General features: G+C 48.0%; 15 protein-coding genes across 34 annotated transcripts in view; 6 read left to right on the top strand and 9 right to left on the bottom strand.

Moving 5' to 3' along the window:
* LOC148381137 (uncharacterized) overlaps positions 1-4643 on the top strand; it is a 5308-nt gene extending 665 nt beyond the window's left edge. The window contains exons 2-7 of one of the 3 annotated variants that reach the window (XM_088363819.1): positions 34-66; positions 780-896; positions 987-1051; positions 1158-1258; positions 1893-2262; positions 3796-4643. In XM_088363819.1, the coding sequence (XP_088219945.1) occupies positions 1244-1258; positions 1893-2262; positions 3796-4274 (864 nt within the window). In that variant the 5' untranslated portion in view covers positions 34-66; positions 780-896; positions 987-1051; positions 1158-1243 and the 3' untranslated portion in view covers positions 4275-4643. Of the gene's footprint in view, positions 67-779; positions 897-986; positions 1052-1157; positions 1259-1873 lie in introns of all 3 variants that reach the window. The other 2 variants (XM_088363821.1, XM_088363820.1) reach the window with 2 other exon arrangements.
* A 27813-nt stretch (positions 4644-32456) lies between these two features.
* Positions 32457-35375, top strand: LOC148381136 (claudin-11-like). 2 transcript variants are annotated; one of them, XM_088364083.1, is made up of 4 exons: positions 32457-33125; positions 33211-34410; positions 34605-34769; positions 34837-35375. In XM_088364083.1, exons 2-4 carry the CDS (start codon positions 34185-34187, stop codon positions 35124-35126), a joined length of 681 nt encoding a protein of 226 aa, XP_088220209.1. In that variant the 5' UTR covers positions 32457-33125; positions 33211-34184; the 3' UTR covers positions 35127-35375. The 2 variants fall into 2 exon arrangements, with proteins under 2 accessions (XP_088220209.1, XP_088220208.1); XM_088364082.1 differs by having other exon boundaries at positions 32458-34410.
* On the bottom strand, positions 35368-39218 carry LOC148381135 (putative cationic amino acid transporter). 2 transcript variants are annotated; one of them, XM_088364075.1, is made up of 9 exons: positions 39059-39218; positions 38190-38547; positions 37831-38067; positions 37543-37760; positions 37315-37461; positions 37026-37234; positions 36700-36935; positions 36093-36563; positions 35368-35982 (listed from the first exon to the last, which is right to left on the bottom strand). In XM_088364075.1, exons 2-9 carry the CDS (start codon positions 38491-38493, stop codon positions 35651-35653), a joined length of 2154 nt encoding a protein of 717 aa, XP_088220201.1. In that variant the 5' UTR covers positions 38494-38547; positions 39059-39218; the 3' UTR covers positions 35368-35650. The 2 variants fall into 2 exon arrangements, with proteins under 2 accessions (XP_088220201.1, XP_088220202.1); XM_088364076.1 differs by lacking the exon at positions 39059-39218 and having other exon boundaries at positions 38190-38548.
* Positions 39219-40306: 1088 nt separating this feature from the next.
* rpl22l1 (ribosomal protein L22-like 1) lies at positions 40307-41870 on the bottom strand. The gene is made up of 4 exons (XM_088364088.1): positions 41708-41870; positions 40884-40997; positions 40601-40722; positions 40307-40510 (listed from the first exon to the last, which is right to left on the bottom strand). Exons 1-4 carry the CDS (start codon positions 41714-41716, stop codon positions 40366-40368), a joined length of 390 nt encoding a protein of 129 aa, XP_088220214.1. The 5' UTR covers positions 41717-41870; the 3' UTR covers positions 40307-40365.
* Positions 41871-42164: 294 nt separating this feature from the next.
* On the bottom strand, positions 42165-45428 carry LOC148381133 (eukaryotic translation initiation factor 5A-1-like). 3 transcript variants are annotated; one of them, XM_088364084.1, is made up of 5 exons: positions 45281-45428; positions 43753-43940; positions 43544-43648; positions 43196-43327; positions 42165-43119 (listed from the first exon to the last, which is right to left on the bottom strand). In XM_088364084.1, exons 2-5 carry the CDS (start codon positions 43918-43920, stop codon positions 43054-43056), a joined length of 471 nt encoding a protein of 156 aa, XP_088220210.1. In that variant the 5' UTR covers positions 43921-43940; positions 45281-45428; the 3' UTR covers positions 42165-43053. The 3 variants fall into 3 exon arrangements, with proteins under 3 accessions (XP_088220210.1, XP_088220212.1, XP_088220211.1); XM_088364086.1 differs by lacking the exon at positions 45281-45428 and adding an exon at positions 44192-44354; XM_088364085.1 differs by lacking the exon at positions 45281-45428 and adding an exon at positions 43999-44159.
* Positions 45429-45673: 245 nt separating this feature from the next.
* tnikb (TRAF2 and NCK interacting kinase b) lies at positions 45674-61897 on the bottom strand. 7 transcript variants are annotated; one of them, XM_088364067.1, is made up of 34 exons: positions 61604-61897; positions 60180-60245; positions 58542-58598; positions 58330-58455; positions 58137-58247; positions 57970-58060; positions 57768-57898; positions 57458-57512; positions 57283-57361; positions 57024-57199; positions 56397-56463; positions 56127-56325; positions 55917-56033; positions 55517-55603; positions 55140-55346; positions 54627-54866; positions 53779-53895; positions 53214-53459; positions 52815-52921; positions 52614-52729; positions 52383-52474; positions 52262-52285; positions 51534-51721; positions 51190-51304; positions 50825-50971; positions 50499-50616; positions 50238-50408; positions 49794-49937; positions 49550-49684; positions 49359-49459; positions 49060-49209; positions 48805-48964; positions 48514-48653; positions 45674-48333 (listed from the first exon to the last, which is right to left on the bottom strand). In XM_088364067.1, the coding sequence occupies exons 1-34, from the start codon at positions 61658-61660 to the stop codon at positions 48250-48252; spliced, it is 4221 nt and encodes a 1406-aa protein (XP_088220193.1). In that variant the 5' UTR covers positions 61661-61897; the 3' UTR covers positions 45674-48249. The 7 variants fall into 7 exon arrangements, with proteins under 7 accessions (XP_088220193.1, XP_088220197.1, XP_088220196.1 ...); XM_088364071.1 differs by lacking the exon at positions 54627-54866; XM_088364070.1 differs by lacking the exon at positions 50825-50971 and having other exon boundaries at positions 61604-61896.
* A 476-nt stretch (positions 61898-62373) lies between these two features.
* On the bottom strand, positions 62374-74757 carry LOC148381131 (phospholipase D1-like). The gene is made up of 27 exons (XM_088364074.1): positions 74605-74757; positions 74002-74105; positions 70522-70704; positions 69098-69258; positions 68866-69008; positions 68628-68736; positions 68483-68548; positions 68334-68392; positions 68153-68245; positions 67911-68063; positions 67604-67753; positions 67122-67205; positions 66833-66914; positions 66648-66758; positions 66409-66591; positions 66121-66340; positions 65884-66012; positions 65623-65741; positions 65428-65541; positions 65232-65342; positions 65016-65104; positions 64506-64619; positions 64345-64394; positions 63971-64105; positions 63754-63907; positions 63470-63587; positions 62374-63398 (listed from the first exon to the last, which is right to left on the bottom strand). Exons 3-27 carry the CDS (start codon positions 70670-70672, stop codon positions 63174-63176), a joined length of 3123 nt encoding a protein of 1040 aa, XP_088220200.1. The 5' UTR covers positions 70673-70704; positions 74002-74105; positions 74605-74757; the 3' UTR covers positions 62374-63173.
* A 160-nt stretch (positions 74758-74917) lies between these two features.
* Positions 74918-79501, bottom strand: acot9.1 (acyl-CoA thioesterase 9, tandem duplicate 1). Of its 4 annotated transcripts, none has more exons than XM_088364079.1 (16): positions 79339-79501; positions 78748-78842; positions 78582-78608; positions 77551-77596; positions 77283-77453; positions 77174-77211; positions 77022-77105; positions 76857-76960; positions 76720-76793; positions 76584-76651; positions 76407-76518; positions 76173-76263; positions 76018-76103; positions 75850-75937; positions 75638-75788; positions 74918-75340 (listed from the first exon to the last, which is right to left on the bottom strand). In XM_088364079.1, exons 1-16 carry the CDS (start codon positions 79350-79352, stop codon positions 75282-75284), a joined length of 1308 nt encoding a protein of 435 aa, XP_088220205.1. In that variant the 5' UTR covers positions 79353-79501; the 3' UTR covers positions 74918-75281. The 4 variants fall into 4 exon arrangements, with proteins under 4 accessions (XP_088220205.1, XP_088220204.1, XP_088220207.1 ...); XM_088364078.1 differs by lacking the exon at positions 79339-79501 and adding an exon at positions 79112-79228; XM_088364081.1 differs by lacking the exon at positions 78582-78608.
* A 12808-nt stretch (positions 79502-92309) lies between these two features.
* Positions 92310-95119, top strand: LOC148381129 (diamine acetyltransferase 1-like). Its single transcript, XM_088363637.1, has 6 exons — positions 92310-92562; positions 93193-93244; positions 93643-93723; positions 94040-94141; positions 94214-94254; positions 94689-95119. Exons 1-6 carry the CDS (start codon positions 92500-92502, stop codon positions 94863-94865), a joined length of 516 nt encoding a protein of 171 aa, XP_088219763.1. The 5' UTR covers positions 92310-92499; the 3' UTR covers positions 94866-95119.
* apoob (apolipoprotein O, b) lies at positions 94989-97056 on the bottom strand. 2 transcript variants are annotated; one of them, XM_088363635.1, is made up of 9 exons: positions 96981-97056; positions 96541-96636; positions 96337-96465; positions 96183-96215; positions 96055-96109; positions 95863-95958; positions 95543-95634; positions 95268-95357; positions 94989-95191 (listed from the first exon to the last, which is right to left on the bottom strand). In XM_088363635.1, the coding sequence occupies exons 1-9, from the start codon at positions 96996-96998 to the stop codon at positions 95147-95149; spliced, it is 654 nt and encodes a 217-aa protein (XP_088219761.1). In that variant the 5' UTR covers positions 96999-97056; the 3' UTR covers positions 94989-95146. The 2 variants fall into 2 exon arrangements, with proteins under 2 accessions (XP_088219761.1, XP_088219762.1); XM_088363636.1 differs by lacking the exon at positions 96981-97056 and adding an exon at positions 96790-96919.
* Positions 97057-97148: 92 nt separating this feature from the next.
* On the bottom strand, positions 97149-102816 carry klhl15 (kelch-like family member 15). The gene is made up of 10 exons (XM_088363621.1): positions 102510-102816; positions 101881-101939; positions 101666-101774; positions 101437-101575; positions 101137-101325; positions 100824-101048; positions 100491-100652; positions 100204-100413; positions 99948-100138; positions 97149-99865 (listed from the first exon to the last, which is right to left on the bottom strand). The coding sequence occupies exons 3-10, from the start codon at positions 101683-101685 to the stop codon at positions 99094-99096; spliced, it is 1908 nt and encodes a 635-aa protein (XP_088219747.1). The 5' UTR covers positions 101686-101774; positions 101881-101939; positions 102510-102816; the 3' UTR covers positions 97149-99093.
* A 103-nt stretch (positions 102817-102919) lies between these two features.
* On the top strand, positions 102920-106243 carry eif2s3 (eukaryotic translation initiation factor 2, subunit 3 gamma). The gene is made up of 13 exons (XM_088363634.1): positions 102920-103164; positions 103335-103408; positions 103790-103853; positions 103942-104069; positions 104135-104256; positions 104331-104425; positions 104493-104651; positions 104791-104925; positions 105025-105119; positions 105192-105336; positions 105431-105600; positions 105743-105915; positions 105988-106243. Exons 2-13 carry the CDS (start codon positions 103340-103342, stop codon positions 106049-106051), a joined length of 1419 nt encoding a protein of 472 aa, XP_088219760.1. The 5' UTR covers positions 102920-103164; positions 103335-103339; the 3' UTR covers positions 106052-106243.
* A 79-nt stretch (positions 106244-106322) lies between these two features.
* LOC148381125 (uncharacterized) lies at positions 106323-111666 on the bottom strand. Its single transcript, XM_088363619.1, has 16 exons — positions 111468-111666; positions 110858-110964; positions 110634-110761; positions 110386-110537; positions 110068-110238; positions 109552-109987; positions 109321-109431; positions 108873-109187; positions 108549-108791; positions 108367-108465; positions 108092-108285; positions 107838-108012; positions 107610-107766; positions 107306-107459; positions 107117-107228; positions 106323-107049 (listed from the first exon to the last, which is right to left on the bottom strand). The coding sequence occupies exons 1-16, from the start codon at positions 111486-111488 to the stop codon at positions 106871-106873; spliced, it is 2754 nt and encodes a 917-aa protein (XP_088219745.1). The 5' UTR covers positions 111489-111666; the 3' UTR covers positions 106323-106870.
* Positions 111667-111795: 129 nt separating this feature from the next.
* slc4a2b (solute carrier family 4 member 2b) lies at positions 111796-131817 on the top strand. Of its 4 annotated transcripts, none has more exons than XM_088363617.1 (24): positions 111796-111970; positions 116322-116409; positions 119482-119628; positions 121709-121868; positions 121975-122195; positions 122420-122523; positions 123098-123306; positions 124554-124690; positions 125675-125855; positions 125939-126074; positions 126227-126431; positions 126628-126733; positions 126812-126996; positions 127069-127279; positions 127345-127554; positions 127628-127776; positions 127853-128047; positions 128450-128719; positions 128846-128935; positions 129006-129172; positions 129313-129566; positions 129654-129823; positions 129894-130067; positions 130151-131817. In XM_088363617.1, exons 3-24 carry the CDS (start codon positions 119590-119592, stop codon positions 130229-130231), a joined length of 3654 nt encoding a protein of 1217 aa, XP_088219743.1. In that variant the 5' UTR covers positions 111796-111970; positions 116322-116409; positions 119482-119589; the 3' UTR covers positions 130232-131817. The 4 variants fall into 4 exon arrangements, with proteins under 4 accessions (XP_088219743.1, XP_088219742.1, XP_088219741.1 ...); XM_088363616.1 differs by lacking the exon at positions 111796-111970 and adding an exon at positions 112789-112849; XM_088363615.1 differs by lacking the exon at positions 111796-111970 and having other exon boundaries at positions 116226-116409.
* Positions 131818-132073: 256 nt separating this feature from the next.
* Positions 132074-133704, top strand: LOC148381123 (uncharacterized). The gene is made up of 4 exons (XM_088363640.1): positions 132074-132319; positions 132797-132901; positions 132990-133091; positions 133168-133704. The coding sequence occupies exons 1-4, from the start codon at positions 132125-132127 to the stop codon at positions 133255-133257; spliced, it is 492 nt and encodes a 163-aa protein (XP_088219766.1). The 5' UTR covers positions 132074-132124; the 3' UTR covers positions 133258-133704.
* Positions 133705-133909: the final 205 nt, after the last annotated feature.

Raw genomic sequence — 133909 nt, 5'->3', positions numbered from 1 at the left:
TACTTTTGTGTATTATGATTTGATGCGGCCCAGCCTCACCCAGACTGTACCTCCAGCGGCCCCCAGGTAAATTGAGTTTGAGACCCCTGCTCTAGCACATTGCAGTTCTCTCTCTTTTCTTTCCTTTCTCAATCCCTTTGTCTTCCTACCCTTATCTCCTCCAAAACTTCTACCACTATGTTCCACATTACAACTTTCAACTTTCCTTCTACTCCATACTTTTTCTTCCACTTCGGCATGTATTGCATACAATTAAGAAATGTACTCAGCATGTACTTCTCATCTCCTTCAAAAGCCCCTTTATTCAGGGATTTAGTTTTTATTTCTCGTCTTAATTTAGTAGTTTTAGTTTTTTCAATTTTTTTCATTGTTTTTTTTCTTTGAGGATCCTCAATGCAGGTTTAAATTGACCTTTCAACAAATTACTAGCCTGTGTTATTACCATGGATTAATGCTATAACTGCTTTTTAGTCAATTTATCCGACCAGTCACTCTCAACCACACAACTTTCAGGCAAACAGCTTGGAAAAGCGGACAAAAAATATCTGCGCCCTACTTCAATTAAGAAAAAGAAGCCCTGTTTTTCTTAACCCATTCCTTCCACTGGGTCTTGGACCCAAGCTGTTTCTTGGCTCAGAAAAACCAAAGTCGTATCTCATAGCTCGGATAAACCAAAGCTGTATCTCCTGGCTTGGACAAACCAAAGCCATATCTCATGGCTTGGACTAACCAAAGCCGTATCTCGTGCACTTTTAACTTTAGGGCTTTTACTTACTTAGGGCTTGTCTCCTGGTTCGTTGCACTTCCGGATCCCGTCAGTCCACTATTGTCAGACGAAGGCAGACCTAAGATGCTGGCTCAGCGAAGAATTTTCTTCCCAGGTCTTTCTTTTCAAGGTCCTGTAGGGGGGTATATTTGCTTTCAACTGGGATGTAATCCACTCTGAATTCATGTCATAATTTCTGTTTATAATTTGTAATATACAGGTTAGAAGGCTGTCTCGGATTGGTGGAAAAGATCTGAGGACATGCACTAACAAGACAATGGAAAGGTTTGAATACACATACATGCTTAAGATAAACCATATATTGGAACAGACAACAGTGGACTTTAACAACGTGGCGGTGATTTTTTTCCCCTTTTTTCTCCTGTTGCAGACTCTTCACCAATGACATAATGGCGCTCTACAATATGCAAGGTAGTGGCCGCCAGAGCAAGATGGCCTTCCAAAAGACTGCCTTCTATGAAATTGTCAAAGGTAAAAAACAAACAAAAAAAAAAATTCAATTGTTATTTTAGGATCGTGTCATGTTAGTGTGTGACTGAACTGGGTAATTGTGCCATTCTGACAGTTACTAAATTAACATGGTTTATCTCCATTAAAGTTATATGGTTATAGTCTGACTTTATTTCTTAATTACTGACAGCATAACCCAGTCAATAATGGGCGGTGACATTGAGCCAGGTCCCTTGAAACCATGTTTAACTTTAGGTGTCACGTCTCGTCCCCAGCTGTTCCACTATGTGTCTGGTGTCATGATTTCTGTCTGTGTGCTCACCCCTCCCCTCCCCTCCTGTGTGCCCATGATTAGTTTGATTATTCTCACCTGCCTCTTGTTACCTGTCGTGTATATAAGTCCTGTCTGCCCCTCACGCCCCGTCGGATCATTGTTGACTTGATGTCTTTTGGTTCCTGATGTCGTAATTTTGTTGTTGTCACGCTTCATGTCTTTCTGTTTCACGTCTTTGTCGGTCAGTCCTGTTGTTGGTTTTGTTAGTAAGTTAAGTCAGTCTGCCGAGTCTTTTGAGTTTGCTTCAATAAACCCTAGTCCAAGCTGCACTTGGTCGCCCTGCTCCATCCGATCCATGACAGAATCATCCGACCACTACAGCGACCAGCGCTTCGACCCCCCTCCACCATCAGCTACCGCTGCGACACCCGATCCATGTCCGTCGTCCGAGCATGTTCCAGCGCCATGGGCTTCGCAGCCGCCATCGGACTTCGCTCCCGCGATGCCGGACCCTCGGCCGCCATCGGAGTGCCTCCCAGCGCCATCAGACTCGCGGCCGCCATCGGGCTCCACCCCAGCGTCGCAGGATCCGCGGGTGTCGCCAGACTTCAAGCCAGCTGCGCCGGACCCGCGATCATCCCTGGCCCCACTCCCACTGCTGCGGCGCGTGGTGGCTCTTGCCACCGTGCACTGCTCCACCGTACGAATGCCACTGATCGCGGTCCAGACTTCCAGACGCCACCGATTGCAGGTCATGTCCCCAAGTTGCCGCCGATTGCGGTTCGTGTTCCAGAGATGCCACCGACTGCGGTTCGTGTTCCAGAGTTGCCGCCGATTGTGGTTCGTGTCCCTAGAGTTGCCGCTGATTGCGGTTCGTGTCCGTAGAGTTGCGGCCAATTGCGGTTCTTGTCCCTAGAGTTGCCGCCGATTGCGGTTCGTGTCCCCAGAGTTGCCGCCGATTGCGGTTCGTGTCCCCAAGCTTACATTGAAATATTATGCACATCAAAATGTGGTCGCAAAATGCCTTGAATTGTTTTTCTGCGGCCGAGCAAATTTCATGCATCCTCATCTAATATTAATATCGCAAATTTACCATTCATCCTCGGTCTGTGTTTGCAGAAGCAGTCCAGGTATCATACCCGGAGGCCACGGAGGAATCGGTGTACAAATCTATAGCACTGAAATTAAAACAGGCGCCAGCGCGTTGTGGTGGTGGGGGCTATACAGTCAAACTACGGTTTTCAACCACAATCCGTTCCAGAAGGCGGTTCGAGAAGCGAATCGGTCGAATTACGAATCTATTTTTCCCATTACAAATACTGGAAAATGCTTTAATCCGTTCCAAGACTAAAAACACCTGCCTTTTTTAAGCATTTTTTCATTTGTGCATTTTTGTCAGATCGCGCAACTGCAGCGCCAAGCCGAACGCGCAACCGTAGCGCGTCGCCGACCGTGCAACTGCGTCGCGCTGGTCGCATTATTGTGACAGAGCTGTCGCTGAAATTTAGAAAATATTTTTTGAGTCCTGATGTACTTTACAAAATGTAAGTGGACCTAAGTGCACAGGGGGCTTAATTTTGTCCGATCGCACAACTGCAGCGCACCGCCAACCGCGCAATTGCACTGCGTTGGTTGCATTATTGTGACAGAGCCGTTGCTGAAATTTACAAAATATTTTTAAAGTCCTGATGTACTTTCCAAAATTTAAGTGGACCTCAGTGCTCAGGGAGTTTAATTTGGTCCGATCGCGCAACCGCAGCGCGCCGGGCGCTCACTGTCGCACTGCTTTAAGAGCATCTTTGTGTTTTAGGATAGCTTTACTGCTCCCACTTGCTTTCTTTGGAGGCATGATTAGGGGTTAATACAATCCTCAAAGTGAAGAAAATACAATAACGACCAGTCGGCATCCGGGCCGCGCGGTCGGGTTTTCTCGGGTCCTCCCGGCTCATCTCGCGAGGTTCGACGTCCGAATTTTGTTCGACAACCGAAGCAAAAAAATCTCGAATTTTTTGTTCGAATTCCGATTTGTTCGAGAACCGGGACGTTCGAAAACCAAGGTTCTACTGTACGAGGAAATGAACCAAAAGATGCTAACTGTATAGTTTTTTTTTTTCTACATTTTGGATATTTTATTTTTTAAATTTTGTCCTTATTTGTTTACTGCTTTCAAGATAAAAATATTGTCAAGTGTTTTACTTCCCACACTTGAAGGGTTGTACCAAACTGAACTTGAACTCACCACTTTCACCCCTCACTATCCGCAGTAATACTATTCTCTCATCAGACACCTTCAAGTTCCTGGGAACCACAATCTCTCGGGCCCTGAAATGGACCGGCCACATAGACTCTGTCCGGAAGAAGGCCCAGCAGAGGCTGTACTTCCTGAGACAGCTCAAGAAGTTCAACCTGCCGCGGGAGCTGCTGAAGACCTTCTACACTGCCATCATCCAGTCTGTCCTCTGCACCTCCATCACTGTCTGGTTTGGATCGGCCTCCAAACAAGACAAGCACAGACTGCAACAGACAATAAGGACTGCAGAAAAGATAATTGGAATCAACCTCCCATCTATCCAAGACTTGTACCTGTCCAGGACCAGGAAACGTGCAAGTAACATCTCAACAGACCCTTCGCACCCAGGTTGCAGCCTGTTTGAACTACTCCCCTCTGGACGCCATTATAGAGCTCTGTACACTAAAACCAGCAGACACAGAGACAGCTTCTTCCCCCAGGCTGTCGCTCTGATGAACTCACACCACTTTTAGAGTCTCAGAGTCATTGTCTGTGCAATAACATCCCGCTTTCCACACCTTTTTTGTCTACACTGTTTGTACTATGTGTCCTCTCTGCATCCATTGCAGCCTGGTCATCCTAGAAGAGGGACCCTCCCATCTGTGGTCTCTTCTCAAGGTTTCTCATTTCCCCTAGCTGGAGTTTTGAGTTTTTCCTTGCCCTCTTGGGAGTTCAAGATCAGTTTAAGATCAGGGGATGTTTGAGGATGTCTTTCGTATTTCACATGTCCTGAGTGTTGTTGTTAGTCACCTAAATGTTGAACAGAGGCTGTGATTTACCGAAGTCAAATTCCTTGTTTGGCACGCTCAAACATGGCGAATAAAAAACTCTTGAATCTTGAATCTCTTGAATCTTGAAAATGCGATTTAAGCAATAAAAAAAACACAAAAAACCTAAACAAAACATTGCAGGTGGTCATTTCTTCATGTGCCGTGGTCAACTCGGCACTCTAAAGCCCCCAAGAGCACTTTTTACAATGCCAACCTAACCAGAGTGACGGGAGGGGCACAATTCAGAAAACGTGCTCAGCTCGTCATTAAAATGCGATATAAGAAATAAAACAAAAATGGCGCCTAACACATACACCAAACGATGCAGATGGTCATTTCTTCATGCGCAGTGGTCAACTTGGCACTCTATAGGCCCCTAGAGAACTTTTTACTATGCCAACCTAACTGGAGTGACGGGAGGGGCACAATTCAGAAAACGTGCGATTTAAGCATTAAAATTAAAAATGCTTATAAAACCTAAACCAACCGTTGCAGGTGGTCATTTCTTCATGTGCCAAGGTCAACCCGGCACTCTAAAGCCCCCAAGAGTACTTTTTACTATGCCAACCAAACCAGAATGACGGAAGGGGTACAATTAAGAAAATGTTCTAAGCTCGTTGATAAAATTCGATTTATGTTGGCAATAAAATTAAAAAAGCGCAAAAAACCTAAACCAAACGTTGCAGGTGGTCATTTCTTCATGTGCCGTGTTCAACTCGGCACTCTTAGACCCCCAAGAGCACTTTCTTCTATGCCAACCTAACCAGAGTGACGGGAGAGGCACAATTCAAAAACGTGCTCAGCTCGTCAAGAATATGCAATTCAAGCATTAAAATTAAAAATGCTTATAAAACCTAAACCAAACGTTGCAGGTGGTCATTTCTGCATGTGCCGAGGTCAACTGGGCACTCTAAAGCCCCCTAGAGAACTTTTTACTATGCCAACCAAACAAGAGTGACGGGAGGGGAACAATTCCGAAAACGTGCTCAGCTCGTCGATAAAATGCGATTCAAGCAATTAAATTAAAAAAGCGCAAAAAAACTAAACCAAACGTTGCAGGTGATAATTTCTTTATGTGCCGAGGTCAACTCGGCACTCTAAAGCCCCCAAGAGGACGTTTTACTATGCAAACCTAACCAGAGTGACGGGAGGGCTCCGCAATCTCATCCGCGGTGCTTATAAAGTGCCGATCCGCTCGGCTGGAGCTATTTTCGGCCACCTGGCGCTTGTGCACGGCCTCCCGGTGGTCCCGGGCAGCGTGCGTGAGTGCGCCGGCCGCCGGAAGTCGAATCAGGCTCCTCGATCTCATCCGCAGTTCTTATAAAGTGCCGATCTGCTCGGCTGGAGCTATCTCAGCCACCTGGCGCGTGCGCACAGCTTCCCGGTGGTGCCAGGTGGCGTGTGTGAGTGCGTCGGCCGCTGGAAGTCCAATAAGGCTCCGCGATCTCATCCGCGGTGCTTATGAAGTGCCGATCCGCTCGGCTGGAGCTATTTTTGGCCACCTGGCGCGTGCGCACGGCCTCCCGGTTTTCCCGGGCGGCGTGCGTGAGTGCGCCGGCCGCTTGCAGTCGAATGAGGCTCCGCGATCTCATTCGCACTGCTTATACAGTGCCGATCCGCTCGGCTGGAGCTATTTTTGGTCACCTGGCGCGTCCGCACGGCCCGCCGGTGGTCCCGAGCGGCGTGCGTGATTGCACCGGCCGCCGGAAGTCGAATGAGGCCCCGCGATCTCATCCGCAGTGCTTATAAAGTGCCGGTCCGCTAGGCTGGAGCTATTTTCGGCATCCCGGCGCGAGCGCACAGACTCCTGGTGGTCCCGGGCGGCATGCGTGAGTGCGCCCGCCACCGGTAGTTGAATAAGGCTCTGCTATCTCATCCGCGATGCTTATAATGTGCCAATCCGCTCGGCTGGAGCTATTTTCGGCCACCTGGCACGTGGGCACGGCCTCCCGGTGGTCCTGCCGGAAGTCGAATTAGGCTCCGCGATCTCATCCGGGGTGCTTATAAAGTGCCGATCCGCTCGGCTGGAGCTATTTTCGGCCACCCGGCGCGTGCGCACGGCCTCCTGGTGGTCTCGGGCGGCGCGCATGAGTGCGCCGGCCGCCGGAAGTCGAATAACTTCGGCACTTTATAAGCACCGCGGATGAGATCGCATAGCCTCATTCGACTTCCAGCGGGCCGCGCACTCACGCACGCCACCTGGGACCACCGGGAGGCCGTGCGCACGCGCCGGGTGGCCGAAAATAACTCCAGCCCAGCGGATCGGCTGTTTATAAGCACTGCGGAGGAGATCGTGGAGCCTTTTTCGACTTCCGGACGCCGGCGCGCTCACGCAAGCCACCCGGCACCACCGGGAGGCCGTGCACATGCGCCAAGTGGCCGAAAATAGCTCCGGCCGAGCGGATCGGCACTGTAGAAGCACCGCGGATGAGATCGCGGAGACACATTCGACTTCCAGCAGCCGACGAGCTCACGCACGACGCCCGACACAGCCGGGAGGCCGTGCGCATGCGCAGTGGCCGGAAATAGCTCCAGCCGAGCGGATCGGCTGTTTATAAGAACCCCGGAGGAGATCACGGAGACTCATTCAACTTCTAGCGGCCAGCGCACTCGTGCACGCCGCCCGGCACAACCGGGAGGCCGTGCGCATGCGCCGTGGCCGAAAACAGCTCCGGCCGAGCGGATCGGCTGTTTATAGGCACCGCGGAGGAGATCGCGGAGCCTCATTCGACTTCCAGCGGCCAGGGCACTCGCGCACGCCGCCCGGCACCACCGGGAGGCCGTGCGCATGCGCCGTGGCCGAAAATAACTCCGGCCGAGCGGATCGGCTGTTTATAAGCACCGCGGAGGAGATCGGGGAGCCTCATTTGACTTCCGGCGGCCGGCGCACTCACGCACGCCACCCGCGACCACCGGGAGGCCGTGCACACGCGCCGGGTGGCCGAAAATAGCTCCGAGCGAGCGGATCAGCACTTTAAAAGCACCGCGGATTAGATCGCGGAGCCTTATTCGACTTCCAGCGGGCCGCGCGCGCACGACGAGCAGCGCCGGTGAACGTCCAGCTCCACCCGCTACCTTGCACGGCCCGCTTCTCCCCCCGCGCGGACTTCCAAGCGCTCGGGGAGACGTTCGGACGGTGCCGGTGTCGCTGTGGCGGGGAACTGCTTCCCTCCAGCGGACACGGCGAGTAAATACACCACCTCTCGCACATAGCAGGACGTGAAGTCACGCATCCCGCCCAGCTGCACCGGGAGGCTGTGCGCATGCGCAGTGGCCGGAAATAGCTCCCGCCGAGCGGATCGGCTGTTTATAACTACCGCGGAGGAGATCGCGGAGCCTCATTCGACTTCCAGCGGCCAGCGGACATCGTGCACACCGCCCGGCACCAACGGGAGGCAGTGCGCATGGGCCGTGGCCGGAAATAGCTCAAAGCAAAGCGGATCGGCACTTTATAAGCACCGCGGAGGAGATCACGGAGCCTCATTCGACTTACAGCAGCCGGCGAGCTCACGCACGCCGCCTGGTACAGCCCGGAGGCCGTGCGCATGCGCAGTGGCAAGAAATAGCTTCAGCCGAGCGGATCGGCTTTTTATGAGCACCGCGGAGGATATTGCCGAGCCTTGTTTGACTTCCGGCGGCCGGAACACTCGTGCACGCCGCCCAGGACCACCGGGAGGCCGTGCGCACGCGCCGGGTGGCCGAAAATAGCTCCGACCGAGCGGATCGGCTGTTTATAAGCACCGCGGAGGATATTGCGGAGCCTCATTTGACTTCCGGCGGCCGGCGCACTCACGCACGCCACCCGCGACCACCGGGAGGCCGTGCGCACGCGCCGGGTGGCCGAAAATATCTCCGAGCGAGCGGATCAGCACTTTAGAAGCACCGCGGATTAGACCGCGGAGCCTTATTCGACTTCCAGCGGGCCGCGCGCACACGACGAGCGGCGCCGGTGAACGTCCAGCTCCACCCGCTACCTTGGACGGCCCGCTTCTCCTCCCGCGCGGACTTCCAAGCGCTCGGGGAGACGTTCGGAAGCCGCCGGTGCCGCTGTGGCGGGGAACTGCTTCCCTCCAGTGGACACGGCGAGTAAATACACCACCTCTCGTATATAGCGCACACTCGCATTGCTGCGCGTCCGATGAAACTTTAAGCGGGTAAACGGCGGGAGTAACTATGACTCTCTTAAGGTAGGCTCACTTGACATTTTTTTAATGGTTACTGGAGGCGACCGGGAGGACTGGGAGCCCATGCGCGCGCGCAGAGTGGCCGAATAATGCTCCTGCGGCCCCGGGTGATTACTGAGAGGCTCCCCGGTGCACGTCGCGGAGCTCCGATGATCCTCCGCGGGACTTCCATCAGCCAGCGCACTCACGCACGCCGCCCGGGACCACCGGGAGGCCGTGCGCACGCGCCGGATGGCCGGAAATAGCTCAAACCCGAGCGGATCGGCACTTTATAAGCACCGCGGAGGAGATCGCAGTGCCTCATTCGACTTCCAGCAGCCGGCGAGCTCGCGCAAGCCGCCCGGCACAGACAGGAATCCGTGCGCATGCGCAGTGGCCGAAAATAGCTCCAGCCTAGCGGATCGGCACTTTATAAGCACCGCGGAGGAGATCGCGGAGCCTCATTCGACTTACAGCAGAAAGCGAGCTCGCACACGCCGCCCGGCACATCCGGGAGGCCGTGTGCATGCGCAGTGGCCGAAAATAGCTCCAGCCGAGCGGATCGGCACTTTATAAGCACCGCGGAGGAGCTCGCGGAGCCTCATTCGACTTCCAACGGCCGGCGCGCTCGCGCACGCCGCCCGGCACATCCGGGAGGCCGTGCATACTCGCCAAGTGGCAGGAAATAGCTCCCGCCGAGCGGACCGGCTGTTTATAAGCACCGCGGAGGAGATCGCGGAGCCTCATTCGACTTCCAGCAGCCGGCGAGCTCGCGCACGCCGCCCGGCACATCCGGGAGGCCGTGCACACGCGCCAAGTGGCCGAAAATAGCTCCGGCCGAGCGAATCGGCTGTTTATAAGCACAGCGGAGGAGATCGCGGAGCCTCATTCGACTTCCAGCGGCCGGCGCACTCGCGCACGCCGCCCGGCACATCCGAGAGGCCGTGCGCACGCGCCACGTGGCCGCAATTAGCTCCCGCCGAGCGGATCAGCTGTTTGTAAGCACCGTGGAGGAGATCGCGGAGCCTCATTCAACGTGCAGCAGCCGGCGAAGTCGCGCACGCCGCCCGGCACATCGGGGAGGCCGTGTGCACGCGCCAAGGGGCCGGAAATAACTCCCGCCGAGCGAATCGGTTGTTTATAAGCACCGCGGAGGATATCGTGGAGCCTTTTTCGACTTCCGGACGCCGGCGCGCTCACGCACGCCGCCCGGCATCACCGGGAAGCCGTGCGCATGCGCCAAGTTGCCGAAAAAACCTCCCGCCGAGCGGATCGGTTGTTTATAAGAACCGCGGAGGAGATCGTGGAGCCTTATTCGACCTCCAACAGCGGGCGAGCTCGCGCACGCCGCCCGGCACAGACGGGAGGCCGTGCGCACGCCCCGGGTGGCCGAAAATAGCTCAAGCCCAGCATGTCGGCTGTTTAGAAGCACCGCGGAGGAAATCGCGGAGCCTCATTCGACTTCCAGCGGCCAGCGCACTCGCGCACGCCGCCCGGCACCACCGGGAGGCCGTGTGCATGCGCCGTGGCCGAAAATAACTCCGGCCGAGCGGATCGGCTGTTTATAAGCACCGCGGAGGAGATCGCGGAGCCTCATTTGACTTCTGGCGGCCGGCACACTCACGCACGCCGCCCACGACCACCGGGAGCCCGTGCGCACGCGCCGGGTGGCCGAAAATAGCTCCGACCGAGCGGATCAGCACTTTAGAAGCCCCGCAGATTAGAATGCGGAGCCTTATTCGACTTTCAGCGGGCCGCGCGCGCACGACGAGCGGCGCCGGTGAACGTCCAGCTCCACCCGCTACCTTGCACGGCCCGCTTCTCCCCCCGCGTTGACTTCCAAGCGGTCGGGGAGACGTTCGGAATCCGCCGGTGCCGCTGTGGCGGGGAACTGCTTCCCTTCAGCGGACATGGCGAGTAAATACACCACCTCTCGCACATAGCGCACACTCGCATTGCTGCGCGTCCGATGACACTTTAAGCGGGTAAACGGCGGGAGTAACTATGACTCTCTTAAGGTAGGCTCACTTGACATTTTTTTAACGGTTAGGGGAGGCGACCGGGAGCACTGGGAGCCCGTGCGCACGCGCAGAGTGGCCGAATAATGCTCCTGCGGCCCCGGGTGATTACTGAGAGATTCCCCGGTGCGCGTCGCGGAGTTCCGATGATCCTCCGCGGGACTTCCATCAGCCGGCGCACTCGCGCACGCGCCGGGTGGCCGAAAATATCTCCGAGCGAGCGGATCAGCACCTTAGAAGCACCGCGGATTAGATCGCGGAGCCTTATTCGACTTCCAGCGGGCCGCGCGCGCACGACGGGCGGCGCCGGTGAACGTCCAGCTCCACCCGCTACCTTGGACGGCCCGCTTCTCCTCCCGCGCGGACTTCCAAGCGCTCGGGGTGACGTTCGGAAGCCGCCGGTGCCGCTGTAGCGGGGAACTGCTTCCCTCCAGCGGACACGGCGAGTAAATACACCACCTCTCGTATATAGCGCACACTCGCATTGCTGCGCGTCCAATGACACTTTAAGCGGGTAAACGGCGGGAGTAACTATGACTCTCTTAAGGTAGGCTCACTTGACATTTTTTTAATGGTTACTGGAGGCGACCGGGAGGACTGGGAGCCCGTGTGCACGCGCAGAGTGGCCGAATAATGCTCCTGCGGCCCCGAGTGATTACTGAGAGGCTCCCCGGTGCGCGTCGCGGAGCTCCGATGATCCTCCGCGGGACTTCCATCAGCCGGCGCACTCACGCACGCCGCCCGGGACCACCGGGAGGCCGTGCGCACGCGCCGGATGGCCGGAAATAGCTCAAACCCGAGCGGATCGGCACTTTATAAGCACCGTGGAGGAGATCGCAGTGCCTCATTCAACTTCCAGCAGCCGGCGAGCTCACGCACGCCGCCCGGCACAGCCGGGAGACCGTGCGCACGCGCCGGGTGGCCGAAAATAGCTCCGGCCGAGCGGATTGGCACTTTATAAGCATCGCGGATGAGATCGCGGAGCCTCATTCGACTTCCAGCGGGCCGCGCACTCACGCACGCCGCCCAGCTCCACCGGGAGGCCGTGCGCACGCGCCGGATGGCCGGAAATAGCTCAAACCCGAGCGGATCGGCACTTTATAAGCACCGCGGAGGAGATCGCGTAGCCTCATTCGACTTCCAGCAGCCTGCGAGCTCGCGCACGCCCCCCGGGACATCCGGGAGGCCGTGCGCATGTGCCAAGTGGCCGAAAATAGCTCCGGCCGAGCGGATCGGCTGTTTATAAGCACCGCGGAGGAGATCGCGGAGCCTTATTCGACTTCCAGCAGCCGGCGAGCTCGCGCACGCCGCCAGGCCCAGACGGGAGCCCGTGCGCACGCGCAGAGTGGCCGAATAATGCTCCTGCGGCCCCGGGTGATTACTGAGAGGCTCCCCGGTGCGAGTCGCGGAGTTCCGATGATCCTCCGCGGGACTTCCATCAGCCAGCGCACTCGCGCACGCCGCCCGGCACCACCGGGAGGCCGTGCGCATGCGCCGTGGCCGAAAATAACTCCGGCCGAGCGGATCGGCTGTTTATAAGCACCGCGGAGGATATTGCGGAGCCTCATTTGACTTCCGGCGGCCGGCGCACTCACGCACGCCACCCGCGACCACCGGGAGGCCGTGCGCACGCGCCGGGTGGCCGAAAATATCTCCGAGCGAGCGGATCAGCACTTTAGAAGCACCGCGGATTAGATCGCGGAGCCTTATTCGACTTCCAGCGGGCCGCGCGCGCACGACGGGCGGCGCCGGTGAACGTCCAGCTCCACCCGCTACCTTGGACGGCCCGCTTCTCCTCCCGCGCGGACTTCCAAGCGCTCGGGGAGACGTTCGGAAGCCGCCGGTGCCGCTGTAGCAGGGAACTGCTTCCCTCCAGCGGACACGGCGAGTAAATACACCACCTCTCGTATATAGCGCACACTCGCATTGCTGCGCGTCCAATGACACTTTAAGCGGGTAAACGGCGGGAGTAACTATGACTCTCTTATGGTAGGCTCACTTGACATTTTTTTTAATGGTTACTGGAGGCGACCGGGAGGACTGGGAGCCCGTGCGCACGCGCAGAGTGGCCGAATAATGCTCCTGCGGCCCTGGGTGATTACTGAGAGGCTCCCCGGTGCGCGTCGCGGAGCTCCGATGATCCTCCGCGGGACTTCCATCAGCCGGCGCACTCACGCACGCCGCCCGGGACCACCGGGAGGCCGTGCGCACGCGCCGGATGGCCGGAAATAGCTCAAACCCGAGCGGATCGGCACTTTATAAGCACCGCGGAGGAGATCGCAGTGCCTCATTCGACTTCCAGCAGCCGGCGAGCTCACGCACGCCGCCCGGCACAGCCGGGAGACCGTGCGCACGCGCCGGGTGGCCGAAAATAGCTCCGGCCGAGCGGATTGGCACTTTATAAGCACCGCGGATGAGATCGCGGAGCCTCATTCAACTTCCAGCGGGCCGCGCACTCACGCACACCGCCCAGCTCCACCGGGAGGCCGTGCGCATGCGTAGTGTCCGGAAATAGCTCCCGCTGAGCAAATCGGCTGTTTATCTTCACCGCGGAGGAGATCGCGGAGCCTTATTCGACTTCCAGCAGCCGGCGAGCTCGTGCAAGCCGCCCGGCACAGACAGGAAGCCGTGCGCATGCGCAGTGGCCGAAAATAGCTCCAGCCTAGCGGATCGGCACTTTATAAGCACCGCGGAGGAGATCGCGGAGCCTCATTCGACTTACAGCAGAAAGCGAGCTCGCGCACGCCGCCCGGCACATCCGGGAGGCCGTGTGCATGCGCAGTGGCCGAAAATAGCTCCAGCCGAGCGGATCGGCACTTTATAAGCACCGCGGAGGAGCTCGCGGAGCCTCATTCGACTTCCAACGGCCGGCGCGCTCGCGCACGCCGCCCGGCACATACGGGAGGCCGTGCGCACGCGCCACGTGGCCGCAAATAGCTCCCGCCGAGCGGATCAGCTGTTTGTAAGCACCGCGGAGGAGATCGCGGAGCCTCATTCAACGTGCAGCAGCCGGCGAAGTCGCGCACGCCGCCCGGCACAGACGGGAGGCCGTGCGCACGCGCCGGGTGGCCGAAAATAGCTCAAGCCCAGCGGGTCGGCTGTTTATAAGCACCGCGGAGGAAATCGCGGAGCCTCGTTCGACTTCCAGCGGCCAGCGCACTCGCGCACGCCGCCCGGCACCACCGGGAGGCCGTGTGCATGCGCCGTGGCCGAAAATAACTCCGGCCGAGCGGATCGGCTGTTTATAAGCACCGCGGAGGCGATCGCGGAGCCTCATTTGACTTCTGGCGGCCGGCGCACTCACGCACGGCGCCCACTGTCAGGCGCAGAGCAGGAAGAGGACTCGGATGCAGAGATTCCAAGGTTCAAAAAGATGTTTATTGTCTCCACTGATGGTCGAACAAAAAACGCCTCACTAGGAGGGAAAAAAGGGGAAACTAAGGCGCCTCGAACCGAGGGAGAAAAAGGGGAAATCAAAGCGCCTCGAACCGAGGGAAATACAAAAACAAGGGAGCGATGTAACCTAATTAACATCGGTGATCAAAAACGTTCAGACAAGGCTTCTACGTGGAACTCGAGGGTTTCGTGGTCGCTAGTGTTCTCAACAAGGGAAGACGCACTGGCACTGGATACGAGGAAGGACGCGGGTTATATGGACACAGGAGGGAAACCCAGGTGAAGACAATTGGACATTGACGCAGGTGCACACACTTGGAATCAGGGTTTCACGTGACCGGACGCACAGGGGAAGGACACACCGACTGGAACAAGAGGAAATCACACAATAAAACAGGAAATGAACCGGACGACACATGACAGCATGACACCCACGACCACCGGGAGCCCGTGCGAACGCGCCGGGTGGCCGAAAATAGCTCCGACCGAGCGGATCAGCACTTTAGAAGCCCCGCAGATTAGAATGCGGAGCCTTATTCGACTTTCAGCGGGCCGCGCGCGCACGACGAGCGGCGCCGGTGAACGTCCAGCTCCACCCGCTACCTTTCACGGCCCGCTTCTCCCCCCGCGTTGACTTCCAAGCGCTCGGGGAGACGTTCGGAAGCCGCCGGTGCCGCTGTGGCGGGGAACTGCTTCCCTCCAGCGGACACGGCGAGTAAATACACCACCTCTCGCACATAGCGCACACTCGCATTGCTGCGCGTCCGATGACACTTTAAGCGGGTAAACGGCGGGAGTAACTATGACTCTCTTAAGGTAGGCTCACTTGACATTTTTTTTAACGGTTTGGGGAGGCGACCGGGAGCACTGGGAGCCCGTGCGCACGCGCAGAGTTGCCGAATAATGCTCCTGCGGCCCCTCATTCGACTTCCAGCAGCCTGCGAGCTCGCGCACGCCCCCCGGGACATCCGGGAGGCCGTGCGCATGCGCCAAGTGGCCGAAAATAGCTCCGGCCGAGCATATCGGCTGTTCATAAGCACCGCGGATTAGATCGCGGAGCTTTATTCGACTTCCAGCGGGCCGCGCGCGCACGACGAGCGGCGCAGGTGAACGTCCAGCTCCACCCGCTACCTTGCACGGCCCGCTTCTCCTCCCGCGCGGACTTCCAAGCGCTCGGGGAGACGTTCGGGACCACCGGGATCAGCTGTTTGTAAGCACCGCGGAGGAGATCGCGGAGCCTCATTCAACGTGCAGCAGCCGGCGAAGTCGCGCACATCGGGGAGGCCGTGTGCACGCGCCAAGGGGCCGGAAATAACTCCCGCCGAGCGAATCGGTTGTTTATAAGCACCGCGGATGATATCGTGGAGCCTTTTTCGACTTCCGGACGCCGGCGCGCTCACGCACGCCGCCCGGCGTCACCGGGAGGCCGTGCGCATGCGCCAAGTTGCCGAAAAAAGCTCCCGCCGAGCGGATCGGTTGTTTATAAGAACCGCGGAGGAGATCGTGGAGCCTTATTCGACCTCCAACAGCCGGCGAGCTCGCGCACGCCGCCCGGCACAGACGGGAGGCCGTGCGCACGCACCGGGTGGCCGAAAATAGCTCAAGCCCAGCGGGTCGGCTGTTTATAAGCACCGCGGAGGAGATCGCGGAGCCTCATTCGACTTCCAGCGGCCAGTGCACTCGCGCATGCCGCCCGGCATCACCGGCAGGCCGTGCACATGCGCCGTGGCCAAAATAGCACCAGCCGAGCGGATCGGCTTTTTATAAGCACCGCGGATGAGATTGCGGAGCCTCATTCGACTTCCGGCGGCCGGCACACTCACGTACGCCGCCCGGTACCACCGGGAGGCCGTGCGTACGTGCCAGGTGGCCGAAAATAGCTCCAGCCGAGCGGATCGCCACTGTATAAGCACCGTGGATGAGATTGCGGAGCTTTATTCGACTTCCGGCGGCCAACGCACTCACGCGCTCGCCCGGGACCACCGGGAGGCCGTGCGCACGCGCCGGGTGGCCGAAAATAGCTCCAGCCGAGCGGATTGGCACTTTTTAAGCACCGCGGATGAGACCGCGGAGCCTCATTCGACTTCTGGCGGCCAGCGCACTCACGCACACCGCCCGGGACCACCGGGAGGACGTGCGCACGTGCCAGGTGGCCGAAAATAGCTCCAGCCGAGCGGATCGGCACTGCATAAGCACCGCGGATGAGATCGCGGAACCTTATTCGACTTCCGGTGGCCAACGCACTCACGCGCTCGCCCGGGACCACTGGGAGGCTGTGAACACGCACTTGGTGGCCGAAAATAGCTCCAGCCGAGCGGATCGGCACTTTATAAGCTCCGTGGATGAGATCGCGGAGTCTCATTCGACTTCCGGCGGCCGGTGCACTCACGCACGCCAAGTTGCGCTTGAGAGACGGTAAAGGCCGCATTCTGGATATGTTCCTGATGGAGGCGCTCTATGTGCCATAATTTTCCCAGGACATCTTTTCTGTTAAATCGGCTACAGCGCAAGGAGCGACAGTCATCTTCAAGGAGGGACAGAATCAGCTCATCTAAAAAATGGTACGGGTTTGATATTCATATGAATTTGTTTGCTATGACCAAAACAGTTCAGCATATCTTATTTTCTATCCAGAGACAGATAAAGTAACCAAAAATAGACTGGTGAAGTTTGATACAAAAAGTTTTATTGATTGTGACACTCAGACAGATGACCTGTATGAACATTAGAGAGATGATCAATGTATAAGACTTTGATGTCTACTCATATACAAATGAGTTAGGGGTCATAAAATTTTATGATCCATTGATGTTAAGATTTATGGTGTTGTTTTATTGGGGGTCATAAATTCTTTAGTCCTTTTATGTTGAGATTTATGGTAGTTTTTATTGGGGGTCATAAATTCTTTAGTCCTTTTATGTTAAGATTTATGGTATTTTTTATTTGAGGGGTTATAAAATCTTATGATCCATTGATGTTAAGATTTATGACGTTTTTTATTTGGTGTGGGGCGGGGTTGGGGGCATCAAGATGGCGCCAGTTGTGACGGCGCCATCTTTGACTGTCGCCATTTTGGTTTGCTGGCGCCATTTCTAGATGTGGATATGTATGGGCATGTATTTTTATGAATCAAAACAGGTGCAGCATCTGAGCTAGGTTTGCTACCAGCCCGTACGTGTGGGTTGAAGGGGCCCGTTTTGTTGAGAAGGCGAAGGGGAGGGGGTTTGTGTCAATGTGTCAATGTGGGGGGTCACGAGAGTCATCATTATTGGTGTCAAAGTTGTCTGGAAGAGAGTCGCATGTAATTTGTGAAACAATAGTTTAGCCAAAGCTATCTGAAAGAGAGAGAGAGAGAGAGAGAGAGAGAGAGAGAGAGAGAGAGAGAGAGAGAGAGAGAGAGAGAGAGAGAGAGAGAGACGCATATAATTTGGCAAACATTAGTTTAGAGGATCAAGGGGGTTTTGTTGAGAAAATATGTCGTCAGCATGGCGCCAAAGTTATCTGAAATGTAATTTGATAAACAATAGTGGAGTTGGTATTATTGGTGCCAAAGATATGAGGTAGAGCCTTTGATGCGTCATCAACATACGGCCAAAGTTATCCGATTTCCCGCGACACGTGATCCCATAGGCGTGGTCTTATCCCCGCCGAATTTAAAGTTTCGTGTGGATGAGCATCATTTTGGAGAAGACAAGACAAGACAAGCCATCGCTCTGAGCAACGGAGTCGAAGCGCGTCAAAAAGCTGTTTCGAGAATTGTTAAAGGTAAGTCATTTTACTACATTTCTCACAATAATAATGATAATAATAATAATAACAAATAATAATAATAATAACAAATAATAATAATAATAGGTTATTTTATAAAACAAGATGTAATGTTTATATAATATTTGCAGACATCATCGTTTTTGCCGATGTCCACGTTTACCTAACACAATCAGACTACGGTGAGTCAATCGCGCATCTAAGATAGTTAATATAGAGGGTATTAGTTGCTGATTTTATTTTATGTATGTAACAAATCTCGTGGCCGCGGCCACTAGGAAAAACAATCGGCCGACACAAGCTGCCTTCGACCGCCATATTGGAGCAGTCAAAACGACAGAGCCAGCGAGACCAGCAACATCAGAGTCACGAGCTACTGTTGAAACCAATCCACTCTCAACCCACACCGCTCAGCCGGAAGCAGCGACGGACTCTGAGCTAGTTGAAGCTCTATCTACTTACGAGGGTTTAAACCATCACCATCAAGAGTCGACAAACAAAGTTGGAGGTATTCCTATTTTTTCTCTCTTTGGGTGCTATCATCCGACTTGCTATTTTCGTTATTATAAAGGATTAACTTGCAGGTGAACATCGTGACATGGAGGCACAGAGAGAGAGGAAGAGGAGGAGGAGGAGGGGGCAGCCCTTCCACAACACGCGCCACTCAACCAGCAGGGGGCCTGTAAAGTGCCGTGGTAACTGTATCGACAAAAGACGGTTACAAGAATGTTTTAAGATTGTTCGTATCCTTACAGATTTAGCCGAATCAAAATAGGTTTGTGTTGTTTCTGTTGTGTTTTGTAAAAGAAAATATAATGGATCATTCAAACCTTACGTCAACGGAGTCAGATTTCTTAGCAAACATTGATGAAATAGATTTGCTACCATTTAGCGAAACAAGCCAAAGAAGTGACACACCAGACCTAGATTTATCAAACGTTAACAATACGTCTATGCGTCAAGTAACAGATTTGTTCAACAATGTGAGCACGGCTTTGTTAGAGGGGGAAAGACCAGACAGTCCTGCTATTCTTACACATTTACAAGCTGTCATAAATGAATTGAACAATCAAAGTCCGAATGAGGGGAGACAGAGTCCTACACAAATCCCGTCATAATTGCTAAACATGATAGCAGAATTAAACAACCATGCTAATGACAGCAACGGGCGTATCAGTCCTGATATTCCTGTCCAGTTGCTAAACATTATCCAAAATCTAAATACACAGCCTCTGGTTGACCCGTTGACCGCTAACTCTGCCGATTCATCACCGGTTGCTATTGACGACATTCCGCCGATATTTCAGCCTAACAACTGCTCTGTTATAATTGATCACGAAATAGATGTTATTGATGACAACACACCAGCATTTCAACACACGCCCCAGCAATCTAACAACGGTTCTGTATTAGCTGATCAGCGCGGCGGTTCTGTTGTAATCAATAGGCCGCATTTCAATAATGTTGAGGTAAGGCGACAGCTAAATATACCATCGCAACAGAACATTAATGATTTTGCAACCTTCTACCTCCAGATTGAAGATAAAATAGATGATGTCATGCAAGAGGTAGCTAGCAGGGCACAAACAGGTGATGTAATTCAGATCGAGCTAGCGGCTGGTAACGATAGCGCTCACATCTACCAGCAAACTAGTGATATAAACTCTATCAGAGATAATGTATCAGACATGCTTGAACGTTTAGCCCAATCAAATACAGAGCTTCTGGCTGATGAGGGCTTAGAGCTCATTGTACAAATAGTCACTCCATTGTGTGGTGGAATGCGTCGCAGGCTGTTGAACACTACCAACAGAGAGATTTTGAGGTTGAAAAAACGACACCTACACATACCTCGTAATAAAGACAACAATTTGTGTTTCGCTCTCTCACTAACCTATCTGCTAAATGACACACTCACAACAAAACAGGCCACAAGACAGGCACGGCTCTTACATGAAAGTGTAGGATTGGATTGTCAAACACCTGTGAGTCTGGGTGATGTCCATAAATTTGAGAAAGTCCTCAAACGGAAAATAACTGTAAAAAGAGGACTGCCGCCCCATGACCTTTTTCGACACGTGTTATCCCAAAACAGATAACGACACTTTATTTGTCTTACACCTCGAGGGTCATTATTACGGCGTGAAAGCGATAGAGGCATTCGTTGGTCATGCATTCTTTTGCAGGCTTTGTTACAAAGGGCACGAGAATTGGCAACAGCATCAGTGTGAAGGACACTGTAGCGTTTGTCTCAATCCATGCTGTAAACAGCGACGGATTAAACCTGTCATCTGCCCCGACTGTAACAAAACTTGTCGTAATGAGGAATGCTTTACCAAACATAGAGAGTTTCGATCAATGAATCGTGTGAGCAACTGCGCTTCATACAAAAAATGCTTGCAGTGTGGTCTTCACTATTATGTGAAAGCTGATGGTACCGGTGCCAAACATCGTTGCCCCGTTAAAAAGTGCACAGTGTGTGATGAGATCTTAAATCAAGATGACGCCTTGTTGAACCCCCACATGTGCTACATTCAGCCCATCAAGCCTCAACCACCGTGCAAAAATGTAGTCTACTACGATTTCAAAACCTATGTAGATACAGACGGTTTACACAAACCTTTTCTCATCTGTTGCAAATCAAATAGACTGATGAAGCAATGGTTTGGCACAGATTGTGTTGACGAATTTCTCAGATTTTTTCGAAGGCCACGGTTTAAACAAACTACGTTTGTTGCACATAATGCGAGAGGTTTTGATTCATACATACTGATTTGTTCGTCTAATGAGTGTTCGTCCGACAGTCTTATGTGTTCGTCTCGTCGTGCTTTATCGTGCTTCAAGTACAGCAGGCAGGTTCTGCTCAACATCGGCAGAAGTGGGTTTTGCGGCGTTCTGGACTTTGAAGCGTCGACATTAAAGGCGCTCGGACTGCTACATCCTGAAACGTCGCCAACCTCACCCGCTATTCCTCCCCCGGTTGGGAGCCGTCGGAAACGGTGTGAGAGGAGGCAGAAGAGGGGCAAGCGCGGAGGCGTCCGGGCCAGGCTGGCGGCCAACCCAGCGCGCCCGGCGGTGCCCTCCATTCTTCTGGCGAATGTTCGATCGCTGGACAACAAAATGGATTACGTCCGCCTGCTGAGGTCTACGAACCGGACGGTGCGGAACTGCTGTGTGCTCGTGTTCACCGAGACCTGGTTGAGTGACAACATTCCGGACTCTGCCGTGCATCTGGAGCGGCTAGCGTGCTATCAGGCGGACCGTGCCATTGTACGAGGGGGAAAGTCGCGAAGAGGTGGAATATGCGTCTACATCCAAGAAGAATGGTGCCGGGACTCTGTGGTGGTATGTCAGCACTGCTCGCCACTTGTGGAGTTTGTGATCATTAAGTGCCGTCCTTTTTATCTGCAGAGGGAATTTACCGCGATTCTGCTGGTCGCGGTATACATCCAACATCGAAGGCGACAGGATCGCAGCGCTTGGTGAACTGTACCAGGCTGTCAGTGAACAGCAAACAGCGCACCCTGACGGTTTCACCATCTTCGCTGGAGACTTCAATCATGCCAACCTGAAGTCTGTTTTCCCGAGGCTTCACCGGCATGTTACTTTTCCGACACGTGGAGACAGCTTCCTGGACTTAGTCTACTCGGCGCAAAAGGGACCTTTCAAAGCCACCCCCCTCCCCCATCTGGGGCTTTCTGACCATCTCACCGTTTTGCTTTTGCCCGCATACAGACAATTGGTAAAGGCATCCACGCCGGTTCGGAGGCGGGTTCGGGTGTGGCCTGAGGGTGCCTCCGATGCACTTCGTGACTGCTTCGACACCACTGACTGGGACTTGTTTAAGCAGGCAGCCACCTACAACGATTGGACGGACATAGAGGAGTATACTGACTCTGTTACCTCTTACATCACGAAGTGCATCGATGATGTGACTTGCTCGAAATCCGTCGTCACTCGCGCGAACTGGAAGCCGTGGCTGACGAGGGCTGTCCTCAGACTGTTGAGGGCCAGGGACAAGGCTTTCAGAGCGGGGGACGAGGCTGGCTTGAGGACAGCGAGGGCCGACCTGTCCCGAGGCATCAAAGAAGCGAAGAAGGCGTTCTCGTGCAAGGTCTCCACCCACTTCAAGGACAGCAAGGACGCACGTAGCCTTTGGCGGGGCATTCAGACCATCACGGACTACAAGCCCGCGCCGAGGAGCTGTGAGGGCGACGTCCGTCTGCTGAACGATCTGAACCGCTTCTTTGCTCGCTTCGACGCCCAGAACAGCACTTGCCCGCTGAAGACCACTCCCCCTCCACACGAGCAGCCCCTGCGCCTCTCTGCCGACGGTGTGAGGAGGGCGCTTGCCGCTATTGACACCCGTAAGGCGGCGGGCCCTGACAACATCCCGGGTCGAGCGCTGAAGGACTGCGCTGGGGAGCTGTCGGGTGTCTTCACGGACATCTTTAACGTTTCTGTTAGAAAAATTGTATATATATGTTATCATGCGTTCTCTAATGAGTACTTATTCACAATGTTACTGTTCAGTATGCTTGCTGCCTTGCTTTGCTTATTCTTATCTTGTACAACAGAACAGAAGGATTACGGCTGGGTCAGGGGCGAGATGACGGTTGTGTCAAACAAGATGCTGCTGACAGCTCAGCGTCCACCAGAACAGATCGTGAAAACAACACGTCAAACGATGCGTCATGAACCTTCTGATCTTCCTTAAAGAACGTCACTTTCTCTTTTTATCTCTCGGAATATCGCTTAAACTGTTTTCCTGATATAGCCATATCTGCACGCAACACTTTGTGCGTTACTTTTTGTTTCTTTTCTTACGAGACGAAGCCACAATCTCTTTCCCCCCCCCCTTAAGGGCTAATCGTCTCACACTGTGGGTAGGGCATTTCCAAATAAAAAGAGCGAGGAGTGTAAAACAGATTTTTAGTGTAGTCGGACTGCTGTAAGTCTGGTTGCACTCCTCGCGAGAAAAGACTCAACATTCTGCCTCACTGGTTTTGTCTGCTGATCCTTTTTACTGATTTTGAACCTGACAGATTTTTGGGGGCTCGTTCCGGGATCTCAATAAGACCTATTTCGGGATTCCAGCTGACTTTTCGACCCAGGACAAGTCCTTGGCCAAGGCATATAGAGGAAACCCTTTTCACGGGGCTGACTCGATCAGTCGGCTGGACGCCGGAGTGGTTGACGAGATCATCCGAGGAGAAGGCCCAGCAGACTGTGAGTACGGATCTTGATTCTGTTAAAAGTAATGAAAGTGCAGTGACAAGAGGTCACTTAAACCTTGACAATTCTAGACCCTATCAAGTGCAATTAGAAACAGTTAAATTCTGCATGGGGTGGTGGAGTCCCCTGACGTAAAAGTCAGTTAAATTCCATGGGAGGGCGGACTCCTCTGTTTTCTAAAAAGTACAGGTAATTTGGAGCAGTTAAATTCCACTGAGGTGTCGTGGGGCCTCCTAACTTAACCTTCCTAATGTGTTAGCTTTCTGCTGCCATCTGTGGTGTTTTTCTTAACTCTTGTTTAGCTGGTTTGGCTCCCTTATCCATGAAAAGATAGGTTTTATATCTACTTCAAGAAAAAGGCAAAATAAGTTTTCTTACACAATAGGAAGGTTAAAGAGTTTGTTAAAATCCACTGGAGGGTGGACTCCCCTGCTTGCCTGTGAGACGATAAAAGTGCGCATTGTGTGTGTGTGTGTATGGTTTGACTGAGAGTGACCTCATTTGAGCTCTCCTCTATGTAAACAACACAGGATTGTAAACAGTGGCTTTGTGTGGATGAAAGCAAGGACTCTCTGCTTCCTCCGGGAAGGTGAAAAGAGACTCGCCACACATCGAATATTTAACCACTGTCCTGTGAATAAAGTTGGCTTTAGGACACTGTAGGTGCCATTCGAATTGCCAACTCCGAAATTTAGAAAATAAACCATGGGAAAATCAAATAGCAAACAAAAGCCGCTACCACGACATGAATTGAAATGCAAAGATTGGAAATTGATGGAAGAAGTCGACCCCGAAAATGTAAAATATCTTGACAAATGGATAACCGATTACAAATTTGATGGTCAGCTGAAAACGAATTCGTTGAATAACCTAAAGCAATCAATTGATGCTAAATGTGGCGTAAAGAAGAATAAAGACGGATATTATCTAATAGTACAATGGGAATTGGAAGCTGAGAAGAGAAAATGTGGGCAGATGAGAGGTAAAATTGAAAGATAAGGAAGACGAAGAAAAGATAAAAAAGAACTTGCTGTTGCACAGGCAGGAAGATGATGAGACAGTGTCAGCGCGGGCTCGCTTGAAGGCCGAGGATGACAATGCAATGAATGAGGATGAGAAAAATGATCAAATTATAAAGACGGAGATTGCAGCACGCCAAAGCGAACCAATCTTTCCGTCTCTGTACCCCAAATTACCAAACACAGATCATCCTCCTGAGTATAGTGATTCTACTCGTGGTATGTTGACGCGGAGCCGTGCTAAGTTGGGCCCCTCGGCTGACGCATACCCGATGATTGAAGTGGCCAATCCTCATGATGAAGGAGGAGCCACCATTTTAGTATACAGAACATGGACCCAAGCTGATATAAAATCAGCAATTGAGGGCATAGCGTTGCCCACTGAAGATGTTGATCAATACTGTATCGACATGAAACAACTCATTGCTTCCTATAATTTGAGAGGCGATGAAGTACAACAGGCTTTCATGGCATCTTTAACCAAACATTGGGCAAGCGTTAAAGGCACCTGGAATCCCTTTGATTCCCGGGGCCGTCCATTGGAATGTAACGGGGTGCCATTACAAACAGAAATTGACCAACTATTGGGCAGGATAAAAATAAAATTCGAACGTAGAGCAAATTACACAGACATTGGCCGAACCAAACAAAAAGAAGATGAGTTGTTTGAAGACTTTAGACACAGACTAGAAAGAGTGTTCAAAGCCAATAGTGGCTTGGAGCATGGAACTGATGTCTATGACCAACAACTCAAAAATGCTCTACATGCAAATTCGCGACCAGCAATCCAAAACTGGATCACTAAACATATGATCACTTTCCCGACATCTACCTTGCCACAGTTCATTGATCATGCTATACACGCCGAAAAAGTTGTCAATTCAAAAAGAGCGAAAGAGAAAGGGAAAACAGGCACAATTTTTTTGGTTAATGGAGAGCAGTCTGAAATGTTCTATCAAAATAAGACCTTCGAACCACGCCTAGGGGGGCATGGTCGTAACAACTTCCGTGGCAAAGGTAGCGGGTGGTATAGTCGTGATTTTCCCAATTATAAAACAAATGACCAGCCCGCCTCAGGTCAGTCAAAACGATACAATGCTGAACCTCCTATTTGCTGGTCATGTGGAAAAAAAGGCCATATAGCAAGAAACTGCCCAGGCAAGGGCGAGAGTAAAACTCCCTTATGACTAGCCGACAGTCAAACTACAGTTGAAACAACTGCCTTGCCAACAGCTCCCCCTGTTGATGTGGATTTGAACATTCAAGATTTGTTGATGAACAATATTGAGAAGCCAGTGATAACTCTAATGGTAAACGGGACTCCAATAACTTTTTTGTGTGACTCAGGGGCATGTGTGACCACATGTCGTGACATACCTCCAGATGTGCAAAACAGCGGTAAAACTTTTTGGGTGAGAGCAGCAAATGGGCTGGCAACCCCAGTTCCCCAGTCTCGACCAGTATGGATACGGGACCCAGAAGGGGGAAGTTGTTGCATTCCCATTTTGCTGATGCCCAGTTGCCCTATTAATCTGCTAGGTAGAGATGCTCTCACTGCCCTTGGGCTTTCCCTTGTGTCTCTAACCAGTCAAATTGTTGTCAAAAGGCGACACCAGTTACAGATTTTTGGTCAATTTCACTGCTACTATTTTTATTCATTGGATTTGGCTGATGCAGAAGTGATGAAATTTGGTTCCCCTCTTTTGGCCCGTGTGGCCACCCTTTTGCGCCGCCCTGAACAGGCAATGGAAGCCAATGAACTACACATAACTATGTGGCATAAAGACACACCGGGTCCAGATCACAACTACGAGAACATGCTTGAGGCTGCTACACCTGCCACCTTGACGACATCTTTCCTTCTGCATGATGGTGAGAGCCGTGCTTGTGTAGTCATACAAACGGCTCCCCCTGCTGTGCAGAAGTTACACGTGTCTCCCACTCCGCTCCACATCTCTCTCTACAGGCCTCACACCGCAACGTGGCAAAGTTTAGGATTTATGGCTGGTGAGGCCTTGGCAGCTTCTGACTGGACTCAGGTTAATCCTGACTCCTTTTATAGTCCTTCCACCAAGCTCTTCAAACAAAATATGACTCAAGACTTGTCATTCATTAGTGGAATCCACGCTGATCCTGGTGTTGAGCAAACACCCTCATTTTGAGATTATGTGTTGATGTCCAATGACGAGCACATCCTCGCTGAGGTCCCAAGTCATCTTTGGTCTGAGGGTCCCTCTGACGTTGGTTTAGTGAAAGGTGCGCTTCCTGTTGTCATAAGACCTAAAACTGAATACCGCCCTTGTGTGAGGCAGTATCCTTTAAAACCTGATGCCTTACAGGGTATAGCGCCTGTTATTTCTGATTTATTAAAAGCAGGTGTCATTGTTCCTTGCCCGGACTCTCCTTGCAATACCCCAATTTTCCCTGTAAAGAAGGCACCCCCTTCTGTGGGGTGGAGAATGGTGCAAGACTTGCAAGCTGTAAACAATGCTGTTATTCAGAGAGCACCTTGTGTCCCTGACCCGCATACCTTGTTGAATTCATTGACACCTGATGCGAAAATCTTCACAGTGATTGACATTAGCAATGCTTTTTTCTCTGTTCCTATTGCAAAAGAGAGTCAGTTTTGGTTTGCGTTTACATATGCTGGCTCAAGGTACACCTTTACAAGGTTACCACAAGGGTACTGTGAAAGCCCGACAATTTACTCACAGGTGATGGCAGCCAGCATGGCTAAATTTGTCCCGCCAATGGGAAGTCAAATCTTGCTTTATGTTGATGACATTTTGATAGCATCTCCTGATTTTGCCTCTTGCCAGAAAGACACGCTTGCAGTGCTGCATCACTTGGCAAGTGAAGGCCACAAGGTCAGCAAGAACAAGCTTCAACTGTGGTCCACTGAAATTAAGTATCTAGGCCACAATCTAAGTTCCCAAGGTCGATCCATAATTGAAAGCAGAAAAGCCTCTATTTTACAAGCTCCTAAGCCACTAACAAAGAAGCAAATGATGTCTTTTTTGGGTCTCACAGGTTATTGTAGAAGCTGGATACTTGATTATGCCCAAATTGTTGCTCCTCTGTCCAAATTGATGTATGTGGAAGACATCTCAATGTCCACTCACTTAAAATGGACTCCTGAAGCTGAGGATGCTTTTGTTTTGATCAAACAGGCTTTGGTCTCCAGCTCCACTCTAGCCTTACCAAACTATGATAAGGTATTTGTCCAAACTGTTGACTGCAAAGGTCATTACATGACCTCTGTTTTGCTCCAATCACATGGCTCGAAATTGCGTCCTATTGCTTTTTATTCCTCTAAACTGGACAGTGTTGCATGTGCTCTCCCACCATGCGTGAGGGCTGTGGTGGCAGCCTCCATGGCTGTGGAGAGCAGTGCTGGTGTTGTGTTGTTTCATCCTTTAACACTGAAAGTTCCTCATGCTGTCTCGGCCCTTCTGCTACAGACTAATATGACTTTTCTGTCGCCTGCACGTCATCTTTCTTGCATGGCTACGTTGCTGTCTCAGCCGCACCTGACCGTTGAAAGATGCACGACACTCAATCCTGCCACTCTCATTCCCCTTCCTGACGACGGTGAATTCCATGATTGTGTCGATGCTGCCCAACAGATTGCAAAGGCTCGGCCTGACTTGAAAGATACGCCTCTGCCAGATGGTGATGTGGTTTTTGTTGATGGGTCTTCTAAGAAAAATGAATCTGGAGTGACCCTTACTGGGTATGCCATTGTTACTGCCGACGAAGTCTTGGAGGCTGCTAAACTGCCATCCTATATGTCAGCACAGGCCGCTGAGCTCATTGCTTTGACTGGGGCCTGCAAATTGTTTGCTAACAAGTCCGTCACTATCTGGACTGATAGTCAGTATGCTTTTGCTACAGTGCACGTTTTTGCTCAGCAGTGGAGCAACCGTGGCATGATAACTTCTACAGGGAAGCCCGTCACCCATTCCACATTACTAACTCAACTTTTGGACGCTGTCCAGCTACCTTTAAAGGTGGCTGTTTGCAAATGTGCTGCTCACACTGCAAGATCTGATCCTGTTTCTCTTGGTAATGCTTTTGCTGACAAATCCGCTAAGGCCGCTGCAGAAGGCCTGCTCCATGTCCTCTCGTCTCTCACTGATCATGATTCGATGTCACACATCTCCCCTGATGTGTTGCTTGACATGCAGTCTCAGAGCCCCTCCCAGGAACGACTCTCTTGGGAAAAACGGGGTGCAACTAAAAACACTGATGGTCTTTTTGTGTGACCTTTGGGCAAACCTATCTTGCCTCGTAACTTGTTCAAATGGGCTGCTATTTCGAGTCATGGGGTCACCCATGTCTCGACGGGGGGTATGGTGAAACAAGTTGAAGCTATTTATACAACATACGGCTTTGCAGCTTTCTCACAACAATTTTGCAGAGCCTGTCTGATCTGTGCTAAACACAACCCACAAGGCAATTTAAGACCTCAGAGAGGGAAATACCCGACTCCATTGTATCCGTTTCAGACAATACATATGGATTATATTCAATTACATAAATGTGAAGGGAAAGAATATTGTTTGGTCATAATAGACGCATTTTCTAAATGGGTAGAAACATTTCCTACCAAACATGCTGATGCACTCACAGTGGCAAAAGCCTTATGCAAAGACATCATTCCAAGGTACGGTATTCCAGAAAAAATTTACAGCGACAATGGTCCACACTTTGTAAATCAAATAGTGCATAACATTGGGAGAATGTTCCACATAAATTTAAAGAACCATTGTTCTTATCATCCACAATCAGCTGGCCTTGTTGAGAGATCTAACGCGACTATAAAAAACAGATTAAAGAAATGTATGGAAGAAACCAAACGACCATGGACTCAGTGCTTAGACCTGGTCAAAATGTACATAAATATTACAAGTACAACAGGGCTAACTCCCTATGAAACTATGTTTGGAAGACCTTACAGGCTTCCTCAGTTCAAGAACACATGGGAGATCCCCGAGGAAGCCACATTAGCTGATTACATGAGAAAAATGTTGGAACATCAAAAGAATCCAACCAATAACACTGATGATAAACCCATTTCTCCGCAGGAAGACCCCAAAGTGGTACCGGGAGACTGGGTTTTGATCAAGAGTATCAAGAGGAAGAATTGGCATTCACCCAAGTGGGAAGGTCCCTTTTTGGTACTACTCACGACACCTAATGCTTTGAAAATAGCCGAACGCAACACATGGATTCATTTATCTCATTGTAAAAAGGTGATCTCCGCAGACCCAACCTAAGTACGGAAGGTGAGCAAAGTCTGGTAATAGTGCCTGATCCTGGTGCCAAGATCCAGGGTTGACACGAAAGCTAGCAGAAGCCAATTTCCAAGACACCAACCCGAAGCTCAGGGTGTTGACTCTGAGGAGATCCAAAAACATGAGCATTAGAGAGTCATTTGGTGAGTGCTTTAATCGGGCTGTAGCCTGCGCAAAGTCTACCATGCGCTTTTGGTTGCTTTTGCTGATTTGTGTTACCATTATATTTTTTTCGGGGGTTATTTTATTCGTATGGATAGAGTACCATGAGCCTCGAACATTCTTCTCTCAAGCAACTACCAACACTGATCAATATGGCTCATGGGAAAAAATTGCTAGACATAAGCGCAACACAAAATCCCCTTTCGATCATGTTGTTTGTACACCAGAAACCGTCCGCGTTCCAACTTGTGTACCATGGCTTTTGTCTTGGACTTACAATAACTCATTAATGTTTACTGTGGCTCCTAATACATCTTCTTCTATTATTTTACCGATGAAAAGTTTGAAAGGTTTCCGACATGGTCACCCCACTACTGGGGATAAATGGCTCGGGTATTGGTGGTATTTAACTGGTCACCCGGTTAGCACCGACTGGGGCACCCTTGTCACCACACAAACGCAAGATTTTTGGCCCTCTGGTTCCAGTGAAGAGGCTGTGTTCTTTGCTAAACGAGTAACTTTGAAAAATCAGGGCACAAGCCTCCTTTTGACTCTTACACTCCCTGATGGTCAAATTCGTCCTCCAAATGCCACTTTGTTTAACACTTCTTGTTGGGGTTTTCAACTGTGGGCTTGGTCCTCTGGAATTGATCCCCACTTTCCTATTGCTATTTGCATTAACAAAACAATGTCGATCGCAGACCGTCCCGTTACAAATAATTACACTCTGTCAGCAGGAGCAAAAATCACAAGTATGCCCCTCACTGATATAGACAGCTATTTTGTAGCCTCCACAGGAATAAGCGGTCAAACCAACAACTGGCTTCTTATGGCTGAGCAAGCCGCAAAAATGGCTAACACCAGTTGCATTGCATGTATGGGTCCAAGACCTCTTTTGAAAATCATACCTGCAAATATAGTTCCTAAGTGTGCTGTTGTTTTAATGTTAAACTCATCCATTTCACCCACTCATGATTGTTTTAAATGGGATAAGGTTTACCCTGTTGCCTCTATGACAAAATATAAACCCCTTTTTTCGTCCAATGTAGCTAAGGGTAATTTTACATGCATTAGATTACCTGGTACTGGTGAGAAGCTCGGCGCCCTACCTACTCCATGGTGTGAGTCCATGACCAATGTCACTGCCCCTTTTTTGCCCATTGCTCGTAGTGATATTTGGTTTTGGTGTAATAGTAACAAACTTTATGATAGGTTGCCTTTAAACAGCTCTGGAATTTGCGCTTTGGTAACCCTATTGTTTCCTGTTCATTTGATACCAATGTCCTCTTATGATCTAACATCTTTTGCTAAGTCCGTAGTGCCCGAATACTGGCCGAGAACGAAGCGAAACGCCGAATGGCAGGGCGCAGCTAATCCAACTTACATAGACGCCATTGGTGTTCCTAGAGGAGTACCGGATGAGTATAAGCTGGTGAATCAGATAGCAGCTGGTTTTGAATCCGCCCTGTGTTGGTGGTGTACTCTTAACAAAAATGTTGACAGGATTAACTACATCCACTACAACGTGCAGAGGCTTGGAAACTGGACCGAGGCAGGTTTCAAGGCGGTCCACTCCCAACTGGCCGCTACTTCCCTCATGGCTTTCCAGAATCGAATGGCCCTTGACATGCTACTCTCAAAAGAGGGCGGTGTCTGCGCCATGTTTGGTGAGCAATGTTGCACATTTATTCCAAATAATACTGCAGCCGACGGAAGCCTGTCCCAGGCCCTTGAGGGTCTGAGGACCTTGAATGGGAGGATGAAGGAACACAGTGGGGTGAACACGGAGGTTTGGACCGACTGGTTGAACGTGTTCGGAAAGTACCGCGCCCTGGTTTCCTCGGTCCTGGTCTCCATTGCCGTTTTCTCTGCCATTTTGACCCTGTGTGGATGTTGCTGCATTCCTTGTCTCCGATCCTTAATTAATAAGCTAATTACAACTGCTATCTCTCCACCAGCTGAGACTTTTCCGTTGCTCCAAAGGGATGACCTTTTGATCGACGGGAGTTCTTTCTCTAGTGACGACTCTGTCAGCGAATCCATTGTGGTAAACCTGTCCGATTTGTTTCGTGACTCTGGCTTTGACGATTAAGACTCAATTTCCTCCCAAGTGTAAGTTAGTTCTTGCGAAATGTGATCCCTTGGCTGAAAATCTTTTGAAGTGGCCATATGGGTGATAAGTTAGTCCCCGAGAACTTATGATAAACAGGGGGGAATTGTTAGAAAAATTGTATATATATGTTATCATGCGTTCTCTAATGAGTACTTATTCACAATGTTACTGTTCAGTATGCTTGCTGCCTTGCTTTGCTTATTCTTATCTTGTACAACAGAACAGAAGGATTACGGCTGGGTCAGGGGCGAGATGACGGTTGTGTCAAACAAGATGCTGCTGACAGCTCAGCGTCCACCAGAACAGATCGTGAAAACAACACGTCAAACGATGCGTCATGAACCTTCTGATCTTCCTTAAAGAACGTCACTTTCTCTTTTTATCTCTCGGAATATCGCTTAAACTGTTTTCCTGATATAGCCATATCTGCACGCAACACTTTGTGCGTTACTTTTTGTTTCTTTTCTTACGAGACGAAGCCACAATCTCTTTCCCCCCCCCCTTAAGGGCTAATCGTCTCACACTGTGGGTAGGGCATTTCCAAATAAAAAGAGCGAGGAGTGTAAAACAGATTTTTAGTGTAGTCGGACTGCTGTAAGTCTGGTTGCACTCCTCGCGAGAAAAGACTCAACATTCTGCCTCACTGGTTTTGTCTGCTGATCCTTTTTACTGATTTTGAACCTGACAGGCCATCGTCCCCTCGTGTTTCAAGGCTGCCACCATCGTTCCTGTGCCGAAGAAACCTGCACCGCATACAGACAATTGGTAAACTGCTTCAATGACTACCGCCCCGTGGCACTGACGGCCATCATCATGAAGTGCTTTGAGCGGCTTGTCATGGAGCACATCAAGTCCGTTCTCCCCCCCACCATTGACCCTTTCCACTTTGCGTACCGTGCCAAGCGGTCCTCTGAGGATGCCATCTGCTCTGCTCTCCACTCGGCCCTCACCCACCTGGAGAGAAAGGACTCATACGTGAGGTTGCTGTTTGTGGACTTTAGCTCTGCCTTCAACACCATTGTGCCGCAGCGACTCATCTGCAAACTCGACGAGCTGGGCCTCAGTACCTCCCTATGCAACTGGCTACTGGACTTCCTCTGTCAGAGGCCTCAGGTGGTGCGTGTTGGCGACAAAATCTCCGCCAGGGCTGCGTGCTCAGTCCATTGCTCTTCACCCTGCTGACGCATGACTGCACTGCGACCTTCTGACCACGTGGTGCAGGGACAACAACCTCCTGCTGAACGTCAATAAGACCAAGGAAATCATTGTTGACTTCCGGAAGGGTCACACAACATACCTGCCGCTGATCATCGACGGTGCTGTGGTGGAGAGGGTGAGCTGCACCAAGTTCCTGGGGGTGCACATCAGTGAGGACCTCTCCTGGTCCGCAAACACCTCGTCACTGGCAAAGAAAGCTCAGCGCCGCCTGTACTTCCTGCGGAAGCTCAGGCGTGCATGTGCTCCTCAGGCAGTCCTGTCTACATTCTACCGTGGCACCATTGAGAGCGTCCTCACCAGTTGCATCGCTGTCTGGGGTGGTAACTGCACTGAACAGAACTTGAAGGCCCTGCAGCGCATAGTGAATACGGCTGGTAAGATTATTGGTGCTTCGCTCCCCTCCCTGAAGGACATTTACACCTCCCATCTCGCCCGCAAGGCAACCTCGATTGCGAGTGATGTGAGTCACCCGGCTCACTCTTTGTTTGACCTTCTGCCCTCTGGGAACAGGTACAGGAGCCTGCGCTCCCGCACCACCAGACTCGCCAACAGCTTCTTTCTCCAGGCTGTTAGGACCCTGAACTCGCTACCCCCTTCTGCGTAGCGTGCGGCACTGTTGCACTATTTTCTGGAATGTCTGCTGTACGCTCACTTGCTCGTTTTTGTTCCTCTTATTTATTTATTTGTTGTGTTATTTATTCATTATTTATTCAGCACGCTGTTGTTTACTTGTTTACTTGATTGTCTATTGTGGGCCATGTCTTGTCACCGTGGGATGGGGGAACGAAATTTCGGTTTCTTTGTGTGTCTTTGGCATGTGGAGAAATTGACAATAAAGCTGACTTTGACTTTGACTTTGACTTTGAAAAATAAGAGCCAGGTTGTTGTAGTTTGCTTTGTCGCCAGCAGGTGGCCTATGGACACAGGTGAGCTGTTGGAAAGGTTTGCTGTGAATTTTCTTGAAGACATATTTTTCATGCCTAGCAGCATCTGGCTCATCTTTGGCTATGCATCTGCTTCAGATTTACTTTAGTGCGTCCACGTGACTACTTGCACCTTTTGTACGCCGCACCCATTAAAAGTCCACACGGTCTACCCCAGCGCACCCGTCCACAACTCAGGAGTTTGATATTTAGAGAATACGAGTATTCATTATTTTACATTCAATTTTGTGTACTTTTCAGCTTTCTTTGAGGTTTTTGGACTATCTTGTGTGTGTGTGAGATGTCTCCAGTGTGTCGGCAGGCGTGCGGCAGTTTGTCCAGCCTGGCGGGCTGGGTGTGCCTCATTGTCGCCGCGGCGACCAACGACTGGGTGCGCACCTGCGACTACAGCGTGGCGACCTGCGTCCGGATGGATGAGCTGGGGTCGCGCGGCCTCTGGACAGAGTGTGTGATCGCACCCGCGCTCTATCACTGCACCGCGCTCAACCAGATCCTCAATCTGCCCGGTAACCTGCACGACATCATATTTTAAAGTCGTCATGACATCATCATGTTTAATCGTCTAGTTGTGTGTCTGTGCGTGTGTGGTCAAAGTGTTTTCTTGGTGTGCATATACTAGTTGAAGTTTGTGTGTGCGTGTTTTTTGAAGTCATTTGTGTAGACGCATGTGTTCAAGTTGTGTGTTGTTTGCAAATATCAGCCCACGTACAGGCTTCCCGTGCCATGATGGTGTGCGCTTGCCTGTTGGGTCTTCCTGCCATGTTGTTGGTGCTCACGTCAACTTCCTGTGTGCGTCTGCCACATGACTCTGCCGCCAGCAAGAAGAGGCGGGCCCTGGTGGGCGGCAGCCTCATACTCCTCATGGGTGAGGGCATGTGTGTGTTTGGCGGTGTGATCTTTGTGTGAATGCGTGACCGTGTGTGTGTCCTCAGCTGTGCTGGACCTGGCCTCCACCGTGTGGTTCCCGGTAGGCGTCCATCAGGAAAAGGGTCTGATGTCCTTTGGCTCGTCGCTGTACTGCGGCTGGGCAGGAGTGGCACTCTGCTTCCTGGGTGGCAGTGTAGTCCTCTGTTGCCATGGTGATGTAGATCCCCGCGCCTTCGGCAGGGAGAGCAGCTTCTTCTACTCCAGACAGCGAAGAGGAGGAAGAGAAGGAGGAGGAGGAGCCAGCGCCAGCATGGTGGATGTGCCTGCTAATCATGCCAAGAGCGCCCATGTGTGAGGGTGAAAATGTCTAAGAAGTAGAGCTGCACACAACATACAAAACATTACTTAGTCATGATGGGGTGTGGGTTGAGTTTTTGAGGAAAACGTAAATTAGATATTGATTGAATCCATTGTGGAAGCAGGCTGTGGAAATTGGCAAGCCCTTGTAAATACTTTGCAGATGTGCTGCCGTTTAGCTCATACATGACAACATATTACCCTTTTCTCTAATGTACTCTAAAATAAAGTTTTGCGACTTTTTTAAGTGATGTTTATTTTACCTGAGGAAAACAGCACAAGCACAACAACATCAACGCGGGGGAAAAACAAAGGTTCTCAAACTCACTAAGAAAAACTGTCAAACACAAGCTGGAAGCTGCATTGCCCTTGGCCACCGAACCTCGAATGGTACCAACCAGAGTTGCTGTGTGTGTGTGTGTGTGTGTGTGTGTGTGTGTGTGTGTGTGTGTGTGTGTGTGTGTGTGTGTGTGTGTGTGTGTGTGTGTGTGTGTGTGTGTGTGTGTGTTTGTTCTTGTGTTGTCAGTGGTTATATCCATCATCAAAGCTGTGATCATTTGTCTGCCTCAGTCCGCCGTGGCTGCCACCTCCTCTCTGGTATCCAAAGTCGTCATCGTCCTCGCCCGGGCCCCTGTCGTACGCATGGTTCTGATAATGCAAGTCCCGCTCCTCGGGGGCGGTCCAGCCTCGGTAGGGTCCGTCGTCCCGCTCCCGTGGGTCGCCCTCGTGGGCGGAGAAGGTATCATCCAGGTGGTCGTCAAAGCGTTGGTAGGAGCTGGCGTGGGCTTCCTCCTCGCGAGCACTCACCTCCAGAGAGCTGTGCCACACGCCGTACAAAGCGTAGATCAGCAGGCCTGGCGACACAACCACAAAACGCAACTAAATGTGCTTGACGAGGGATACGTACACATTGGATGATGACACACAGATAGTATAGAATGCAACGACATCTTTGTGGACTCACCGATGGCGCACCAGATGGCGAAGCGCGCCCAAGTGAGAGGTGACAACTTGAGCATCAGGTAGCTGTTGACCAAAATGGCCGCCGCGGGAACAAAGGGAACGTAGGGCGCCATGTAGGCCAACGTCCGCCCGCTCTGAGGCTGCCGCACCACCGTGAGCAAAAGTCCGGCCAAGGCAGCCGCCAGCAGCGCTGCTGTCAGGCCCCAAACAGCGGCGCCCGTCCCGACGCCCTGCTCCACGCCAAAGATGACCGTGCTCCACAGCAGGAAGGAGAGGAAGAAGAAGGCCAGGGTGCAGCGCATCACCGTGCGGCCAGTCCAGGCTGTGGGCCGCGCCAATGACGAGGGGACGCCAAGCCTGGCTAGCAGGTTTGGGTAATGAGCTCCCAGAAGCCTTTGCAGCGGTGACGCCGGGCCCGTGTGGAAGTCGCTGGGCTCGCTTTCGTGGTCGGAAGGATCGCCAATGGAGGAGCCTGAAAAGAAATTCAAAACAAAAAGGGTGCGCTTGCTTGTCTGACATGTCTTTGCTTAAGCAACACAGGTGCATGATTGTGTACATGCTAGTGTTGATGCTTCATGATCCTGTGAGTTGATCCAAATGCAACCTACAGTCAACATCCGGGTGGTCTTTGCCAGGAAGACCCTCGCTTTCCGCGCCGTCGGGCTGGTAGCGCAGCAGCAGCACGCAAACGCTGACCAGCGTGTACGCCAACAGCGTGCCGATGGACATCATCTCGATCAGGTCGCGCAGACTCACCAGCAGAGCCAGAAATGAAGCCAGAGTCCCGGAAACCACGCAAGCTGCCGCCGGCGTGTGCGTGAATGCTGACACTTGAGACAGGGACCTGCGCGCACGCGCGTGACATCGGAGCGTTTCAGTCATGAGTGTGAGCGACGCTTGTTTGCCTGTGTCCGCGTGGAGCTGTTCCGCTAACCTGAATAAGAGTCCGTCTGAGGCCATGGCGTAGATGACTCGCGGCATCGGGAACAGCGAGCCCAGCAGAGACACGCTGAGGCCGGCGATGGAACCCACCGCCACTGTGTATTTCCCCCACAGGAAGCTATGCGCCGCGAACATTTCCATGAGAGGCGCCGAGCCGTCGATGAGGTCGTACGGAACCATCAGGGTCAGGATCACGCTCACCTGTCACACCAAATGTAGAAGTACATTTATTAGCGTCATTTTTGTGTAGACAAGTAACTGAGATGCTTTTCCGTACTCACCGACACGTATGCGCTAAGACAGGTGACGAGCGAGGCGGTGATGGCATAGGGGATGGAGGTGTTGGGGTTCTGCGCCTCCTCCCCTGTAGTGGCGATGATGTCAAAGCCGATGAAAGCGTAAAAACAGGTCGCTGCCCCCTGCATCACCTGAACGCCAACCGACAAGAAAACGGTGCTCACGAGAAAATCTATCTTGTAATGATTATGTAATGAGTAACAACAACTCACCCCTGACCAGCCGTAGGGCAGGAACATGCCGCCCTCCCAGTTCTTGGCAGACAGGAAGAAAAGTCCTGCCATGATGATGAAGACCCAGACCACCATGTTGACCAGGTTCAGGACGTTGTTGAGGCCCACCGAGTTGCGCACGCCAAGGGCCACGATCAGCGTCACCAGCAGGACGATAAACATGGCCAGCAAGTCTGGGAATGTGTCCTCACCTTTGCCTGCAACAAAAAGAAAAACAAACAGAAAGTTTCTGTGTACTGATTGTACCAAAGAACTGCGAGCACTGACCGAGTCCTTTGAGCGTGCCCAGGTGTGCGATCATGTAGTGACTGATGCTGTGATTGGCCAACGAGTCAAACATGCTGCTGAGAGCCGACGCCCCTGCAGCCGTGCCGATCAGGTACTCAAGGATCAGGTTCCAGCCAATCAGGAAGGCCACAAACTCGCCGACTGTCACGTAGCTGTACGTGTAGGCGGAGCCCGTCGTCTTCGGCACGCGGACACCGAACTCTGCGTAGCACACACCTACGAGCATATCGGCCAATCAGAACGCCAAATTGCACTGCGACATCGCCGCCAGATGGGATGTCTAAAGGCATTTTTAATCCTAATTGTTTTTCCAATTAAAACCAGTGCTGCCGACTCACCTGACAAAACGGACGCCATAGCGGCTATGACGAAGGACAGGATGACGCCCGGGCCGGCCACGGACTTGGCAACCAGCCCGGCGACCACGTACATGCCGGTGCCCACGCAGCTACCCACCCCCAGCGACACCAGGTCCAGGGTGGTCAGCACCTTGGCCAGTCCCACCGCGGAGCCCCCCGGCAGCTCCGTTAGGTCTTCGTGGCTGCCCCGGTGCAACATAGCGCCCACCGGCTTGGTACGCAGAAGCCGCGAGCAGGTGCGGTACCAGAAATCCGCCCGGGACATCCGATGTAGCCACGACATGGCGGCCACCAGCTGTGCTCACCGTAGATGTCACTTCCTGGACAACGCCATCCTCTTGGCAAAAACACAGGTGGTAAAAATACTTCAAAAGAGGTACACATACTTGTTATGGTAGTAGATAGAAAAAAATCTACACACCCCTGCTAAAATGCCAATTCAAATGATTACATTTTTTCAACATGAATGTGATCTGTAATGTGTACAACTCAATTAAAAACCGTGAAATGTTTTCATGATGGGAAATAAACGTGAACAACTGAGATATTGCAGTTGTATAAGTATGCACACATTCCATAAAGGTGTTGGCAACATTTAAAGGGCATTGGATCAAAGTGCAAATAAAGTTCTGGTGTTCTCGCGAGCTTTTCTAACATTGCTAACATGCTGCTAATATTGACAGTTAATTGGAAATATTTATTATCATAATTGCCTCCTTCTGTCTTTCAGTCTCTTAATCCATTTATGTAGACGGCAGCAGAAACAAAACATGGTACAAAAAGCGGCAGTAAAGTTATTTGCAAATAAATAAAGTAATATGCACACAGGCCGAGCAAAGTGGTTTTACCTGATAATGTGCAGTGGAAAGATGGCAGGAATGAATGAGAGGAAGGAGGTAAAGAAAGCGTCATCTGTTCTCCCCAGCCAGCCGAGCGAGGCTCTTTTCTGAAACATTTATGAAGAGAGCGCAGATCAATTTTCACATCACAAAAGGCAAAGAAAAATTCACAGCAATTCAAAAGCACAAAACCTTTTTGAGCCTTATTTAATAAAAATTTCTCACTTGCTGATGTCATGTAACTTCTACACCTGAAAGCCAGAGCATACATGTCTTTGTTTTCATTCAGTCGTAGAAGGGAAGATTTTGCCTGTATGCTGGCCAATTTATTCAATTTTATTGATTTGTTTGCGTACTGGTCGTAGTGGTGCTAGTAGTAGGGACGCTCCTCACCTAGTAATGAGACACAAAGAGTCAGATAACTGGCAGAGTTACATGACAACCACAATGTGACAGCACAAAGTGGCCTCCAGTAGTTCTTTCAATGAACAACTTCGAGTAAACTTTGAATCCTTCAAAGCGTCTCAAATTCAGAATATTTGCTCCATTTCTGACAACTTCATTAATGGTAAACCTTAAAAAAAAAAAAAAAAAAAGAAAGAAACCCATCATGACTGGACCGTGCCTGTGTAGGGTACCCAAAATCAAGGAATGCAGAAGACTTCCATGAGCTGCTAAAGTCGAAGCATTCCTAAAGCTGATGGACAACAGATGAGTGGGTCACATGACATTCACCCAATTCCAAAAAAACACATCAGAACGTCAAAATACTCTCCTGTCTGTTTTTTACCTTGTCAACAAAAGTTGTTTTCAACTTGCAGGTAACGATGATGATCCTTTAAAACACACTAAAACTTATTTCCTTACCAACACACAGTATTTTTACTCACATCAATTTGCAAACTCCACAGATTCAGTCACCCCCTTAGAACTGAGGTATGTGTTGACAGTGCTGTCCTGTTAAATATGTATTTATTGTAATGTATTTCTACTTATTTTATATTTATTTTACACACAAAAATAAAGACCATGTCATTCCTCTTAACGAGAACATGAACACTGAAAACATGCATCTTATCTCAAGAAAAGTTAACCATCTTGATCTTTGGCGCCATCTAGTGACACTTCACCGTACTGCTGGATAGAGAGAAAATCACACAAGGACTGATTTACAGCACCTTATCACAATTGTTCCAACTGATTAATAAACAAGAATAAAATCATAAACAAAATGAATAAAAACACTGAAGAGTAATGTGGTTTTTTTTGTTTGTTTTTGTTCAGATTTATTATGATGATAAAATGTAAGAGGACTTTTAGTCTTCTGCTTCAGACTCTTCGTCATCCTGGCTAATCTGGAAGTAGCGCAACTCATACGTTTCCTTGTCGGAGGCCACCACTCTCAGCCAATCACGCAGGTTGTTCTTTTTCAGGTACTTCTTCGTCAGGTACTTTAAATACCTTCAATGGGTCAGGTGCAGATTTCAATACCAAAACACATGACATGGGGGCAAAACAACAAAAGTGTGACAGTGCTTTTGCATTTAATACCTTTTAGAGAACTGCTTGTCAGAGCTGACGTTGATTTTGTTCTTCAAGCGGGCGACAGACACGACGTTCCCAAGATTGCCGGTCTTGCCGTTGACCTTGATCTTCTCTTTCAAGAAGCTTTCCTATTGGGCAGAACACAGTGACACGCTAGGGAAGAGAACCCTAGCATATTGGGAGCTAGGGAAGGGCGCCCTAGTCCGCAAACCCCGTTAGCAGCCTGCTATTCAAAGAGCAAACAACAATAGTCAATATATTTATTCTTTTAAAAATTCAGACTGCTTACAAAGTTGGCGGAGTCCATGATGCCATCCTCGACAGGGTGAGTCAGATCCAGACTGAATTTCCAGCCAGGCCCCCTTTTGCTTTTTTTGCTGGTAAATTGCTTCTTCTGACGGATCTGTGACGTCACATCGCAGAAGTCAGAAACACAAATGCTGTCACTTCTCATCTACTATTGAGTTCTAGTTACAATTTATAAGTTTTTAATATTTTGACACTTTATTTCTTGCACTCGTATGCGCTGCGGTGACAAGTAAATTTCCCCGCTGTGGGATGAATAAAATTCTATCATCATCATCGTATATGTCATGACGTATTAAAAAAAAAAAAAAAAAAAAAAAAAGGTATGCACAGCCTTACCTATAGAACAGCGTATTCACAAACAATCCCATTCATTTGTAACAGATCCTGTTCATGTGTCTTGGTAACATTTTGATACCAAGTAATTATGCTCTTTGGTTCGGTACGCATAAGAATCAAGTCGAAGTGCGTTTATGAGGTTCGGGTGGACAAGAAACTTGCTTAAAGGCAGTTGTGAAAGTTTGAAAGTGGACGTCAGTTGTTGGAAAAGGGGTGTGATTATACTATTGTACTACTACTTTTAATTAAAGACTTTTCATTTTCATATGCAAAATTCTACGCTAGTAACACGTGCCGGCTAGCGCTGCCAAGGTAGTTTATTTCTATGGTTAAAGTGAGTTCAAGTTCACACTAAAATCAACCAGCAGCTTTCTATGCCATTGAATGCACACGCAATTCGTGGACTTGCGTGTAAAACCGTGTAAACGTAAAAATTCATTTGAATGTGGCTGAGTAGCCTGTACTCACGGGTGCCATGTTGGACAGCGGGAACCAGAAAGGAAGAGCAGGAAGTGACGCAGGGTGACGTTGGCTACGCGCTTACCAAATATGGTCAATGCAACAAAAATAAACTTTTGAGATAACCAAGTTGTTTTATTATACATACAGAGTCCGTTCTGCCATTTTGTCCCCAAAATAATTTGCTTAAACATTTTAGGCACAAAAATAACGTCTGAAATTAATCATTTGAGCCACAAAGATGACGTTTCAAATGTGACGTAAACTTCAAAGTTCGACGAAAAACCCCCGTCAATCATTAATTCCTACGAAGGGTCACAGACCAGAATAGAATTTATGTAAACATTTGTGACTCGAGTATCCTGAACTCATGTACATTGTTTTAATCACCTTTAAGAGAAATGACCGTTAACTGGGTAATAGTCATGCAGCAACAAGACACAAACGTAGACATGCGCAGAGTTGATCCATTTGTTTCAATGTTTTATTTCAGCCATCTCCAGTCAGGTGACAAAGGCCTCGCGTGAACAAAAAGTTTGCGGCCACCACACTCCCCAACCCGATTTTGAGTTCCTCAAACAGAAAGCTCATTGCAAAGCGCCTCCCACTTGTCTGAAGCTCACACTGCATTCAAATCGCACCTCTTGGATAACAAATAAAAAAAAAAAATCACTCGTTTAGTATTGGGAGGGATGGCTGTTTGCACGCGAGCCTCACAGCATTTTGAGGGAAAAAAAATCACTCACGCATCTATATTGAATGGTAGGAGAGGTGAGGGGCGTTCCTGGTTTTGCAATTTGCAGTGCTGGGGTGGAGCGAAAGCGGCCAGAAGTGCTCGCTGCTGCCGCCAACATCCCGTCAATGGAAAGGTTCGACGTCAGAGGGGCACCCCCCCAAGCGGATCTAGTATCTACAGGGGCCCGCGCCCCGTTCTACAAGATTTTATTCTAATGAATATTTCTAAAAACAAAAAAAGATGCAAACGCTGAATCCCATTGTTGTTATGTCAACAGTCAGGAATGTGAGCAACACTGTGAAGGTCAAAGGAAGCGGATGCACAGAACAGGTCATGTTTTTTTCTTTTGAAGTTGTTTCCTAGAATTTCATTTCATTACATTTTAGCCAGTCAGCTGTTTCCTAAAAAGTTATCAACAAAATGTGAGCAATCGGGTAGCGAGCTGCACTCAAATATTTCCGACAGCGATGAAAGAAAGCGAAACGAGAGGAAATCAAGAAATGACATAAGCATGATTGAGGTTGTCAGTGAAGGCCGACGCTTTGGTGACAGAACCAATGAGAATGCAAGAGACTGGTTGTGGGCGGTGCTTGTTGCCAGGGCTGCAAAGTCCGTCTCCTTATTTGTTGGTCAGGACCTTGGTAGCCACGGCGCATTCCTCCCCCATGGCAGACATGACGGTGACCTGCCAAGTTAGCGAGGCATGTGAGCTGTCATGTGAGGGGTGTGGGTGGGTGTCGTGTGCATCACGGAGAGCTCACCAGAAACTCGTCGCCCCCCTCAAACTTGGACTCGATTTCCTTGCCGACTTCGTTGTCGGGGACGCGCAGGTCCTCGCGGATGTCGCCGTTGTCGGCCATCAAGCACATGAAGTTTTCGGTGATGTTGAGCAACTGAGAAGGGAACCAACGGCTGCTTTCAGGGTTATTGCCAAAAACGCTATGTGATGCTTTGGTGCCCTCTTGTGTATGTTGGTGCAAAGGACCGGCAAGCAATTGTATGATTAGCATGAACCATGAAAAGACATGCATTACAAGTTTGATATCTGTGTTTTTAAGTGTAGCGTTCCTAACCGGAGTGAGCGCACGGCGTGACTTCTGCAAACATACCTGATAGTCTAGCCTCTTGATAGAGGGCACATCCATGTTGTGGGTGGAGGGGCACATGTCTTCATACTTCTTCTGAGTGAAGATGTCGATGCCAGTCAGGTTAACCTGTGTAACAACAGAATTGATATGGGTAAATGAGATCGGTATTTATTTCAAATCATTAGCACAAAAAATATTTAAAAAAAGGTGGATGGCCATCATGGCGTCACCTTGGCGTGGCCGTGCTTTCCGGTCTTGGATGTGGACATCTCCACGATTTTGCAGGGACGCCCCTTGAGCACCACAAAGCCGTTCTTACGCAGGGCCGAGCACTGCATGGGGTACGTAGCAGAGGCGCCGGACTCGACGGTCCCGAAGTCGAGCTCGGGATCTGACATGATGCAATGCTTTTCGGCTGCTGGAACCCAAATTAACTGTGTTAAATTAGTTCAAAATTAGATTCAAAGTTCAATTACCTCAAAGACTTTATTTGTAAATAAGTAGAGATGGTTTCACGCCTTCAGAGAAATACAATTTTCTAACCTTAATGCGCTTCTAAAGATATTTACAAGCACAATATGTATACCACAAAATAATAAATACTACTGCATAATAGCATTTAAGAAATAATAGCTCTTGATGATAATCTAACTAAAAAGTTCAATTTACCTCCGAGCTTATTGTCACTGTTTAACGTTTGCTTACTTCAACTTTTAACATATGTCATACATACAAGTTAAACCATTTGGAAAAGAGCCATAAGTGTCTAAAACGACATGACGCCGACGTTCATGGAAAGCTTTGACTAAAGCGTTGATCAGAAGAAAAAAAGTACACCAAAAGGAAAAAAAAAGACTTTTGGTCACAGTGAAACGTGGACGCGCTGACGATGTGCTCGCGTCAACACGAGGCTGCTTGCTCATCTAGCTTTTAGTAAACAAATGGCTGGAATAATATTGGCGTGGATAAAGTCCAACATTTAATTTGAGCGCTCAGCGAAATACAAGGACACATTTGACAAAGTTGCAACATTAAATGTCAACATTAAAAAGTTAGCAAATGCTAACATTGGTTAGCCGGCCCGTATTTTTCCTAATGATCCTCAAATCGTCCCGTTGTCGAAACATTTCACAAATTACATTTTTATGTGATATCGTGTCTTTTAAATGTCCTCGGTCGCTTTCGGCGATTTTGACGAGTGCCAGTAAAGCGACGTGAAAACGAGCTGCGTGTCGGAATTAATCTAGAAAAAAAAGCAAAACGCACGCGGGCGCTCGAGTACCGTTATGTGAGTTAGCGACGCCATGCTAACAGCCGCTAGCCGCCTTAGCAGTCCATTCAATTAAATCGCCATTAATAACCACAACGGCGCTCGCTCGGAAATTGCTCCGCACGGAACAGGACACGATGCCGAGCCGAGCGGACCGCTTTCCTTCAAAGACCGTCGATCTGAGCGAGTAAACGGGGCCCTTGTGCGGCCGTTAGTCGATAGGATGACAAGCGACTTGTAGCGGCCGCGCCGCGGTGAACCGATGACGAAGGCCTTGTTGCCGCTGTGCTTTCATTAGAGCCTGACCGCCCGTGCGAGACGACAGTCTCGAAAGTCGCTCGAGACGCCGACAAAAGCGACTGCTGAGGCCACCCGATCAGCGCCCGCCTCTGTTAGATCGCTCCCCGTCCGCCATCACCTGCGCTGGGGACCGTTATTTTGCTTCATTTTCCCCCTCGAGGCACAAACACGCGCCATGCCACACTTACCTTCCAAGGAAAAGAGGGGCGAAAGTGCGCATGCGTGTCCAACTTACTGCAGCATCCGTATGAGAGCGGTGGAGGGAGGGGCCGTTTATCCGCGACGGGTTGCCAGGTTGATGCCCATGTCGGGCACCAACCTGGCAACGAAGCACAAGCGCATTCAAATAGAACATTCCCTCTTTTCTCACGGGTGTTTCGTTCCATAATTTGCTGCGATTGGTGATATGCAGTCAAGCAGAGGCTGACGTTTTTGGTATGATTTCTCAGAACCAAATTAAAATCAAAATACTGTATGAAGAATTGGAGTCTTATGTTAGCAACAAGATGCGTCTGGCTGCTTATTTTTAATCATTGCTGGGTTATTTTGCCGATTATAAGAACAAAAACAAGAGATGTTGCTGCTGTACATGAAGAGGACGTTTATTGTACAATTCTAACATCACAGATGCGTGTCCTTAAATTGAGGTCGTCGTTTGATTCCGGTGATCCAGATGACGTGAAAACACACTCACATGCATGTCACTCATCTGTGCTCACACACGCACACAGTCACAGCTGTTCACAGTCTTGATACAAAAATTGAAATACAAATATCACAATAAAAACAGTGTTGAATTTTTTATGTTTAGAAAGTGTTATAGCTGTTTTCTAATCTGTAGAAAGACACCTAAACCTTGATCAGCATTTTTTTTGTCTTTCTCTAGAATTCAAGAATAAGATATACAGTGTTACTATATATATATATATATATATATATATATATATATATATATATATATATATATATATATATATATATATATATATATATATATATATATATATATATATATATATATATATATATATATATATATATATATATATATATATATATATATATATATGAGAGACAGAGAGACAGAACACAGTGTCCACAAAAGTGAACTTCTTAAACATAATGGAAAAGGCTTCAGGTGGCCCATGTTGTCTTGCTTCCACCTTTCACATACGTTCATTCAGGAAACAATGTTAAGTAAAACGTGAGCCTCTTGAAGGCTTAACACAAGCGCACAAAAACAAATGCTGAAAAATATAAACATCCAGTTTGTGCTCTCATGGGGAAGGGGGCGGTACCACACCTCTTTGTAAAATGGGAGTAAAACTTACATATCCCTTACCAAAAAAAAAAAAAAAAAAAAATCACAAATTCATTGGAACACCAATGAATAAATCATGTGACGTGTATGACTTATGTCATTGTTACAATGTTTACAGGTACATTTTTATGGAGAGCCGTTTGAACGTTTATACCATATCCAAGGTCATTCATTAGTTATGGAATAAATGCTCAGCTGGATCTTCCAAGCATTTTGCTTGGTAGCCAAGAATGCATGTGGAATTTCCTGAGTGAGTGACATCGGAGCAGTGGTGCTTTCAAGGACGCTGACGTTGGCAGCACTACTACACTCACTGCCCCAGTTTCGGTGCACCATATGTTCGTTAAGCAACAGAGGTCCAATGAAATGATCCAATGTGCTCTAAATCAGATTCTTCAGTTCAGCAGAGCTCCAGAAGTTAATTTAGCACATTGCCAAACAGTGGTGTGCAAAGGAGGGAGGTGGGGGGGGTTGGCTGGGCATCTCGTGTGCTTTGCACGCCACTGTGGACGAGATGGCAAACTGCAAGTTTCAAGTCTTGACTGTGAACTTTGAGTTCCTGTTAGTCTACCTTTTCTTCGCATTGTGATTCATGACGTCACAATTGGTGTCTTTAAGAAAAAAATAAAATAAAAAATGGCTGTGTTGGGAACTCCTGTAATTTTTTTGTTATGGCGTGGCCCAAGATAGTCCGCTCAGCAATCATGCGGCATTCCCTACTAAAACATAAAACAAAAGTAACAACCTCATCGGTTAGCCTTTCCATTCACTAGCTTAATGCTACCACTAAATAGCATCTATGTTGTGGTGCTTTAACTCTCAATGGATTGAGGACAAAAGGTAGCTCGGGAGGGACTCCCGACATACCCGGTGAGATGAGATGAACAATGTTGTGCAAAAACTCGAATGTGTGCAGATGTGCTGGGTAACGTGCCGTGTCCTAAACAGTGAGAATATTTACATCGTAGGATGGAGAATAGGGGTTATCAATTCTGTTAGCAGCGTCACTTTTTTTTTTAAATTACAATACAAAAGTTTATTAAATGAACCTCAAAAACTACTCGCTGTGGTTGTATTGGCGTCCGCTAATAGCGAGGAGAAAGATGACATCTTTACGTCAGTAATATTTGTGGTTGGTCACGTGGGAATAAACTTAGAGGACAACACTTTTGGAGGAAAAAGAGAGAAAACAATTTGAACACGTGAGTGATGAATAGTGACAACAAGAAAGCCTTTAAAAAAAAAAAAAAAAAACTCACCCGATTAAAGTCAGATTTAATGCAGTACAGTGGGACGCTTGATTAAGGATTATCGCATTTAAAATGTTCAACTTACAAAATGTTGCTTGATCAATTTCAGACACAAAATCAAATTAAAAAAAATTCTCAATTTCATTATTATTAAACAAATCAAGTTGTTTTTTCTCTTTTGCCTTTTACAATATTTTTTTTTAACTACAAATCTTTCACAGCACGTTTATGAGCCATTACCAGACAAAGAGTTATTTTGAAAACCAACGGGCGGGGCGATGCAACCATTTGGGAGTAAAAATGTTTCATTTGGTTCCTGGCGCAATACCAGCGGTGGGGTTAAAAGACGTCGCTAGACTGGAGCAGATCCAGGAAGTGTCCCGCAAAGAACAAGTGGTGTGCTACAAACCGTCCGCAGTCGCCCGCAACGGCCGCACGGGGAAATCCGAGGCTACTTGCCCGCCGTCACGTCGGCCACCTCTCAAGGAAAGAGCGCCACAAAGGCGAGCTCCACTGGACCCTGAAGGGTCCGTCCTCACCCCCCCCACCCCGAAGCACGGCGGCCATGTTGCTAGTGCAGTCGGGGTTACCAGTTCATCATGGAGCTTCTGTTGAGGGTCATGAAGAACACTTGGCTGCTGCCTCCTGAACGCACGGACGCAAAGAACACCTGCACAGGACAAAGCACCACAGTCATCCATCTCTCTTTTTTTTTTTAACAGGTACATATTCTTTATCATCTACAAAGACATCACATGCTCTATTGGAGCAAAAAAAAAAAAAAAAAAAAATTTCTCCAAAACTTTCAACCATGCCACGTTGGGATGAATATTCCCGTTGAGGCGCTCACCTTGTCATTCCTCTCGGACAAGAACTTCAAGCGCTGCGCCCGCTTGTGCATGAAGACGCCGTCCAGGTGTCCCGTTTCCACCGAGCGGATCTCGATGGCCTTCTCTCCCCATCCCATAATCTGGTTGGAGTGGATGTAGGCTGACACGCACGCACGCACGCACACGCGCACGCACGCACACGCACGCACACACACGTGCACACACACACAAACACACACACGACGGTGACTTACTAGTGCCCCGACTAATATGTAGCAGTAAAGAAGACAGAAATATGGTGGTTGACGTACCAACCGAAGTGGGCATCTCCCCCCACTGCAGCACCACGTCTTTAGTAATGCGGCCGTAGGTGTTGACATAAACGCCCTCGTCCTCGTAGCACAGCAGCATCTCCATGCCGTCTGTCTTGGGGAGGACCACGATGGCGTGCGGCGTCACCTGACCTTGAATCTTAAAAATACATTATAGTGATTATTTGTATTTGTTTCAGTAATACTGTCATCACAGCTGTGATGTAATGTTGCTCTCGTTTCTCTTCTACTAACATGTGAGGGTATGTAGATATCGTAGGGGTTTCCAGAGTCCACATCCACGACATGGAAGCCTGCGTTGGAGCCGTAGATGACCTTTAACCTTTGACCCTCCTCCACAGTTAAGTCCACCAGCAGGGGGCGGTGTTGCAGCTCGGTGAAAGACTGAAGACACAAATCACGCATATATTAGGATATTTTAATTATAAATATAACAAATATAATTATAATAACATAATTATAATATAATTATATAATTACTGAAATTAGCGCAAATCAGCTCTTTTGACTGACATTATTGTTACTAGACGCACCTTGAAGGCCATGAACTTGTGGTAAGGTTTGGGAGCCCAGGCGTAGATCTCCACAGCGTTCTTCAAGGCGATCACCAAGAACTTGATCCTCTCATACTTCACTGCGATAAGAGTTGAGAGATAAGTGTTCTGAAAAGACTTGAAGAGAACACAAGTCCCGCGTGGCACCGGCGCAAACGAGACTTTCGTACCGACTTTGTAGTGCACACAGCCCTCCAGATCCCCTACGGTGATCCAGCCCTGCTTCTTCTCCACCTCGGGGTCGTTGTGGAGTATCCGGTTTCTCAACCAGGACAGGTAGTAAACGCGCAACTTGTTCTTCTTGCCTAGAAACGTGTGCAACCGCATCATCATTCAACAATTTGCAGTGATGGTTTACAATGAAAGCACGAATTAAGCAAAATGAAGACATTTTGGTCGAGTGTGAGAGTCCACCTGAAATGGTGACCAGGACGTTGAGACCTTCCAGGACATCCATCTGCTGGAAGCGTCTGCGGTTGATGAGGTTGTACACTTTGCCCTGCCCGCTACGGTCCAGGAGCATTAGGCCGTTCTCGGTTCCCACCAGCAGATTTACGCCTGCATGCACACGCACTAAACGTCATCTTTGTGGACTAACCAAATGTGTGCATCATTTGTGCTTTGCTTGTTCAATTGGTAATTAAAAAAAAAAAAAGATGTGACTCATGACAGTAGTTTTAAATATAAAAGTGACAAGGATGCTAATGTCTGTCTACATGTGTCGCTCCACTGTTGGTACTCAAATATCCAGTACTTCTCAAACCACAATTACCAAGTAACATTAGCATGTCTACAGTGTTTTAAATTGTTTGTTAGCATTAAGCTAGTATGGTGTTCTCAAGGCAATGTTGTTCTCACCCCAAAGCGCAGCGCACAGGATCTCGGAGTTGAAGCGTTTCTTGTACTTGCGAATCTCTGGCGTGTCGCTGTGCGGTCGTATATTGGTGGGGTTCACGTTGACCACCGAGATCTTGCGGGCCTCGTTGAGCCGTGCCTGCTCCTGCTTCAGCAGTTCATCAGCAAACAAGGCTGCACCACAACACAAAAAAAACACGTTACAACAGCAGCGTTGGCATTGAGATTCGTTTGCTTTTCGGGGGGGGGGCACATCTGACGAACCCGAAGCCGAGATGTTGTCATCGTCATCTGTCGGGGACGTCCCGTACACCCTGGGATCCACAAATGGCGTGAAGGAGGCCTTGGAGCCTCCGCTGCCGCCTCCTCCTCCCATCCCGTACTGCCGGGATGCAAAACACAGCTCAGCCACAGATGGAAGAGTTTCCAATCAGAAATCTTCAATTAAAAGCAGGTTGCCACAATGGAAGAGGCTGGAGGGAAGAGTTCCAATTAGCAAATCAAGAAACCAGGAAGAGTGGGCGTGGTCACAGTGTGGGATCACGGGTTGACAAGGAGGTTTCGTGGGCAAACCGACTCATTCAACCTACTTTTGCCCCGGGAGCGTCGCCAGGGGCAACGAGGGGGGAGGAACTTTGCTGCACCAAATCGGGCAGATTTGAGGCGTCGGCAAACAAATTAGCGATGCCGAAGACGCCGTTGCTGGCAGTGGAGCTCCGCCGCCGCTCGCCACGCTTCTGGAAGAAGACAGACAGGGGGCGGGCAGCGCGGCTGTGATTTGCAGGTGAGAGGCTGGAGAGAGCAGGTTGAAGGGGGCTTTTGGTTTTGGTGTTCTCTAGAAGGGCAACTGGAGGCAGTCGTGATTTGCTAAATCATGACGCTGCTAAATGCCAACAGTTGACTTGGTGAAGCAGCATGTGGTTCACCGTGTCCACAAACATGAGAGAGCGCTCACCTCGCGCATCATTAGGGTGCCGTCCCGAGAGTTGTTTCCGTATATGTCGCCGTGCGAGTCGTTGTGTCCTCCCATCATGCCCAGCGACTCATTGGCTCCTTGGCTGGCGGCAGGCCTGAAATACATTTTGGGTATGTCTCATTTCTTTCCATGTAAGCTCCTCAGTCCTCTGAAAGACCCTTCTGTCTTTTGTCTAGTCATTTATGGAGACGCCAATCAAAAATGGCATGTGACAAAGTAGTGAATCGTCTATGCTAAGTTCCATTACCCTGTCTATGGAATTTCACTTTATAAACTAGCATTAAGCTAGAGGATTTTGTTATGATTTAATTTATTCATCTCACATGATGCGCGGGATGTCGCTAACGGCGACCGTCCCATCGTTGGCCCCTCCTTCTCCGTCGCCTTCCTCGTCCTCACTGCTGTGCGACTCCTCGCTGGACGAAGAGTAGTCGGTGACTTTGACGGGCGGCCGGCTGGTTTCTTCGCCCTGGCGCAGCTCTCGCAACTCTTTGGCCAACGCCGTCAGGTCCTGGCAGGGACATAAAGCACGAAGTTAATTCGGAGAAAGAAGAAGTTCAGAACCTCAAATTATTGTCCTTCGTCTCAGTGGTGCCAAGTTGATGTGGTGGAGATGTTTTTTTGCTATTCATGTCAGGCCTCGGTTTACTGCAAAAACAAAGTGCACGGAGTGAGGTAGCCTCAGGAAGGTAGACGCTTGTGCGGGAAGTTTGTGTGGACGTGCTGCATGCTGGGGAGGAAAGGTAAAAGCTCAGGGAACATTTGCACCTCCAAATGTCAACTACTCAACATCCAGTATGGCATGGACGTCTGAGTGCTCGTCTATGTCTATATACTGTATGTCTATTGCAGTGACAGGAAGGTGCTGCAGGTTCACATCCGACATACCGGGAAATCAAATCATCTTTTCATTTGGGCCCCCGAAATCTGCTATGTTACATTTCCCCGGGGCTCGGGGTTGCATTCTGGCAACCACTCACCCACCGCTACAGGGCACATGGCTAGCATGCTAACGTGCTCGTGAGGGGGAAGAGTTACTCGTACCACTGACCTCATCTAGAGCTTTCTTATAGCTCTGATGGATGGAGAAGAGAGAAGAAGAGTGACAATGAGCATGAGAAATGTACCAACTGGTGTTTGTCCAATCTGTGTGTCAGTATGTGTGTACTCACCGCAGGCCGACTGGGTCTGGACACGTCTCTGATGTCGTCTTTTGCTTCGTCAGACGCCATCGTGGAGCCTTCAGGCTTCATGGCTGCATTTGCTGAAAAACAACAATTCTAAAATGTTCTTTAACTGTGACCTGAGGAACTGTGATGACATTTTCAGTTGACAGCAAGCGTCAAAATACGTGTGTGTGTGTGTGTGTGTGTGTGTGTGTGTGTGTGTGTGTGCGTGTGCACCTCGCTCGTTGGATCCCCCTTGCGAGCTGGGGGTGCTGGAGCTGGAGGAACTTCCGCTGCTTGTCCTCTTGAAGGGCGTATCCATGGAAATGTCAGTCCTCCGCAGGTCAGGGTTGCTAAGGCAACACAAGCTTTTATTTACCAAACAAAAAGCCTCCAGAACAGCATGTTGTACACGTGCACTTGTGTGTATGTGTGTACCTGGCCCGTATAAGGTGAGCTCCAGTCCGCGGTCCGAGTCCCGGCCCGTTTCCTGGAGAGTTCTTCCTGACCAGGGCCGGAGAGATGGATGTGGTCCGTTGAGGAACCTGAAGGACGCACGTTGGGAAAGTCACATGATGATGTGCGCCACAAATTCAGGACAACAGTGAACCCTGTGACTAAAAGGACTGAAATGAGATACAAATGTGGGTAGTGAATTGCCGATTTTCACCATTTGTGGCGGATCTTAGTCCCTAAACACTGTCAGGGGTTCACTGTACCGTATAAACAAACAACACACAGAGCAAAATAAATAGAGACGACAAACGAGGCCTGGTTCACTGTACACAACACAAAGCACGCACACACAGAGGCGCACAGGAGGCGGCATGCAGACACCTTGGGGGGCATGTCGTCGTCCTGCCGCAGCCAGGAGCTGCGATCCAACTTGTCGAGAGGGGGTGCCAGACGTGCGAGAGGCAGGGGAGGAGGGGTGTCGGAGGTGGGGTCCGAGTTCTGCCGGGGCATGGGAGGGCGCGAGGGGGAGGGCGACAGGGCGGAGGACGAAGACGACACCCCGTGGGGGTCGTACAGGGACTGAGAGCCGGACAGGCCCGGACTCTTCACCTGCACCAAGTGGGCCATCTGCAGCGGCACCGGCAGGAAGAGGAGGGAGAAGAGGAAATGGAGGTGATGGCAGGGAAAGGAGGGACAGGAGCAGGAATCCGCCGTGTTGTCAGGATGAAGAAGAAAAAGGAGAGAACATCGTGCATCACACACAGCATTCACACTCGGGCGGACAAATAAATTCAAATTTATTTGTCAGGAGGAATTGTTTTTTTCAGTGATGCTGACAACCTCTGTGACCCTTCCAAACAATAATTAAAAAAAAAAAACATTTGGGGAGGCGTGTCTGTTATTTGATTGACAGAAGCTGGTGAGGTATGTTTTGTTGCGTACCCACCTGCGGTTCGACGGAGCGGTGCATGGGCGGGGTCCTGGCCTGCTGGATGCCGCCGCTGCTGAAGGACTCGGACCGCGGGGGCAGCGACGGGTCCGAGATCCGGTTGGAGACTTTATGCTGCAAGGCGGGAGGGAGGTGTCAGTTGGTCGCAAAACGTCACAACTCAGTCATTCCCGGCATGCAGCGGGGGTCACATGCACTTGCCACCTTTGAACCTTAGAAGCGTCATTTCCAGGGAAACTTTTCTTCGAGTGTTTGTGTGTGTGCGTTATCCACAGGGAGTCAGTCTGATTATAGCCACGGTTGCCCTACATGTGTCGACCACTGCTGCCTCAAAAAATGTGCAATCACTCAGCTCATCAACGACACTCGTGCAAAACATTCCCTCATTGAATGACTTCATGTGTTGACAAAATGTAATATGAAGAGAAAGGAAGCCTGCAGGAGAGGAGCAAGTGTTGGTTAGTTAGTTAGTTCACCTCGTTAGCCTTCTAGAGCAAAACATGAAGCAAAGATTAAAAGTTTGGTACAGTGTTTCCCAACCTTGATTGCACCACCAAATAAAAGTGCCGCAAAAAAATTTGTTAAGCGACATCATCGTCTCTCCCCATTGAAATGAATGGAAACAATTTCCTGCGGTTGGGAAGCACTGGTTTCGAAGAAGAAGCTGAAGAAAAATAAGAGATGACAACATTGAGAGCTGAAAAGGGCGTTTAGATGAGTGTGAAAGTGTCACCCATGAGAGGAAGTGAAGCCACCTGCTTGGACCAAGAAGCATTAGCGGGGTTTAAAAAAAAAAAAAAAAAAAAAAAAAGTAGTTAGTAACTCCTTCTCGTCCTCCAACTGACCCGGCGGTCGGGACTCCGGCCTCGAGCGTCGGGGACGCAGGTGATCCGGATGCGCGGTACGTGGACGTGATCCCTGGAGGGGCTGTCGTGTGCGGGGTAGGAGGGGGGACGGCGGCGGCGGCACGGCTTATAACCAGGCAGTAAGAGAAGAGGGTCCAGCTGGGCGTCTCGCACGTGCCTAAAGGAGTGGTACCTCTTGGGGGGGATGCGAGGGGAGTTGCTCTGAGCTCGCCGCATCACCTGCGGAGGGCGGACGCCAGCATTTACTGGACCACCGCTTTAGTTGATGCTATTAAGCGTTAGCATTGAGCTAGTGGACCAAAAAGGCTAAGTGATGAGATATTTAAAGCACGATAAAAAGACGTGCGGACATGTGGACTTGATCGCAAATGATCCTCTGTCCAACTGCACCCTTCTTCTATGCCTGTTAAAGCTGAAGGTTATTCTCAAGTATAATGACAATAAGGACAAGGAAGATGGACAGAGTGTATCAGAAGGACAAAATGCGCCTACCTCCTTAGCCCAGGTAGGTTTGTCATTGGCGGCCCCCGGCGCCTGGTCCTTGTAGTGGTAGAGCTGCTTCTTGTCCTGTAGAGGGCGCTGCTGCGGGTCCTGCTGCTGCTGCTGCTGCAGAGACACCAGGTAGGCTCGCTCCTGCTGCAGCTGCCTCTGCAGACGCTCGGCCTGACGCTGCTCCTCAATCTGCTTGCGCTTGTACTCCTGACCACACAAGAAAGACAACAAGTCTAATTAGAGCGAAGATTTTTTTTTTTTTTTTTTTGCATCACTTAACAATGGTTATGTTAGGAGGAAGGAGACCTGGAACGTAACCCCTGGCTGCACATGCATTTTGCGGTCGCCATAGAAGCGGCTCTACTGAGTAAGGTTACCAGCAGTAAGGCCTGCTCCTGCAGGAGCTGCTGCTGCAGGATCTCCAACTGCCTCTGCTCTTCCTCCAGCTGTCTACGGATGTACTCCTAAGGCGGGCAGCAGCGCCGCAGAGGGAGCGAGCAGTGGGAGCCGATCACCGAAGCGGGAAGAAGAAGGAAGTGGAGGAGGGTAGAGCGGTTAGAAACCAAAAAGGTGAAGCTGTGTTAGTGATTGGTTCCAGCTTTTCAAAAGGCAGAAAGAAGTCAGATGACGGCGAGCAGACAGGAAGTGGCACATTCCAAACATCTATTTCGTTGTCTAATGTTCACGATCGTCACAGATTCAAATTCTTATGGTTGGTTTGATTCTTTTAGATTAGATTTTAGTGTGAGCGTCCATCTCTCCGTCCACGGTCCGTACCTGCTCCCGCTCGGCGTGCCGCCTCTCCTCTTCTCGGCGAATCTGCTCCATCTCCTCGTACCGCCTCCTTTGCTCTCGCTCTTGCTGCTTGCGCATCTCACGTTCGCGACGTTGTTGCTGTATGTCGGGAAAACAAAAACAGGGCAGGAGCGTGAGATCGTCCATATGCAACTCCAGTGGAAAATAAACAAATAATCATATCGTGGTCACCTCCTCCAGACGTCGCCTTTGCTCCTTCTGCTCCTCAATGCGCTTCTGCCTCTCAGCCAGCAGTTGGCGCTTGTGCTCCTCGTTCTGCTGCTGCTCTAGCTGCTGCCGGCGAATCAGCTCCGAGCGCTCCTTATTGGCCAGCTGCAGGCGCAGGAAGTCTCGCCTCAGAGTGGACTCCCCGGGAATATTGATGATGGAGCTGGAGAAGGGCACAGAGGAGGCGGGGTTAAAAAGTGAGGGAGCAGCGGAGAAGGTGGGCAGCAGTCATACCTGGGCTCTCCGATGTCCCGCTCTTCATCTTCTTCCTCACTGCCACTGTACTCGTACTCCGTCTCATCTGGAAGGATCATGGAAAATATGATGATGCTAATTTCTGCTAGACGATCGAAGGTGTTTTGTATTATATGTTAGCATTAAGCTCGGCAATGTTTGTTATTTTGATGTTTGAATATACAATGTTGTCCACAACCCGTCAACAAAATAAAGTAACAATGAGGCTAATTTCTGTTAGGTGATCAAAGGCATTTTGTATTATACGTATGTTAGCATTAAGCTAGGAGATGTTTGTTATTCTGGTGTTTGAATATACAATGTTTTCCACAACCCTTCAAGAAGTTTATTGGCCATGTCTGTGCATACCAAACAAGGAATTTGACTCCGGTAGATCTCAGCCTCTGTTCAACATTCAGGTGACAACATTCAGGACATGTGCGAAAATTGACAATTTTTCTCAAACATTCAACAAAATAAAGTAACAATGAGGCTAATTTCTGTTAGCTGATCGAAGGCGTTCTGTATTATGACTTTGACTTTTATATGCGAGCATTAAGCTAGGTGATGTTTGTTATTTTGGTGTTTGAATATACAATGTTGTCCACAACCTCGACGGCCACTCACCTCTCTCCCCGCGCCTCTTCTTGGTGCGGTCGATGTGGTCCTTGAGCTGGATGCGCACCTGTCGCTCGTTGGGCAGGTCGCGAATGAAGGGATGCTTGAGGAGCTGCTCCGTGCTCGGCCGCTGGCTGTGACTCTTCACCAGGCAACTCTCAATAAACGACTGGAACTTTTTGGACCTTCACGGGCACACGTGGCACAACAACACAACACTGAACCTCCCACGCACATTCAAATGGTCAAAGAGTGTCACATGACTCACCACTTCTTTGACTTGAGTCTGGGGGCAGGATTTCTGGGGATGAGGAAGAGCGCTCTCATGGGGTGCATGTCACACAGCGCTGAAGATAACAAGGAGAAGAAAGTGGAAGAAATAACACAAATGAAAGTATGTTGACCGCACGAGCGTGTGTTGAACTTAAAAGTTTGTGACTTACGCGGCGCTCCCTCCGCCATCTCGATGGCCGTTATGCCCAGCGACCACAAATCGCTCTGCACGAACACGCACACAAAAACAAGCGCCTTCACTTACCCGTTCCCAGCCAACGTGCTAACATGCTAGCTGCGCTACGTGTACTTGTTAAGTCATAAAAATATCACGCCGCCATCTGTCCTCTCACATTCTGACACTTTTCTTTCTCATTTTACTTGTTCCGGACCGTTCCGCAGTCACACGTCCCAACTGATATCGGGAAGCGGCACAAATAACACGTCGCCACCACAAACTTGTAAGCACGTCAGGCGTACCTTGAAGTCGTAGGTGGCGTCCGGGTTCTCATCGCAGGCAATAACCTCTGGCGCCATCCAGTACGGCGTCCCGATGAAGGTGTTCCTGCGGCCCACCGTGCGGTCCAGCTGAGCGCTCACACCGAAATCCACTACGCACCCACGCAAAAATACGATAAATGTAACCATGCTTCACGGGGAAAAAGAGGCATTAGGATCTCACCTAGCTTGACTTCGGCGTTCTCTGTCAGAAGCACGTTTTGACCCTTGATGTCGCGGTGGATGACCTTGTGCTGGTGGAGGTGAGTGAGACCCTGCAGGAGGGTGTCAACGCTTCAACATGCCCTTCACATGTTCTTCACATGTTCTTCTCAATTCAAGCCAGCTCACCCTGAGGATCTCCCTGCAGACGTAAGCAATCCACTCCTCCTTCAGGGAACTGCCTTTGGTGTTCTTGATGAGATCCGTCACCGAGCCGGCGCCGCAGAACTCCATCACCAGCTAGAAGAAAAAAAGAAAGAGCATTCACTGGTTGATTGGTGTATTGTGTGTCCCAATACTTTTGCCCTGGATTCATACACACCCACAGCTGGTCATCCATGCCAGGAGGATTCTTCTTGATGAAGGCGCCGTAGTAGGTGGCGATGTTTCTGTGGTGGCTGTACTTCTTCAGCATGTTGATCTCGGCTTTAATCTCCTCTTCCTCATCCTTGACACACAAACACACACATTTGTGAGCATGAATCTTCGTGTGTGTGTGTGTCTTGACATACAGTCTACATGTGTGTTACTTACTCCTGTGACATCCATGACCTTGATTGCCGCCAGCTGGCCAGTCTTGACATGGCGACCCTGATGCACACAGACAAGCCCTTTTTTTTTTAATCATAACAATTAAAACAAAAAGTCTTGTACAGTTTAGCTGAACATTTTGTTATATTTTGTTTCTTCAAGACTGTGTGAAGACATTTTCATCCACACCAGTCATCTGATTGGACGTCAGGTTGACAGTGTAACACTGTGGAGGTGGCGGGCAATAAAAGTGAAGCGAGAGGAAGCGATACCATATCTGTCTGCTTATCTGGCTTCCTGCAACACTGACGCCTGCCACACAATCGCTCATGTTAGTCGCCGGGCGCGCGCGCGCGCGCGCGCGTGCGCGCGTGCGTGCGCGCGTGCGTGCGTGTGTGTGTGTGTGTGTGTGTGTGTGTGTGTGTGTGTGTGTGTGTGTGTGTGTGTGTGTGTGTGTGTGTGTGTGTGTGTGTGTGTGTGTGCGAAAAGCCACATGGACGCATACACCTGCAGGGAGGGAGGCGGTGGACCTCCTTAGCTGCAGCCTCACCACCAACAACAACAATACTCAGGTGCTGTGTTCAGACAAGCCCAACATGCCTGGCGCGCTGTTACCGTTCAAACGACTTCAATATTATCAAGGATAAGATTAAAGACAATTACATCGACACAAATAGAAAAAAGCAGGTGAAAAATGACTGATATTAAAGCCAGAAGAAGAACAAGTACTACTCTTCTTTAATTATGTTTGCATTACTTTATTATACTGCTCCCTGGTGGCCATAGCAGGCACACCAGAAGGAGCAGCACAATGAAATGAATTGCAGCAATAAATCATGACACATAAACTAGTTCATTTTATTCTCTTGACTCTATGTTTTTATAAAGTACAATACGGTGTGATTTTTTGTGGGTTGGGGGCTGGGGAAAGTTGATGAAAAATTAAACTTGTATCTCAATGCACAAGTGCAATTTTCTAAGCTTTCAAAAGAAATATCTGTAAGTGTACATGTGTTGTAGTCCTCTAATTTAATCAAACAAGAACCAAGTTCCCAGCCACAAATATATTCAACAGTCTAATGAGTCAGTAGTCAGTATTAAGCAAGATGTCTTAGGCAAGAATGTACAAAAATTAAATTGTGTGCGTTTTCCATGACACACACACACGCGCACACAGGCGCACACAGGCGCGCGCACACACGCACACACACACACACACACACACACACACACACACAATAACATATTTAACCGGCAAGATGCATGCGAGCGCATGACGGGAACATCACACGTGTGGACGTGCTCCCACTCCCTGACTTCACAGTCAACTTCCAGGAATTCCCAAAATGTGTATAGCTTCAGCGGCACTACTAGTTATTAGCACCTCTGTATTAGCACTCGCGTTAAGAATCTGCTACGGGCAAATCAGAACTCCAAAAAGCACTTTTACAACCAGAACTTCCTTGGCCATCACTAGAACTAGCAAAATCAGGGCCACTGCAGCTTGTTTGGGAATGCGCAACTCAGACCCGATGTGTTTACACTAAACACTTTGCATAGGCTTAAATCTGAGAATTATCTGAAATATACACACTCACAACACAGGAATATGAAAGTTTACCTTGCAACAACAAGCCTTACCTTGTATACTTGTCCATAGGTGCCATTGCCAACCAGTTCAACCAGCTCAAAGATGCCCGCTGGGTCCTGGGAGAGACGCAGAACAAGTTAGCAAATGGGAAATATTAACACACCTTCAAAGTAAGTACTACAGTAACACTGGAATAGTTGTGAGCGCGATGACGCGAACCTTAAAAGATGCTGCGTACCAGCAAGATGACGCTACAAGCTAAAGATATGCTAAGTAGGTGAGAAACAATGCTAAGCTAAAGCTAAAAGATGCTGAGAATGAGTGCTCTGATGCTAAGCTAATGCTAAAAGATGTGGATGCTTCTTCCTTGAATTATAACTTAATAGATTTAATAAAGTGCCGGGATCCATAGATCAAATCACAACAGGTTCTAGTGGAAATTGTGACGGTCGAGTGAGTCGGATTAGAGGTTAAAACTACATTATTGAGTCACTTCGGAAGGGATGAAATGTAAGTGTAAGTGGTAGATGTCCGCTCTCACTCTGTTTGAGGATGTCCGCTTCTAAAGCTGGAGAACGCTAATGAGTGGCTACTATTTGCAAAAAGCTAGAACAGAACGCTTTTCGACAACAAAGGGAAGAGAACAAGGTTACCAACGAGTGTGCGTGCATGCGCGTGTGTGTCATCTCAGTCCTGTGTGACCTAATTTCTCCTCACTGATGGAAACATTTGAGGCCTACAATGCATCTGCTCTTTTCTGACATGACACACGTGCACACACACACACACACACACACACACACACGCACACACACACACACCGAGTCACACCCTCCATCATGCCCAGACTTGACTCTGCAGGTACTTGTTTTGTACCGCGTGTAATTCACTGTTGTGTTGTGTAATTAAAATAATAAAAGAGAAAGACTAGACGAGAACGAGCACGCGCTGACTTGCAGGTTTGAGCCATGTAAGAAGGTGCAAGTTGGCATGAGAATTCTTTCACCAGCCACACGAACACGCTTGCCCGCCGCCCACACATTCCTCAGCTGTGGCGTACGATAGTGCGCGTGCGCGTGCTCGCCCAGCGCGTACTGCTGCTGCTGTGACCACATCACGAAATGGCGGAACTAGCTGGCGCGTGCGCGCGTCTCCTCGTTGGGATTTATGTGCACGCGCGTCAAGACAAGCGATTGAAAGAGACGCACTCACACACATCTGCATTAATCGAGGTGTGAGCACGCGCGCCCTCGATTGTCAAGAAAACACATTCACGCGCACGACGTATGCAGCATGCAACGAAGCAGCACACGCACGCGCATCGCCGGTAGGATGAGGGGGGGGCAGACAGGTTGAGGAAGGATGGTGAGGAAAAAGGGTAGGACGGAGGAGGACAAGGATTGTACAGGATAGGACAGGACAGGTGGTGGGCAAGACGCACGTAGAGATGCACGCGCACGCACGCTCGCCTTACCCGCAGAGCAGACAGGTCGATCTCGTCCAGACTCCTCGCGGGGGAGTCGCTCGCCATGGCGGCGGATGCGGCTGGTTCACTCAAGATGGAAGCGTCCTGTAGACTCGTCCTCCTTTCCTGCTCCCTCCACGGCCTCCTCCTCCTTTCCCCTCTACCACCTCCTCTCCTTCCTCCTCCCGCCACGCGGTCGGCCGACGTCAGGAAGAAGAAGAAGCGACAACGACGTGCACGGGCTTCAGGTACTGCTACATGCCTCCACCTGCGCGGACGCGCGCACGACAGAGTGCATCGCGGCGACGGCGGCGCGCATAAGACAGCGTCACTTGCTGGGCGCGCGCGGAACCCGGGAGGGGCGTGCGAATCACGCAGACACGCCTACTGTTGGGATGAACTCCTATCTATCTATCTATCTATCTATCTATCTATCTATCTATCTATCTATCTATCTATCTATCTATCTATCTATCTATCTATCTATCTATCTATCTATCTATCTACCTGTCTATCTATCTATCGATTTATTGATCGATTTAAAAAAACAAAAACAAGAACCAGTGAGTGAGATCCGCTGCAGGTGGGGAGGCCAAACCCGAACCGTGTCGACTCAAGTATTCAGATTGTTCCTCTAGCACCACCCAGTGGCGACAGGTGGAAAATTAGGACACTTTCTAAGGCCAGAAAATAACTTTCACACCTACTTGTGTGAATCTTTTAAAAGTATGTCAGCCTGGAGTTGTTGAAGAACCAAGACCACAAAATGGCAACCAGTGTCAGAGTATTTTGTGTGTGTGCAAGATTTGTTTATTCGAAGGAGCACGAGGTGGCGTCCAGATGCTCGCCACCGCAACACAACGATGTGAGAAGACGGCAACATGCCAAGAGTCTGTGCAAATAGTGCATTTGGTGGAGGACACGCACACACACGCAACATGCAGGGCAATAGCAACGTTCACTTGCTGGGAACAGAAAAATTAAGAGAAGTGGGGTAGGGCGAAGAGGAAAAGAGGAAGAGAAAAAGGAGAAGAGAAAGAAGAGGAGTAGAAGATGGTGGAGAATGGAGACAAGGAGAAAGACAAAGAGAATAGGAAGGGTAAAAGAAAGGTGAGGAAAAAAAAAGGAAGAGGAGGAACGAGAACATGAGTACAAAGGGGAGGAGATAGAGAAGTAGAGAAAGGAGAAGAATGTGCGATCATTTCATATGACAAACATGCTGAGCACAAACACGAAAGCCACAGAGCCGGAAACATGCTCGTCACAGATTGATGACATCACCCGTGGTTGGATGACATCCTTGTGAGTGGGGGTAGCAGGGCATTAGCCAGTCAGTGCAGCATGTGGGACGGTTCCCGTGACGAGATCATCGCGTCGGGGTTAAGGCGACGGCTGGAATGTTTTCCCAGAGGACTGACGACTTCCTGTGGGCCGGCTTAACAGTCGGTGCACGTTTGGCACTTTGGGAACATGCGAGGAGGCCGAGGAGACGCTAGTGTCTTTTGCTGTTGTCAGTCTAGTTCATGAGGATCGATGGGGGGGGTGAAGTGATGTTCCTGCAAGTCCCACCAAAAAGGCCTCAGGTCCAAACCTCCATGGGCATCATGGCCTCCTTGGAGCCAATGGGAGGTAGGAGGTTCTGCTCGGAAAGGAACTGCAGAGGAAACTGCACCACAAAGCCCCGGATCTTCTTGAGCTCCTCCTGAGCTCGGGCCGGGTCCTCCTGGTCCAGCCCCGGCTTGCTCAGGTAGTTCTCAAGCTCCTGGAGGTTGCGCACGTCGCTGGACGGGAGACAGCGGAACACCTGCTCAGGCAACACAACAACCGACATGTCATCATCTTAGAAAATTCCCCAATTTCAAAAATATTTTGTACCTTCTGGTAGATGGTCGCATTTCGAGCACATATGCTCATCCAGACCTCCTTGTAGAAATGATCGCTGATTGGGTCCGACACATCAATGCTGGTGTCGGTGTGCGCGCCCAATATCGTTCTGACAGACAGACCGACAGAAGGGATAACATCATCAGAAGGCAGATCACATGGTCAAAAGTTCCATTCCTTTTCTATAACATTGGGCTCATAGGGGGGAAACATAAGGAGCTTTGTCCCAAAACTTATGGAACAGGAAATAACAATGTCTGCCGCATCTGTCATACTTGAAGCACTCGATGCGAAGCTGCAGCGCGAAGCGTCCTGCCTGATACTCCATCCCGTCCATGAACGACGGCACCATCTCCGAGTCCTCCACGATGACGGCCACCTCGCTGTCCCGCTTTCCCAGCATGCTGCGGTCGTTGATGTTAGCCGAGCCTGCGGGTCGTGCACCGGTTAGCCGAGTCAGCGCTGGCGGCAGCGGCGTGTCTGCGAGCTTACCGATGATGACGGTGTTGTCGTCAGCGATGAGCATCTTGCTGTGCACGTAGATGAGCTCTGTCACCTGCTTGCCCTCCAGCTCGGCGTGCGTCCTCAAGCCGGCAATGGAGATATAGTTCATCCACTGGTCATCCACTGCAGCATCACAACAACAATGTCCCATTCAAAATTCAGATTTTAAAATTATATATATATATATATATATATATATATATGTATTTTTTTTTTTCCAGACAAAAGAGAATGAAAATTGTATCGTTAAACCGAAATATAAAAACAGCCACTAGCTTAAGGCTAACATACAAAGTAAAACACCATAGTCAAGCTAAGGGAATTAGCATTTAGCACATCAGACTTCCTGTCAGGTGACTTACTTTCTCTTTTGAGCTGTGAGATGATGGAGTGCTCGCCTCTGTTCATGGTCCTGCGTAGGACAGAACATGAGCAAAGAGAGGACCTGAAAGGAATCACACACCTACGCACACACGCACACACACACACTTACACATGCACACACACGCACACACTCACCTACCTGTAGTTAAAGTGCATGATGGCCTGGATGGCACTTCCTCCCCCGGTGCTGATGTCTCCTTCAAAGCCTGGGAGCAGAGGCGTGACTACATACACGCGGTACTTTTGCCCTTCCCTGAAAGACGAAAACAAATCAGCTTCTTAATACACGAAATATCAAAGTCAAAGTCAAAGTCAAAGTCAGCTTTATTGTCAATTTCTCCACATGCCAAAGACACACAAAGAAACCGAAATTTCGTTCCCCCTATCCCACGGTGACAAGACATGGCTCACAACAGACAAACAAGTAAACAAGTATAACAAAAGCGTGCTGAATAAATAATGAATAAATACACAACAAATAAATAAATAAATAAAAGGAGCAAAAAAAAAAAAAGGAGCAAGTGCGCGTACAGCAGACATTCCCGAAAATAGCGCAACAGTGCCGCACGGTACGCAGAAGAATATTACATCAAAGCTATAAAAAGGTAATAAACACATATTCAGCGACAAGATTAAAATCACGCATAACCTGTGCGCTTTGATGATTCGTTCGGCGATGGTGTCGCCGATCTTGTTGAAGACATGTCTGTTGTCTGCGCAGCTGATGAAGAACTGATTCTGGAAGGAAACCCGCAAAACACACACCATTGTAAAATAATATCTGTGTTGCCACTGGCAATGGTGACAACTTTACAACGCCTAAACTTAGGCTTAAAACATTTATTTGAGTGAAAAAACGTTCTACCTCGATGTAGATGAAATGCTGGCTGTTCTCAATAACCTTCACGTACGCATTGTGGATGGACTCTTCGTGGTACTTGATGCCCGCTGACCAGTCAGACGCCGAGCGTAGGATCTGAGCAGGCAGTAAGTCAATCAATCGAATATCAAAATGCTTGTGAAGTTGTTTCTTAAGGATGGAAGACAAAATGGCGGCCAACCTGAACTTTGGTGTTGATACATCCGGGGACTTGGTAGCGCTGATATCCGGTGGTGGTGTGCGACTTGGGCAGGAGGTACGGGAAGGATAGCATACGATATTTGGGCTTGACGATCTGACGAGAAACACTCCACGTCAAACCATATGGCCGAGGAATTCATCGATTTTCAGCGAGAATTTTTCAAGCTGGCCGGACCTTGGTGAAGTTCCATCGCTGTATGAAGTGTCTGGCCACGTCGCGTGCTGCCTTGCCATGAACCACTGACGAGATGTCGTGCCAGGGCATCCTGGGAGTCACGTGACGGTCGATAAAATCTAGAAGACCAAAAAAGATAATTGGGTGGACAGATTGCGCAAACTGTCTGAGGGGAACCCCAGAAAGAGCAACATTTAATTAAAGCAGTGTCACAAAAAAGCTAACATGCTAAAAAAATACTATACAAATGGTCCGGTTTACCGTCAAAGGGTTTGTCCAGTTCGATCCAGTCCTTGTGCACAAAGTTGCAGTAATCTTTGCCGTGCCAGAAGCGCGTGTCTCCGCACAGGTCGTCCTGGGCCGACTGCAGGTTAGGCGCCGCCTCGCTCCCTGAAACGCGGCAAAGACGTCCAAGCGTGCATGAGCAAGTGTTTGGATGTGTGAGAGGGTTTTTTTTAACTAACATTTTATTGTGTGTGTTTTATTGGCATACGGCACCTAGTACTGTCAAGTCTGGGTCAATTTCATCGTCGCTGTCGGCGTGGGCCAGTCCATGTTTCTGCAGGTGGCGCTTGAAGCTCATCCTCGCCCGCTTCATTCTGCTCTGACCTTTGATCTTGGGCTGCACCACCACGTCATCGGCCGAGAAGGCGGCGTTCCCGTAGCCGCCGCTGCTGCCGTTAGCTTGGGCAGCTAAGTTAGCGGACGACGCCTCGGCCTAAGACAATGACAAAATATTGAATGTGACAATTCTGCAAAATGGACGGCGCAACAATGTGAGGCCACCTGCTCCGTTTGCGAGAAGGTGACGCTCCCCACGTCGGTGAGTCGGTGTTCTCGGTCGTCCCAGCGACCATACGCCAGGTCAATCCCGCCCACGAAGGCCACCGATTGGTCGATGACCACGATCTTCTCGTGATGAGCCCACAGGTAAACGGCGGACGAAACGTGAGCGGGGTGACGCATCACCTGTGCGACAACCGGGGTCACGAGAGACACAAAAAAAAAAACGGACACACGCTCACCTTGATGCTGGGGTGAAGGTGGCGTAGCGTTTGCTTGCTGTATCCCGAGTTGATCCCCAGCGCCAGCTCCACTTCCTTGTAGAGCATGACGTAGATGTGCACGCCTTGTTGCTGTTGGCAAAGCGTCACCGCCGAGGTCACGATTGGAATTCCCGCCACCAGACCCCGCCTGCCACCACACTCACCGCTTTACGTCGCAGCAGGTGGTCCAAACGCCAGCGGTTGCCCTCCACGATGGGCCTCTTCAGGAAGATCTCTGGACTCAACCTGACATCACACACACACACACGGAGTGAGGAGTTGGGTGTATGTGTCGTAGTCTCAGATGGTAACTGATCTCCTCAAACACAAATGTTCCGCGAGATGTGACCACCGAGTGAACTCAGTGGACTCCACACGCATGCACGCATGCACGCACGCACGCACGGACACACATACACTTACACACACATACACACACACACTAGAACTCACCACCAGTCTGTGATGAAGATTTCTTCTTTGGCCTCCTCGAGAGCATTGGCCACATCTTCCATGTATGATTTCCCATTCACGTACCTGGACAGAAAGACACACAAAAATGCACAGTATAACTGGATAAAATCACTTTTCAAACTTTCTCATTTTTCAAAATGCACACACACACACACACACACACACACACACACACACACACACACACACACACACACACACACACACACACACACACACTTATGCATCTCACAGATGGTATAGTGTTGCCCAGCAGGGGGACAGGTGACAGACAACAGAGGCTCACTTTCCCCCCACTTTGTGTCGTGTTACGTTAGTGAAAACACACACACACACACACACTCATAAACGCACACACACCCATTTAATTTTCCAGATGGAAGCTCTGGCTCCTTTCGAAGCGTTTCACAACAAAGGTGAAATAGAAGTGAAGTGAATGACAAGGCGGTTGCCGTGGTTACCATTTGGCAGGGATGTTCTCCTCCTGCCTAGCGAAGGAGCCGAAGCGATGGTCGGTGAGGAAGGCAGCACCGTGCTTCCGCACGAAGCCCTCGATGGACTGCCCCCACCAACGGGCGTGTCGGTAGCTGCTGCACTTGAGCACGAGGGACCTGGACAAACACATGTGGTTGGTTGCCTTCACGTTGGACTTGGTCGTGTTACGTTCAGCACGCTAGCTGACTCGTACATAGACCTTCAAGTTAACCTTATCAAACCTAAGGAATGAATGCTTTAGCTTTTTTTCCTGATGGGTGTGGCGGTGCTGACCTGGACAGACTGTCGACGCGCACGCCGTGCTGCGTGTCCGTGTCCTTGGAGTCCATCTTGACGTCGAACTCCTTGTCGAACAACATCACGAAGGAAATGGCGCCCGAGTCGGGTTTCATGTACAGCAGGAATGAGTCCTTCACCACAAGCCACCTACATATGAACAAAGAAAATGACATTCAAAAGGTACATAGATGCTAACTGTTAGCATTGGGGATTTGTGATTTAGCGTCCATGCTGACCGTTTGGACCAGCGGTAACACATCTTGCTCTGACCACAGCAGTTGAGTCCGGGGATTCGATGGCCGCCGGATCTCTTCAGAACCATTCCTTCTCTACGAGCACACACACACAACAATTGAGCGAATTAGAAATTGTGTGTTAACTACAAAATGTCAAGATTGGCCGATCCAAATCACTTACAAGCCTTTCGGACCCAAATCGTGGATGAATGACAGCTGGCTGACCTCAATGAACTCCACCTGACAACAACAACAAAAACAAAAACCGGGCAGAGCGGAGCATAAGTGACCACACGTTCTATGTCAACACAAAGTTCAGCAGCTGCTTACCATGCCGTGATAGTTGCGATACGTTGGCATCATGAGGAGCTTGTTGAGGTAATCTTCCAGTTGTTTCTGGACAAAAAGCAGCAGAGGAACATCAACGTTAGCTAATGTCAACTGGGAGCAAGCCCCCCACCCCTTATTGACGGACCTTGCGGCTTGACACTTGCTCCTCCCTGACAAGCTCATCTCCTCCTCCTCGGGGCAGATTGGGGATGTCCCTAACCTCCCCTGAGGCTGTTCGCCTCCTGATGGTGTGACTGGGAAAAAAAAAAAAAAACCATCAGTTATGTGGAAGTCTATGTCTATACAGATCAGATATGTACATGGGGTGTGAAACATTTTCTGATCCAAATGATTTTTGTCACTACATTCCTGTCGCTACGTACTGGCGCGTGGGCAGCGGCAGGTTGAGGACAGCCTTGTACGTCTTCAAGTCTCTGTGAAGATCCTGGAAGTGCTTCTCCTTCTTCTTCACCAACCACTTGAACTCACCGTGTTTCATCTCAATCTTGTAGACCGCCGGCATGGACTGAAACATCACGCATTGCGCACCAAGGACACGTTAACAGATTAAAGTTGGGGGCTTGCGTTAGATGACTGCTTGGACTTGGTTGGCACCTTGCTGACGCTTCTCTGCTGGCTGACGTTGAAGCGGTCCTGGGCTGAGGTGAAGCGTTCCACCTCCAGGATCTTGGCGGTGATGGGATAGGACAGGAAGGCCGACTTGCAGTCCTTGAAGCCCACTGTGTTGTACACCGCCAGGAAGGGCAGCCCCTCCCCTGTAATGATATCAAACTTAAAGTAGCACTGGGCTGTAAAGGACTGTCTCAGAAAATTAGAATATTGCGATAAAGTTCTTTATTTCCTGTAATGCAATTAAAACAAACAAAAATGTCATACATTCTGGATTCATTGCATATATATACTGAAATATTGCAAGCCATTTGTTATTCTAATATTGCTGATTATGGCATACAGCTTAAGAAAACTCAAATATCCTATCTCAAAATATTAGAATATCATGAAAAAGTATACTAGTAGGGTATACAACTAATCACTTGAATTGTCTAATTAACTCAAAACACCTGCAAGGGTTTCCTGAGCCTTGAAAAACACTCAGCTTGGTTCAGTAAACTAAATCACAAGTATGGGGGAAGACTTCTGATCTGACTGCTCTCCAGAGGACCATCATTGACACCCTCAATCAGGAGGGTAAGACACAAAAAGAAAGCTGTTCACAGAGTGCAGTTTCAAAGCACATCCACAAAAAGTCTGTTGGAAGGGGGAAATGTGGCAGGAAACGCTGCACAACCAAGAGAGATGACCGCAGCCTTAACAGCATTGAGAAGAAGAGTCGCTTCCAGAATTTGGGGGAGCTTCAAAAACAGTGGACTGAACCTGGAGTCCAAGTATCAAAAGCCACTGTTCACAGACGTGTCCGGGAAATGGGCTAAAATAGCCGTATTCCCATGGTCAAGCCACTTGTACTGACCATGGCATTACTGTCTTCAATTGGCCTGCCAATTCCCCTGACCTGAACCCCATAGAGAATTTGTGGGGTATTGCGAAGAAGAAGCTGAAAGACACCAAAGCCAACAATGCAAATGAGCTAAAGGCCGCTATTGAAGCATCCTGGGCATCCATAACACCTCAGCAATGCCACAGGCTGATTGCCTCCATGCCACGCCACATTGATGCAGTAATCCGTGCAAAAGGATTCCCTTTGCATTAATGGACATTTTCAAATGTTTGATTTTGTTTTGCTGTTATGAGTGTTTTTTTTTTTACTTGGTCTGAGGAAATATTCTAATATTTTGAGATAGGATATTTGAGTTTTCTTAAGCTGTATGCCATAATCAGCAATATTAAAAATAATAAAAGGCTTGCAGTATTTCACTTGATTTGTAATCAATACGGTATGTATGACATTTTTCTTTTTTTAATTGCATTACAGAAAATAAAGAACTTTCTCACAATATTCAAAATTTTCTGAGACAGTCTTGTATATCGGACGCAATTGGTCTACGAGAAGTTGGACCCACCTGGCTGTCCGGGCTCGTTGGTGGAGAATCCGCCGGTGCTGCTGCTGTCGCCTGTGTCGAGCTCGCGGGCGTCCAACGTCTCCATGATGCCGCTCATGTCGCTGGCGACCAGTTGCAGCGTGCTGGAGGTCGGCTGGGTTTGACCCAACATGGCTAACGCTTAGCTGGGAGCCCGAGGCTCACCTGGAGGGACAGGTATGGATGGTGAGGAAACACTTGGACAATCGCAATTCATTGCATTACAGATTTTTTTTATGATTCACTACAAAGGTCAACTTTGCTAGCTAGCCGTCATCGTACACCACAGCGGCTAATGCTGTAGCCACAAATCAGTACTTTCTTATACTCCCACTTCCAAAGATTTATGACACTTTTAACAATACAGCTCAAATGGTTAATTTGAGTGAAGTTTGTTCGGAAAACTCACTCCATTCCTTTCCTAAATATGGTCAGCAAACATTTGCTTTCAAGGATAATATACGATCCAGACAGCGTTGACAGCAGTTTAGCACTCATGTTAATTGGGAACACACACACACGCACGCACACATAGCGACAAAGCTGAGGCTGCTACAGAACGCATCATCATCACCATCATTGCGCTATCACACACACACACACGCACGACACACGCACACGCACGACACACGCGCGCGCGCGCGCGCGCACACACACACACACACACACACACACACACACACACACACACACACACACACACACACACACACACACACACATATATATATATATATATATATATATATATATATATATATATACTGGCATTCACTGACCTGAAGAAAGACCATCCTCATCCTCACCTTGTGTACTCCCTCTTCACTCTTTAACGCAAGCCCGCGCACACATACGTATACACACACAGATATACACACACAGACAGACAGACGGCGTGTGAGGTGGTCAAGCAGAGTAGTGCGGCGTGCAGAGGAGAGAAACCTGACTGGGCAGGAAAGAGACGCCATTGGCCTGTCAGGCTGTCTGAGTGTGCTGGACAGCCAATGAGAGGCCAGCAGGGTTGGAATGTGGTCAATCTACCTGCATGTGTGCGTGTGTGTGTGTGTGTGCGTGCATGCGTGCGTGTATCTGTGATGGGCAGGAATGATGGCCAACTTTTTCTTCACATAGCACTAAAACTATTTCGCACATAAGTGTCATGAGCAAGTTCACACGATTACTTTCAGATGGACGAATAGGACGAACCAGAAGCAGAGTGGCCTGGCCACTGACTCATTGTTGACATTGCACATGATGAGCAGAATCGAAATCCCATATGTATCAAGTTTCGCATTGAAATGTCTTTGTGATGAAATGCATATATAAATATATATTAAAAAGCTAATATTGGCTGATAAAATCGGTCAAAGCCCTAATACGTATTCACATGACTCTTTTTAGCAAAACTAAATAGGTGCCAAGCATTTAGTTTATAATATTTGAATACGTCTAAAGATCAATAAAGCTTAGTTGATGTTTAAAAACAGATACAATTCATTGGATACAATCGACAACACAATAGGTAGGCTTTCGATTTACTTTGTGAGCAACGCGTACGCAATAAAAGCTGTGACGTCAACTCAAGAATGCGACAATCGATTATGTCCGCAGATCAATAAAAACATTGTTTACCGACGCTGTGATCTTTCTTTATCTCCTAATCATGTCAGGTAAACCACAAAGAGATAAGTAATCAAGGGGAAAAAAGCGTTCTCATCTGACTTTGCCTTTGGGCACAGCAACAGACTCATATCGGCTGACCGATTAATCGAGTTTAAACCGCAAGATTGTCATTTATTGACATAATGTGAAATGATTTCCGATGACTTCTTCCAATTATTGTCCATGAAACACAAATGGAAGTTTAGTGCGTGCACACAACACACATCCTGCCCGAGTGTTGATGTCAAGGTGAAAGGTCAGCTTGTCGCATCTTGTCACTCATCATGAGGTGGGGCTAATCTGACGGCAAAAAAATGCCAGGAAAACAAACCGGCCGCACAAGCACCACATTGACGAGCGCTAAGTGAAACATATGTCAGGAATTCAGCGGCGAGCGCATCACCCGAAAAGAGCAAAACATGGCCGTCCTACCGATTGTCTTGATTTTGTATTTTGATTGTATTCTCGCTCAAGGGTTGGAAAGTTGACAAGAGTGCGAGATCCTATTTGGCCAAGCATCACTGTGGCAAGAGTCACGACCGGAATTTCACGCTCAACATGTTTGAAAAGTTGGTCAGGTTGATTGTTCTTTTGTAGCATCTGCTTCTGACTTGTTTCAGTGAGGTCTCACACAGGTCGAACTTTGTTAACAACAACAACATGGCGGAGCAACGCCAACATAAATTGCCGCCATTAAAGATTCACAAGCTACTCTCTGTCCATTACATCGACGGCTGATGATTATTGATAAAAGGCTGCACCTCTCACGTGCTCACCTTGAGTACTAAGTGCACAGTAGGGTGGCCACTTAAAGCACACACATGCACACCCACAAAGTCAATCTTGCAGTCACACACAATCACACACACATGCACACACATGATTTAGCTGTACATAACAAAAGCAGCACCAAACCCAGTCTGACATCCAATCAATGTTCATTCAAGAGAACAAGCTGCAGTGGAAGAGCAGGTCTCTCACACACACACACCTTCTTTCCTCACACTTCCTGTGGGCAGCCTTTCAACACAAACCAACCAAGAGGAGCTTGTCAAAATACCAACGGCGTCATTTTAAGAATGTAAATGCCGTCGAGACAGTCTGGAAGAAGGGATTATAAAAGTAGAGTAATGGCGCTACCTTTGTATTTGTTACGCGGCAACTACAGCTCCCACGGTGAACTTGTAGAGCATCTTAACTTCTGTTTATTTCAGACATATTTGGTCCAGATGTATGTGGTTACTATGGCAACGGCTTTCGGAATTCAGGTTTGCAGTCCAAAGTTTGCCAGTCTTTTCCTTTATACTTAACTTTATCAGTGCCACAACTCATATAACTTAGCAATGCATTATCAAGGTTGCTCACTAGCAATTTGCAGATCAATGTGGGATAAATTTTAGACACTTGTGGTCATAATCGACTACACATTCCAACAGCACTAAAAAAATAAGTCATCCCAACACAGACCTGACGAAATAAAAGAAAAAACGTGCTCATTTCCAGTCAAGAGGAGGAAGTGCGGTGGAGGAAAAAACAGAAGCTGATCACGTGCTTGTCATCCAATCGAGACCCCCACCATCACCACAGCCACTAGCAGCAGCATCCCCTGACTTGCCGCCCACACCGGAAGAGCAGGCTCCGCGGTGATGCTCGTGCACGGTGATTAATTGACGCTCGCGCACAAATGCAAACTTTGGCCAAATCATACCCACGCGCGACACGTTCAGAGCTACAGTTTAAGATTTACACGTGCACACGCAAGCGCACACATCTCGGATGCAGAAGCAGCTTACGTCTTACCTCCTCCAGAAGAGAAGAAACTGCTTGAATGAGCTTCAGCGCGTGAGGTAGACGTGAAGCCTACGCCTCACTCAATAGATTCGCCGCACCGGCACTTCCTAGGGCTTCAAAATAAAAGTACACGGAATAAACACGTTCACACCATTACTGGCGTCGGGTTTTATTTTGAAAGCACAAGAAGTTATCCAGCCCACAAATGACATCTTTCACCCGTTGTAATGCAAAATACATAAAATACAGTGGATTTATAAATAAACTCTGCATTTTTTAACAGAAGCGTTTTATTTTGAAAACGGGCATATGAGCGATGGAAAGTGTTTAAATACTTACATGTAAACGGTCCCAAAAAAATACATTTATTTTAATAAATCAAACTGACACGAGTACGTAATCTAGTTACATTTATTTTAATATTTTCAGTCATTGCTTACATGTCAAACAAAGTTAACCAGTTATTTAAAGAAAAATCCGCCTGAAAATAAATACTGCCAATAGTAGTTTATATTTATATAGCATTTATCATATCGAATGTAATGCATTAACATACATATTAATTTATCAACAAACAAAAAAGGCACCTTCAAAATAAACCTCTCAAAATACCTCAAAGAAGTCATCAGCAGCACGGTGTGCTTTGTAGCGTACCGACGACGTCCGCCCGCATTTTGTGACACCTCCTTGAAAGCAAACAGGTACCGTGTACCTACGTCGCTTTATGGCGCACGTCACAGGCAACGCACACACGCAGGCGGAGAAAACAGGAACAGTCTGCATTCCAAAGCAGCTCGACATTCCGGATCCTGCTGCCCGGGAAATGAGAAGACGACGACGCGCCAACAATACTACTACAATGTTTTCATGCCTTTTGTTCTCTGAAAACAATTTCATGGGCGGTGCATGGACACTTGAACAGTACTCCATAGAAATAAAAATCAATTTATTGCATCATAAGGCCAAGAAAAAAAAAATTCGCCGGCAGAGTGAAGTATGTAACTGAGGAGAGTAACAGAGTCCAAATATTACATATAAGATACATTCAAGCAGTGCTTAGAGTCACCCAGGAGATGATTAAGTATGACAACTATCTTACTGTGGATGAGCTGTGGAGTCCACGCTGACTGGTCCAAAAGAAAAGGAACATAACAAAATAGGTGTCAAACCTGTTCCCATTGGGACGGACTTGTAAAGTTCACGAAAAGTAACACACACACGTGATCATGATGCGTGTGCGTCTTGGATAGCAATGAGACAAACACATGTACGCTTCAGCACCTTGCCCGTCAATTTGATTCCACTGTTTGGTTGAAGTGACGCTTCCCATCCAGATACAACATGGACTCTGTGGGACAAACAATATACACATGCACAATGAAGGGGTGGGACAAATGCGTAAAATAACACAATGGTAGATTTAATTCAGTAGCATAGCACACCAAAAAATTCTTTTTGGAATACCGGTTCTGACCTCATTTGAATGTTCTTATTAGATCTGTTGGGAAATGTTTGCACCAACGCTCGGCTGGTGTTACAGTTGACACCGACAACATCCAGTGACAACAGTCTGTTAATGCCCTCTAGCGGTGAAACGTTGCTACTGCAGCCAAGCAGTGAAAATCACGCACGCCCTTGTGCTCACCTCCATACGTCTGAGGGACAATGTTGGGGACGTCGCGGTCTGACGCGAAGGTGAAGTGGAAGACGTTTGTAGTGTTATGCTGGCGGGTCAGCGGGTCGAAGACTTCGCTGTGGACTCGGACTTGGATGTGCTTGCCCTCCGTGTAACACACCTGAAAAGAGCACACGTTCTGTTGTTGTTGCTTTCCGCGCCCTATGTGCTTTCGTCCTGACCTGCGACGAGAGCAGCAGCAGGGATCCGATCTCCACAGGCTTCCGGAAGAGAATGTCGTCAACAGCCAGCAGACTGGGCCGACACCCCCTGTGGCACGCACACACACACACATTTGGGTCACATTGCATGTGCGTTTTCTGTGTATTTCTTTCCAATGTCACACTGACCCGAAGGAGCAGGCGTTGGCCCAGCCCAGCTCATAAGCCTTCCTCATCAGGAAACCGCCAAAAATCCTGTTGAAGATGTTCCTTTCCTGACACACATATACACACACAGTGTCAATGTGTTTACTTGAAGGCATTTGAAAGAAATGTGAGTTCACCTGCGGGTGGCAGATCTCCAATCCTTTCAGCTTCGCATCTTCCATCCAAACCGAGTTGGGAGGCAACACCCGACTGCGGAAGCTCACCGTCCTTCAAGGAAGACGCGAAAATCAGATAGCGCATGAGCACCACGATTTGCAATAAACAGTGTTAGATTTATTCTCCGTAAATATTTTGTGAGCTTCGTTCAAATAAAAGAAAATGAAGATTGAATGAAGGTGGCGTCCTCTCACTTGGTGTCCAGCGTGTTGAGAAAGAGGCCATGAACGATTTTCCTTTCCTCGGCCGTGGGCGCAACTTTCAAAAGGGAGGCTGTGCTCAGCTCCACCCGACGGGACTTGTTAGCTGGAGAGCGCACAAGTTGAGAAAATGGAGGTCACATGCCACGACACGGATGCGGCGTCGCCTACCTTCTCCCTGCATGAGGAGTTCCTCCTCTTCTGGAGCTTTTGGACTGAGAGGATTTACAAAGGCGGCTCTGGAAACGAGTCGGACACCAAAGTTAAAGTGGGTCCAGTGGGCTTCCTGATGTCAACTGTGTCGTACCTCTTGTTCTCTGGGTCGCGTGCCACCATCACAAAGGTGGCATCCAGAACCGGTGCATACGCTCCGTTGCGATACTGAAACAGCAACAATTAAAGCTGTATGGACAGAAATATTGGGACGCCGCAACCACTTTGTACCTGGGTCATGTGCATCTTGGCTTCAATGGAGGTCTTCCCCACCCAGGTCACGTGACCCGTGAACTTGATGTCACAGTCCGGATAGATCACCTGCTGCCTCATGTCTGCAAACAGCAGTTGTCCTTCCGTCACCATGACAACATTGCAAGTGTGTGAAATTCTTACCGATTTTGTCCACAAGGGCGGTGACAATGGACAATGGCGACCTCTTCAGGGCAGGATTGTACGTGTGCGAGTATGAAATGAGCACTGAAGAAGAAATAATTCAGTATTAAGAGGGCCTCAAAATCTAACGTTAAAGGCTGTCCAGCTGATACCTGCCAAACTGTCCAAGTCCTCCAGGATGCGTCCAAACCTGACAAAGACAAAAAGCAAGCGAGGACGTTAGCGTCGCGTTTGCTGATGCGGCGGAGGCGGTGCCGCTACCTGACAGTGTTATGGAAGGTGAGGTATTTTTCTCGCAGCTGCGGCTCGGAACCTAGAGGGAGGTGGACCTCCAGGAGGCTGTCCTTCATACTCTTGGCGGGAAGCTCACTTTGGGAACGGGCCAACTTGGACGACAGCGAGACGCGTTCCGCCATGGCCTGCTGGTGGTCGCTGCGCATGACATCATTGTCAAACACAAGATGGGATCAATGAGCTGAAAAAGGACAGGCATTTCAGATTTCATCATATTCTGTTGATCATTGCGTACCTCCAGTTGGTGGAAGCTCCCACAATTTCTCTCAGCCTGTTCCGCACTGGAACAAACCAAATTACAAATCATGATCATATACAGAATCTCGCAACAATAAAAAGTTGGCACATGATATTTGCTCAGTGAAGAGTCCACAGGGGGAGAAAGGAAACTACAAGAAGAAACAACACACAAGAATAGTTAACAGACGAGACCAGTCCCAGTGCAGCAGGGAGTGTTTAGCCGCGCTGTGGAACAGGAAGTGACGTTCATTCCTTGTGAGACACAGACGGAGGCAGGCATGGAAGCAGCCAGATGGCCAGGAGCCATGCCGCAGCGGGTAAACGTGCTATATGGTTAGCACTAATTAGGGCTGGGCGATGTGGTGTGCTACTCTTGATAACACGGGTATCATGTTCATGGAGACCAGGCGCTCTTCACAGAGGATAAAGAATAGATGACTTTGAGTCCTCTTATTTTGCCGAATTGTTCAACATGTAGTGTAAATTGTTAAAGCACTGCAAAAGATGCTAATTAGCCTTAGCTTTAAGAAAGCAGACTTAAAGGCTAAGCTATGTGGTTGTTAAGTTAAAGTCCCAATGATCGTCACACACACATCTGGGTGTGGTAAAATTTGTCCTCTGCATTTAACCCATCCCCGTGTGATTCTGATCCATCCCCTGCGGGTGAGGGGAGCAGTGAGCAGCCGTGCTCGGGAATCATTTGGTGTTCTAACCCCCCAATTCCAACCCTTAATGCTGAATGCCAAGCAGGGAGGCAATGGGCCCCATTTTTATAGTCTTTGGTATGACTCGGCCAGGGTTTGAACAACCTTCCAGTCTCAGGGCGGACGCTCTACCACTAGGCCACTGAGCTGTTTTAAATACACAAAGTGTAGTTCTCTTAGTTTTAGTTTGACAGTAAACGTCAACGAAGTGACATTAAACAGAATGAAGCCGCTTTTTTTGGGAAGAACTGTTCACTATCGCCCAGCCCTAACACTGTTAATGATGTTATTTTAATTGTTGTGCATTTGATTACCAACACACCATTTGACACGTGCAACAGAGGATTTCCTGCGGAAAAACAAAACACATCACACACACACACAGTGCTTCCTGTGACGGCAGCTCATCAAATGAATTATTTTAATCGCATATTTTTTTAAATCAATTCGCGCACGAGGTGATAATGGTAATGAGGCATGAGTCTCACCTTCGGCCATATCAGGTGCGCATCCCTTCTTCACCGCCGAGCACAGAAGTCTTTTGCTCGCCAGGGACACGGAAGATCGGAGACATGACATTAACCTGGACACACACAATTATTATTATTATTTTGGTAGAAAGATTTCTATTATTTTCCGGTGACAATTTTTACATAATATTCATGTGACTGGAATTACTTCATTAACCAAATAGAAATAACTAGCATCACTGTTATATGCTGTCTTTTATGTGTTAAGTACGCTGTCGAATGTTAGTAATCGTCTGTAAGATATATTGCCTGCTTCATGTGTCAAGATTTGAAATTGTACGCAAGCCTACAACACACGATGTTAAGATTTGGATTCATTTGCCTTATCGTGTAGACGTCAAGAATCATTGCGAGTAGTTTTCCTAAGTTATGTCGATTGCAGACACACCCCGACTGCCTCACCAACTCAGTGTGGTACTCCACCCTCCAGCCAAGCCCAAACCCTAACACACGAACTCCTGTGTGTCTTTTTCCGACTATGGTGGCACCCTGCCAAAAACAACTTCTCGGAAGCTGCTAGCAACAACGCACGGAAAGAATAAGACAAACCTCTTTGAGAACATCGTACTGAGAAGAACGCAGACGAGCTGTCATGAAGAGAAAAAATAAAGAGTCACTTTTCCACTCCTTGGTCCAACAGAACGATGTAGACCATAGATTCAAGGGAGACGGGTACTTCCGCGTTGGGATGAGTCACGCCCACTGGGTGATGACTTATAAAAACGTGGACGGATTTGTCACGGCCACGTTGTACCAAGGTTGTCCGGCAGAGGACGCCAAGGTTTGATGTAAATCACCTGGGAACAGTCGCTGTTTATTTTTCGCATCCCGACGAAATTACGTCACTTCACATCCTCCCCCACGACACTGATTGTTTTTTTTTTTTTTTATCAATCGCGACAACTAGTAGTGTTTAAACACCACTAGTTCATGCACATATCAGATTTATCCAAATAGCTAAATTAACTTGACTGCTTAATTGAGTAATTTACCAATTACTCCACGGGCCACGTGGGAGTAGCAACAGATAATCCGCACTGCCGCAGCGGTCATCGAGAACGAGCAACGCTGACTATAACGGTTTGATAACGTCAATGTCATCTGTCACAACGGAGTGACAGCAACACTCTGCTGCACGGCCAGAACATTCTCAAAGTTTACAGAAACGGCAAAGGGCGCAAAACAAGCAGGCAAGGTGAGAAAACAGAAGAATCTCTGCAATCCTTTTTGATCCCGCTGTGGACAATTTAGCGCCAGGTCAAACCGAGACGAGTTACAACATTCACAAGTAAGAGCTAGCCGCGAAACTACAACGCACTGCTACACTGCTAAAAACAACTAGCACGTCCCAAACATGGGTCCGGCTCGGAGGTCGATGATATTAAAAAGGCGTTGGACTTCCCCACTGAAGAAGTCTCTGCTGTCAGGATGGAACAGAAAGCTATCCTTAAGCTGGTTGAGGAGGTTAAAGCTCTACGCATCCAGAATGAGGAAAAGGGAAAGAGAATCACCTTCCTGGAAAGCAGGGTTGCCGACCTGGAGCAGTACACCAGAATTAACAATGTGATCATCTTCGGGGTCAACATCAAAGCCCGGTCATACGCCCGGGCACTGGCCGCTGGCGAGGGAGGTGAACCCGGTGAACTGGATGTTAGCTCCACGGAGCAACAGGTGGCTACTTTCCTGCAGTCCAAGGGGATACAGCTGAACTGTGACAACATTGAAGCTTGCCACCCTCAGTCCAAGAGGAGCCCCGGGGACAAATCCACTGTCATCATGCGGTTTGTCAACCGAAAACACAAAATTGCACAATTAAAACAAGGAAGAAAGTTGAGAGGAACCGACGTCTACATCAATGAGCACCTGACCAAGCGCAACGCTGATATCGCCAAAAAAGCACGCTACCTGAAGAAGCAGAAAAAAATTCAACATACCTGGACTACAAACTGTAAAATATTTATTAAGCTCAATGGAACACCGGAGGAAGCAAAAGTGCTGATGGTAAGAAGTACCGAGGAGCTGGACAGATACCAATGATCATCATGCAGGACTGTAAGGTAAACTCCACTCACAACCATGACACACACCGAAAGAAGTCAAGCATCTACACTTGAAGACAACAGTAACATAACTCAGAGGATTAGTGAACACGACAAACTGGAACTCCAATCATTTCAATACACTGACCACAGTTCACTGGATTTGCAACATGATATAGACCCGGATAACAACTTCTTCAACTCGATCAACAATAACTGCAGTTACTATACTGATGGAGAATTTAATAGAAACAATAAAGATAGCAAACTGTCTATTATACATATTAACAGTAGGAGTCTGTATGCCAACTTCACAAACATTAAAGATTATCTTCATCAGTTTACTCGCCCATTCAACATTATTGCAATAACGGAAACATGGATCAACACAGTAAAAGGGGCGGACTTTGAGCTGGAGGGATATGACTTTATACACATTGTGTCAGGGTCCGGGGTGGCATGTTTCTTTTATCCACAGGGAGCAACTGTGAGCAGTGTGCAGAGGGCCCAGGTGTGACTCATCAGGCTCGTTAAGGAGTGCTCTTAAAGAGCATGCTGTCCACTGCTCGTCGCCTGAGTATCCCTACCAGTGTGATCATCTCCATGGTTGTGCCTCCAGCTCCTCGATCCTGCGCCTAGATTTCGCTCCTAGTTCTCGCCTTGCTCATCAACGCCACGCTCTTCAGACTCCTCTGGTTCGCAGTAAGATCTCTGCCACAGTCACGTTGATTCCTCTGACCAGGTCTTGTGCATCCTGCTTGCAGATTACTTCCACCGATCACCACCAAGATCCACCCCGTTCTGGCTGAACTCCTCACGCCCCGCCACTACTGCCCCGCTCCGTGCTCCTGGCTCCGATCATCCCGCTCTACCTCACCGCAGCTCCTCCGATAAACACTCCTAACTCATTCTGGACATCTGAGTTGGTTTTTCTGCAAGTGGGTCAAATCAGTCGTTACAGCGACAAAACAAAGGTGGAGGAGGAGTTGCGATCTGTGTGAAAGACATTAAACGTCAGGGTGATAAAGGATATGTCAATGGTAGTTAACGTATTGAAATGCATAATTGAAATACTCAAAGAAAAAAAGAAAAATGTAATCATTAGCTGCATATATCGGACACCAGGTTCTAGTATTGAACTGTTCACAAAATGGATGGAGGAGGTGTTTTTAAAAATCAGTTGCAAGACAATTTTCTTCTGTGGAGACTTCAACGTTGACTCAATCCAAACAAGCGCAAACTGACTGAAGAGTTTAACACAATATATAGCATGAACTTGTATCCAAAAATCACTAGACCAACCAGAATAACTTCTGTTAGGTTACGGAATTTAGTTATTGATCTGACTCCAAATTGCGATCAACACTTAACACATAAATTGCTATGTCCTAATCCACACACTGGCGCACCTAACAATTTTGCGAGTTCGTTCTGTCAAAGAGAAGACCAGTAGATCAATTAGACCAAATTTACCAATTATTTATTCCTGACAAAACGCACTAATACAGGCCTGGGTCCCGGGTCCCTCACACTAAAGCTCGTGCGTTTTTGTGACCACCAAAAGACGACACATTCTTCCGGGTTGCCCAGTTTTAAAAAAACACAATATGAATATTAAAGCATGCAAAATATTGTGAGATGATTGGTCGACGGCCATCTCCTCCCCGCGTCGGCGCTATCGCTGAGGTCAGGTGGTTGGGTTTTCCCCTCGAAGGCCGGTCTCATAGACGTGCTGTTGTTCTCGTTCCTCACCGACCTTGAGACGGTCTCCTCCGGTACTCCCTATCCGGGCCTATTCCACAACACTTAGAAGAAAACAAGTTCATGCAGTTTGCCTGCACATTCCTCGGCCCCCACCAATCCACACGAGCACTCCAATACCAGATATTATGATTATAAGTTTAACACAACCTTAAAAATATGTTTGCAAACTCCCAAAAGCACATTTCCCTTTACTTCTCACTGTGCCACTTTTATTAATAATATATTCACAAATGACATTATAAACAGCACAATAAGTGGGTTATTAGTCAGCGACATCAGTGACCTTTTGCCAGTTTTTATGGTTTTTGATGACAACTATAAAATTACTCAACCGCCCAAAAAACAGGAATACAGAAGAATTAAAACAGAAGAAACAAGCGCATTGAAAAATGGTTTAATGTCACCAAACTGGGATACTATATACAATGAAAATAACATTAACTGTGCATATGAGGAATTCTTAAAAATTGTCAAAAGGTTATATGACAAATACTGTCCTGTAAAAGTAAATAATAGGAAACTAATTTATGTAGATCATCCCTGGATCACAAAGGGCTTACAAAATGCCTGTAAAAAGAAAAATACACTTTACAGAGAATTTGTAAGACAGAACTAAAGAGTCAGAAAATAAATACTAACAATATAAGAATAAATGAACTAATATTAAAAGAGCTGCTAGAAAAGAATGCTATAATAAAATATTAAATATAATAAAATAACACCAAGGAAATATGGAATATAATGAATATTGTAATAAAAAATGGCTCTAAAAAATTAATTATCCTAAATATTTTATTATCAATAACACTGAGAAGCATGATATGCAAGAAGTGGCTAACAACTTTAATAAAATCTGGCCAAACAAATTCCAGATCCAGTAACATCTGAGGAGCAGTGTAATAGTTTAATAGACAGGAATCTCAGCTCAATGTTCCTCAAAGCAGCGGATGAGAAAGAAATTCTAAAGATAGTTTCCCAATGCACAAACAAGACATCCAAAGACTGTGATGACACTGATATGACTGTTGTAAAACGAGTGATTGAGGGGATTTCTAAACCATTAACATACATCTGTAACTTATCATTTCAGACCAGTATATTTCCAGATAAAATGAAAATAGCAAAAATCATACCTTTGTATAAAACTGGGAACAAACACCATTTCACAAACTACAGACCTGTATCATTACTATCACAATTTTCTAAAATACTGGAAAAACTTTTCAATAACCGACTGGACAAATTCATAGATAAATATAAATTACTCACTGAAAGTCAATATGGATTTAGATCCAACAGAGCAACATCACTGGCACTAATTGACTCAGTGGAGGAAATTACTAACGCAATAGACCTAAAACAATATACAGTTGGGATATTCATAGATCTAAGAAAGGTATTTGACACAATAAATCATGAAATATTATTCAATGAATTACATCGGGATGGCATTAGGGGGAAACCATTAGAGTGGATCAAGAGCTATTTAACAAAAAGGAAGCAGTTTGTGAAGTTGGGTGACACTTGTTCAACGTGTTTGGACATTACCTGTAGCTTCCCTAAGGGGTCAGTGTTGGGCCCTAAACTTTTTATACTATATATAAATGATATATGCAAGGTGTCACATATTTTGATGATGGTTTTGTTTGCAGATGACACAAATATTTTTTGTTCTGGTAGTGATTTACACACCTTAACAAGACTAATAAATAATGAATTAAGCAAATTAAAGGTATGATTGGACAGCAATAAATTATCCTTGAATCTAAGCAAAACAAGAGTAATACTTTTCGGTAATCACAGAACTAATTTGAAACTAGAGATAAAGCTGGATGGGGTTAGTATTGAAAGAGTGAATGAGATTAAATTTTTAGGGGTGACGATAGATGATAAGATCAGTTGGAAATCACAAGTTAAACATGTACAAACTAAAATCTCAAGCTGCATCGCAGTATTAAATAAAGCAAAACAGGCTCTGGATCATAAATCACTCCGCATCCTTTATAATACACTAGTTCTTCCATATTCATGTACTGTATAGAAATCTGGGGTAATACTTATAGAAGCACAATATATCCACTTATTATTTTACAAAAGAAAGCAATACGGATCATTCATGGGGCAGGATACAGGGATCACACAAATTCATTATTCTTACAGTCAAAACTCATCAAACTCAAAGATACAGTGGAATTCCGGACAGCACAAATACTTTTCAAAGCAAAAAATAATCTGTTGCCAACTAACATTCAGAATCTTTTCACTGGAAGGGAAGGGGGTCATAATTTAAGGGGAACATTTAATTTCAGGATAAGGAAGGCATGCACTACAAAAACAACATTCTGAATTTCAATTTGTGGAGTTAAGCTTTGGAATACTTTGGAGGGGACGCACAGGGAATGTTCAAACATCAATCAGTTTAAAAAAAGATATAAAGAAGAAATTATTTTTACAAGGTACAGAAATAAGGGTGTTTGAGTATCATGGGGTGCTTAGTATTTATCTATTTACGTTTCTTTGTTGGTTTTTGTTTGTCTGTTTGTCATTGTTTTGTTCATGCTGTTTTTTGTTTTCTATTTTGTTTATTTTTATCATTCAGGTATCTTTGTGTTGTATCTGAGGTATGTGTGTAGGTTAAATGTTTGTGTGTGAGATATATGTATCTATTAATATTGTGTAGGTATACGTTTAGTGTTCTAGCGATCAGCAGGTGGAAGATAATTCAGTAATTTTGTATTTTGTTGGGATAAGTGAGGCAAAATGATTTATGGCTGGATATTTAGGGATTGTTAAAAGGGGGTGGGATTAAATAAATTATACTTTTTCCCACTCCTTTTCAGGCATGTGGATATGATTTATGGTTTCCTTTGTGGTTATATCTTGATTGCTACTCTTTTAGTTTATGTGTGTATGTATATAAAAAAAAAAAAAAAAAAAAATTCCTCACCCCCCGTGGGTGGTCTCTTTTTTCCCTTCAAGCTCGGGTCCTCTACCAGAGGCCTGGGAGCTTGAGGGTTCTACGCAGTATCTTTGCTGTTCCTAGTACTGCACTTTTCTGGACTGAGATGTCAGGTGTTTTTCCTGGGATCTGTTTCAGCCACTCCTCCAGTTTGGGGGTTACTGCCCCTAGTGCTCCAATGACCACAGGTACCACTGAAGTCTTAACTCTCCAGGTCTTCTCCAGCTCTTCTCTGAGCCCTTGATATTTCTCAAGTTTCTCATGTTCCTTTTTCCTAATGTTACCATCATTTGGGATGGCTATGTCAACCACAACGGCTTTCCTCTGCTCTTTGTCCACCACCACAATGTCCGGTTGGTTCGCCATTACCATTCTGTCTGTCTGGATCTGGAAGTCCCAGAGGATCTTGGCTTGGTCATTCTCTACCACCTTTGGAGGTGTTTCCCACTCGGATCTTGGGACTTCCAGTCCATACTCTGCACAGATGTTCCTGTACACGATTCCAGCTACTTGGTTATGGCGCTCCATGTATGCTTTACCTGCCAGCATCTTACACCCTGCAGTTATGTGCTGGATTGTCTCAGGACCTTCTTTGCACAATCTACACCTGGGGTCTTGTCTGGTGTGGTAGATTTGGGCCTCTATTGCTCTGGTGCTCAAGGCCTGTTCTTGTGCAGCCAGGATCAGTGCCTCTGTGCTGTCCTTCAGACCAGCTCTTTCTAGCCATTGGTAGGATTTCTGGATATCAGCTACTTCAGCTATGTTTCGGTGGTACATCCCATGTAGGGGCTTGTCCTCCCATGATGGTCCCTCCAGCACCTCATCTTCCTTTGATGCCCATTGTCTGAGACATTCACTGAGCACGTGATCCGTTGGGGCCTTATCCCTGATGTACTTATGGATCTTGGATGTTTCATCTTGGATAGTGGCTCTCACGCTCGCTAGTCCTCGGCCTCCTTCTTTACGGCTAGTGTACAGTCTCAGGGTGCTGGACTTGGGATGGAACCCTCCATGCATGGTTAGGAGCTTCCGTGTCTTGATATCTGTGGTCTGTATATCTTCCTTTGGCCACCGTATGATTCCTGCAGGGTATCTGATTACTGGTAGGGCGTAGCTGTTAATGGCTAGGGACTTGTTCTTGCCATTGAGCTGACTTCTTAGGACTTGCCTTACTCGATGGAGGTATTTGGCTGTGGCTGCTTTCCTTGTTTCCTCGTCAAGGTTGCCATTTGCCTGTGGAATTCCAAGGTATTTGTAGTTGTCCTCAATGTCTGCTATTGTTCCTTCTGGGAGTGAGACCCCCTCTGTGTGGATTACCTTTCCTCTTTTAGTCACCATGCGGCCACATTTCTCAAGTCCGAATGACATTCCGATGTCAGAGCTGTAGATCCTGGTAGTGTGGATCAGGGAGTCAATGTCCCGCTCGTTCTTAGCGTACAGCTTTATGTCATCCATGTAGAGGAGGTGGCTGATGGTGGCCCCATTCCTGAGTTGGTATCCATAGCCCGTCTTGTTGATTATTTGGCTGAGGGGGTTCAGTCCTATACAGAACAGCATTGGGGACAGAGCGTCTCCTTGGTATATACCACATTTGATGGTCACCTGTGCAAGTGGCTTGCCATTGGCTTAAAGTGTGGTTTTCCACTGTTTCATCGAGTTGGCGATGAAGGTTCTCAGAGTCCCATTGATGTTGTACAGCCTCAAGCATTCAGTGATCCAAGTATGTGGCATTGAGTCATATGCTTTCTTGTAATCAATCCAGGCAGTGCTCAGGTTGGTACGTCTAGTTCTGCAGTCTTGGGTGACTGTTCTATCCACCAGGAGTTGATGTTTTGCTCCTCTGGTATTTTTACCAATCCCTTTCTGCAGTGCTCATGTATTGATCCATGTGCCTGCTGATCTTATCTGATATTATGCCCGACATCAGCTTCCATGTTGTGGAGAGGCAGGTGATTGGCCGGTAGTTGGATGGGACTGTACCCTTTGATGGATCCTTCTGGATCAGGATCGTACGCCCTTGGGTTAGCCATTCAGGGTGAGTCCCATCCCTTAGCAGCTGGTTCATTTGTGCTGCCAGGCGCTCATGGAGAGTTGTAAGTTTCTTGAGCCAGTAGTTGTGGATCATGTCAGGGTGCTGGTGCTGTCCAGTTTTTCATTCCTGAGACTCTTCTCTGGATGTCTGCCACTGTGATGGTTACTGGGTTCTGTTCAGGGAGCTTGCTTCCTTTCTCAGAGCCACCAGCCACTGTGCATCCTTCTTATGTGATGCCTCCCGCTCCCATATATCCTTCCAGTACTGTTCAGTTTCCAGCCTTGGTGGGTCTGCTCTGCTATTATTCCCCTGCCACTGAGCGTACACTTTCGCTGGTTGTGTTGTGAACAACCTGTTTATTCGTCTGGCTTCATTCTCTCTTGTGTACCTCTTTAGGCGGCTGGCCAAGGCTTGGAGTCTTTGTTTGGCAGTTTCGAGTGCTTCAGGTATGGGCATCTGGCTGTATTTCTTGGGAACTTGCTTTTTCATTGCACCTTTCTGGGCCTCTGTCATTTGGCTCACTTCTCTCCGTGCTATCTTGATTTTGGCCTCCAGCCTTCTCTTCCATGGTGGGCACTGTTGTGGTCGCATATGGTCATTCTTCTTGTAGCCAAGCATTTCTAGGATCACTGCTGCTGAGGTGTATATCAGCTCATTGGTTTCAGTGATGGTAGCCGTAGGAATAGTTGTCAATGCTGCATTCACATCTTCTAGGAGACTTTCTGAGGGTACTTCACTTAGCCTCTGCAGTGTGTATCTAGGTTCCCGAGCATTCATTCTCACCGTGATCTTGTTCTTCAGGTCAGTTGCTGCCTCGTTCAGCTTCATTGTGCTTATTGGGGTTTCGTCCCCAACTTCTGGACTTTTACATGGATTTAACTCGTCTCTGACCTGGTGCTCTGGTTGGCCTTCGCTATGGCATTTGTGTTGTATCTCATCAATCTCGAGGTGTGATAGCAGGTGCCGTTTATGGATATTGGAACATTGAGCTACTACCGTATTTGCCGGTGTATTGGTCGACCTTTTTCGATCCAAAATCGACCGAAAAAAATCGACCTCGACTTATACACCGAGTCATAAAATTTAACTTCGTATTCATCGCTTCAAATGTGATGGTAACCAAGGCCGTTTCTCATGCATCTCATTGTGCGTTGCACTTAGAAAATTTGAACCGGGCGGCGTGCGCGAGTGCGCGGCCCGCTGGAAGTCGAATGAGGCGCCGCGACCACCTCCGCGGTGCTTCTAAACAGCCGATCCGCTCGGCGGGGGCTATTTTCGGCCACTTGGCTCGTGCGCACGGCCTCCCGGATGTGCCGGGCGGGTGCGCGAGCTCGCCGGCCGCTGGAAGTCGAATGAGGCGCCGCGACCACCTCCGCGGTGCTTACAAACAGCCGATCCGCTCGGCGGGGGCTATTTTCGGCCACTTGGCTCGTGCGCACGGCCTCCCGGATGTGCCGGGCGGGTGCGCGAGCTCGCCGGCCGCTGGAAGTCGAATGAGGCGCCGCGACCACCTCCGCGGTGCTTATAAACAGCCGATCCGCTCGGCGGGGGCTATTTTCGGCCACTTGGCTCGTGCGCACGGCCTCCCGGATGTGCCGGGCGGGTGCGCGAGCTCGCCGGAAGTCCAATGAGGCGCCGCGATCTCCTCCGCGGTGCTTATAAAGTGCCGATCCGCTCGGCTTGGAGCTATTTCCGGCCTCCCGTTGGTGCCGGGCGGCGTGCGCGAGCTCGCCGGCCGCGATCTCCTCCGCGGTGCTTATAAACAGCCGCATGCGCACGGCCTCCCGGAATTTGAACACATTCCGTCAATAAATTTCGCATATTGAATTTTGAAGTTTAATATAATGCAACAATTGAGCTCGACTTATACAAAGGATATATCATAAAATCGTAAATTTCCGTCGAATTTTAGGGGGTCGACTTATAAATTTACGATTTTATGATATATCCTTTGTATAAGTCGAGCTCAATTGTTGCATTATATTAAACTTCAAAATTCTATATGCGAAATTTATTGACGAAATGTGTTCAAATTCCGGGAGGCCGTGCGCATGCGGCTGTTTATAAGCACCGCGGAGGAGATCGCGGCCGGCGAGCTCGCGCACGCCGCCCGGCACCAATGGGAGGCCGGAAATAGCTCCAAGCCGAGCGGATCGGCACTTTATAAGCACCGCGGAGGAGATCGCGGCGCCTCATTGGACTTCCGGCGAGCTCGCGCACCCGCCCGGCACATCCGGGAGGCCGTGCGCACGAGCCAAGTGGCCGAAAATAGCCCCCGCCGAGCGGATCGGCTGTTTATAAGCACCGCGGAGGTGGTCGCGGCGCCTCATTCGACTTCCAGCGGCCGGCGAGCTCGCGCACCCGCCCGGCACATCCGGGAGGCCGTGCGCACGAGCCAAGTGGCCGAAAATAGCCCCCGCCGAGCGGATCGGCTGTTTATAAGCACCGCGGAGGTGGTCGCGGCGGCTCATTCGACTTCCAGCGGCCGGCGAGCTCGCGCACCCGCCCGGCACATCCGGGAGGCCGTGCGCACGAGCCAAGTGGCCGAAAATAGCCCCCGCCGAGCGGATCGGCTGTTTATAAGCACCGCGGAGGTGGTCGCGGCGCCTCATTCGACTTCCAGCGGGCCGCGCACTCGCGCAGGCCGCCCGGTTCAAATTTTCTAAGTGCAACGCACAATGAGATGCATGAGAAACGGCCTTGGTTACCATCACATTTGAAGCGATGAATACGAAGTTAAATTTTATGACTCGGTGTATAAGTCGAGGTCGATTTTTTTCGGTCGATTTTGGATCGAAAAAGGTCGACCAATACACCGGCAAATACGGTATATGGATGGATGGATGGATGGATTATTATTGTATTATATAGTATATATATATATATATATATATATATATATATATATATATATATATATATATATATATATATATATATATATATATATATATATATATATACTATATAATATATATATGTCTGTATGTGTATATATGTATATGCATGTATATTGTCTTGTCTTTTCATTTGTGTACAGTAATCTTATTTTTTTCCACGTTTGAAATAAACGAAACGAAACAAAAACGAAACCAATGTCCAAACAAAACAAAAGAAAGAAACAAATAAATGAAGAAAGAAACATTAAAAAAAAAAGAGTCGTATTTTGTTTACGACACCTCAGGTAGACTTGCTGTGTCTCCAGAGAAGCCAAACAATTTAAAACAATTTAATTTCCTGTCTTATCAGCCAACCACCTGTAATAAAATCACTTTATGGTATAAAATATGTCACACGAGATAAGTTGTTTTGTTAATTGTAATGTAATGTTTTTTTTCTATGAGGACAGCAGTCTGACTCTTATGGAAAAGAAATAAAGCACTAAGCAACAAACTCTGTTTCTCTTTTGAGAACCAGACTAAAATTGTACCGTGTAGTACTTATATTTTGTTATGGATGAGCAACCTAAAGATCATCATCCAATAACTTATTAACCACCGTGTGGCTGATAAAATGTCATTCTTATCTGTGTGAACGTTCATTCAGGAAGAGAATATTATGTACATGTAGTGAGTCTACAAAGGTTGAACCGGGACAACGGGACGATTGTTGTTTGAGATGTTTCAGTTTTTAAGGTCAAGTTAAAATTAAATGTTTCTTCAGTTCCACACTTTGTTGTTGCCCTGGGTGGCGGTTAGTGAAACAGCAGTCCTGCATAACCGTACCTGACGCCTTGTTGAAAAACAGCTTTTTTGGGACAGTCAGAATTACGAAATCTGTAGGGGGGGGAATGTCAGGTGCTAAGTGATGCCTCAAAGTTCCTCCACTGTTGACAGAGCTTTTCCAGTTTGACATATAGCGTATGGCTTTGTTGACGCCTCTTTCAAATCAGCAGTACCCCCTGTGCAGTATTTGAACGTTAAAAATCCATCCATCCATCCATCCATCCATCCATCCATCCATCCATCCATCCATCCATCCATCCATCCATCCATCCATCCATCCATCCATCCATCCATCCATCCATCCATCCATCCATCCATCCATCCATCCATCCTATCCCAGCCGTCATCGGGCAGTAGGACACCCTGAACCGGTTGCCAGCCAATCGCAGGGCACACAGAGACAAACAACCATTTGCACTCGCACTCACACCTAGGGACAATTTGGAGTGCTCAATGGGCCTACCAAACATGTTTTTGGGATGTGGGAGGAAACCGGAGTGCCCGGAGAAAACCCACGCGAGCCCGGGGAGAACATACAACAGAAAATCAGAGCTGTTTGGTGCAAAATGCTTAATGGGGCGAACCGGACAGCCAGTAATTCCAAAATGGTTTGAGAAAACAATTCGATCTGATGTGGAAAAATACTCCTAACGTGAACATAGCCACGCATCCAATTGGATAAGAAAATTGCGAGCTGGGTGAATAGATAACCGACCAATGGGATGGGAGAAATTTGAGAAATGGGTAATGAGGAAAAACATCAAATATGACGCATTTTACAGTATTCACTCACACACCATTGTTTGTTTACTATTAAAACGCACTAATTCTTGGACGTCCTACTTTGATTTGAGAAAAGAATTCCAACGGATTTGGAAAAGTACTCGGCACATAAACACACCATCGATTCCGATTGGGTAAAAACGACCAATTGGATTTGTGGAAACTGAGCCCACCAATCACAAGGCAGAATGAGGTCACTATAAAAACGGTAGTAAACAAAGACGCTCGAGCAGTAGTTGGCATCGACCCGTCCAGGGTGTCTCTTGCTGAATGTTGCGGGACAAACTCGTCCGAATCAGCGGCTGACTGCGGGGGGAACGCGTCTCTGAAGCGAATGAAGAAACTCCTAATCTTTCACTTCACTTACAGAGGACTTCGTACGAAAGGAAAAAAGAGTAAACGGAGGAAATGGAGTATAAATTGCGAAAGGCTGAATCAAAGGACGTGCCTGATATATTACGACTGGTGAAGGTAGCTCCACACGGCAGTTATTCATAGGTCGCTTTTAATCTCAAATGTATCACTTGGAAGTGGGTCAGATCAGCCGCACTCAAACATATGCACGAATACAGTTCGCCTCGACCTGTTTTTAACCCAAACCATAACAATAATTGGAAATAATTTGGTCGATGGCGTTGTCATAGGCTGACCCATCATAACGAGAGCAAAAAATGTAGACATAGACTAAAAAGTACCGAAAGTGTTTGAGTGTGACGTCACAGTCGTCATTCTTTGTTCTGGTCCGATGACTCACGTCCGCTTTACTTGCGTAAACAGCAGCTGGTGTCCGGTCTGCGAGATCTATTACATATATGTGTGTGTATGTGTATATGTGTATATATATATGTGTGTGTATGTGTATATATATATATATATATATATATATATATATATATATATATATATATATATATGTGTGTGTGTATGTGTGTATATATATATATGTGTATGTGTATACACATGCGCACACACAGACATATAAATAATGTTTTTAATGGATGTTCTTTCATTAAGCATCCACAATGAAACGCCTGTCAGGTTTAATGTCTTTTTACTGCGAGTGTGAATGTGTGCACTGAACAAAAGCCTTCTTTATTAAAGGAACTTGCCAAGTATGAAGACATGGAGAACCAGGTGACGCTGACTGAACAAGGTAAAAACTATGGGTGGTAAAAACAGATTCCAATTTTTTTTTTTTTTTTAAGTATATAATAAATAAGGTTGTACATGGATCTCAAACATTCCTGGTAACTTCCCTTGAGGATTTATGGTAACTAATTAGAAATTCAGGGTAATTTAATGAATTAAATTAATGAAATAAAAAAGTGCTATGTTTTATGGATAGCACTTTTGTTACAGCTGAAGTTTGACCGACCGTTAGCCTGTCGGAACAATTCTCCGTTGTTAGTGTTCTGCTATCGGGCCGTTCTCAACTGTCACAGTTTAAAATACACAAAGTGTAACTCTTTGTTTTGGGTCTCACTTCTACCGAGCGTGACATCAATCCGCCCGAAGCCTTGGCTCTAAATAATTGAACGTTTGTCGTCGCAGAGCTCCTGGAGGATGGCTTCGGCGAGACGCCGTTCTACCACTGCATCATCGCTGAAGTCCCAGGAGGGGACGCCAGCCAAGGTCAGCAAGGCCGTAGCGTCATGGAAAGAAAATGCCTCACTTCCTCCCTGTGTTGGGGGAGGGCAAATGGAATGCCGAGCCAAGCATTTATTCCATTTCCTAGAGCCCATGTACTCACAAGTAGGACAACTACATGTTGCTAGTGAGGCAAATTCTGCCAGTTGACATTTGAATGCGATTCGTGAAACACCAGCTGGTAGCTTCACATAAATGAAAATCTTTCGTATAATTCAAAGTCATTCGAGCCAATGTTCTTTTATGAGCATTTATCAAAGTGCGCATGTTGACGCAAGTGTGGAATGTGCTGTGCGGGCAGATTCCAAGGTGGTGGGCTTTGCCATGTACTACTTCACGTACGACCCCTGGGTGGGCAAACAGCTCTACATGGAGGAGTTCTACGTGATGGACGACTTTCGAGGTAGAGGGACGAGCATCCGCTAACGCCCGCCGTCACGCTCCGCTCACATTTACGCGTCTCATGTTATCACAGGCCTCGGCATCGGCTCGGAGATCCTGCGGCGACTCAGCGATGTGAGTGGCGGCAATGCACTATTTTTGTCTAATTGAAGATCCTCAACTCACTTATACGTAGAGCAGGGGTGTCAAACTAATTTTTTTCGCGGGCCACATTGTAGTCATAGCTTCTTTCAGAGGGCCATTATGACTGTCAACCCAAATAAATGTATGAGCACCTCATATACAGTAAAAGCTATAAAACAAACTGACAACTTGTTTTCAAATCAAACGAGTAAAAACTGGTCAAATATTTAAAAAAAAAAAGATATTAAAAGTGAAGACAATTTGCAATTCTAGTAATGACACGAATTTGATGCACAATTTGTCTTCGCGGGCCACATAAAATGATGTGGTGGGCCGTATCTGGCCCCTGGGCCTTGAGTTTGAACCTGTGACGTTGAGTGTAGTTCAGTGTAATGACTTGACTTTTTCGCCCCGCCCCCTCGTAGCTGGCAGTGAAGACACGCTGCACCGGTATGATGTTCGTAGTGGCCGAGAACAACGAGGTGTCCATCCAGTACTACAAGCGTCGCGGCGCCGAGGACCTCTCTCAGGAGGAGGGCTGGCGGCTCTACCGCTTTGACAAGAGCAGTCTCGTCAAGATGGCCACACCCACTGAGGAGTGACGGCGCCAGGAGAGGGAAGGTTTCAGTTATTAAATAAAAACCGAGACATAATTTCTTGAAATGTTGGCTTGATGCCGCCTGCTTAAGTCACTAAGCTATAACAAAATCTAATCACACACAATGTCAAAAGTTTGCTCCAAGATTTCGATTGTATTCCAAGACACTTTAACAAGACGTTAGTCCAACATAAATGGGCATAGTGAGCATTCAACACATACCTGTGCACAATAAAGATAAATTAATTTAAATGGTGATTTTGTGTGTGCGTGGCTTCTTCGACTTCAGCTGGATGTGCCGCCGCTCTCCCCCCGCTCAGTCTTGTCAGGCTTGACAAAAAGTTTGTGTTTTGTTTATGGTTGCAACTCAAATCTTACACATGCTAAGCCCCTCTCTGAGACTCACCTTCTGTTTGCTAAATGGCGGCTCTTTCCATAGTGTTTCCATGGCGACACGACCGTGCTTAACCCACACGCACGCCGAGTCACGACTCACCTGTGAGAACAAACAACGTGGTAACGGTTTTATTACCTCTGGTTGCCAGTCAAGGTTTCATGCCAGATTTGAACCCAGAATCTCTGGACTGTGAGCCAAATATGGTAACCGCTACTTCACAATGTTGCCTCTCACCACAAACCCAAACAATAAGAACCACGAGATCGGGAATAAACCATGTGGACCTTGAAAAGCGAAGCGGCCTGCTGAGGGTAGAACATGGATGCGCTGAGGGCCATGAGGCCCAGCGGAAACGCCACACGCTTCACCTTCGAACCTGAAGACCAAACAAACACGCTGTCAGGGTGTCGAACTCAGGCAGTCTCTCACCTTCACCCGAAACTCGTTCAGACAAAATAAAGTGTAAACGTGCCTTATCACGCTCAGCTGTTGTTGGAGCGCTTTTATAACAGTACGACTTAGCTTGTTTCCATGTCTTCAACGGGGTTTCAATGTTTTTAAAGAAATAAAAAATATTTTTGTAACGTTGTGGGTGGGAGATCACCTTTGGCCAAGTAAAGTCCCAGCAAGCCAGAGAAGCCCACCACTGCCATGCTGGGGTACAGATCAGGGGGCGGATCGTTGAAAAACTGGTACACGTCTGAAAGAGGACACCGCAAGCTTTGTGTCTTTTTTTTTTTGTTGTTCTTTTGGATCAGCACAAAACACGAGGAAATCTTGTAATGGCGACTGCTACCTGTGACTGCAGCGGTGGATGCGACGACAGCGGGCTCCACCCTTCTGTACACATCCTATGGAAAGTCAAACACACATGACTGTCACTGCCAAAAAAGCTTTTAATAACTCATTTAAAAGTTTCCTAACCTCAACTTTGTCTGCCGCTGCCTTTCCTGCTTTCTGTAAACACAATGCAGATGTGAAACCAAAAAACCTTTGCTGTCTTGTGATTTCTTCGAATTCTCATGGCTCTTTGAGCATTCAATCCAGATCCTTGGTGTGCGTTTCAAGCACATCATACCTGACATTGATTTGTGTATGGTTCTGCCAATTTCCTCAGTGATGCCACGCTCTGTTCCAACTGTCCCGCTGTCGCCAATGGATCCACCCGGGGCTGCTCCTCCTCGGCTCTGCTGTACAGAGATGGCAGCTAAAAAAAAAACAGAATCTGATCATTTCTTCCATCTTTGTATATTTCTTTAGTGGTCTGCACAGTACTGCTCACCTCGTCGATACTCATGGCCGGCTGCGCGCTTTTCTTTGGAGCCTCGCAAGCGGCAGCACTCGGCAGCAGTCCAGGAGCTGTGGCAAACAGCGACACCTGCAGGAGTAATGAGAACATGACAATTACATCACACCAACTTCAAGATAAGTCACCTTTGCTTCAATAAATAAAATACTTATTTAAAAACGGTATACGACAAAAATAACAGGGTTTTCATCAACCCTTAAGCACCTTCCCATTAATACTTACTATCAGTTAGGATGAATGTAATTGTTTAACAGTCAACTGTTAGCAACCAGCTAATGTTAGCAGTAATCTTACGCAGCAGTAAATTGTCGAACTGAAATTAACTACTTTACTGCGGTCACATGCACGAGACAGAGTATTGTGTCAACACCAAACTAGGCTTCACGTTTGAGAAACGAGAAAGATTAATTTACCAGTTTCACGTATGACATCTTCCGTCGCAACTACCTTCGCTTTCTACGGCAAGTCGTAAAGGTTACGCGCATGCGCAGTCCCACTTAAAAGCTAAAGGACCGTATTTTGTTTGATTATAGGATCTCTATTTAAAATCAGAATAGTTTAAATTAAACTGACAGCCAGAATTCATCCAATATGAACATTTATTTCTGGAAAGAAGTTACAAACATTTCCAAAGAAGATTTACCCAGATAACATGTTCATTTGATCCTGCCCTCTTTCTATTTCAGCGCTAGCAAGGTACTGTTAAGGGATGCAACAATTAATCACAAATTATCAATCCGATTAATCGATTAGTTGAAAAAAATTGATCAATCGATTATTAACTAATCGTTAAAGTCTTACTGTGTGTATATATATATGTATATACAGTATATATACTGTATGTGGATATATGTTTATCGTCTACTCTGTTTGCTTACTGACGGACTAAAGGATGCTGCGAGTTGGCAAGGTAACACTTTTTCATCACATTTCTTTGACAGCAATATGGGAGGAAGTAAACGCACACATGAACCTTAAAAAGATCCACTTGCAAACATTCATCAGACAATCGGTTTGACACATATGACCGTTTAAAAAAAATAATAAAAAATGAGGATGTGCCAAGAAAAAAAAAAGACCCGTTAAAAAAAAAGTGCATAGTTAAAATAACAGTAGTTACAAGGTGAACATGCGAGAAATTAAGTGGAACCTATAAGCCGCACCAAGTGAGGGAAAATATGAGCTGACATTGCGTGGAATGTGTCGATTTAAAAAATTCCGGAAGTGAAACATATTGTTCGAACACACAGCAACACGCAAGTTACGCGGATGGTAACAACTTCACTCCAGGCAGTTTGGAAGCTGTGAAATTGAATTTGGTAGCATTAACAGAAATGAAACATAATTAAAAAAAAAAAAAAGGAGGAGGCATCTTGACAACTATGTATTTCAGTCTTGGGCAGTCCCCCCCAAAATAAAATAGGATGACTTTATGTCTCAATAATAAATAAAGCAACACATGACTGCATAGCTTGCTAAATAAATAACATTAAAACACTGCATCAGTATGTTCTGAGCCCTTTGCGCAAGAACATGAACAGACAGAACCAAACCCGGGCGGTCGCCTAAATACGACAAACGTTGAGTGCTGATTGGCTGAGAATTCTACAAACCAAGCAGGACAGAGTGTACGTGTACCGAGTGTCATGACCCGACAGAGGGACGCACTAGAAGCCCAAAAACCATTTTCTTATGAAAGTTAACTCAACTTCAGCAAATGCTAATTCAATTCAATTTGTGTGTGTGTGCCCTCGAGAGTAAAACAGTAGCTGCACGAGTTCAAACCTCATTCAGTGCGTCAGGTTATTGATTACTCATTCCATACAACATTTCTACGAGAACATGATTTCATTTCACTGCTGCTGACTTTGGAAGTTGAGCTTCCGGTGCGTTGAACGGGAAAGCGAGAAACCGCCCAAACAGGTACAATCCAAACCCCCCCGACATCATCTAGTGTGAAAGTGTTTGGAACCTCAACGACACAGCGCGCTCAGGTGTCCGTGTGCTAGGACATGCTTTGTCCTCACGAGGAAGACAATTCAGCACACTAATATAACGGACTGTCTTATTCGTGATGTTTTTTTTCCTCTCCCTTCCTTCCACTACAATATGACATTTTTGTCTGCCCCCAAGTTGAACTAGTTGATACAACTAGTACATAGTTTTATTTCACTAGTAACATTTTGTTGTCCTATTGGTATGCCAAAGATGCATCCCGATAAAGTGTGAACTGTCTTATTAGTGAGGGTAAAGCGCGTACTCCATGGCCCTTAAATTGGATATTAAGGGTATTGAATCAATGCTCAAATGGTTCTTTGTATAATGTGTGCCAAGAAGACCACTAAGCCTAGCCTTGAGTCATGCGCAGAAATGTCATACAATCAAAGTGGAAGGCAGTGGGGGGGGGAAAAAAAAACCTCGTAAGACTCATTTGAGTATGTGGACAATTCAGCGCACGAGTAGGATACGGAATAAATGCTCCCCCCGTGTGTAAAAAAAGGGAAAGTGTCCAGTGCGTAGCAGACCTCAGCTGCAGCGTCTGACGTGCTCCAGCACGTACTCTGGGAAGTGCAGGGTGCACACCTGCAGCCCGTCCAGTTTGCAAGGCATCCGGGGATACTCGTCCTCCTTCCACTTGTTGTCGTCGGGGTCAAAGGTGAGAATAGAGTCGCTGTAGTGTCCGTTGTAGCACAGGCCGCCCAGCACCATAATCTGGCGCTCTAGCACGGCCACCCCGTGGCCACTGCGCCCGATGGGCATGGACGCCAGGATGGTCCACTCGTCGGCCTCCGGGTCGTAGACCTCGGTGGACGGGCAGCCCTGCGACTCAAAGGAGGCGCGCAGGATGACGCACACGCCGCCGAACACATACAGCTTGCCGTTGTGGGAGATCATCTTGTGGAAGCAGCGGGCGTAATTCATTTTGGATTTGTTCTCCCAGCAGCCGGCATGGGAGCCCGGCAGCGGTGCGCCGCGGCCCCCGCGCGTCCGGAGAGAGTCCGACCCGCTCGAACCCCCTCCTGCCGCCGCCGCTCCTCCTCCCACCGAAGCTTCCTGGCCTGGATCGAAGACGCACACCTGCTTGGAGGTGGACGAGGACGTGATGCCGCCTGTGATGTAGAGCTTCCCGCGCAGGACGGTCCCTTCGTGTCCGTACTTGTTGACAGGGTACGGGTCCACAAACTCCCAGCGGTCCTCAGTGATGTCATAGCGCTCTGTGGAGTAGAAGGTCTCGTCCCGCGTGCGGCCTGCCACCGCGTAGATGAACTTTCCGATGACGCCGACAGCAAACTCTGACCTGCAAAGCGACAACGGGCGACCAGACAGTGGCATGATGCTCGCAATGTCAGCCCAAGGGCACGTTGATGACGAGCTCTGACCTAGGCACCGACATGTCAGCCATGCGCAGCCACGAGTTCTGCCGGGGATCGTAGCGGTACACTTTGGACGACGCGTGAAACTCGCCGTCGGGCCCAAGCTCCTCCCCTCCCAGCAGGAAGGCGAAGTTGTTCACGATGGCCAGGCAGTCGGGTCTCAGCGGCACCTGGGGCCCCTCCAGCTCCCACCACACCTGAGGGACCAAGCGGGTTACTGCACCGCGCTCGCCGTCACGACGTGGGTGTCGCCGATTACCACCTTGGGGCGCTGCAGCAGCAGGATTTTGCTGTTCACCATGCTGTGGCCGATCATGCCCCGGAAGACGGCCGTCTGCGGCCGCTGCGAGCGGATGCGATTGGCGCGTGTCTCGGCCAGAGGCTGCTGGTTGACGTCGTGGAAGTAGGACAGGGCCTGCTCCACCTCCTGCCGCAGCTGCCTTGAGTAACGGTAGAACTCCGACGTCTTCACCTGCGGGTGGGAGTGCGGAACCAAATGTAAAAAATAGTTTGATCTTAGTGAAGTCATCTCCAGGGACTACTTGTCACCTTCTCAAAGATGTTTGCGGGCGTCATGAGGCAGAAGCGAACCGACTGGATAATGGTGTCTGTGTGTCTCCAGCGGCGTCGGTCATGTCGCAGCCACGACTGCACCGCCTCGTACAGCTCAATTTCCGGGTAGCGACTCAGGGCGTCACTGTTCAGGTAGGCCTGGGGGACACAGGAAAAGAAAAGTTGCTTGATTAGCGCTGACTGTAACTAACTGACCAAGGTTTACCCTGATTTATTTGTAACATTTTTTACACATCCTAACTTATTTACGTTAAGCATCAAGGAACCAGTAAAGTAACTAGTTACTAATTAAAAGTAACCGTGGAAAACCTGTAATCTCTCCAAGCTGAGGTAGGACAGGAAGTCGGCTCGGCTCATGAGCGGGACAAAGTTCTCCAGGAGGAAGTTGTCCAGTTGCTCCTGGATGCCTTCCACTCCCACGCTGAAGTCCTCCAAGAGCCGCATGACCTCGGCACAGTTCTCCAGGCAGATCTTGGCCAGCAGGAAGGAGCAGCAGAACTCTACCGCCTCCGTCAGCTGCACGTACATCGCTGCCTGCCACCACACGCACGTAATGTTCGACGACAGTCCATCCGTCAAAGACACATATTAAGTCATTCCTAAAATTGCATGGTGACATCACCTGAAGGATCTCCTGCACGGTGGGCATGCTGAGCTCCAGCGAGCCGTAGTACATGAAGCGAAGGATGTGCCCGAAGCCCGCTGCCGTCAACCCCTTCAAGTGGATCTTGTCCTGGTCCCGCTCCCTCATGTCTGCCGTGAACATGACTCGAAAGTAGTCACTCTGAGTGGCCAAGAGCGCTTTGTGGGCCTAAAGGAGGTATCGGTAACAATTGTTATATCGCAACCACTGGTCTTTCGAGGTCATCACAAGTCTACTCAACTTGATGCGCCCGATAAGCATGCCGTTGCCGTCACAAACCTGGAAGTGGTGCTCGTCGATCATCAGCGTGACGTCCAGGAGCAGGCGCTCCTCGTACAGCGCCCGGAAGCCCGACGACACGCTCCCATCATGCACCTGGGATAGATACACCTCCACTTCCACCCCCGACATAGCACACCTAATGGTGGCGGGAAATATTAAAAACACGCAGTTGAATAAATGTTAAATGGTGCAGAAAATGGATAGGATTATTTTTTTATACACTTGCCTCTGATTGGCCACAGGCATGTCAGATGGAGTTGTCCCAGCCAATCAGAGGACAGTGCCCCACTGTGTCCAGCTGATGCGAACAAAGACCCTCAGTCAGCTTCAATCACCTGGGAATTTTTTAATAAAATAAAATAGCAGCACAGGAGAGGATGATGAAGCCGTTTCAAAAGATCAGAGATGAGGAAGGTGGCGTTTAAAGTGTTTTGCACTCACAGCTTCTGATGTCTGGACTCAAAGCGGCTGCTGGCATTTCCTGTGTTTGTGTTTCCAGCCTGGTTTGATACGTTGCAAAAGAGGAGTCAGGTGCACAGCACATCTCCCACAATGATGCAGTGACTTGCTTACAGTGCTTCATTTGTATATGCAGTATAAATAACATTCTACATTTGTTTAATTATAAGTGTTCGGAGATTTGCGAATGTTGGTGGTAAAAAAGCCATTCAATTTTAAAATATTATTGTGGACAGTTTTAGACTTTAAGGGAATGTAGTAAATAGTACCCAAGATGCCCTGAATGAGCAACATATTGTAAAGTTGCAAAATTAAAATAGGTGTTTCACGCTTAAAATATTACCTGGCTAGCCTAAAGTTCAACCTTTAAGTTACAATGTTTTGCCTTGGTGCCCAAACAAAGGTACGTGACAGCACCGCCGTTGTGATTTCAAAGCTGCCTAACTAATCCAAACCAATATTAACATGAAACACCGAGGCGCCGAACGACCGTGATCATACGTCTCCAACTGTCAGGACAACATTGTTTACTGGTGTCGGGAGCGGCGGGGTTCCGAATGGGCTGGACCAGGGGTAACAACTTAGCCTAGCGGCTAAACGAGGTGTCTCACCTCGACGCTGAGAATCCACACGAGCTTTCCTCGCTTCGGACATGGAGCGATGCCGTTAGCTCCGGAATGAGAGACTACTGCAGCGACCCACCTCCATGGTGTCAGCCCTCAGCCAGAGCCCCGGTTGGGCTCAACAGCAGACGGCCAGCAAACCAAATCGATCCGTAGGCTTTGTGGATGCCATTTTCTAGCTTTGCGTCACGTCCTATTTTAGCGGAAGTGGGGCCAAGTGTTTGCAAAACTAAAGCACTGTATAATAAAAATGGACAATCTTTTTTTTTTTTTTGGTCATTTTGTTCAAAAATAGTAACATAAATTACAAATTAACCAACTCTTAAATGTGTCACTCAACTCTCCATGCGATTCTCGAAAAGACTACAAATGACATTGCTGGACTACAAGAGACCCGTTGATGATGTCATCCATCCACGACGGACCCGACACGCGAGTAACGTACACTCCTGATCTCTACTCACTGGAGACAAAACTCGTTTGTTGATATTGTCAACGGTTTGGAAGAAGTCCTTTATTAAACATACGCGAAGCGCTTTGGCTGGACGTTAGTGAAGTCCCCATTTTATTTTATTTAAAATTTGGACTGTACCTTCAAGTTGCATCAGCCGTAGTAAAAGGACCCTATTGCGTTATTGTTCAGGTAAAGGCAATTTAAGTGAAATAGTTTTTTTCACGAACACATATGTTAAATTTACTATGATTTAAAACAACCCAAAGTTCAATTCATCACACATTATAGCAGAATAATTCCTTTCATTCAATTCGGGCATTGTCCTCGGCTACCTTTTCCTCCCTGTCTTCCTTTTCCAGTCAAGATGGCGGGCGACGAGTCGGGTACAACGCTGGGCCAGCCTCATTTAGCCAAACAAGACCTCAGTAGTCTGGTAAGTGCTTCACGAAAAACACTGACACTTTTGTGATTTCATGAGCAAGACTTTGTCAGTTTTAGTCGAAGATGAGCTGCAATAGAAGTCTTGTTTGTTGCCCGCTAAGCTGCGCCTCTGCCATCACCCGGCACACGACGGCTGGCTAGTAGCTGTTAGCTAACTTGAATTAGATTTTATTGACACTTGATTACGTCTTGATATAACATTTTGATGGCAAAATACTGTATTCCACTCAGTACTTTTAACGATAATCCACACATCCACATGCTTATGTAGACAGACAATAAATGACCAATGTGACACATGACTAGTTGTGAGCCGTCCACATAAACAGTACATCCATCTGTTTCAACTTGAATGTGTTGTTTACCTCCGCAGAATGTGTCCCAGCTGACGACTCTGTCCCCGGAGATCATCAGCAGGCAAGCCACCATCAATATCGGTACAGCCGTATAATGAACACCATCAAAATTCACACATCGCTCTGCATTAATTAGGGCGACCAACCAAGTTCTCGTTTTTAATCCCAGGCACCATCGGTCATGTGGCGCATGGAAAGTCCACAGTGGTGAAAGCCATCTCGGGTGTTCACACCGTCCGCTTCAAAAATGAACTGGAGAGGAACATCACCATCAAGCTCGGCTATGCTAATGCTAAGGTATGCTTGGTGTCAAGGCGCCGCTACTGATGCTGATGCTAACTGCTCCCATGTTGTCGCATTAGATCTACATGCTGGACGATCCCAGCTGTCCTCGGCCCGAATGCTATCGCTCCTGTGGGAGCAGCACCCCTGATGAATTCCCCACAGACATCCCTGGCACCAAAGGCGATTTTAAACTTGTCAGGTGAGTTGGACTTTCTTCTGACCAAAAATGTTAAATGTAGCACTGTGTGTCTGAAAGTAATCGGTCTCCCGTAGACACGTGTCCTTTGTGGACTGTCCTGGTCACGACATTTTGATGGCAACTATGTTGAATGGAGCCGCCGTCATGGATGCCGCTCTCCTCCTCATTGGTGAGTTGTTTCGTCCGTATCAATGTCGAGGTGTGTGACCGGTGAGTTAATGTTTTGGTCCTTCTAGCGGGCAACGAGTCGTGTCCACAGCCGCAGACGTCGGAGCATCTGGCTGCCATCGAGATCATGAAGCTGAAGCACATCCTCATCCTGCAGAACAAAATCGATCTGGTAAAGGAGAGCCAGGCCAAAGAGCAGTATGAGCAGATCCTTACCTTCGTCCAGGGTGAGAGCCAAAGACGATGCAAATGCAACATCATTTTTTTTCCCTTTATACAGTGGACAAAAATGTGCTTCAATCGGTCTAACTCAAGTTTTGAGTTTCCGTTTAAACCAATGTCCTTCATACCCACACTGATTGACAGGTACGGTGGCTGAGGGCGCCCCCATCATTCCCATCTCTGCTCAGCTCAAGTACAACATCGAGGTGGTGTGCGAGTACATCGTCAAGAAGATCCCTGTCCCTGTGCGAGACTTCACCTCGGAGCCCAGACTCATTGGTGAGAAACCCACGAAAATTGCTCTTAACTTAGCGTTTGGCATTTGAGTGTATTTGCCCACCACCAACGCTTCGTGTCTTGTTTGTCCGCATCTTGTAGTCATCAGATCATTTGACGTCAACAAACCTGGCTGTGAAGTCGACGATCTGAAAGGCGGCGTGGCAGGAGGGAGTATCCTGAAGGGTGTCCTCAAGGTGAGACGCTGGGGGGAAAAAAAAGTCTTCCATGATGACATGAGCGTTAACAGTCTGTCTCGGTGCCTGCAGGTAGGCCAGGAGATCGAGGTGCGGCCAGGCATTGTGTCCAAGGACCATGAAGGGAAGCTGATGTGCAAGCCCATCTTCTCCAAGATCGTCTCGCTGTTCGCTGAACACAACGATCTCCAGTACGCTGCGCCCGGAGGCCTCATTGGTACGTCCGTCCTTGTTGACGGTTTGGTGTTGAAGTGAACCGTTTGCTGATTTATATATCTGTCCGGTTCTTATGAACTCTGACCTTGGGACAGGTGTGGGTACCAAGATAGACCCGACGCTGTGTCGAGCTGACCGCATGGTGGGTCAGGTGCTGGGCGCCGTCGGGGAGCTGCCGGAGATCTTCACTGAGCTGGAGATCTCATACTTCCTGCTCAGGCGGCTGCTCGGCGTGCGCACGGAGGGAGACAAGAAGGCCGCCAAGGTGAGCGCAGCGTCACGGGATGTTCATGCTCATCCATGCTTGTTGCATACAGCTGTCGTCGATGCTAATCGTCAGCATGTCAATAGTGTTCTGCATTGTTTATTAGCATCAAGCTAAGCAGACTTTCCTAACACCCTCACAGGTCCAGAAGCTGTCAAAGAACGAAGTGCTGATGGTGAACATCGGCTCGCTATCAACAGGCGGCCGTGTCAGCGCCGTCAAAGCTGATCTGGCTAAGATCGTCCTCACCAACCCCGTCTGCACCGAAGTCGGAGAGAAGATCGCTCTGAGTCGACGTGTGGAGAAACATTGGCGGTGAGGAACTTTAGCCACAATATTTATTCCTCGTTCTGTCATCTGATTCGTTTGCCCTTTTCCACTTTGCAGTCTGATCGGCTGGGGGCAGATCAGGAGGGGCGTGACCATCACGCCCACTGTGGATGACGACTGAGAGAAGGGGGCCGTTATCGTTGCAGCGTCCCTATCAGGCACCGCAAATGTCACATTGGTCTAATTTTCTCCTCCTGTTTGTTCTTTTCCCGCCGAAAAGACAAACAGGAATGACGCTAGCATATTTGGGACTGGCAGGAACATCTTCCGTGAACAGTGCGGCGGACATTCACTAATAAAAGTTTGGAACTAACTTTTTGTTGCATCTCAATTAAGGCAAATAGCCACAAGTCTGTGCACTTGGCTGATATGATGCAAGTAGAAACCATAGGTTAAAATTTACACATCAGCCCAGCTGTTATTTAATATTTTGGGTAAGTTGGCATGTGGTCAGCTTTGCAGTAATGTGAAGAAAACTGTCAAGGTAACCATTAGAAACAAGATGACACTAGATTGTCCTTTTTTCTAAATACAACAGAATTAGGAATAACACAAAAGGTCCTTGTTGCATTTCATAATCAACAAAAAAATGACAGCAGTTAATTATGTTGAATTTAAATGTTTCTTATAACACGGCGTGAACGTTCATGCTCTATCTTAAGTGTTCTTGGTTTCCTCAGGGTAACGCAGAAAAAAAGCTATTAGAATACTGAGGGTCATTGATTAGATGTTCAAATGGGTCAAATTGACACCCAGCATGTTAACCCCCCCTAGTTACGATAACATTTAAACTGAGAACATTATTGCTTCTCAATTTACATTTTCAAATGGGTCAATTTGACCCGAGCTGTGCGTGATTCACAGATCATCAACGACAGTGCAAATGAGGGGGCGGAGTCAAGAATAAGGGGGGAGTATGGAAGGTGAGTGTTTTTCACTGCTACGAGGCAGCCTCCCATTCGTCGTCAGAGACATCGTCGATGGGCACAGCGCGCGTGTTGCTGGCGCGGATGCTGCTGATGTGTGTGGACGCCAGCAGGGCAGCGATGCCCGTCAGGCTCACGCCGGTGCCGTCCAGGTTCACCTGAGTCAAATGCATGTGCGCCAGGAACTTCACGCCTAAGGGGTAGAGTTGAAAAATGTTATGACGCCTAAGGCGCGTTAGAGAGGATGTGGATGTGCTTACCATTATCTGTGATTCTGGTGCGGCTGAGATTCAACTTCAGCATCTGAGGGCAGTGGATAAGACCTCGCCTCACCACACTGTCGCCCACCTGAGTGCTAGCCAGGCCCAACACCTGCAAAACAACAGTTGGGTTTAAAAAAAATAATAATAAAAAAATAAATAGAAGGATTAAAGGTACAGCAGCAGTACCTGGAGGTGCGGCAGGCAGGTGATGAGCGCCGCCACTCCTCGACTGCTGACTGCCGTCCGGTCCAAGCACAGCTCCTGCAGCTCCAGCAGAGGGCGCAAGTAGGAGAGCCCGGCATCTGTCACTTGTGTGTTACTCAGAGACAGCTTCTTTAATCTGAACACACACACATACAGTAGATGTAATGTTGTCTACCCATACTAACACAGAAATGATGAGGAAAAATTGGGGGACCCTATGGAGCCCAGTGATGAACATGAGACACAATGGGGACATTACGTGACAAAATAAGACATGTGCATGTACCTGGTCATAGTGCAGAGGTGCTGAACTCCCCGGTCTGTGACTTGCATGTAGTCCGTTAGGTCGAGCTCCACCAGCAGCTGCAGCCGCGACAAGAACGCTAGGCCGCCGTCCGTGACCGAGTGGCGTCCTGGGAGGGTAAGGTGAGTCAATGCCAGTCCTGCAAGACAAATTGCACTTGAGCGACCAGATGCCTCATTCTTCGGGCCAGAAGCGGACGCTAGCGCTAACCCGATACAATCTGCAGGGCGTGGTCGCCGTTGGACACGCGCACCCCCCCCAGGCTGAGGGACGAGAGAGACGGGTGGGCGCCCAACTGAGCAAGTGAGGCCTCAGTCACGCCCGTGCCGTCCAGGTTGAGCGTCTGCAGGCCCGGCATCTCGGACAGCGCGGAAACGTCGGACACCTGGAGGGACACGCATTGTAAACAGAACGGCCGGCTGAAAGAAAACCAGCGCTATCTGCTGGTGGCTGTGGTGTACTACCTTGGTCTGCTTGATGCTGAGCATCCGCAGCTGCGGCACACAAGCGGGCAGCACGGCCAGCGTAGTCTCGCCGACCGCTGTCTGGTTGAGGCTGAGCTGCGAGAGGCACGGTGGCGCCGAGCGCAGGTACAGCGTCACGCCCGCATCCGTCACTTTGGTTTGGTCCAGCGACAGGAAGCACAGGCTTTTGAGACCTGACAACATGAAAGCAGTTAATACACGCGGCGTTACGTAACCTCAATCCGATCCGAGTGCGTGTGGAAGGAGTTTGCAACCTGTGATGTACTGCAGACAAGAGTCGGTCAGTTTGCTGCAAGAGGCCAAGTTGAGATACTGCAGTTTAACCAGACTGGACAGAATTGAGAGGCCAGAGTCTGTGGGAGAGACAGGGAGAGTTCAACTTTTTATTTTATTTTCAAATGCCCTCCTGCTTGAAGCAAGGCAGAGTTGTTTGTACCCGTGATGAGCGGCGAGTTGATCAGGCTGAGATGCTTGAGCGTGGTGAAGGCGCGCAGCTGGCGCAGCAGCTCATTGGTGGAGTACGGATAGCAGTTGAGGACAAACTTCTGCAGCGGACAGCCAAAGAATAGCTCCAGGTTGCGCGGACGCAGCACACGCTCCTGGGCCATGTGGTTCAGCAGAAGCTCCACAAGCTCAGGTGTCAGGCCGGCCAGGCTGCTGCTGTACTGCATACTGGGAGCTGGAGCGCATGAACACAGATAAAACATGTGTATACACACGTGCATACACACGCACAGAGGCACAAATTCACAGCACTCACCCGTCATGAGCTGGACGGTGGCGCGCGTGGCCAAGGTACAGAGCGAGGAGACGCTGGGGGTCTTGAAGGACCTTTTGGGGGGAAGTGGCTGTCCCTGCGAGGCGGGGTCTTCGTGACGCGCCGCCCGCTGCAGACGCTCCACGGCGGCTTGCCCAGCGGCTCCGGGCGCCGCTCGCCCCTCGGCGTCGTCCGGCTCGGGCGCCGGCTCATCCTCCGGGGCCTCTCTAAGTCGATTGCCCTGCTCGGGCCACCGGTGTCTGGGCTCCAAGCCACCACGATTCCTGTTCTCCAGGAGGAACGGAAGTCGCGGCAGACCTGGCAAAGCACAAAGACGTGTCATTAAAAATTCCAACGACTCAATCTGATTAAGTCGGCTGCTTCCTAATCTTCTATAAATAGCACAAACATGTTGTGGGTAAAATGCTACATTGTAAAAAGTGCACAGTACCATTAAGCAAATGTGGAGCTTCTCCCTCTTCTTCGTCACCGTCATCTTCCTGTTCAAGTTGGAGTCCAGCAGCTTCGTCGGGATTGCCAGCGACCAACTTTTGGCCTCGCCCTGTGAAATGACCGTATGTTCATGAGCTTATGGACGTTTAGACTGCTAAAATTTTCCCGGGAAGGTGGCAGCATTTTTGCATGCCCCTTATCCCAAATTCTAAATTACGATCCAACTTGCCCCAAAAGTGAGAAGGTCCGTGAAGAGGAGCACCTCCAGAGATCCCTGCGAGACTGGCGGCCTCTTCCCACACGTGATTGGGTAGCGGAGGGGGCATGACAAAATCTGGCCCACCCGCTCTCTCCTGGACTGGGATTGGAGGAGTAGGACACGCCCGCCGGTCAGGTCCGACCGGGGGCGGCTCGGCAGGGCCGGCCGGGTCCTGGGGGGTCTCCGGGGGAGTTGTCTGAATGCAAAGGGCGGCGTTAGGAGTGAGGCCGAGGGAGCGCAGTGAGCAGGCCAGCTCAGCCTCCCCGAAGCGTTTTCGTGGGAACCCCTGGAGGAGAGAGAAGGCGCGGAGGGCGGGATGACGTCCCGTGATGTGCTCCACTACACAGCGAAGCGGCGTGTCGGCCGGAAAGCTTTCGCGCATGGACTCACCGGACGGCAGCCGGATCTGCGGCGAGGCCACAGACGAGACAACATAAATTCGGCATCCCGCATTGATTACCACCAGCAACGCCTTTACCACCTCACCATGAGAATACAGTTGTTATCCACATTAGTCTGAACCTTCCCTCCAAGAGTGTGCCCTTGACTGTCATCGGACGGCGACGCCCCCTCCGCCGCCGCCACGCTAGACTGGCTGCTCTTCTCCTGTAAGCTCCGCCGATCGTCGGCAATACGCTTTAGCACCAACTCTCGCTCCTGGAATGAAGATGAAACAAGTACAAAATGAGTCAGGTGCAACTGTACAGTGCACAGTGTGATTAAAAATAAAGAAATTAATTGATGAACAGAATATTTTCGACACTCAGACTAGCACGGGTCCAACCGATAAGATCCTCGAAATACCTGTTTCTTTTGCCGGCGCTCCGCCCTCGCCTGCTGAGTCACGCGTTGCCTCTGCTGCTCCTCAAAGTCACTTTTGTCCTGTTTGATGCGCGACTCGATGGGAGGCAACTCTCGGGAAGGCGGTGACAACTTCTGCGCTAATGAGCTACTTGCTGTAACAACATGAAAATGAATAACCACAGGTAATGATGACATGTCTCCAAAATTGAGAAATGCCATTTGCTTTCAAGTGTAGTTGAACATCACACCTGGAAAGTCAGAAGCAGACGTGATAGTCGACTCTTTCGGAGGGTTGAAAGCCGCGAATGCCGTTTCCGCCGGCCCCGTCGGCTGCTTGAGCAAACTGTGTCGTGCATGCTGATGACCCTGCAGAAGCCTATTGACAAGGCAATCAAACATCTCTCATTGAATTAAGAGGTGACCATTTTAAAAACTCAAGGAGACACAGTTTATGATATGTGGACATCCTCACCACTCGGCCGCGTCCGTCACGGAAAAATGACCGGCCTGCACAGCAGCCTGGATCTGCTCCTGTGTGAAGCCCATTTCGCCAAGCGTGTGGAATAGCTCCCCAATTGTCTGCAAGACAGTCAAAAAGGAAACTTCACAAAGGAGCTTCTCAAATGTAGAGGTGGCCACCTCTGCCGAATACTGGACTATGATATACTAGACTACTGAATTATTAAATAACAATCATAGTATTAGACTTGGATGTGGTGACCGATTCATGCTCGGAATCTAAAGATGGGTATGGTGAGCCACCAGACCGTGCAATCTATGACGTCAAACCCACTTGGAACTGCTGTCACCTTAATCTGTTGCTCTTAATTTCAATGACAACGTTTTAATCAACTCTGACGTATTTACAAAGCAGTTTTACTTTAAAATCGAACATTTAAAATCAAAATAAAACATAAAATAAGCCTATCAGTCGAGCTAAGAGTGATAGTTTGTGACGCTTGCCTGTCGCAGCCGTTAGCATAACAACTAGCTTAGCCGCCGAGGCTAACTGGCAAGCTAATATGCCCCTCAGCGCGTCCCGCGGGACTTTTACAACACCCAGCAAGTCGTTTGAAGCTTACCAGGGAGCCCGAAGAATTCATGTTCGCCTTTGGGTTTGCAATCAAAACGCTTAAGTGTAATTAAACAGCAACTTTGTAGGACTTCCTGCATCGGCTGCCTCGCTATTTCAAACGCAGCCGTCGACTCGATGCTACCAGGCACGAGACAAACGTCCTGCCCCCTTTTGATTGACAGCAGAACAACAACAAACCAGCCACAAGATTCTTATTGTGCACGAAGTTGTTCATTGTCAACATATCAGTGGCTTTGATGGGAAAACCGGCTTTATGATGTAATGATGCACTTGCTTTGATCGAGTCACTAATCACATGGAAATAAGGAAGATTTGTTTTCCAATAGCGGCACGGTGGGGCATTGGTTAGGGTTAGCATGTCCGCCTCAGAGGGTGCGGCCTCGATTCCACCTCCGAACCTCCCTGTGTGGAGTTTGCATGTTCTCCCCGAGCCTGCCTGGGTTTTCTCCGGACACTCCGGTTTCCTCCCGCATCCAAAAAACATGCATGGTAGGCTGATCGAGCAGTCCAAATTGCCCTAGGTGTGAGTGCAAGTGCGGATGGTTGTTTGTCTCTTTGTGCCCTGCGATTGGCTGGCTGGCAACCAGTTCAGGGTGCCCTCCCTCCCCCTGGGCTCATTCTAGACATTCTAGTGGTACATAATAGAATCACTGCCCAAGTAGTTTGGTTCTGTTGAACTTTTTAGTGCAAATTTCCTACATTTAGGCATGGTGTTCATGTTCAAAACTTACATACGGTTACAGTTACTTGAAATAATGTTCTTGAGATGAACAACACTCTAGCCTTGCATTATGAACGGAAAAACATCCACAAAACGATGCAGATTGACAGCACAGTACTTGAGACCATGTTTATTCAAGGATGGATCATCAGCAAACACCTTCTAGAATCTGCATCTAGTCATCCCTTGGTGATATTTAATAAGGTCTTCTATTTTTAAAATTGAAGGTCGTGGCATCATCATCCTAACGGAACGTGCCCCGCCCCTCTACAGCCTCTTGTCAGACTCACCAAGTTACATTCACGCATGCGCAGAAAATATGGAACTCGGAGACGCCGGCAATAAGTTGCCCGAATCCACCAAAGCACAACCGGAATGGGCAACATTAATTTCAAAATAAACAAAAGTTGGAAAAACATATTTCTATAACTGCCCAGTTTTGTTTGTGTATGTGCCCTGTTAATTTATAACAAAAAATGTATGTATGATATAAAGTTTTAGACCATTTTGAAAAGTAACCACTCAAATATATTTGACGTTGAGCTTTGATTCATTTAACAACTGACCGGAAATAGCTTACATTTTAGCTTGCTGTCTGACACCGGTTGAGAGCAAGTCATCCAGCCAGCCAGAGGCGAGAGTTTGAGGTGAGTGCCACCTGGTATCTCCGTGGAAATAAGTGACAAATTCGGTGACATTTTGGCTTCATCAGACAGTTTTAAAATGACTTAAGGCTGCGGTTGAGTTGGACATCCGTGGTTGTCTGAGGGGAAGTAAGTTGACCCCCTCACATTGCGAGTGGTCCACAGTTGTCTGCCACACACACACACACACACCCTCACACACACACATGTTGAGTGACTTCGCTTTTGTTTCTCGGCTTATTATTAACAAAAGACCTTGCAAATGTGTTCCCACTTGGAATTCTCTTGTGGTTGGGAACAGGTGGATTTAAAGAAAAACAGGAATATCGAATGGTGGAGTAGAGTAAAGTGTCTGTTAAGCTAGCAGGTACCCATTCAAAATATGATTGCTAATGTTAATGCTGTGTTAGCATAAATTTATTATTATTGTAATACATAATGTATTATTAACTTTGATAGTGATACGCAGAATAATTCAAACTCCCTGTTAGTTTTGATTTAAATAAATTGTGTAAAAAATGTCCCTTTAATAACAAGAAAAGTAGAAGCACATTATTCAAAAGGTGAGCAAAGTGGTCACATTTTTAAATGTTCAAAAATTAATTTGACAAAAATAAATTACCTTTGGGCATAATATGTAACAACAAAAGTGCGCTGCTTCCAAGCAAAATTAACCTTTGTCCCTGAAAACGTGAACAAAGTCCTGCATACAGTATATCAAACTGTAGCACTTCAGGTACATGACAGAAAAAAAAGTCAATAGGTTGCAAGGAAGCCACGAAAAGGGAAAGAATATTTTTTTTTAAAAATGTGACCCAACAGAGTGGTTGTTGCAACCTATGTTGAGAACAGGATGACGTCACATGACTACTATCGGGATGTCAGGGTGAGGAAGGATGTGTCTTGCTGACTCATCTGTTTGTAAGTAAACTATCTAGTAGAAGATGAAGTCAAAGAGGAATAAATCAATTTTACTTTTAAGAACGCCAAATTCCGTATTTTCTATTGCCGGACAATCTCGAAGACGTCGTCCTATCTTGGTGATGATTTGTTTTCTCTCGCCTGTTGAATATGCGGGAAGGGAATTGTCACAAGCGTAGTGAACGTCTCCGCATTCCTGCTGGAAATGGCTTGATCATGCAGAAAATGCATGAGAGGGGAGAGAAGGGTGAAAAATGTTTGATAATGCAAAAGCTGTGTTTGTTTTACCTCCCCCTCAGCTGACAGGATTTGGTGTGTAAAGCCTTCCAGAAAATCAACTCCGATTGAGGCCCGTTTACATGTGTGAAGATTGCTGGGTAAATCATTGTGCAATATTGACTGCAATCCTTCAAACGTGCCACATCTGGACCCCCAAGCACTTTGGTACCAGATTCTCCTTCTTAATTTCACTGTGGGATGAGATTGTCGTCCTTTAGCCTAGCGGGAGTCCGTTAGCTTGTGTTTTCTCACGAGCACAAATGCATTTATTACCGCTCGTCTGGTGGCGCTCTGTGAGAACTCGGCCCCGTGCAACCTGAGCAGCTTTCCATCCAAGTTTTGTGGCTGCCGCCCGAGTGCACAAAAGGTCTTATTGTTGACTTTGAGTTCAAAGCAATTGTCTAAACGGGTTTGGAGAGCATGTTGAGCGGTCTTGATTCAAATGATCAATGACTTAAAAAGTTGAAGACCCACAGAAGAAGAATAGGTTTTTTTTTTTTAAGCGATGCTAAAGATTCTGCAACTTGACAGTTTTTTTGCTCATATTTGAAACTGAACTCATTTTGAAGTTCTTGGTAATGGGTTAAAGTTCTTGCGGTCAAAATGCGCTAACTGTTCCAGTCCGCTACTCGGAACTTTCCATTTCACTTGTCCAAAACAATACCCCCTAGTCGTAATCTCGGGTTTAAAAATGATTGAAAGTTTATTGCTTTTTCCTCTGGAGAACAATAAGTTAGTATTTATATTGGCTGTTACGTAATCGGCCAGCTCTCGGTCGCCCCTTAAATCCCTGCGCGCCCTCGGACAGGTGCCGTCTCAGTCCTAGGAGTCTCACGGCGATGCAGCTGTTTGCGGAGCCCTCTGTGCTGATGTGTCGGACCGACCCGAATCCTCAATCGTGTTAGCGCACACGACCGTACTGGCGGAAAGGCTAAAGTCCCGCGGGGCTATTTAGGGCAAAAACACTCCACGCTATCATCGCGCACGAGCGGCACTAAATCCCTTCAGAGATTCGCGGGCCGGGCAGCTGTCGGGTGGCGGCCATCGCAGACTGGTGGAAAAGACGAGGCGTTGGGGGAAATTTTCGTCTCTTCCTTACGAAAAAGTAACCACGCGGGTAGGTGAGTCACCAGAAAAACAACAGTCCTAGTTTTAGCCAACTGGTATAAACTAGAATTGTTCTGAATCGTATTCCTGATTGTCACTTGTTGCTAGGCAGAGTTCATATTTTTGCATTTGAATCACTCTATGACATGAAAAGTGTAAGAGAGACCGTAAAACAGCGCCATCTTGTGGACTTTTACTCTATAGTTAATAGAAAAGTGTTTAACGGCGTGCCAGGGTTAAAGCAATGTTGTTCATCCTCGGCGCCTCCGTTGGGTCACACACCTCTTTTACATAGTTTGGTTTCGGTCCTGGAGGCTATTTTTAGCAACTCGTTGGGATGGAGGAAAACACCAAGCGACATATTTAGCCGTCTGTCATTTTTCCCCGTTCCACGCAGGACGCTCATGTGACTCGTCAGCGAGCCCCGGTCCCTGGGGACAAACAATTCTGTCTTCTCCGGGGTTTGGATATTTTGTCGGCCCAGAGGCTCAAATAAGCCCATGTGGAATGCGCGGCTTGATTATTTTTGCAAAGGGGTCGTAGCGACTTGTTTGGATCACAGGACCTTCTTTGTTCCCCAACACAATTAATCCAGTTGCTTTTGTGACTTTTAGGTGGGATTCTTTGTGTAATGATTTTGTTGTTTTGCTGCGACGTGACAAAATGGATGCTTGGTGGCATCTATTATTTATACTCTTCATGTGTTATATCGTGAACTGCATATGATATCTGGCAGATATTTTGGGGAAGATTGTCAATTAATCAACATATTAATGCTCAATAAATGACTTTCAAAATAAATTGAGACGACATGTAACATTGTTTTACTTTATCAAATTATTCATTTGTGAAGTTCAGTGAGCCATATGTAAACCTTTTTTTGCGCTTTCAAGACATGCTAAAATAACACTTATTAATCATCGGGATGACTGACAGACCACTTTTGAGGCAGCGGTGTGTGTGTGCGTGCGTGACTCAGTGTCCGATAGGGCCTGCAGTCACATGGCTACTTGTCAGCAGGCTCCAGGAGGAAACTTAATCCGGCAGAGTGAGGCGGCCGCTATCAGTGGGCGCACGTCGGTCCGAGTGGTTGGACGCTCGCTTCACATCTAACTTTTTTGTCTTCTCTCTCTCGTGTATGTTTGCCGTTTTGCTGCACTCTGCCCAGAAGCGTCTCTCCCTCCACCTGCCTGCAGAGTTCACGGTTGCACTTCCTACCATGTCTGCGGTGGCTTCTCTGCAGTAAACAAAGCAAGGTACGGAGCTTTACCTTTTATTGATTGCCGCGCCTTTTTAACATGCGCCAATTTGAGTGTGTTGAATATTTTGCGCGGTCATTTTTTAAAAAAATCGGAGTAACATTGTTTTTACAATATGAGTCTTTACAAATGGTTAATGTCACTTAATAGTAGAAAAAAAACAGGACCATAATAAAGTCAACAGGAAAAAGTCAAAAAGAAAAGAAGGAAGGAAATTCACAGCTCCAAGTTTTAGGGAAATCTGAGTGTTCCTTTGATTTGATTGTTGCTTCAAGTCATCCTTGTTGGGTGTAACGGTACAATAACAAAGCATTCAAATATTCAATAATTTCTTCAAAGACTTAATCTTACGAAACGCTTTATTATTTATTCCCTTTGTTATGCACTCTACAAGCTTTGTTTACATGTATGTAAAACAAATAAATAAACAAGTGTTAGTAAGAATATGATTAGCATTTGTTTTGGGGATTTTCAATAACACTTCCAGGCTGTCCTTGTTGGCGTTCTTTTCTTGCCTGTGTTCTGACATCATCTGATAAAACATTAAGGCTACAATGTGCATATCATGAGGGGGCTGCAAAAGGACACGCGGGCTTGAAAAAAAAATCTGCTTGTCATTGTAGCAGGTTTTGTAAGTGCAAGCACGTACGGTGGAAATGCCAAACATGGTGGAAAGGGCGAGCAGTCAGTCCGAGCATCTTCAATGAGCTCAGTAAGATTTCAAATCATTGTTTTCTTTGCCGTTTAACAACAAGGATCAATTTTCATAATCATTAGTATGCATTTCTATTCTGTCCTTTTATTGTCATTTATAAACAGGCTACCTGTGACCTACATTGAAGTGTGTCACATGACCATGACAAACAATCATGTGTTTTTATTTTTTATTTTAAGTAGAAGTAAAAATGACCAATGGAGCTTATGGCATTGCACAAGTGCACACACCCTCGTACGATTCCAGATGTGGCTGTGGTCAGAATTAACCCAACACGTTCAAACTCGTGGTAAATGAGATTCGGGACGTTAAATGCGGTGGATTGTGGGTCACATTAATGGTCTAACGCAGTGGTTATTAACCTTGTTGCAGGTACCGAACCCCACCAGTTTCATATGCGCATTCACCGAACCCCTCGTTAGTGATTTTTTTTTTTTTTTTTTTTAATTCTAGATGTTTTTTAATGAGCCATGCATGAACATCACCTTGTTCAAAGAACAAAACCAACACAATGCATGAACTCACAACAAATTACATACTGGTAACTCAGTATTTACACAATAAATCAGGTTTGTTCGGACCTCCTCAGTGGAGGCTCTGTCGAACCCCTGAGACTGACTGACTCACCGAACCCCGAGGGTTCGATCGAACCCAGGTTAAGAACCACTGGTCTATCGATTTGGAAAAACTTGGCATTTGAACAGGGGGGTGTAGACTTTTTATATCCGCACCATACATGCCTGAGTGGCAGCGGCATCTACTATATCACTCGTATATTGCTCGCCCCAATAGAAGGCTATAGCGGGCACGACCATCAACGGCAGGAATTTATTTGGTGTATTTTTATGCCGCCGCCAGACAGATCAGTCACACATCAATCATAATTCACAACAAGGGGACGAGGAACGCTTCTATTCTTAGTCATTGACGGTTTGATGTTTTCGGACTCTCGCATCAAATTTGACACACCGAAGAGAAGATTGTGATTAACAACTCCGTCCAATATGAATGATTAAAAAATGTGTAAACAACAATAAAGAAAAAGACAAGAGTGCGAGGCGCCAGGACTCTGTTAAGAGGACATGATGAAGCTCTACTGGGAATTGCTTTTTTTTTTTGTCCTCGCTTCCTCTTGCACACTCAGCATTCATCCATTTCTCTTTCGGCAGAGTCAGCTGTTGCATAAGGCGCCTCCTGTTCCGTTTCAGCCGTGCCCCACGCCAAAACACAATCTCCGCCCAGGTGTCGTCCTCAATAGGACAATTATCGTTGTCTTAGCGGTGTTATTATACTTGTTCTCGCGGGTAGGTGGGCTGCTGGTTCCCATAGTCCGGGCTCCACATCCCACCCTTGTGTAACTTTATCCCCGTGCCTCTACCATCCTGGAAGGGGTGTTCGTTTACTGGGAAAATAAAGCATGTATAGCGAGGTGAATGACTTCGTTATCTCCATTAGTGCAAGCGGGCTTACAGGGTGGATGACATTTTTGCAGTCATTTTAGCCTAGGAAAGTCAGCTAGCATAATGCTACCAAGCAACGCAATTAGCCTAGGAAAGTCAGCTAGCATAATGCTAACAAGCGATGCAAATCAAGGCATCGTGTTACTTTGATTTTATTGTATACTTCACAGACCGCAGTCTTCAAAGCAAGCCGTCATTCTCGGCGTGCAATTACAACCCGAGTAGGAATCTCTGTCAACAAGGTCACCGATATGACCCACTGCATGTTTGTGCCAAGGAATCTTCATCATCACTTTCTCGATATTCGCTGCCAGACAGCCCACTTTCAATTGGCGACACATTAGTCCCCCCCCCCCCCCCCCCGTCCCAAAGCGCTATAGATAGCCCTTTACGTACGGTTATAATTGTTGGAAAGGACACAGCCCGCATGCCGAATGTAAAGAAGGTTAGCCGAAAGCACTGCCGCCATCGCTGCTTATTAAAAGTCTCCCTGCACAGTAGCGCACGCTGTTATCAGGCTCTTATCTCGCTAATGGTTAATGACCTTGGATGGCGGCAAAGACGGCCCTCGGGCCCTGGAAATGAGAGCACCCCAAAAAAAAAAAATCTGTGTCTACTGTCCAAGAAAGCTACATGTTGCCCTTTTATTTCAAACAGAAAATGCTGAAGTCCTCATGATGTTTTTTTTGCTGACTGCATTGTTTTGTAGCGCAATGCTTTTATTGCACGGCTGCAGACTGACTGTAATTACGCGCGATTATATGGGACAAAAGGTCACACACACCGCAATGGAGTTTTCAGCGCTGACGTTTTGTTGGCCGGAGTTCAGTTATGGTGATGGAGGCATGGCATGGCAAAAAGACCCCTTCCTGAATCTCTTGTCTGTGTTTCCAGGTTATGCTGCCCAAAAGTTGCCTGAGTCCCAGCGAAAAAGAGAAGGGCTAACCACGTCACAGCGCAACCCCAGCAGCTTTTCCCAAAGAGTGACCACCAAGCAGAGCCATGAGCAACCACGCCGCTCCAAAAAAGATCACGGATAGCGTAAGTCGGCCCGCAAAATCTTTTTCCAGTCACGCCGGCCCAACTAAAACGTGTCCAACTTGACTGCCAAAAGTGAATCCTCCGTCTGTTTCTCTGAAAGGCTTGAAATAATCTTCGGCCAAAGTTAGCGACATTCCTCTGCCACACGGAGACGTCCAACTAAGATCCCTCGACTGAACATAGCGTGCAAGTTTTTAAAGGGGACATTTCGTTCGTCTCTTGCGTATTCCAAGAACGGTAATTTAGGATTATGGCATCCCGGGAATTTTACTGTAAGCATTACTATCTGACCTTTTACCCGGTTTTCTTCACCCCCCCAAGCTCATCTTCTTTTTTTTTTTTTTCCTGGCTCAAGGTTATCAGGAAATAGTTTATTGCGTTAGTGCTCCAGTGAGTAGACGATGACATTCTTGGAGAATGTCTTGACTGTTAGAAATGTAGCAAATACCTGACTGGACAAAAATGATTTCAATACTTCTTCAATGACGCCGGACAGGCCACTGGAGTGTAGTTTAATTTCCTGTAAAAAAAATAAGTGTCATAAAAGCAGCTGATATCGAAACGTTAACCCAGATCGGTGTGTCACACTTACGAGCAGGAAGTGTGGCAGTTGAGAAGCTCACCAAAGATATATTGAGAGAAAAAAAGTTTGTTTGCACTGTGACACTTCCCGCGTCCCCATTGGCTCCTCGCTCAGCTCCAGCTGAGTTAATGATTACATCCGACAATGACTGCCGAGGAGCGTCCCGATGAGCTGTCTGTTGGATATTTAGGGTCGAGCATTGAGTCATATGGTCCTCCTTCTCCTGAAGAGCTGCTGCTGCGGTCATGTGACCAGCACTAACCGGAATGACAAATGTGGTTTGGCCGTATAGAGGATCTCTTCCTTGAGTGGCTTTTTTCTTTTTGCGCTTTTTCGAGGCGATTCTAGTTTTCACCCCTACCAATCACCTCCATGGACTATCTGTACTCATTCAAGGTGAGTTTGGCATTTCAGCGGGATTTCCCACAGGCCAAAAGGAAACAGATCGTTGGAGTCTCAGTCCCTCGTGGCTCGTTCCGCAAAGAGGTCAGGGTTGGGTTACACTTTAATAGCTTTTACTACCGAAATTTGATTGACGGGAAATTGTTGGCGTAGAGGTCTGCTACTCTGGACGGAAATGTGACGATATCTTATGCACACTGTTTGAATGGGAAAATGGTTACCATGGTTTCCAAATCTAATACTTTCCAAAACTATATCCACTCGTCGGTGATGGAGACAAACGTCCGTGGCAATGAATGAGTTAATAACGCCCGTACAACATTCACAGCCACGCGTTAGGATATGACAGTGCTCCCCCCCTTCCCCCCCTCCTTTAAGTGCTGATGGTGTAGGATTTGTAGGAAGTGCACCCATAATCTCTTGCACGGTCTTTATACGCTGCTGTCACCACAGCGTCAGTTTCAGGTGCTTTTTCATCACATGGCGGTATTTCTGCTGACTGCTTCTCGGGAGAGTCGAAACATCACCTTCCCCGTGTTTTTGTTTGCCCCTCGGCTCCCCGGGCTTGTTTTGGCACTTGGTGAGCGCTGGAAAATTGTCTCACCTCCGCGAGAATCCCTCGCACGTCTCTCCCAGCTCCGGGGATTGGCCGTGTGAAAATAAACCGCTGCGAAGGATCTTATGTTGCTTTGTTATATTTCCTGCGGAGGTTTTTAAAGCGATACAGTGATCTAGTCTTAAAATAAAAGATCAACTTTGAATTGCACAAATGTCAGATGTGCGAGTTTAATAAAAAATAAATAAAAAAAAGATCTTCAAAACAGCCTTTTGTTGTTTTCCTATGCGAGATTTGACATCCAGCGGCGGCAGAAAAACAATCCGTTATCACTACGATGTGGACAAACTGTAACGGAACCCGGCACATGCTCACTGTGTACAATTCTTGAGAGGGCCATTGCGTGATTTGAGGCTTCCACTCTGGGAGTGCTCGTCTGCACCACAGCTTCCTCTAGTGGCCATTTAATGAACTTACTTGACCCAAGTTTTCTTTCATGGAAGGCCACATGCTCACGGCCGCATTGTTTGTCCTTTCAGCCCGAGGCGTCGTCTTCACACAGGCCGCCGCAAGTGGACGACGATGACGACGGCGACCTGAACAAGGCGTTGGGGGTCCAGCGCTTCCAGCACATCCTCAAGCCGTCCACATCCGTGCCTGATGAGCAGCACCACAACTATCATGAAGAGGACATCGAATGTGAGCGTCCCTCTCATCTTGGTTTCTTTTAGGAACGGCTGATTTCAAATTGAGCGGAAAAGTCAAGCAGAAGTTTGCTTAGACTGACCCAAACTGCGTCCCGCAGACCACCGCCACTCCTCCCACCACATCCACCGCCCTCTGTCCAAGTTGCCCCAGGACGGGCGTCGCAAGAAAAGCAACAAAAAGCGGCGCAAGGACAAGGACCACAAAAGCGGCCACGCCCCTGGCACCGGCCCCATCGATGAGGGCGAGGACGAGGAGGAGGAAGAGGAGGAAGGGCAGGAGGCCGGCGCCGCCTCTTCTGAGCCAGTGGCTGTTGCGGAGGTAATATCTGACATTTGTTCTGTCGTTTGCATCGTTTCCTGTATTAATATTTTAGTGCAGTCTAAATGATTCATGTAATAATAATAATAATAATAATAATAATAAAGAAAAAAAATTAACAATAACAATAATAAAGAGAAAACATTTAAGTCCGTTTTTTTTTCTTTTTGGTTTTTTTTGTTTTTTTTTTTGTTTTTACGCAATGTTTTGCTTGTGTCCTTCAGTTTTTCTTGTCCGATGACGATCAAGTGGGTGTCCCCGCCCGGGACCTGGACGTGGTCCCGCACTCGGCCGCGGGAGCCGATGCTGACGACGGCACGTCCACCGAGTGAGTGCGGCATTTTCCCTTTTTTATTTCTTTCCATCTTGTTTTTTGTACGTTGCCATGTCTCCGGCATCCAGTGGTCCCGCTGTGCGCGTTGACGCGATGCACCCCAGTAATCCCGTATATCAGCTGTCGCTATAGACGATGCGGCCCGCCTCCGCAGAGGCTGGGCTCCGCGCATGACATTTATACCTCGCCGCGTGACTTTATCAAGTCTCTGGCCCGAGCAAAGCGGAAAGTAGCCGCGTAAGCTTTTTTTTGAGAAATATAACCGATAGAAGCTTTCGTTGGACGGTGAGTTCATTAACATTCATTTGAATTTATAACCTTGATCGCGTAGGCTGTCATTGGAAAGGTTTGCTTCTTTTATCGCATACAGTTTGGGACTATATCTCCACTTTTGGAAGTGAGGGAAATTACATCAAAAAATTAATACAGTATGTACAGTAATCTGTAAAATAATGAATATGATATTATAATATATATATTATGTTATTATATATTATATATAACATAATATAACTAATGTACAAATATTTTAAAATATTAACATACTTTTTTTTTTTATGCCTTTCAGCAAACCCGGGTTGTCAGACGTCCCTGTCCCGCCGCACTCGGACCACCCGCCTCTGGCCCGCGTGTCCTCGACAGGCCGCAGCTACGACCTACAGGATCGTAGGCGAACCGGCAACATGACAGGCGCCGAGCAGGCCAAGTACCAGCGCATCCCCACCGACGAGATCGAGGCCCAGACGCTCGTCTCCGCCGATCTGGACGGCATCAAGAGTGAGTGCGGAGCGGGTTGTTGACGTTTTTGCTCTCAGCGGGATGTCTTATTGGACCGTGCGGTGCCGCGCGGCTCCCTCCCTTTTGTTATGAAATGAGTCCCTCCCGCTGTCAGCTGAGGCCTCTGGATGGCAGCCCGAGCCCGCACGGTGGTTAATTGCCAAAGACGGTCCGACATGGGGTTCACCGCCCCGATTAATTAGCGGAAAAAAGTCGGACAAAGTCACTCCGGCCGGGCGGTGGGGATGTGTGGTCATTATGGGGCTTAGTGACACAAGCTTCACTGTGGTGTCACTCCCCCCCCCACCACCACCACCACAATCATAAATTAGTGGTGGCAAAGTACAAATACTTTATTACTCGACTTGAATAATTTTTCTGATATCTGCACATGAGTATTTATTTTCTGATGACTGAAAATTTAGATCTGTAGTTCGGGCTGGCCAACATATGAAATAATGTACAATAACATACTTTTGAATATTTTGTCAATACTTACATTCTTGTTTTGCTTCTGTACAAGTCGCATTAGCTTAGCAATTAGCACGAGTTCTCAGTCTTTGCCAGTATTCACCACACTTGAGGTGAGGATTAATGATTTTTTTTTTTCCAACCAAATATTTGTGGTTCACCTTGCGCCCAGAGTATCATTACGTTTGCCACATCTGCTGTAAATCATTCTGGGAAAGCAGCTCTGTGCCTGGCTGCTGGTCAACAATCGGAATTATTAGATGGCCAGGACTCCCCTTTTGTTCCACCCCAAGCAAATTAACGCTACTGTGTGCTGATCTGCTCTGATGGCTTCAAGCGGGGGGTTCAGGCGCCGGTCAAGAAATGACCACTTTTTCTTCCAATTGGTGGAAACGCTTGTCGTGTACTCACCTGTGTGAACGGCGAAGGCCCGCCCCCTCCCTTCAAGTTATGGATCTGCCTCTCTTTGGACCCTCTCAGTCCTAAAAGTGCTCGTGAACACCATCACGGGCTAGTTTTAGATGAGTCGGTCAATGCAGAACAAAATCAGAAGCATCACGGTTTGTTACATAGGACCAACCAACCCAGACAAAGGTAAGTTTGAGATTCCATAAGATTCTTTCTGTTCTCCTTTTAATGCCGTGATTCTAAAAGTGTGGGTTCCGTCTAGTGGCACGACGACTTGATGTTAATTTTTTTTTTTAATCCATTTTATCTTATTTCTTCAGTACAGTTAAATTGAACATTAAATCTGAATGTCTTAAATCTGTCACCAGGCCACCGTTTTGAAGATGTCCCCGGCGTGCGCAGACACCTGGTTCGAAAGAGCACCAAAGGCCAGGTGGTGCACACGGGCAAGGACTACAAGGAGACCGCCTCTCGCACCCGCAAGCAAGACCGCACACCACACGAGGTAAGAATGCTAATCGACACAAACATAAAACCTGCCTTCATCTTTTAATTTCATATTTTACCGCTTGTATTGACACACAATACTGGAGCCTACTCAACACTTCCCGTGATCATCTCCATCTCTAGGCTGGATTTTTGGATGGGTGGGTGGCTGATTAATAATGAATGAATGACTTCTTTCCTTCCACACCAGCGAACAAGGGCCGGCTTTGGCAACCGGACACCGGGCGCTCCTGCCGTTATGATTTATTAACACTCACACACACACAAAACCGTCAGGTCGATGCCCGTGTGGGCCTTTCAGTCCTCTGTCCTTTTCCGTCCGGCTCCCCTGCCCCTCAGCCGATGCCGGTGATTCTGTACCGCTCCTTATCTCGGCCCAAAGGCGTCCTGCTGGACGCGGGCGCCCGCGCGGTGGCCTCCACATACAAGAAGGTGAGGCCGGCAAGGTGGCACCCCCTCCCACCTCGTGTGAGCGTGATTTCACAGGCATGTAGCACGGTGCAGACGGCCCGGCGAGCATGGAGTGACTCTTAACATATATTGCATCAATTTGAGGGAACTTGCTTTTGTGAAGAAGAATTCACCTGGTCAGCCATCCGTCACTTAGGTGGACCAGGAAGCAGGAAAACGTAATATTGAGCCCATGTTCTCTTAACATCACATAAATGACAGTGGCAAACTAATGTTTGTGTCACTCACATGCTTTCAAGCAGTCATTCGTGTAGTGTGGAGTGCAAAAAAAATAACTACTAAGTTCAGTTCGGTTGTATTCAACTTTTACATTAATTTACATTATTTTTTTAAAGAATTATTTTATTATTTTATTGTATTATTAATTGGGGGGTAAAAACCTTTTATGTTTCATACGTTTAACAAGCGCTACTTTAAAGAACCAAGCATGGAACCTGTTTTTACACATACTTAAATTCACAAGCACGTTAGTTTTTCCACAGCAGTGACCACGTTGCTCCTCCCCCTTTAGGTGTTTGTAGAGCTGAACGAGCTGACCATGGACAAGAACCAGGAAATGCGGTGGAAGGAGACGGCCCGCTGGATCAAGTTTGAGGAGGACGTGGAGGAGGAGACGGACCGCTGGGGCAAGCCGCACGTGGCCTCTTTGTCCTTTCGCAGTCTGCTGGAACTCCGCAAGACCATCGCGCACGGTAAGACGTTGAAACAAAGTGAAATTAAACCGAGCAGACAACAAAACTCATTATTCCACTGGACTGCATTTGTGTTTGTGCAGGTGCGGTCCTACTGGACCTGGACCAGAAGACCCTGCCTGGCATCGCCCACCAGGTGGTGGAGAAGATGATAATTTCCGACCAGATCAAAGCCGAGGACCGCGCCAACGTCCTGAGGGCCCTGCTGCTCAAGCACAGGTGAGCGCCAATTGCATCAACCTCCAGCCGAGATCATTTCCTCCCACCGGCGGAGCCCCGCAAATTCCTCAAAGATTAAATTTTGTCCAACCGTCTGGAAAAATCCCACCGAGATGCTTTGAAATTCCTTTGGTAAACTGTTTTCTCCGCAGCCATCCAAGCGACGACAAGGAGCACAGCAGCAGCCCCTTCCCCAGGAACATTTCGGCCGGCAGCCTGGGCAGCCTCATGACCCACCACCACGCCGCAAACCACGCCCACCCACCCGAGCCCTCTGTCACTGACCCACTGATGAGCAACACGCGCGCGGCGGGCGACTGCGACGTGCACATTGATGTGGAGAAGAACGACGTGCAGGTACAGTCATTGGCATCAAGCCCATGTCGCAAAAGAAACGGTCAAGAATTGTTTTGTCTGCATGACTGTATTATACTGCCTCCTGGTGGCCAAGGCCAGCACCCCAAAACGACAAAAACTCTCAAGCTGGTCTTCACAGAGGAGAAAGAATACATGTCTGTTACTACTTCTTTAAACTGTCCCGCCTCCACAACAGAGAGAGCCCAGCATGGTTTCAGGCATGCATCGCTCCAAATCCAAGCACGAACTCAAGCTCCTGGAGAAGATTCCAGAAGACGCCGAGGCCACCGTTGTCCTTGTGGGTGAGTCTGCAAGCTCCAAACTCCAAGGGCGGTCAAATCGTCTTGTGAGGTGTCGAGCCATTTGCCGCTGCATTGCAGGCAGCGTGGACTTCCTGGAGCAGCCCACCATGGCGTTCGTGCGACTGCAGGAGGCCGTGGAGCTGGAGTCAGTGCTGGAGGTTCCCGTGCCCGTCCGCTTTCTGTTTGTCCTGCTGGGGCCCGCCACCACCAGCATGGACTATCACCAGATAGGACGCTCTATCTCCACGCTCATGTCCGACAAGGTGCGACGGAGTTTTTGGGCTTCTTCCTTTAAAAGAAAAATCATCATTTCACTGATTTGAATGCGGCTCCAGCAATTCCACGAGGTGGCCTACCTGGCGGATGACCGGCAGGACCTCCTGAATGCCATCAACAGCTTCCTGGACTGCAGCATCGTGCTGCCGCCTTCGGAGATGGGCGGCGAGGAGCTGCTGCGCTCTGTTGCACGATTCCAGCGGGAGATGATGCGCAAGCGGGAGGAGGGAAAGCTGCTGGCTGATGAACCCAAGAGTCTGGAGGAAAAAGGTAGACCTTGATAATGCAGGACCAGCCAGAACTCAACGTAACCTCCCCCCCGTGTTTGCCACCAGAAGCCCTCATCACGCCTTTCAAGAAGTCCGACGACGACCCCTTGAAGCGCACCGGGCGGCCTTTCGGCGGCCTGATACGAGACGTGAGGCGGCGCTACCCAAAATACGCCAGCGACTTCAAAGACGCCCTCAACAGCCAGTGCATGGCCGCCATCATCTTCATCTACTTCGCCGCCCTCTCTCCGGCCATCACCTTCGGAGGCCTGCTGAGTGAGCACCGGCGCAAGTGAATACTTGCCGTCCGTCGTTCTCAGGCGCGAACCAGATGCGCATGTGTTCTCAGGCGAGAAGACGGAGGGTCTGATCGGCGTGTCGGAGCTCATCGTGGCCACTGCCGTGCAGGGCGTCGTCTTCTGCTTGCTTGGAGCACAGCCTCTGCTGGTTGTCGGCTTTTCTGGACCCCTTTTGGTCTTCGAAGAAGCGTTTTACTCCGTAAGTCCAAAATCCTCACCCACCGACCAAAACACTCAACTCAGCGACATCGGTAACGTCCCATTTGTGGTTCCAGTTCTGCAAGTCCAGCAACATGGAGTACCTGACGGGCCGTGTCTGGATCGGCGTGTGGCTGGTAGTTATCGCGCTCACCACGGTGGCCTTTGAGGGCAGCTTCCTGGTGCGCTTCGTCTCGCGCTTCACCCAGGAGATCTTCTCTTTCCTCATTTCGCTCATCTTCATCTGCGAGACCTTCCTGAAGCTCGGCAGGGTAAGTAACAAACAACATAAAATAAAAAAAATCAGGCTTGCCGTTACCTTTGCGCCCATGATGCTAAAGCAAGTGGACTTAATCGCTCCTTACCAACGTTCAGAACTCAGGGCTGAAATGAGCGTGTTGTTCTAACAAGTGAAGCTCAAATCTCCAATGATGGATTGGACTCGAATGTTGATTGGATGGAGGCTTTATTATCCAGGGCTTATGTTTTTTTTTTCCATCTTAATCTCTGCAACTCAAAGCTAATTGAGTGAAAACTATGCTAGGAACAATCACCGGATTTTAACTCATCACAAATTAAATGTGCATCAGGGTCAGGACAAAAAAACTATAACTACATATCTATGTTTACATGTCTATGTAAATAAAATAACAGCTACTGTGGTCACTGGGCAGATTTTCACTCAGCACCCTCTGAGGCGCTGCCCGCTGGACCCACTCCTACCTTTGAATGACACGGCGGGCCGGAACGTATCTGTAGAAGACACCATGGCGATTCCGCTCAGCATCTCCAACGTCACCGATGTTCCCGAGGTGACCAAGATGGCTGCCGGCCCAACGAATGAACCCAATACAGCGCTGCTGTCGCTCGTTCTCATGGCTGGAACGTTCTTCATTGCCTTCTACTTGCGCAAGTTCAAGAACAGTGCCTTCTTCCCCGGAAGGGTGAGAAATAAGTTCTTTGATACATGAAAAATATTATAATAATTATAATTAAAAAAAAAAAAAAGCATTGCATTGTTCTTCCTTTCTCGAGCACGTCTCCTCAGTGTTCCTGTGTTATGTCCTCAGCTACGCAGGCTTATCGGTGATTTTGGGGTGCCCATCGCCATCCTCCTCATGGTGCTCGTGGACAACAGTTTAGAAGACACGTACACGCAAGTAAGACAGGACTCATTCCGAGCGGGTCAGTTCGAGAAGGAGCCTCACAGAGTTTTGGATGTGTGTTTAGAAACTGAATGTTCCGAGCGGTTTCTCCGTGACCAAGCCCGACAAGCGCGGCTGGGTCATCAGCCCGCTGGGTAGCGACGGCGAGTTCCCTGTCTGGATGATGTTTGCGTGCAGCCTGCCCGCTCTGCTCGTGTTCATCCTCATCTTCATGGAGACTCAGATCACTACGTGAGTAGACAAAAAAAACTGGCGGCACCTAAATAGATGTCGAAATAACACACGACAATAAACACCACCAAAACAAACACGTGAACGCCAAATATTTATTTTCTGGTAATTATTAGAGCATCTGATGTTCTTCCCGACAGGCTGATAGTGAGCAAGAAGGAGCGCATGCTGGTGAAAGGCTCCGGCTTCCATCTGGACCTGCTCCTCATTGTGGCGTTGGGTGGCGCCTCAGCGCTGTTTGGTCTGCCGTGGATGGCGGCCGCCACCGTGCGCTCAGTGACGCACGTCAACGCCCTCACCGTCATGAGCAAGGCCGTGGCCCCGGGTGACAAGCCTCGCATCCAGGAGGTCAAGGAGCAGCGCGTCACGGGGCTCCTGGTGTCCGTCATGGTCGGTGGGTGTCGATCAAACCGAACCCGATAGGCGGACCAGCTCTCCCGCTCAGGCGTCTTAACGGGTATCCGGTCCCGTCTCGCTGCAGGCATGTCCATCGTGATCGGGGACCTTCTGCGCAAGATCCCCCTAGCTGTGCTCTTCGGGATTTTCCTCTACATGGGTGTGATGTCGCTAAACGGCATCCAGCTAAGCGAGCGTATGATGCTGCTGCTCATGCCGCCAAAGTACCACCCCGACCACAGCTACGTCCGCAAGGTGGGAACCGCATTCGGGCAACACGCAAATGTGAATCTTTGGGAGGAACTGAATTTGTCTTCTGCTCCAGGTTCGAACGCTGCGCATGCATCTGTTCACCTGCATCCAGATGGTGTGCCTGGGCGTGCTGTGGGCCGTCATGTCCACGCAGGCATCGCTGGCCTTCCCCTTTGTGCTCATCCTCACCGTGCCTGTCAAAATGTTTCTGCTGCCGCGCATCTTCACCTCCCGCGAGATGCTCAGCGTACGTAGCCCCAACACACAATTTGAAATATTCTCTTATTTTGCTCTACTCGACATTTTGCCAAACCGCAATTGTGTTTCCAGCTGGATGCCGACGACGCCGAGCCCACGTTCGACGAGCGCGAGTGCCACGACGAGTACTCCGAGATGCACATGCCCGTGTGAACTGCTGCCTTCGCCCCAGACACTCGTAGCGCCACCCGCTGGGAGGCCAACCTTGGCGCGCCCGGCTTCGTCCTCACCTGTGTCATGTCAACAAGTAGTTTACTTTTTATTTGAAAATTATTATTATTATTAGACTATATTTCAGGGGATTCCAAAATCATGACACATTTAAGCTCGATGGACACGCAATGTGATTTGTTTTAACCCTGAAAGGTTTGCTCTGATTCACATTGAATATGTGACGAACGCAGGGGAAAGTTTCCACTGTGTTTGCACACCGACTTACCCGCTGCCTTACTTACAAGTGCCTTATAAGTAGGAACTACTTAAGTATGTTCTTGGAGGACACCTGGACGCCTCGCTTTTCACTTTACTCAATGTTAGTAGCACTTTTTGTTTTTAAAACAAAGACAACAAATCAAAGAACTGTAACGCAGTGTGATTGTTTTTAATCATCAAATCACCTAACATTATTATTTGTCGTAGTCGGTGGCAACCTGGGAGTTATTTGTTGCGCTTTTCCACGTTTTGCAATGCTCTCAAATGCAACAATTGAGAGAGGGTCACTTGACCTTTACCTGGGCTAAGTTGCAGTGACCAGAAATTATTTTCTGTCTGTATTTTTTCCTAAATGTACTAAAACTCATTGCATGTGACATACACTGTACATTTAAATTAGCGGTAAGGAACACTGAATTACCACTATAACGAAAAGCTAACAGGCTTATCGTAGCGTAACTTGCTTGAGAAGCTGACTACCGAGGTGCAACTGACCAGATGTAAGCTATTGTTATAGCAAAAGAGCGTGCTTGACAAGCTAACAAACGAGCTACTACTCTTAGACTATCGTAGACCGGCAAGCTTGACTACTTGAACTCTATTATCGTAGAACCAGCTAACTTGGGGATCTAATTTGCAAGGAAACAGACAATCTGGCTAAGTAGTTGCCTCTTAAGTTGTCAGATAACTAGTCAAACTAGAGAGCTGTCTGACTAACCTACTCACTAGTTACCTCACCAAGTTGACTAGTCTATGTTGGTGAGTGCTGCTATACTACTTGCATGGTAGTTAGCTTGTCAGGGCACCAGAGGGAGACAAAAACAAACATTTAATTTTTTTTAAATGCCGCTACATCTTTTTTTTTGTCCCTAATCAAATACTTTTACGTTCAAGCACAGAGTGGAATTGTTTTTTGCCCAGGAATATTTAGTAGTGCCAAACAGTCCATCCAACATAACCAACATTCCACCCTTTCTCCGTAACAATTGTAGACAATTGAACAAGTTGAAGGCTCTTGGTTGCTGTTATGTGACATCACCCAAAAAGTGCCTGCAGGAGCATGAAGTGGTGAATTAAAAGAGATAAATATTTAGCTGTTGCATTATAAGCTTCACTGCTTGTTCTTATTCGGGATGAATTCAAACACACTCGTAGTTTTAATGTTTGCTTGTGGTGCCTGTGAATGGTGTGAGTGTATTCTGTGTATGTTTTTGATGATGATAATGGAACACAGATGCCACTACTGAAGCTCTCTTGTACATTTGACGCTTTACTATTGATGGCAAATAAACGTTATTTTCTATTTATTCCTCATGTCACTTTGGTCCATTTATCTTTCTGCCCACATTGTCAGAAATGGGGTTTGTCTAGTCTGCCTGTCAATCAACACCTTTGTGACAGTGATGGGGTCTGTCTATCGTGCACCACTTTGTGGAGCGTTCCAGTTGCATAACTTCAGACTTTTGGGGTGTTAGTTTTGTTTTAAGGGGGCGGGAAAAAGGGCAGGTTGTTCCCGTCACAGAGAAGAGAAAGGGGAGGAGATGGAGATGGAGGAGGAGGAGGGAGGTTGGACCAATCACCACAACACAAACAAACACGGACGACTGACCGAAGATGGCCGCTTTGTTTCTGCTGCTCACTATTGGAGGAAGTTTATTGTGCACCTGCACAGAGGCACAAGAAGCTTACGGAAAACTCGAAGAGACTTTCAAAAAAGGTGTTAACTTGTCGCTGGAGAAGCTCAGCGAGCACGCCAGCATCCAGAACCACTTTCTCTTCTTCAGGAGCGTCACAAAGTCCAACGTGGAGGTACTCTATCGATCTTGTGATAAAACGAGCTTGTAATACCACTTTCTACTACATTGGCTGTTGGGGCGCTAGCGAGTGTTGGTGGTAACAGCAATAAGTCAAGAACAAGCAGAGAAGAATCGAAAGCCTTTTTAAAGCGTTGAAAACACATTGTGTTCTTTTTACTGTCAAAATATCAAAAAGGAATCCATCAATTCTATCATGTGTTAGCGTCAAATCATTTAATAGTCAAACTACACCTCAACTAACTTGTAATACTGCTTGTCTTCCAGGGGGCGCTAATGACGACGTCAACAGCTACCATATAGTATTTTTTTTTAACCAAATAGAAGAATCAAACTACGTTTAGGATTGAAACACAATGCACTTTATATGCTTTATTTACTTTACTTTTTTTTAAATGAACAAATACAGTATCTACTGTATTTGCACCACCACTCCAACACACATTTCTTTTCATTGCATTCTTCCACTCAGGCCGGTTTTGACGTGGTTTTCATCTACCACCACTTCTACCTGAAGGCCACCAGATGCCCCAAAGGAATCACGGATCCGACGGGTTGCAGTTTCAGGAACGACGTTGTGAGTGAAACACCAAAACAAAAATGTGTAACCTGTCAATCTGGGTCACTTGTTCTTACCTGTTTTTTGGGGGGGGCTGGGTTTGCAGCCCATGATCGACTGCGCCATTTGCTACAAAACCTTTCGGGGAGACATCGAGCCGGAGCCCAAACCTTACCTCAATTGTCTCCATAAGCCTTCCGTCACGCCGGTGGGTTACCTAGTGGATTACTCACTGCCAGTTGCACTTACTAAACAGTTTCTTGTTTTTTTTCTTTGTGCATCAGGAGATACGAGTTAATCGAATGGAGCATTGCAATAGGTTGGCATACAGCAACGGAGCCACTAACCTTCTGGCCTCCACCGGAACAAAATAATACCACGGGACTCCACACGAGGGGCTAATGAGCAATGGCTATGAGAAATGAGACGTGAACCAAAGAAAAAGAAAAAAAGGGAAAAAAACAAAATCATGTTTTGATCTGTGCCCGGTGAGTGGCGTCAGGAGCTGATCCAACCCAGAGCAAAAGCATCAAACAGCCTCTAATTATAAGCCGGCGCCCCGGTGGGTCACATCAAATCCACGTTGTGAAACAGGATTTGTGCCATTTGTCGACTCTGAAGCACCGATGACAATCATTACATGTGACATGTTTTAGTTGATTATTTTGAAGAAAAAAAAAGAAGCGCCCGCCTGTTTTTTTTTTTCAATGAAGAAAAATACCAGTCCATATTTTACATTATAAAAACAGAAATGTAAAGAACGAAATCATTTTGTAATATTTTGCTTCTACTCAAGAGACATAATGCTGCTTCTCAACAGTGACAGTTGTTCTTTGCAGATGAATAGGAATATATGCATCTGAGTATTTTTATATCATCTGTCTAACACATATGTTATTCAAACACACTTCCAATACGTTGTTACAAATTGAAAAACGCTAACAGTACTTTGAGGAAATTAGGTTATTTTACTCATACCGTATATTTCCATGTACCTCCATAAATCTGGAAAGCGCTCACCAAGAC

Source organism: Syngnathus floridae, chromosome 20 (genome assembly GCF_059516105.1).
Source record: "Syngnathus floridae isolate MCC-2025c chromosome 20, RoL_Sflo_1.0, whole genome shotgun sequence".
NCBI classification, from domain to species: domain Eukaryota; kingdom Metazoa; phylum Chordata; class Actinopteri; order Syngnathiformes; family Syngnathidae; genus Syngnathus; species Syngnathus floridae.
Note: the sequence above shows the minus strand (reverse complement) of the source record. Positions and strands in the feature narration are given on the sequence as shown.

What these genes read in the sequence shown, in the direction of transcription:
- LOC148381136 (XM_088364083.1), top strand. Translation starts at nt 34,185, where the DNA reads ATGTCTCCAGTGTGTCGGCAGGCGTGCGGCAGTTTGTCCAGCCTGGCG. An exon ending in CCAGATCCTCAATCTGCCCG is followed by an intron (nt 34,411 to 34,604) that starts GTAACCTGCACG and finishes TGCAAATATCAG; the next exon opens with CCCACGTACAGGCTTCCCGT. An exon ending in CAGCCTCATACTCCTCATGG is followed by an intron (nt 34,770 to 34,836) that starts GTGAGGGCATGT and finishes GTGTGTCCTCAG; the next exon opens with CTGTGCTGGACCTGGCCTCC.
- LOC148381135 (XM_088364075.1), bottom strand. Translation starts at nt 38,493, where the DNA reads ATGTCGTGGCTACATCGGATGTCCCGGGCGGATTTCTGGTACCGCACC. An exon ending in GGGCACGCTCAAAGGACTCG is followed by an intron (nt 37,761 to 37,830) that starts GTCAGTGCTCGC and finishes TTTTTGTTGCAG; the next exon opens with GCAAAGGTGAGGACACATTC. An exon ending in TCAGACGGACTCTTATTCAG is followed by an intron (nt 36,936 to 37,025) that starts GTTAGCGGAACA and finishes GCGTGCGCGCAG; the next exon opens with GTCCCTGTCTCAAGTGTCAG.
- rpl22l1 (XM_088364088.1), bottom strand. An exon ending in TCATGGACTCCGCCAACTTT is followed by an intron (nt 40,723 to 40,883) that starts GTAAGCAGTCTG and finishes TCTGCCCAATAG; the next exon opens with GAAAGCTTCTTGAAAGAGAA. An exon ending in GACAAGCAGTTCTCTAAAAG is followed by an intron (nt 40,511 to 40,600) that starts GTATTAAATGCA and finishes GACCCATTGAAG; the next exon opens with GTATTTAAAGTACCTGACGA.
- LOC148381133 (XM_088364084.1), bottom strand. Translation starts at nt 43,920, where the DNA reads ATGTCAGATCCCGAGCTCGACTTCGGGACCGTCGAGTCCGGCGCCTCT. An exon ending in GAAAGCACGGCCACGCCAAG is followed by an intron (nt 43,649 to 43,752) that starts GTGACGCCATGA and finishes GTTGTTACACAG; the next exon opens with GTTAACCTGACTGGCATCGA. An exon ending in AGGGGGGCGACGAGTTTCTG is followed by an intron (nt 43,120 to 43,195) that starts GTGAGCTCTCCG and finishes CTAACTTGGCAG; the next exon opens with GTCACCGTCATGTCTGCCAT.
- tnikb (XM_088364067.1), bottom strand. Translation starts at nt 61,660, where the DNA reads ATGGCGAGCGACTCCCCCGCGAGGAGTCTGGACGAGATCGACCTGTCT. An exon ending in GCCGGAGTCCCGACCGCCGG is followed by an intron (nt 53,896 to 54,626) that starts GTCAGTTGGAGG and finishes CCCGCCTTGCAG; the next exon opens with CATAAAGTCTCCAACCGGAT. An exon ending in GCGACGCTCCCGGGGCAAAA is followed by an intron (nt 50,617 to 50,824) that starts GTAGGTTGAATG and finishes GCATCCCGGCAG; the next exon opens with TACGGGATGGGAGGAGGAGG.
- LOC148381131 (XM_088364074.1), bottom strand. Translation starts at nt 70,672, where the DNA reads ATGTTGGGTCAAACCCAGCCGACCTCCAGCACGCTGCAACTGGTCGCC. An exon ending in CAACGAGCCCGGACAGCCAG is followed by an intron (nt 69,259 to 70,521) that starts GTGGGTCCAACT and finishes ATATCATTACAG; the next exon opens with GGGAGGGGCTGCCCTTCCTG. An exon ending in CGAATCATCAAAGCGCACAG is followed by an intron (nt 64,620 to 65,015) that starts GTTATGCGTGAT and finishes TTCGTCTTTCAG; the next exon opens with GGAAGGGCAAAAGTACCGCG.
- acot9.1 (XM_088364078.1), bottom strand. Translation starts at nt 79,137, where the DNA reads ATGATTCTTGACGTCTACACGATAAG. An exon ending in ACCTTCCATAACACTGTCAG is followed by an intron (nt 77,212 to 77,282) that starts GTAGCGGCACCG and finishes TGTCTTTGTCAG; the next exon opens with GTTTGGACGCATCCTGGAGG. An exon ending in TGCTGCTGCTCTCGTCGCAG is followed by an intron (nt 75,789 to 75,849) that starts GTCAGGACGAAA and finishes TGCTCTTTTCAG; the next exon opens with GTGTGTTACACGGAGGGCAA.
- LOC148381129 (XM_088363637.1), top strand. Translation starts at nt 92,500, where the DNA reads ATGGAGTATAAATTGCGAAAGGCTGAATCAAAGGACGTGCCTGATATA. An exon ending in AGGAGGGGACGCCAGCCAAG is followed by an intron (nt 93,724 to 94,039) that starts GTCAGCAAGGCC and finishes CTGTGCGGGCAG; the next exon opens with ATTCCAAGGTGGTGGGCTTT. An exon ending in CGTGATGGACGACTTTCGAG is followed by an intron (nt 94,142 to 94,213) that starts GTAGAGGGACGA and finishes ATGTTATCACAG; the next exon opens with GCCTCGGCATCGGCTCGGAG.
- apoob (XM_088363635.1), bottom strand. An exon ending in CGGCCATGAGTATCGACGAG is followed by an intron (nt 96,466 to 96,540) that starts GTGAGCAGTACT and finishes TTTTTTTTTTAG; the next exon opens with CTGCCATCTCTGTACAGCAG. An exon ending in CGCCATTTAGCAAACAGAAG is followed by an intron (nt 95,192 to 95,267) that starts GTGAGTCTCAGA and finishes CTTTTTGTCAAG; the next exon opens with CCTGACAAGACTGAGCGGGG.
- klhl15 (XM_088363621.1), bottom strand. Translation starts at nt 101,685, where the DNA reads ATGCCTGTGGCCAATCAGAG. An exon ending in TCAGCTTGGAGAGATTACAG is followed by an intron (nt 100,653 to 100,823) that starts GTTTTCCACGGT and finishes TGTGTCCCCCAG; the next exon opens with GCCTACCTGAACAGTGACGC. An exon ending in CCGCAAACATCTTTGAGAAG is followed by an intron (nt 100,414 to 100,490) that starts GTGACAAGTAGT and finishes TCCCACCCGCAG; the next exon opens with GTGAAGACGTCGGAGTTCTA.
- eif2s3 (XM_088363634.1), top strand. Translation starts at nt 103,340, where the DNA reads ATGGCGGGCGACGAGTCGGGTACAACGCTGGGCCAGCCTCATTTAGCC. An exon ending in AACAAGACCTCAGTAGTCTG is followed by an intron (nt 103,409 to 103,789) that starts GTAAGTGCTTCA and finishes TTACCTCCGCAG; the next exon opens with AATGTGTCCCAGCTGACGAC. An exon ending in GAGACAAGAAGGCCGCCAAG is followed by an intron (nt 105,601 to 105,742) that starts GTGAGCGCAGCG and finishes ACACCCTCACAG; the next exon opens with GTCCAGAAGCTGTCAAAGAA.
- LOC148381125 (XM_088363619.1), bottom strand. Translation starts at nt 111,488, where the DNA reads ATGAATTCTTCGGGCTCCCTG. An exon ending in CGGACCTTCTCACTTTTGGG is followed by an intron (nt 109,432 to 109,551) that starts GCAAGTTGGATC and finishes GTCATTTCACAG; the next exon opens with GGCGAGGCCAAAAGTTGGTC. An exon ending in TTGTCTGCAGTACATCACAG is followed by an intron (nt 108,286 to 108,366) that starts GTTGCAAACTCC and finishes TCATGTTGTCAG; the next exon opens with GTCTCAAAAGCCTGTGCTTC.
- slc4a2b (XM_088363617.1), top strand. Translation starts at nt 119,590, where the DNA reads ATGAGCAACCACGCCGCTCCAAAAAAGATCACGGATAGC. An exon ending in GTGCCTTCTTCCCCGGAAGG is followed by an intron (nt 128,720 to 128,845) that starts GTGAGAAATAAG and finishes TTATGTCCTCAG; the next exon opens with CTACGCAGGCTTATCGGTGA. An exon ending in CCTCCCGCGAGATGCTCAGC is followed by an intron (nt 130,068 to 130,150) that starts GTACGTAGCCCC and finishes TTGTGTTTCCAG; the next exon opens with CTGGATGCCGACGACGCCGA.
- LOC148381123 (XM_088363640.1), top strand. Translation starts at nt 132,125, where the DNA reads ATGGCCGCTTTGTTTCTGCTGCTCACTATTGGAGGAAGTTTATTGTGC. An exon ending in TCACAAAGTCCAACGTGGAG is followed by an intron (nt 132,320 to 132,796) that starts GTACTCTATCGA and finishes TCTTCCACTCAG; the next exon opens with GCCGGTTTTGACGTGGTTTT. An exon ending in GCAGTTTCAGGAACGACGTT is followed by an intron (nt 132,902 to 132,989) that starts GTGAGTGAAACA and finishes CTGGGTTTGCAG; the next exon opens with CCCATGATCGACTGCGCCAT.